The 144,179-nt window shown below is 45.7% G+C and overlaps 2 protein-coding genes and 1 long non-coding RNA gene across 5 annotated transcripts; 2 read left to right on the top strand and 1 right to left on the bottom strand.

The window, feature by feature from the left end:
* Positions 1-41,785: 41,785 nt before the first annotated feature.
* LOC122944545 (squalene synthase-like) lies at positions 41,786-63,383 on the top strand. Of its 2 annotated transcripts, XM_044302946.1 has the most exons (8): positions 41,786-41,942; positions 46,366-46,463; positions 52,227-52,410; positions 53,310-53,438; positions 54,061-54,252; positions 54,341-54,517; positions 54,708-54,860; positions 62,087-63,383. In XM_044302946.1, exons 1-8 carry the CDS (start codon positions 41,844-41,846, stop codon positions 62,297-62,299), a joined length of 1,245 nt encoding a protein of 414 aa, XP_044158881.1. In that variant the 5' UTR covers positions 41,786-41,843; the 3' UTR covers positions 62,300-63,383. The 2 variants fall into 2 exon arrangements, with proteins under 2 accessions (XP_044158881.1, XP_044158880.1); XM_044302945.1 differs by lacking the exon at positions 41,786-41,942 and having other exon boundaries at positions 45,977-46,463.
* An 8,657-nt stretch (positions 63,384-72,040) lies between these two features.
* Positions 72,041-93,385, bottom strand: CTSB (cathepsin B). Of its 2 annotated transcripts, none has more exons than XM_044302960.1 (10): positions 93,283-93,385; positions 87,174-87,316; positions 86,392-86,477; positions 85,124-85,238; positions 84,132-84,250; positions 83,436-83,521; positions 82,566-82,712; positions 75,971-76,087; positions 75,682-75,810; positions 72,041-73,484 (listed from the first exon to the last, which is right to left on the bottom strand). In XM_044302960.1, exons 2-10 carry the CDS (start codon positions 87,297-87,299, stop codon positions 73,411-73,413), a joined length of 999 nt encoding a protein of 332 aa, XP_044158895.1. In that variant the 5' UTR covers positions 87,300-87,316; positions 93,283-93,385; the 3' UTR covers positions 72,041-73,410. The 2 variants fall into 2 exon arrangements, with proteins under 2 accessions (XP_044158895.1, XP_044158894.1); XM_044302959.1 differs by lacking the exon at positions 93,283-93,385 and adding an exon at positions 89,856-89,880.
* A 24,595-nt stretch (positions 93,386-117,980) lies between these two features.
* Positions 117,981-122,555, top strand: LOC122944560. Its single transcript, XR_006391029.1, has 3 exons — positions 117,981-118,049; positions 121,042-121,152; positions 121,699-122,555. It is a non-coding gene; the product is annotated as an uncharacterized LOC122944560 (long non-coding RNA).
* Positions 122,556-144,179: the final 21,624 nt, after the last annotated feature.

Raw genomic sequence — 144,179 nt, 5'->3', positions numbered from 1 at the left:
GAAATCTTCCTCAATGTGCCTTTATCTGTGCTCTGAATCAGCCACAAATCTCTTAATAGTGCGATGATAACGCTTACGTTTTCGTGAAATATCTAATGTTTTCATACCTCGTCCAAGGCATTGAACTATTTCACTCTTTTCGGCAGCAGAGAGATCCCTTTTCTTCCCCATATTGCTTGAAAATGGTTCTCTGCTTAAGGCTACATTCACACGTCAGTATTTTCCTATATCCCGATTTTCGGTCCGTTTTTTGCGGATCCGTTGTTCCTGAAAATGTTTCCGTATGTCATCCGTTTTTTGCGGATCCGCAAAAAATGGAAACATGTATAAAATTCAATAATCAAATAAAGTTGTTTGTATTTCTTTGAAAAAAAATTGAAAAAACAAACAAAAAAAAAACAAAAAAAAAACATTTGTTATGTGTTTTCAGGAACGGATTCCGCATAAAACGGATGACATACAGAATGACATCCGAATGTTTTCCGTTTTTTGCGGATCCATTGACTTTGTATTGTACCAGGATCCGAATTTTGCGGAAAAGAATAGGACATGTTTTATATTTAAACGGACATGCGGAACGGAACAACGGAAACGGACAGCACACATTGTGCTGTCCAATTTTTTCCAGGACCCATTGAAAATGAATGGGTCCAGATCTGGTCCTGATCTGTTCCGCAAAAAACGGAACAGATCAGGAAAGAAAAAACGGACGTGTGAATGGACCCTAATAATGTGGAACACCCTCCTTTAGTAGTTTTTCCTTAAATTGGGCTCACCTGACAATCTAATTATCACAGGTGTCCGAGATTGTTTTCAGTGATTAAAAGATCCCTGAGACACAATGCCATCCATGAGTTAAACTGAAAAATGAAATATTTAATCTTTGTGACACTTAAATAGAATTTGCATAATAATTTGGAACAGGGTGTATAATGGGGCGGGCCGAGTTCCAGCAGCAGCACGGAAAACATGCAGAGAGGCTGCGGAATAAAACTAAGACATGTTCAGTCGGGGAAGAAAAAATAACTAAGGAGACTATATGTATGAGACTATATACTTTTCATTGTTGTAATATATTGTGGTAATGTGAACAGTGCTGGAAGGTGTGTTGTCCCACTTCAGGTACCTCAGGTGGGTGAGACAGATAAAATCCAGAGAGTGGCAGTAGTCTCAGCAAAGCATAGTTTGCTGAGACATTTCTGTATACATTTTCTGGGCTGGATTTTACTTGGACTGGTAGCTAGGCTTGGTAGAGGGAGTTCCCAGTCCACACCCTTCCAGTACGGGTTTTCCTTTCTACCTGAGGTGATCGCAGGTGAGGCCTGCTGTAATCAGGCTGGCATAAAGCGCCTCAGAGTAGGTCAGTCTGAGGAGGGAGAGCGAGACTGTTCTGTGAAGCAGAGGCTCTGTGTGTGGTCCCAGTCAGGAGGACTGAGGGGCCACAAGGCTTTAGAATAGCCTGAGGTTTGGAGGACCTAGCGACACCTAGAGAACGAGGACTACTGGGCCACACTCCCCTAAAAGGTACTGGAGTTGCCACAGCCTGGAGGCTGCAGTATTGATGTTGGCTGAGGAAAGCCGCATATAATGTCCATGTGTGAACTGAGCTCTATGAGTGAGGTAGGGACGTATTTTGTTTAGGTAGCGCCTAGACGGGCAGGAGTTTATTTGTGTTTTAAGTGTTGGCGGTGCGGGAACCTCAACCCACCCAGTGATGTATAACTGGACTATCCTTTATAAGAAGACTGTCAAAATAAATGCACAGTTTGGACATGAAAATCCGTTGTCTGATGAGATATCTGTGAGTGTGACCCCCTGAAAAGAGACGATCCCTTACAATTTGTATGATTTATATGTATGGATTCTTGCTCCTTTTTTGAATAAACTATGTCGGACTCATAAACCAGTGACAAGTTGCCTACACTAAGGGCTCTTTCACACGAGCGGATGCCGTGCGGGTAATCCGCTGCGTGAAAGAGTGCCAAGCCCCACTCCGGACAGCTGAGACACGGAGCATTAACATGATTGATAATGCTCCGTGTCTCTCTGTAATCTTTTTACTTTATCTCACTGTGATTTTGTAGTAAAAAGGTCACAGAGAGACACGGAAAGTTATGAATCATGTTAATGCTCCGTGTCTCTGCTGTCCGGAACGGGGCTTTCACACTCTTTCACGAAGCGGGTAACCCGCACGGCATCCGCTCGTGTGAAAGAGCCCTAAGCCCTCTTTCACACTGGCATTGTATGTGAGGGTAGGACAAGATGCTGGTGCGTTGCGGGAAAATGTGCGATTTTTTTCACACGAGTGCAAAGCGTTTTAATGAGTTTTGCAGGCGCGTGAGAAAAATCAGCATGTTTGGTAGCCAGACCCGAACCCAGACTCCTTCACAGAAGTTCGGGTTTGGGATCGTTGTTGTGTAAATTTTATTATTTTCCCTTATAACATGGTTATAAGGGAAAATAATAGCATTCTTAACCACCTCCGGACCGCCTAACGCAGATTCGCGTTCCGGAGGTGGCAGGCTGGCGCACAGTCACGCATATATGCGTCATCTCGCGAGACGCGAGATTTCCTGTGAACGCGCGCACACAGGCGCGCGCGCTCACAGGAACGGAAGGTAAGCGAGTGGATCTCCAGCATGCCAGCGGCGATCGTTCGCTGGCAGGCTGGAGATCCGAATTTTTTAACCCCTAACAGGTATATTAGACCCTAATTTCATAACAGCGTCTAATATACCTCCTACCTGGTCCTCTGGTGGTCCCTTTTGTTAGGATCGACCACCAGAGGACACAGGTAGGTCAGTACAGTCGCACCAAACACCACACTACACTACACTACACTACACTACACCCCCCCCCGTCACTTATTAACCCCTTATAAACCCCTGATCACCCATGATCACCCCATATAAACTCCCTGATCACCCCCCTGTCATTGATCACCCCCCTGTCAGGCTCCGTTCAGACGTCCGTATGATTTTTACGGATCCACGGATACATGGATCGGATCCGCAAAACGCATACGGACGTCTAAATGGAGCCTTACAGGGGGGTGATCACCCATATACACTCCCTGATCACCCCCTGTCATTGATCACCCCCCTGTCATTGATCACCCCCCTGTAAGGCTCCATTCAGACGTCCGCATGATTTTTACGGATCCATGGATACATGGATCGGATCCGCAAAACACATGCGGACGTCTGAATGGAGCCTTACAGGGGGTGATCAATGACAGGCGGGTGATCACCCATATACACTCCCTGATCACCCCCCTGTAAGGCTCCATTCAGACGTCCGCATGTGTTTTGTGGATCCGATCCATGTATCCATGGATCCGTAAAAATCATGCGGATGTCTGAATGGAGCCTTACAGGGGGGGTGATCAGTGACAGGGGGGTGATCACCCTGATCACCCCCTGTCATTGATAACCCCCCTGTAAGGCTCCATTCAGACGTCCGCATGTGTTTTGTGGATCCGATCCATGTATCCATGGATCCATAAAAATTAATGCGGATGTCTGAATGGAGCCTTACAGGGGGGGTGATCAGTGACAGGGGGGTGATCACCCTGATCACCCCCTGTCATTGATAACCCCCCTGTAAGGCTCCATTCAGACGTCCGCATGTGTTTTGTGGATCCGATCCATGGATCCGTAAAAAATCATGCGGATGTCTGAATGGAGCCTTACAGGGGGGGTGATCAGTGACAGGGGGGTGATCACCCTGATCACCCCCTGTCATTGATAACCCCCCTGTAAGGCTCCATTCAGACGTCCGCATGTGTTTTGTGGATCCGATCCATGTATCCATGGATCCGTAAAAAATCATGCGGATGTCTGAATGGAGCCTTACAGGGGGGGTGATCAGTGACAGGGGGGTGATCACCCTGATCACCCCCTGTCATTGATAACCCCCCTGTAAGGCTCCATTCAGACGTCCGCATGTGTTTTGTGGATCCGATCCATGTATCCATGGATCCGTAAAAAATCATGCGGATGTCTGAATGGAGCCTTACAGGGGGGGTGATCAGTGACAGGGGGGTGATCACCCTGATCACCCTGATCACCCCCTGTCATTGATAACCCCCCTGTAAGGCTCCATTCAGACGTCCGCATGTGTTTTGCGGATCCGATCCATGGATCCGTAAAAATTATACGGACGTCTGAATGGAGCCTTACCAGGGGGGTGATCAATGACAGGGGGGTGATCCGGGAGTCTATATGGGTGATTACCCCCCTGTCATTGATCACCCCCCCCCTGTAAGGCTCCATTCAGACATTTTTTTTGGCACAAGTTAGCGGAAATGTTTTTTTTGTTTTTGTTTTTTCTTACTAAGTCTCATATTCCACTAACTTGTGTCAAAAAATAAAATCTCCCATGAACTCACCATACCCCTCACGGAATCCAAATGCGTAAACATTTTTAGACATTTATATTCCAGACTTCTTCTCACGCTTTAGGGCCCCTAAAAAGCCAGGGCAGTATAAATACCCCACATGTGACCCCATTTTGGAAAGAAGACACCCCAAGGTATTCCGTGAGGGGCATGGCGAGTTCCTAGAATTTTTTATTTTTTGTCGCAAGTTAGTGGAATATGAGACTTTGTAAGGAAAAAAGAGAAAGAAAAAAAAATCATCATTTTCCGCTAACTTGTGACAAAAAATAAAAAATTCTAGGAACTCGCCATGCCCCTCACGGAATACCTTGGGGTGTCTTCTTTCCAAAATGGGGTCACTTGTGGGGTAGTTATACTGCCCTGGCAATTTAGGGGCCCAAATGTGTGAGAAGTACCTTGCAATCAAAATCTGTAAAAAATGGCCTGCAAAATCTGAAAGGTGCACTTTGGAATATGTGCCCCTTTGCCCACCTTGGCAGCAAAAAAGTGTGACACATCTGGTATCGCCGTACTCAGGAGAAGTTGGGGAATGTGTTTGGGGTGTCATTTTACATATACCCATGCTGGGTGAGAGAAATATCTTGGCAAAAGACAACTTTTCCCATTTTTTTATACAAAGTTGGCATTTGACCAAGATATTTTTCTCACCCAGCATGGGTATATGTAAAATGACACCCCAAAACACATTCCCCAACTTCTCCTGAGTACGGCGATACCAGATGTGTGACACTTTTTTGCTGCCAAGGTGGGCAAAGGGGCACATATTCCAAAGTGCACCTTTTGGATTTCACCGGTCATTTTTTACACATTTTGATTGCAAAGTTCTTCTCACACATTTGGGCCCCTAAATTGCCAGGGCAGTATAACTACGCCACAAGTGACCCCATTTTGGAAAGAAGACACCCCAAGGTATTCCGTGAGGGGCATGGCGAGTTCCTAGAATTTTTTATTTTTTGTCGCAAGTTAGTGGAATATGAGACTTTGTAAGGAAAAAAATAAAAATAAAAATCATCATCATTTTCCGCTAACTTGTGACAAAAAATAAAAAGTTCTATGAACTCACTATGCCCATCAGCGAATACCTTAGGGTGTCTACTTTCCGAAATGGGGTCATTTGTGGGGGTTTTCTACTGTTTGGGCATTGTAGAACCTCAGGAAACATGACAGGTGCTCAGAAAGTCAGAGCTGTTTCAAAAAGCGGAAATTCACATTTTTGTACCATAGTTTGTAAATGCTATAACTTTTACCCAAACAATTTTTTTTTGCCCAAACATTTTTTTTTTATCAAAGACATGTAGAACAATAAATTTGGCGAAAAATTTATATATGGATGTCGTTTTTTTTTGCAAAATTTTACAGCTGAAAGTGAAAAATGTCATTTTTTTTCAAAAAAATCGTTACATTTTGATTAATAACAAAAAAAGTAAAAATGTCAGCAGCAATAAAATACCACCAAATGAAAGCTCTATTAGTGAGAAGAAAAGGAGGTAAAATTCATTTGGGTGGTAAGTTGCATGACCGAGCGATAAACGGTGAAAGGAGTGTAGTGCCGAAGTGTAAAAAGTGCTCTGGTCATGAAGGGGGTTTCACCTAGCGGGGCTGAAGTGGTTAATACAGAATGCTTACTAAAATGTCCATTGAGGGGTTAAACATAATAAACAAATTTACCTCACCCCATCCACTTGATCACGTAGCGGATCTTCTCTTCTTTCTACTTTCTTCAGGACCTGGCTAAAGGACCTTTGATGACGTCACTGCGCTCATCACATGGTCCATCACCATTGTGATGGACCATGTGGCGGACCATGTGATGGACCATGTGATGAGCGCAGTGACGTCACCACAGGTCCTTTTCATCAAAAAAGAAAGAAGACATGCTAGGCTGAGCGTCCAAGTGGATTAAGGTGAGTTTATTAATTGTTTTTAATTTTTTAACCCCTCCATCACTATTTTACTTAGCATTCTGTATTAAGAATGCTATTATTTTCCCTTATAACCATGTTATAAGGGAAAATAATAAAGATTGGGTCCCCATCCCGATCGTCTCCTAGCAACCATTCGTGAAAATCGCACCGCATCCGCACTTGCTTGCGATTTTCACGCAGCCCCTTTCACTTCTATGGAGCCTGCTTTGCGTGAAAAACGCACAATATAGAGCTTGCTGTGATTTTCACACAACACACCAGTGATGCGTGAAAATTACCACTCATGTACACAGCCCCATTGAAGTGAATGGGTCCGGATTCAGTGGGGGTGCAATGCTTTCACCTCACACATTGCACCCGCACGGAATTCTCGCCCGTGTGAAAGGGGCCTAACAGTGTTGCCTCTCTTGGGCTTTTGGCCTACAATATTCAGGGCAATGTAGAATCCAACTATGGGATACTCTGACTAAAAGCACAAGGCCAGGGATCAGCAACCTCCGGCACTCCAGCTGTTCGGAAACTACAACTCCCAGAATCATCCTTTCACTTGTATGGGAGTTACAAGACCAGCCAAGTACATGTGCATGCTGGTAGTTGTAGTTTCACAGCAGCTGGCGTGCCAAAGGCTGCTGAACCCTGCACTAGGCAGATGGGCAGGAGTGTATGATGTAATTGGGGAAGCGATCCCCCAAACGTACAATGCAAAAGACTCTCATCAACAGTAGATGCTTATTTTTGGGTGCATTCTCTGGATGGTGGCTGATGATTCGTTTTAAACTACAATATCAGATCCCTGACACAGCTGAAAAAGGGTAAAGTCTGGATGCAGTACACCATAAAACATCAACCTTCTGATCCCCCTTACTAGGAAACGGGCACCTTTTCAGAGGTTGGGATTTAACAAGGGACTGCTGTGAGACTTCTTGTCCAGTAGATGGAGCCAGAACCCATGTGAGGAGTTGAAGTCTTAGAGGTGGGAGGAGGCAGGCCTGGGGAGAAGGACAATCCAGCGGCACTCTCCGCTAAAAGCTTGAAGTTTATTTGTTACAACACATAGAGCGCACACACCGACGAGCAGGACGTCAGCTGTTTCACGTCTCCTGACACTTTCTCAGGGCCTGCAGGGATACAGCATTTATATGCTTAACCCTTTAGTGACCAGCCTGTTTTAGGCCTTACTGACCAAGCAATTAAAAAAAAAAATATAATTGTAGCCTTCCATAAGCTATAATTTTTTTTATTTTTCTATCTATGAAGCCGTATGGGGACTTGTTTTTTGCAGGGCAAGTTTTAGTTTTTAATGGTACCATTTTGGGGTACACATAACTTACTGATTAAGTTTTATTAACTCTTTCTGGCATAATTAACATGATAACTTCATATTCTTTGGGTCCAAATACCAAATACATTGTTTTTTGTAATGTTTTAATACTTTTGTGCAAATGTTTTTTTAAAAGAAGAAAATGTTTTTGTATCACCACATCCCAAGATCCATAACTTTTTTATTTTTCCTTCTACGGAGCTGTGTGGTGGCTTGATTTTTGCAGGACAAGTTGTAGTTTTCATTGTATCATTTTGGGGTGTATAACACTTTTTGATTGCTTTTTATTCAATTTTTTTGTTTGGTGACTAAGCAAATAGCAGCAATTGTCTTTTTTTCTTTTTAATAGCGTTCACCATATGAGATAATTTACATGATATTTGCATAGTGCAGGTCGTTATGGACGCAGCGATACCAAATATGTTGTAGCATTTTTTTCAATGGGAAAAATAGAGTATTTTTTTATTGCAATTTTTTTTATTTAAAAGTTTTTTTTAACCATTTAATTGTCCCACAAGAGGACTATATTAGGCAATATTTTGATTGCTTCTAAAATAGACTGCACTATTCCTACAGTACAATGCATTTTAATGTCACTGCCTGCTGGGAAACGCTGGAGGCAGGCTTGGGCTCTACACTAAGCCCTGGCATACCTGCACTGGCATCGGCACCCTCCGATCTTATTTGTAGGGTGCCGATGGGAGACAGAAGGAGCCTGCTCCCTTTGTAACCACTTACATGCGGCGGGCGCCATTGGCTGTGGCATGTAAGGTGTTAAATGGCCTAGATCAGCTCTCCTGCCGGTACGGGCCGTTAAAGCAGGAGCGCGGCTCTCATATGAGAGCTGAGTCCCAGCTCTCCGCTGCACAGGAGGACCAGTGCTGCCCTTAGACTGTGTCGCCGTAAAAAGGCGGCGGCCCAGCCTACAGCCCTTTAGTGACCATCGTACAAAAGGCGTATTGGTGATCACTAAAGAATTACATCCCTGCATACTGAAGCAACTATTGGTTCATAAAATATTTACACAATTAAATAGCATTAAACAATAATGCGTCCCAAGGCTTCTGGGCGCATTATCCGCACACTTAGCCGGTGCAGAGACCCTTTGTATACCTGCAAAGGAAAGGGCTCGTGGATCTCCATTATGCACATTCCTAAGAAATCAATCTATAACCTATACTCATGAAATCGCCTATGTAGTGGGCGAATTGTTTTGCTTATATAATCACATGTGCAAAACACTACATAAACAACAAAATCCTACATATAATAAGCTGATTGATTGTATATAATACGGGGCCTACACGGAACATTTTCTCACTATGCGTAGAATTGCAGTTACCACATTTATAATAAGGCCCCTTTCACACTTGCGTTGTTGCATTCCGGCAGGCAGTTCCGTTGCCGGAACTGCCTGCCGGATCCGGAAATCCATATGTAAACGGATATCATTTGTTTACGGATCCGTATCCGTCTGACAAATACATTGAAATACCGGATCTGTCTCTCCGGTTTCATCTGGAAAAATGGATCCGGTATTTATTTTTGTCAAATTTTTTTCACATCCATCAATGCGGCAATTTGAATACCGGATCCGGCACTAATACATTTCAAAGGAAATTTATGCCGGATCCGGCATTCCAGCAAGTGTTCCAGAATTTTGGCCGGAGAAAAGCCAAATACTGTAAAAGGGACAGAACGGAAGACATCCTGATGCATACTGAACGGATTGCTCTCCATTCAGAATGCATTAGGACCAAACTGATGCATTTTTTCCCGGTATTGAGCCCCTAGGACGGAACTCAATACCAGAAAACTTTAACGCTAGTGTGAAAGTACCCTAAGTAAATCATGTGTCACCGCCAGACATCTGAGAAGCTCTGACAGACGTTCTTCAGAACCTCCTGCTTGAGGTTCTTTTGTTTTGCTTTCGTTTTGTCATCTCGTTTCCCTCTCTCAGCTGTCATCTAGTTGCCCTGATTGCATCCCTTTAAATCCCCTCCCATACTGCATCACTTTGCGGTTTATACAACTTCCTGGAGTGTGTACATGCTGGATGCTACAATTGATGCTTCTACAGATAAGTCTGTTCATTGATTTGTGTTTTCCTGTTTGCTTGATCCTAGGTGACCCTGACTCCCTCCGTATTAAGTGTAGGGAGCCGGTGGTCGTGTCCCCTCACTATTATAGGGTGTTCAGGTGTCATACAGTCGAGGCACGAGGGCATGCAATTTTCTATCATAGAGATCTTTGCATGGGCTGAGAAGACAGGGAGAGTTTCAGGGCTTAAATAGGGGTCACCCTTTTGTTCCTTAGTTTCGGATCAAGCCAGTCGGATCCTTATTTGTAACTTCTTGTTTTCTGTTACACCATCCGTGACATTATAAACCGCAAAAAACGTCTCAAGCATGGATCCGGTTTCACTTTTGACTGAATACATGCGGTCTTTCATTGGAGGTAGCAGATCTCCGTAAAACTGTATCTCAGTTTCAGGTGACCGGTTCAGCTTGCGTTCATGGAGTTTGTTCTGAGCCTAAGATCTCGCTTCCGGATACGTTCTCCGGGGGTAGTGAGAATTTTGTTTGTTTTAGAGAGGCTTGCAAACTCCATTTTCCACTTCCCTATTCCTCTGGTGATGAGGAGCAGAGGGTGGGGATCATCATCTCGCCGCTCAGGGATAACGCTCAGTCTTGGGCCTTTTCGCTGCTGGTGGGGACACGGCCCCTCTGTTCAGTGGATGAATTTTTTTTAGCCCTGGGTCAGATATATGATGATCCGGATCGTATTGCTCTGGCTGAGTCTAGACTACGTCTTTTATGCCAGGGTAAACAGTCCGCAGAGATATACTGTTCAGAATTTCGGAGATGGGCAGCTGATACTGGTTGGAATGATGCTGCACTCCGAAGTCAATTTTGCCATGGTCTTTCAGAGGGATTGAAAGATGCAATTGCCTTTCATGAGAGACCTACCTCCTTGGACTCTGCCATGTCTCGGGCCGTTCGTATTGACAGGCGTCTTAGAGAGAGAGGAGAGATCACTCCTTCCTGTCATACTCAGTCCAAGGACAGTGCGGAGGTCTCATTCAGTGCGCTGGGGTCTCAGTCTTTCTCAATCCCCTCTGAGCAGGAGCCCATGCAGCTGGGTTTGCTTGCCTCTGACAATAGAGGATTCAGCTCTCAGAGGAGGGTTTGTTTCTGTTGTGGAGGTATAAATCATTTGGCAAATGTTTGTCCCTCTAGGAGATTCAGGCAGTTTTTTTGAGAGTAATAAAGAAACAAAAAGAAAAAAATCCTCTAAAAACGTTCCATCTGTTACCATTGGCAAGGTTGATGCGAAAATTGAAGGTTTTCCGTTTGCTTGTAGTTCCCATTTTGTCCTACCTGCCAGGGTGGCGCTAGAGAGCAAGAATATTTTTTGTGAGATTTTTGTAGATAGTGGAGCAGCTGTCAATCTCATTAATAATCAATTTGCTAAAACACATGGTTTCCAGGTAGGCACTTTGGGAAAGGAAATACCTGTTTTTGCTATTGATTCCGCTCCACTTTCTCAGAAATCGTTAAAGGGCATAGTTCACAATATCCGTTTGATTGTGAGTGATACTCATGTTGAGGATGTGTCATGTTTTGTCCTAAGCGGGTTGCCTACTCCTCTAGTGTTGGGGCTACCCTGGCTCACTAAACATAACCCCACCATTGATTGGCAAGCGAGGCAAATAAATGGTTGGAGTAACTTTTGCAGAGAGAATTGCCTCACAACATCTGTTTCAGAGGTTTCTACTAAGACTGTACCAGCTTTTCTCTCAGAATTTTTGGATGTGTTTTCTGAGAGTGGTGTTCAGGAGTTGCCCCCTCACAGGGAGTACGACTGCCCTATTAATCTCATCCCAGGCGCCAAGCTGCCTAAATCTCGCTTATACAATCTCTCCCAACCTGAAGGGGTCGCTATGCTTGCTTATATCTCTGAGAGTGTGAGACAGGGACACATACGACCCTCGAAGTCAGCTGTTGCCGCTGGTTTTTTCTTTGTTAAGAAAAAAGATGGTTCTTTAAGACCATGTCTGGATTTCAGGGAGCTGAAAAGTATCACAATTCGTGACCCTTATCCGCTTCCTCTGATCCCGGACCTGTTTAACCAGGTTGTTGGGCCTAAAGTTTTTTCCAAGTTGGATCTAGGAGGGGCATACAACCTGGTCAGGGTCAGAGAAGGAGACGAATGGAAGACGGCCTTCAATACCCCTGAGGGCCATTTTGAGAATTTGGTTATGCCTTTTGGTTTGATGAATGCTCCAGACGTCTTTCAGCATTTTGTGAACAGCATTTTTTATCATTTAATGGGGAAATTTGTACTAGTGTATCTAGATGACATTTTGATTTTTTTCTCCTGATTTCAAAACTCATAAGGACCACCTACGTCAGGTCTTGCTCATTCTGCGGGAGAATAAATTGTACGCTAAACTGGAAAAATGTGTGTTTGCGGTTCCAGAAATTCAATTTCTGGGGTTTCTTCTCTCCGCATGGACCCCGAGAAGGTCCGCGCTGTGCTTGAGTGGGAGCTTCCTGAGAATCAGAAGGCGCTGATGCGTTTTTTGGGTTTTGCCAATTATTACAGGAAGTTTATTTTGAATTATTCCTCTGTTGTTAAACCACTCACTGATATGACTAGAAAGGGGGTAGATTTTTCCTCCTGGTCGGTAGAGGCACGTAAGGCCTTTTCTAGTATCAAGGAGAGTTTTGCTTCCGCTCCCATCTTGGTACAACCTGATATCTCTCTGCCCTTCATAGTTGAGGTGGACGCTTCTGAGGTGGGTGTGGGTGCGGTCTTGTGTCAGGGTCCCTCTCCTGCCAAATGGCGACCGTGTGCCTTTTTCTCGAAGAAACTCTCCTCCGCAGAGAGAAATTACGATGTGGGAGATAGGGAGTTGTTGGCCATCAAGTTAGCTTTTGAGGAATGGCGCCATTGGCTAGAGGGAGCCAGACACCCTATTACCGTGTTTACCGACCATAAGAATCTGGCCTACTTGGAGTCAGCCAAGCGTCTGAACCCGAGACAGGCCAGATGGTCTTTGTTCTTTTCAAGGTTTAATTTTGTTGTCACATTCCGCCCTGGGGTTAAGAATGTGAAGGCGGATGCCCTGTCACATTGTTTTCCGGGAGGTGGGAATTTTGAAGACCCGGGTCCCATTTTGGCTGAGGGTGTGGTGGTCTCTGCTCTTTATCCTGAATTGGAGGCAGAGGTTCAGGCAGCCCAGGCAGAGGCACCTGATCTTTGTCCTCCTGGAAGGTTGTTTGTGCCTCTCGCTTTAAGACACAAGGTTTTTAAGGAGCACCACGATACTGTCCTTGCTGGGCACCCGGGGGGTAGAGCCACAGTGGATCTCATCGCTCAGAGATTCCGGTGGCCGGCGCTTCGTAAGTCGGTTGAGGGTTTTGTGGCAGCCTGCGAGACCTGCGCTCGTGCCAAAGTCCCTCATTCATGGCCATCAGGTCCTCTTCTTCCCTTACCCATTCCTTCCCGTCCTTGGACACATCTGTCCATGGACTTCATTACGGACCTGCCTCGTTCCTCGGGGAAGACTGTGATTCTGGTGGTGGTGGACCGTTTTAGCAAAATGGCGCATTTCATTCCTTTTCCTGGGTTGCCCAATGCTAAGACGCTGGCATTTATTGATCACATTGTCAAATTGCATTGTATTCCTTCAGACATAGTCTCTGATAGGGGCACGCAGTTTGTTTCCAGATTCTGGAAGGCTTTCTGTTCTCGCTTGGGGGTTCGGTTGTCATTCTCTTCTGCTTTCCACCCGCAGTCGAATGGCCAGACAGAGCGCGTCAATCAGAATCTGGAGACATATCTGCTTTGTGGCGGAGAATCAGGAGGATTGGTGTTTTTTTTTTGTCCCTTGCTGAGTTTGCTTTAAATAACCGTCGCCAGGGGTCCTCTGATAAGTCACCATTTTTTGGTGCATATGGGTTTCATCCGCAGTTTGGGACATTCTCTGGAGAGGGGTCTTCTGGTTTACCTGATGAGGAGAGATTCTCCTCGTCTTTGTCATCTCATTTTTTGCAAATCTGACCAGTGTCCCTTTAAGTGCTGATAACTTTAAAACGCTTTGCCTTATCCAGGCCGTACAAAACATTTGGAAAAATTTGCAAATGTCAAAGTTTCAGTTTCTCTACTTATGTAATACATAGTAATACCCCCAAAAATTGTGATGACTTTACATTCCCCATATGTCTACTTCATGTTTGAATCATTTTGGGAATTATATTTTATTTTTTGCGGATGTTACAAGGCTTAGAAGTTTAGAAGCAAATCTTGAAATTTTTCAGAAATTTTTAAAAACCCAATTTTTAGGGACCACTACAGGTCTGAAGTCACTTTGCGAGGCTTACATAATAGAAACCACCCAAAAATGACCCCATTCTATAAACTACACCCCTCAAGGTATTCAAAACTGATTTTACAAACTTCATTAACCCTTTAGGTGTTGCACAAGAGTTATTGGCAAATGGGGATGAAATTTGAGATTTTCATTTTTTTGCCAAATTTTCCCTTTTAACCCATTTTTTCCACTAACAAAGCAAGGGTTAACAGCCAAACAAGACTGTATCTTTATTGCCCTGACTCTGCCGTTTACAGAAACACCCCATATGTGGCCGTAAACTACTGTACGGGCACACAGTAGGGTGTAGAGGGAAAGGTGCGCCATATGGTTTTTGGAAGGCAGATTTTGCTGGACTGGTTTATTTACACCATGTCCCATTTGAAGCTCCCCTGATGCACCCCTAGAGTAGAAACTCCCTAAAAGTGACCCCATCTAAGAAACTACACCCCTCGAGGTATTCAAAACTGATTTTACATACGTTGTTAACCCTTTAGGCGTTGCACAAGAGTTATTGGCAAATGGCGATGAAGTTTGAGAATTTAAATTTTTTTGCCAATTTTTCCATTTTAACCCATTTTTTCCACTAACAAAGCAAGGGTTAACAGCCAAACAAGTCTGTATCTTTATTGCCCTGACTCTGCCGTTTACAGAAACACCCCATATGTGGTCGTACACTACTGTACGGCCACACAGCGGGGCGTAGAGTGAAAGGTGCGCCGTTTGGTTTTTGGAGGGCTGATATTTATGGACAGCTTTATTTACACCGTGTCCTGTTTCAAGCCCCCTGATGCACCCCTGGAGTAGAAACTCCCTAAAAGTGACCCCATTTTGGAAACTACGGGATAAGGTGGCATTATTTTGGGGACTATTTTTAGGGTACATATGATTTTTGGTTGCTCTATATTACATTTTTGTGAGGCAAGGTTACCAAAAATTGAAATTCAGAAATTTCATCTCCATTTGCCATTAACTGTTGAGGAACACCTAAAGGGTTAATAAAGTTTGTATAATCAGTTTTGAATACCTTGAGGGGTGTAGTTTCTTAGATGGGGTCACTTTTAGGGAGTTTTTACTCTAGGAGGGCATCAGGGGGGCTGTCAATAAAAAAGGCCATCAAAATCGGTCTTCCAGAAACCATGTCGGTCCTTTCCGTTTGCGGCCTCCCTTTTACTGATACAGAAGTTTACGACCACAAATGTGGCATTTCTGTAAACTGCAGTATCAGGGTAATAAAAATTAACTTTTGTTTGGTTGTTAACCCTTGTTTTGTTACTGGAAAAAACGGATTGAAATGGAAAAGTGCCAAAAATAGCGTTTTTTGGCACAGTTTTTTTTTTTTTTTGACAATGTTAATCTGGGGGGTTAGGTCATGGGATATTTTTATAGAGGAGATTCTTACGGACGCGGCGATACCTAATAGGTCTACTTTTTTATACAATTATTTAGGTTTTAGACTATATTATCCTTTTTGATACAAATTTTTTTTGGGGGATCTCTAAAGTCTGAGTCATTTTTATTCTTTTTTTAATCCGATTATTTTATGTGGGGGCTCATTTTTTGCGGGATGAGAGGACGGTTTTATTGGCACTATTTTGGGGGCTATATTTTGATAGCTTGCTTTTAAACTTTTTGTTATGTAAGGTGACCCCAAAAATATTTTTTTGCACCTTTTTTTTTTTTTGGACCGTGTTAATCTGGGGGGTTAGGTCATGGGGTCTTTTTATAGAGGAGATTCTTACCGACGCTGAGATACCTAATTTGTATACTTTTAATAAATTATTTTAGTTTTTTTGGGTGTCTCAAGTCTGAGAACCAGTTTTTTTTATCCGATATCAGTGCTAAATTGGAATATAAATTTAGTACTCCACGGAAGTGTGGTACTCCCTAAAGCAACCAATAATGCAGAGGCCCGTATGATCGGGGCACGTGTCACATTGAGTAGTGGTGTCCTTCCGTATCCCCCTCCTGTGACACACTCTTTTTTGGGTTAGTCCCTTCTTTCTAGTATGGGGGACCACACCTGGAAAGTGTTGGCCAGGGGCGATCCGGTCGCCTACAGTTCCCGAGGTACTCCGGCCTGCTCTTTCCCGGTCCGAAAAGATCACGGCCTTGAGGACTGCCTCATAGAACTGAAGGAATGTCCCTGTGCTGCCAGTGCTCCGGGACAGCACAAAAGAGTTGTACATGGCAACCTGCACCAAGTAGACCGCAACTTTTTTGTACCGTGCCTGGGTTTTGCGCATGGCATTATATGGCTTGAGGACTTGATAAGAGAGATTAACTTCTCCCATATACCGATTGTAGTCGACGATACAATCGGGCTTGAGGACCGTTGCCGCGGTACCTCGCACAGGGACAGGGGTGATGTCGTTACCATGAATTGTGGCCAGTACAAGGACATCCCTTTTGTCCTTATACCTGACCAGCAACAGGTTTTCAGTGGTAAGGGCACAGGTCTCACCCCTGGGGATAGGTACCTGGAGGGGGTGGGCAGGGAGGCCGCGTTGATTTTTCCTCACGGTCCCACAAGCGGACGTGGATCTGGCGGCAAGGGACTGGAACAAGGGGATACTAGTATAAAAGTTATCCACGTAAAGGTGGTAGCCCTTATCTAGCAGTGGGTACATAAGGTCCCACACAAGTTTCCCGGTAACACCCAGAGTGGGGGGACATTCTGGGAGTTGAATCTGGGAATCTCGCCCCTCGTATACACAAAACATGTAAGTGTACCCTGAGGTACTCTCACAAATTTTGTATAGCTTCACGCCATACCTCGCCCGCTTGGAGGGCACATATTGGCGGAAAATGAGTCTCCCTTTGAACGCAATGAGAGACTCATCAACCGCGACCTCCCTTTCAGGTACATAGGCCTCCGTGAATTTGGCCCCAAAGTGATCGATGACCGGTCGTATCTTATACAGACGGTCATGGGCAGGATCACCTCTGGGGGGGACATGCTGCATTATCTGAATAATGCTGACATTTCCGGATGGCCTCAAACCGGGAGCGTGTCATGGCCGTACTGTAAAGTGGGGTCTGGTATAGGACGTCCCCACTCCAGTACAGCGTGACACTGGATTTCTTGACCAGGCCCATATGCAGCACAAGGCCCCAAAATGTCCTCATCTCGGCTGCACTGACCGGCGTCAAGCCACCGGGCCTGGCCAAAAAGGAGCCCGGGTGTTGAGCAACGAACTGTTGGGCGTACAGGTTCGTCTGCTCCACCATCAGATTTACCAGTGGGTCACTGAAAAAATGACAAAAAAAGTCAGATTCAGTGTAGCCCACTGTGGAAATCTGGATTCCTGATTGGCCTACAAAATCAGGAATCACGGGCTCGTATCGCTCTGGGCTACACCAGACAAGTTTACCGGCAGGGTGCTTCGGTGGATTTAACTGGTGGGCCGGAAAACTAGTACGAGCCCCAGAGCTGCTCGTACTAGGCTGGGCCACAGGGTCCCTTACATGGCGGTCCCCTTGCTCCGCCTGGCAGCGTCTCCGCCGCCTTGGGGGCTCATCATCATCGCTAGATGATGAGGAGGACGCGGATGACAACAGGAAAGTGGGGTCATCCTCGTCCTCACTGGGACTCTCGGAGTCGGAGGCAAGCTGGGCGTATGCCTCCTCGGCCGAGAACGTCCAGCGGGCCATAGGGGAGTGTGTGTGTGGGGGGGAATGGGTGTTCGCGAACTCACCCTAAAACTAACAGAAAAAAAAAAACTAACTAAAAAAAAGGTCCAAAAATGTGAAAAAAAATTCAAAACCGCTCAATTCGCTAACAGTGGCCGGATGCCACAGTCAGCGTACACAAAAAAATAAATAAAAATCCTGCACCCCAAAAAAGTTGGGGGGGCAAGCGGCAGCACCCCTGGGGGGTCTAGGGTCACACTGTGCTGTGGACCCCAGACACCCTAACTTAGGGTGATGCAATCAAAGTTTGTTAAACTAAGGCCTCTTTCACACTTGCGTTGTCCGGATACGGCGTGTACTCCACCTGCCGGAATTACACGCCGGATCCGGAAAACCGCAAGTGTACTGAAAGCATTTGAAGACGGATCCGTCTTCAAAATGCTTTCAGTGTTACTATGGCAGCCAGGACGCTATTAAAGTCCTGGTTGCCATAGTAGGAGCAGGGAGCGGGGGAGCGGTATACTTACAGTCCGTGCGGCTCCCGGGGCGCTCCAGAATGACGTCAGAGCGCCCCGTGCGCATGGATGACGTGCCATGCAATCACGTCATCCATGCGCCTGGGGCGCCCTGACGTCACTCTGGAGCGCCCCGGGAGCCGCACGGATGGTAAGTATGCTGCTCCCCCGCTACACTTTACCATGGCTGCCAGGACTTTAGCGTCCCGGCAGCCATGGTAACCACTCTAAAAAAGCTAAACGTCGTATCCGGCAATGCGCCGAAACGACGTTTAGCTTAAGGCTGGACCCGGATCAATGCCTTTCAATGGGCATTCATTCCGGATCCGGCCTTGCGGCAAGTCTTCAGTTTTTTTGGCCGGAGCAAAAAGCGCAGCATGCTGCGGTATTTTCTCCGGCCAAAAAACGTTCCGTTCCGGAACTGAAGACATCCTGATGCATCCTGAACGGATTTCACTCCATTCAGAACGCATTAGGATAATCTTGATCAGGATTCTTCCGGCATAGAGCCCCGACGACGGAACTCTATGCCGGAAGACAATAACGCAGGTGTGAAAGAGCCCTAACTTTCCCTTTATTTTCCCTGCCTAACCCAAACTTTCCCTATACTTTCCCTATGTACCTGCTGTTCAGATGGGGGGTGCTGGGGCGCAGATCGGGTCCTGGGGGGCACAGAAGGGGTGATGCTGGCACAGATTGACAACGTGCGGGCAGCTCCTCTCTCCTCCGGCTCCGGAACACAAAAGGAGGAGGAGAGGAGCACTTGCAACTTTTAAATCTGCCGCCGTCCCGCCCACCAACCAATCAGAGGCGATCCTGAGAGGTGATGTCACCATCACCTCTCAGGATCGCAGGATGGTGATTGGTGGGGTGAAATCACACAACCATCACCATCCTGTTCCGGGTTATCGGGTCTTCAGAGACCCGAATAACCCGGAAACGCAGAAAACCGCAGGTCTGAATTGACCTGCGGTTTTCTGCGATCGCCGACATGGGGGGGTCACAGGACCCCCCGGCGCATTTAGCCTAGGTGCCTGCTCAATTATTTGAGCAGGCACCGGGTTTTGATCACCGCCCGCCGGTACGTCATGTGTCCTTAAGTACCAGGACATCATGACGTACCGGTACGTCATGTGTCCTGAAGAGGTTAAACTCTTGGGAATGAACTGCAATGGGGGTCTACAGTAATGGGGATCTACAGTAAATTTTTTCTCGGTGCAGTGGTTATATATGATGTTACAATATTTTATCTGGTTTTAGAGCGAGTCACTTATACACAATGGTACTTACCATATAGACTAGGCTTAGCGGTAAAAGGCATCCTTTTTAGGGCCAATGTTTAAGAAGACAATTTATTCTTCCTCTAAGTATTTAAGTCTATAAACAGAGGTAGGTCTGTTGATCAAGGACGCAGACAAGAGACATTTCAGAGTTACGACTGGATTCACAAATTCTGTCATCAAGATTTTTCTGGCAGAATCAAAAAGTTTCTGTCTCGGGTTTATTTCTGATTCTATGAAATTGTATTTTTATCTAATGATAAATATCTGAGATATGCTGTCCTTAGACTTGGTCCCCCCCTAAATTATAATTTAGTACGTCTCCTGTTGTGCTGTCATGAGAGATGACATGGAAAATAGGAATTAGACTTACCGGTAATTTGGTTTCCAGAGAGTCCCTCATGACAGCACCCGTACATTCCCTCCCTTACTAACTACTATGTAAATATTGCATATAAGATTTTCTGATGATTTTAATAAATCGGTTGCATCCATTCTGGTGTAGTAATCTGGAAAAACACTGGTGGGTGGAGGTGGGAGGGACCTTTTTTTCTCTGTTTCCTGTCGAAAGAAGGTCAAAGGGGAACATCCTCCTGTTTCTTCTGACAAGTAACACTTGTGCATTTCATATGGGCAGGCATTCTGCTCCTGTGAGGGCATCATTTTTGGATGCTTGGTCCCCAAACAAGTGCAATGAGCTGGACCGGGGTATGCACTCTGACATCAAAAAATGAAATGGCTGGGTCAGATGTAGGTGATAGTTTATAGTTTTGTTCGTGACTCCAATTGCAGCGTGCGCAGGGTACTAACACAGGGCCCTGTAAGGATGTTATAACTCACGCCCCAGTTTAGGAATGCCAGAGTGGTGTAATGTCTCTGTATGGTAATGGTAATGGTGTCAACGGTGTCTCCTACCTGGGTAAGGCTGGACTCCTGGCTCACTTGCAATAAAATAAGTGTGGTGCTAGTAGGAGTAATAGAGGGATTCACAGCAGAAATTGAAATCCAGACCTTTGGTAAAGTTCAAACTTGTCTATACTGGTGGTAACTTTCATACAAGCAAGATACAGCTTTAGTCTTTGGTCCCAGCAGGTATTGGCAATGTGTGGCAGGAATATATCTTCTGCTCTATCATGTGCCTGGAGCTTTGCAGGAAAAGGACGTCTGCTTAGTAACTCTAAACTGTGGCAGGAATATGGCTTCTGCGCTTTCTATCTTCTAAACTGAGGAGGAATATGGCTTCTCCTGGGTCTCTGGAACTTGACTCACAGCTATCTTCACAGGGTATGCTTCTTCCTGGAACTGGAGGCGGCTGCTTGCTTCTTCCAGCTGAAGCTGAAGGGCTCAGGCTGGGGATGATGATCAATGTCTCAGTCGAGACAAGATCCTGGCTTGATTCCCTAGATCTGGGAGCTCCTACACGCACAGCCTTCCCCTAGCAGGGGTGGCTGGCACACTAACTTAACTTCCTTCCCTCCCTATGAGGCAGGATGTGAGAACATCCCACTCTGCCCAACGAGGGGGGAGTTAACTGGAATAAACTATTCCAGTCTAGAAACACTAAACTGGCTTAAGTCCCTGCCAGATCATTGCTGCCACCTGCTGGTGAATATGAAAAAATGCAACAATATTCATGTAACAAGGCTATACAATGCACTTTTATGAGGATGTTATGTGAAATTAAATCTGATGACAATGTAAATGCTCTTAACAGGTTGTAGCAGGGTAAAAAAGTTTTGTAACACAACTCTGGGGTGTTACACAAGCCACTGTTCCCCCCCTACCATAACACTGTTAAACGCCATCTGCCCCCAATAAGGGATCATTTTTGGAAGCTTTGGAATATGACACAACAGTGCAAATGCGTTAATCCAGCTATGTATGTTAGGGCCACTCTGACATTATTTGCTATTGCTGTCATTGCATTCAAGAGATTAGGGGGAGAAAATGCAAAAGTTTATAAAAGGTAACAAAATGAGATAATATCTTAGGAGACGTAACAATTTTCAGGGCAATCGGGACAACTTTGGTTCGGGCAGAATACATTTTGGTCCAAACCAAACGTTTTTGAAAAATTTGGTGAACCTGAACCAAACTGAATCTCCAAAGGTTGGCTGGTCCCTAATTCAGCTGACGCATGTGTACGCACTGCTCTCAGGGAGTAACATTGTGGGGCTGCCATAAAACTTTTTTACCAATAAAGTGCTTATCTCTTTATCTAAGGCTACTTTCACACTAGCGTTCGATCTGATCCGTTCTGAATGGATCCGCTCATATTAATGCAGACGGAGGCTCCGTTCAGAACGGATCCGTCTGCATTATATTGGCAAAAAATGGCTAAGTGTGAAATTAGCCTGAGCGGATCCGTCCAGACTTTTACATTGAAAGTCAATGGGGGACGGATCCGCTTGAAGATTGAGCCATATTGTGGCATCTTCAAACGGATCCGTCCCCATTGACTTACATTGTAAGTCTGGACGGATCCGCACGCTGCAAGCAGCGTTCAGGTGTCCGCCTGCTGAGCGGAGCGGAGGCTGAACGCTGCCAGACTGATGCAGTCTGAGCGGATCCGCATCCATTCAGACTGCATCAGGGCTGGACGGAAGCGTTCGGGTCCGCTCGTGAGCCCCTTCAAACGGAGCTCACGAGCGGACAGCCGAACGCTAGTGTGAAACTAGCCTTAATTAGGCCTTATGCACATGACCATATGAATTTTGTGATCCGCACTTTATGGATACACAAAATATAGGCTCCGTCCATGTTGCTTCTGCATTTTTGTGGACCCATTGAAGTCAATGGGTCCGAGGTCCACATTTTGCAGCCTAGTACATGACATGTTATTTTTGCTGAATGGACATATGGATGCAGAAAGCATTGAAGTTAATTGGTCCGCAAAAAAAAATGCAGACTGCACATAGACCTTATCGGTATCTTGCAGAGCTGCAATTTGTGAATTGCAAAATGGACATGGTTGTGTCCATGAGGTCTTAAAGGGTTTTTCCTATAAAAAAATATTCTGCCAGCACCTGGATCTACCGTATTTTTCGCCCTATAAGGCTACTTTCACACTAGCGTTCGAGCGGATCCGTTCTGAACGGATCCGCTCATATTAATGCAGACGGTGGCTCCGTTCAGAACGGATCCGTCTGCATTATAACTTAGAAAAATTTGTAAGTGTGAAAGTAGCCTGAGCGGATCCGTTCAGAATTTACATTGAAAGTCAATAGGGGACGGATCCGCTTGAAGATTGAGCCATATGGTGTCATCTTCAAGCGGATCCGTCCCCATTGACTTACATTATAAGTCGGAACGGATCCGCACGCCTCCGCACGGCCAGGCGGACACCCGAACGCTGCAAGCAGCATTCAGGTGTCCGCTCACTGAGCGGAGCGGAGGCTGAGCGCTGGCAGACGGATGCGTTCTGAGCGGATCCGCCTCCACTGAGAATGCATTAGGGCCAGACGGCTGCGTTCAGGGCCGCTTGTGAGCCCTTTCAAACGGAGCTCACGAGCGGACAACTGAACGCAGGTGTGAAAGTAGCCTTAGACGCAACGGCCCATAAGGCACACCTAGGTTTTAGAGGAAGACAATAAGAAAAAATAATTTTCATTAGACCTCAGATCAGACCAGCAATCAGACCCCCAATGTTAATCAGACCTCAGCTCACAGCCCCAATCAAACCCCCAATGTGAATGTCCTCCAATCAGACCTTAGATAAGGGCCCCAATATAAATAAGATCTCAGAGCAGCCACCCCATGCCTTAGAGCAGCCACCCCATGCGCAGATCAGCCCCCCCCCATGCCTCAGGGCAGCCCCCCATGCCTCAGATCAGCCACCCCATGCCTCAGATCAGCCACCCTATGCCTCAGATCAGCCACCCCAGGCCTCAGGGCAGCCCCCCATGCCTCAGATCAGCCCCCTCGCCTCAGGGCAGCCCTCCAGCCTCCAGCGCTCTCTCTTCTTCTTCCTCTTGCTGTCAGCTGTGCTGTGACCCGACGCACACAGCGTGAGGTCACAGTGCGCCCTTATGCTGTGCGCAGCCACAACCCAGCCGACAGCAGAGGACCAGGAAGCGGTGAGAACAGAGACTAGGGAGCGCTGCATTCACAGCTTTCCCGGCCTTCCAGTACTAATGAGCACATCCATAATAGAAGTGCTCATTAGTATTGGCCACATAAGATGCAGTGATATTTTCCCCCCACTTTTGGGGCGAAAAATACAGTATTTGCATACAATTAAAAATGTTGTATAGCCTCAGTTATCCAATAAAATGTATCTGTACAGCGCCACCTGCTATTTCTTTTTTCTTCTTCTTATTTCTCTGTCCATCTCGAGGTGGACGCACATGCTCAGTTCCAATTTTCAACTGCCTCCTGAGCTGTGATAGATAGAGAGCTACAGCAGAAAGAACACACACCCCTGAGCTGCCAGCTTGATAGAAATCTTGCAGAGCAATTTAAACATTGAATAGGGGGGTTTCTGGATCCATGTGGGGTACAGGGCTGGTTCTAGCTTTATTAGGAGACTGTCATGTTCTATATGATATCTGATTTTCATGTTTTACATCAATTATGACATAACCCCTTTAACTGTATAATGATAACTATCATTATTATTACTGGGAAGTAACCATGTGAGGGGTATTTATGGTACTGCTGGGATAATTATAACAATAATTATGGTATTACATTTCACAATATTATGTATGAGTTATTGTTGGAATCCATTAAGTAGGCACTATGGTATCATATTTCTATTTTGGGAGTAACTTAGCAATAAGGCAGGTTTGCTTGTTAACCCCTTAGGGACCGGGCTCATTTTCACCTTAAGGACCAGGCCATTTTTTGCAAATCTGACCAGTGTCACTTTATGTGCTGATAACTTTAAAATGCTTTGACTTATCCAGGTCATTCTGAGAGAGTTTTTTCGTCAAAAAATACCAAATTTTCCAAAATGTTGCAAAGTTTCAATTTCTCTACTTCTATAATACATAGTAATACCATCAAAAATAATTATTACTTTACATTCCCCATATGTCTACTTCATGTTTGGATCATTTTAGGAATGATATTTTATTTTTTGGGGATGTTACAAGGCTTAGAAGTTTAGAAGCAAATTTTGAAACCGCTGTACGGGCACACGGCAGCGCGCAGAAGGAAAGGAATGCCGTACGGTTTTTGGAAGGCAGATTTTGCTGGACTGGTTTTTTGACACCATGTCCCATTTGAAGCGCCCCTGATGCACTCCTAGAGTAGAAACTCCAAAAAAGTTACCCCATTTTAGAAACTACACCCCTCAAGGTATTCAAAACTGATTTTCTAAATTTTGTTAACCCTTTAGGTGTTCCACAAGAATTAATGAAAATAGAGATACAATTTCAAAATTTCACTTTTTTGGCAGATTTTCCATTTTAATATTTTTTTTTCCAGTTACAAAGCAAGGGTTAACAGCCAAACAAAACTCAATATTTATGGCCCTGATTCTGTAGTTTACAGAACCCCCCCATATGTGGTCGTAAACTGCTGTACGGGCACAACATTCATCTGACAGGTTAGATCATGTGATCATGTATTTTTATAGAGCAGGTTGTCACGGACACAGCGATACCTAATATGTATACTATTTTTTTATTTATGTAAGTTTTACACAATAATTTCATTTTTAAACAAAAAAAATCATGTTTTAGTGTCTCCATAGTTTTTTCAGTTTTTGGGCGATTATCTTGGGTAGGGTATTATTTTTGCGTGATGAGATGACGGTTTGATTGGCATTATTTTGGGGTGCGTATGACTTTTTAATCGCTTGCTATTACACTTTTTGTAATGTAAGGTGTCAAAAAATTGTTTATTTACACTTTTTTTATATATGGTGTTCAACAGAAGGGTTAGGTCATGTGATATTTTTATAGAGCAGGTTATTACGGACGCGGCAATACCTAATATGTATACTTTTTTATTTATGTAAGTTTTGCACAATAATATCATTTTTGAAACAAAAAAAATAAGCATCTTTTAGTGTCTCCATAGTCTGAGAGCCTCTAGAAGCAATGAGGGCATTGCCATTGCAGAGAGAGATGAGCCCATTGCTCCTAGAGGCTCATTTGCATACATTAAAACATCATTTTTCTCAGCAATCCGGGCACATATCAACATGGGACCAAAACAGATGTCTTCAGCTGCCAAGTGCAGATATAACATGTCAGCCAGTTTCATAGGTACAAATCTGCTGACAGATGCCCTTTAATTACGGTAGGTCTGGTCTTTAATAGATTTTTTCCCCCATATATAATGATATACATTATGTAAGGAGCTGTGTAGTCATAATTATCTTTATTTAATTCTTGAGTCATTGAGGCAGGGCCATTTCTAGATTCTGTCCTGAATGAGGTGAAAATTCAAATAGTGCAACCCAGCCCTATTGCTAAAGGCATATTTGCATGGACTTTACATTCCTCACTAACAAACATACGGGAGAATACAGCACTACATACCGCTCACATTCAGTGATGTCTCCTCTGATGTAGATTCCTCCTCACCCTCTCCTACTGTGTACTTCCTCCATACCTTGTAGATTGCAAGCCCTCACGGTTTGTGACTTGTCTTGTTCAGTGCAATTGTCTGTATTATGTATGTGCACCCCTTATCATATGTACAGCGCCATGGAATTAATGGCACTTTAATAAAAATAAATAATAATAAGTAGATATTCCTCATCTTCTCCACTGGGAGCAGACTGCCATGACGAGTTCTCACCCAGACTGCTCTCATTAGTAATAGTAAACCCTACAGTACCACCAATAGTGAGAGTGCCCCCATTTGTAGCAATGCCCTCCATATTGTGCCCAATAATAACTTGCTGTACCCCCAGTAGTAATACAGCACTACATACCGCTCACATTCAGTGATGTCTCCTCTGATGTAGATTCCTCCTCACCCTCTCCTACTGTGTACTTCCTCCATACCTTGTAGATTGCAAGCTACCATAGTGCCCCTAATATTGCTACCATAGTGCCCCTAATATTTATAATGCCCTAATGCCCCCTACAGAGCCCTCTGTAGTTTTAATGCCCCTGCATTTATAACTCCCCTGTATTATAATGCCCCATGTAGTGCTAGTATGTTTAATGTCCCCCCATAATTTCACTATGTATACTGCTCCCCCCATAGTGCCGGTATGTATTGCTCCTCCATCCCCCTCATGGTGCCCTTATGTACAGTACAGACCAAAAGTTGGACACACCTTCTCATTTAAAGAGTTTTCTTTATTTTCATGACTATGAAAATTGTAGATTCACACTGAAGGCATCAAAACTATGAATTAACCCATGTGGAATTATATACATAACAAAAAAGTGTGAAACATCAAGACTCACTCTCATTTCATCAGTCCATAAAACCTTAGAAAAATCAGTCTTGAGATATTTCTTGGCCCAGTCTTGACGTTTCAGCTTGTGTATCTTGTTCAGTGGTGGTCGTCTTTCAGCCTTTCTTACCTTGGCCATGTCTCTGAGTATTGCACACCTTGTGCTTTTGGGCACTCCAGTGATGTTGCAGCTCTGAAATATGGCCAAACTGGTGGCAAGTGGCATCTTGGCAGCTGCACGCTTGACTTTTCTCAGTTCATGGGCAGTTATTTTGCGCCTTGGTTTTTCCACACGCTTCTTGCGACCCTGTTGACCATTTTGAATGAAACGCTTGATTGTTCGATGATCGCGCTTCAGAAGCTTTGCAATTTTAAGAGTGCTGCATCCCTCTGCAAGATATCTCACTATTTTTGACTTTTCTGAGCCTGTCAAGTCCTTCTTTTGACCCATTTTGCCAAAGGAAAGGAAGTTGCCTAATAATTATGCACACCTGATATAGGGTGTTGATGTCATTAGACCACACCCCTTCTCATTACAGAGATGCACATCACCTAATATGCTTAATTGGTAGTAGGCTTTCGAGCCTATACAGCTTGGAGTAAGACAACATGCATAAAGAGGATGATGTGGTCAAAATACTCATTTGCCTAATAATTCTGCACTCCCTGTAGTGCAGGGCTCGACAAATCCCGGGCGCCAGGTCGCCATGGCGACCAGGAATTTGGTCCTGGCGCCTTGGGTATTTGCCATGGCATGAAAATATAATGCAAAATAGGCCCAGCACTCCAGCAGCCAGACGGGCGCAGTATCTCTTTAAGTTCACAGTAGACGCGGCGTCACGCACGAGTCTGCGTCTGGTAGGTCCGCCCCTCCCGCTTCCCGCCACAGACAACAGTAAAGAGGATCGCTACTGCCTCAGGCTCACTGCAGTTAAGAGGACCGCTACTCGCACAGTCTGTCCTGGTCCTTCCTTATCGCTGCGCCGTATCTCCTTCTACTCTGTGTGACTGCAGAACAAGGTGAGCTGCATTGGTGTACCGACAATAGAGGCAGACCACGCAGCTGCTATGTGGCCCATGGGGGAAGGGGGCCCGGCTGTGAATAGACCCGAACCCATAATTTAACTAAATAAAAATGGTTGCTCAGAGTTCCTGTCTATGGTTCGGGGCATGTGTTTTTTTCTCCCTGCTTCCCCTGTGTTTTAATGGGCCCCTTACACAGTCCATGTTCCGCTGGCACAGTCACAGTCCCTGCTTGCAGCCTAGAGCGCTTCTGTCCGCTGGGTGCTGGTTGATTTGCTAGCTAGCCGTGCACCCAGCAGAGGAACTTGAGCCGGCTGTGCTGCGGGACTATTGTTGCTGCTGGCCTTGCTGTGACCTGACCTGACTGCCGTGACCGCGAACCAGCATCACCCTCCAGACACCAGTCATCCTGCAGAGAGAGTGACTTATCGTCTCCTCCAGGATTCAGTTTGTTTGAAGATCTACTCTGCCTGCCGCTATGCCACACAGTGACAGCAACAGCAAGTGCACAGTATGTTAGCAGCAGTGTGCACTGAAATGCCAAAGTTCAGAGTTGGGGGCAGACAGCAGGCACAGTCCATATGGAGGGGCTAAGGTGGCACTGGCACAGTTCATAAAGGGGGGCTATGGTGGCACCATGGCTCCTCCTTATGAACTGTGCTTGCTGTCTGCTTATGTGCACCAAGCCACCACTATTTTGAACTGTGCTTGCCGCTGTGCTGCCTATTATATAGTGTGACACCATAGCCGCCTTCCCTCCCTCATGAACTGTGTCTGGTGTGCTTCTTATTATATAGTGCGCCACCATAGCCGCCCCCCCATGAGCTATGTCTGCTGTGCTGCCTATTATATAGTGCGCCACTATATAATAAGCAGCACAGCAGGAACAGTTCATGAGAGGTATGGCAGTGGCACACTATATAATAATCAGCCGGCACAGTTAATTGGGTGTGAACTTTTGTGATCAGATTCTGGTATTCTATTCTAGCAAAGGAGCAGAATTACCTGAATCGCTGTGTCCGCCATATGCCAAACAATGCCAGCACCCACTTTATTGCATTCATTATAATGGGATCTGTTGGGTTCCAGCGTAAGTAGGTGAGTCGTGTGTGTAGTCAGAGGGGCTAAGAACAGGGCATGGGGGCCCAATTCAAATTCTCGCTACGGGGCCCAATGATTTCTTTGTACGCCCCTGGTGAGCTGCTTTGCATATGTCAGATAGGGCCAGGGAATGAGACCGGGAGGTGCTGGAGAGGGACAAGTGGCTGAGGGACCAGCAGCTGTAATGGCGTTTGGGGCGCCCCTTACACATGAGGACAGATTCATTCTTTATGGGGACGGAATGGATGCGGACAGCACACAGTGTGCTGTCTGCATCCGAATTTGCGGTCTGCAACTCCACAAAAAGATAGAGCATGTCCTATTCTTGTCCGTAGCTTGAGGACAAGAATAGGCATTTCTATGGGGGTGACGGGCTGGTGTGTTGCGGACCTGCAATTCGCTGGTCCGCAACACACCACGGACGTGTGAATGCAGCCTTATGAGGTTAAAAAAAAAAACTGGCTCCTAACCTTTTTAGCTGGCTCCTAGATTCAAAGGAAATTTGTCGAGCCCTGCTGTAGTGTCATTTACGGTTCATAAGCTGTGTGTTCATAAGCTAGGATGGTGCAAACTGGACAAAACCAGTTCATACTGGTATAGTATTGGGGGCCAGGAGAACTTCTGTATGGACATATATATATATTTCCTTCACCCTATGTGATTTGTGTTGTGTTTAGTCCTCACATTAATATGTAAATGTGTAGGTTTGCTTTACAAATATGTTGATAATAAAATACTCTGCAGGGTATTGTTCCCCAGAGTAAGATACTTGGAAACATTAGGGTTTTAGACATGCGCTGGTTATGGATCCACCAAAGTTATAAAGAAGTGCCGACCTCTACATAACTTCAGCGCATCCACCGCCGGTCTAAATCTACACCAGCTCCCTTACTGGCTTAAATTTAGACCATTTTCTATGCCTAAAACAGGCGTACAAAATGATAAATGAGACGGGCCTGTCCTCTTCCCGGCAAGTAACCTTGGTGTCGCAATTGCTCTAGAAATACGCCAAAAATAGGTGAATTTCTGTTAGTAAATGACCTCCATTATATTTGTCGTTCTTTCTCTCCGGTGCATCATAAAGGACTTAAAGGGGTTCTGCACTTTCATTTAACTGATGATCTATCCTCTGGATAGATCATCAGCTTCTGATCGGTGGGGGTCCGACACCCAGGACCCCCGCCGATCAGCTGTTTGAGAAGGCAGCGGCGCTCCATCAGCGCCGCGGCCTTCTCACTGTTTACCGCCGGCCCACTGACGTCACGACTTGTATCAACTAGCGTGGGCGGGGCTAAGCTCTGTTCACTTGCATGGAGCTTAGCCGCGCCCACGCTAGTTGATACAAGTGCAGAACCCCTTTAATTTGAACCATGCTGACAGATTTGGAGGCCCTTTGAAGTCTCTCTCAAATTCCAGAAAAGGGGACTTCCAATACAACGGGCGGTGATAACCTGGATAGGAAACCATGCATTTTGAATGGTGATATTTCGTTTGTAGAAACCCAAACCAGCTGAAGTTGTTTTGTAGAGGACCCTTGAGAGAAAAACGTGATGTGACTCTGATTTGTAAGTAATCTGTTCTACAAAATTTGGAGATGCCAGGGATTGAACCCGGGGCCTCATACATGCAAAGCATGCGCTCTACCACTGAGCTACATCCCCTAAGTCATTGCTGTTTTTTGAGACTCATTTTAATTAAAGGGGTTGTCCGGGATCAAATTTTTTTTTTTTTTAACCTCTTACTCACTGTTAGTAGCCAAATATATCTTCCTAAGATGTTTTTAGGTAGCTTTTGCCCTGCTGCATGGCTACTACAGTCCCCAGCAGACTGTGTACATATCTGTTTATGTATGCCATCACTTCCTGCTGCAGTGCATTGTGGCTCCCAGTGCAGCTCAGCAGCTCCTGGTTTCTACAGTGTAAGATCACCTCCCTGCACCCGCCCCCCTCATACATATTCCGCCTCCCCCATAGATCCACCCCCCTCTTACATATTCCTCCCCCATAAACTTCTCCTTGCTCTGTCTCTTGCACATGTCATGTGCTCAGTGTTTGCAGACAGTGAACTAACACACAGGGAGCAGCTCCATCTTTCCACAATGGTAGATCATTTTTATGCTTGTGCTAGTTACTCATGGTATACAACCTTAGGGATAGCAGACTGCAACAAACTATAAAGGCCACGCTCCCACATCTATCCATAAACATCGTTGACAGCGTCACACTATAAGGGCCACGCTCCCGCATCTATCCATAAACATCGCTGACAGCGTCACACTATAAGGGCCACGCTCCCGCATCTATCCATAAACATCGCTGACAGCGTCACACTATAAGGGCCACGCTCCCGCATCTATCCATAAACATCGCTGACAGCGTCACACTATAAGGGCCACGCTCCCACATCTATCCATAAACATCGCTGACAGCGTCACACTATAAGGGCCACGCTCCCACATCTATCCATAAACATCGCTGACAGTGTCCCACTATAAGGGCCACGCTCACATATAGATCCCTAAACATGACTGAGAGCTTTACACAATTATAGCAGCTTTGAAACAAAAAAATATTGTTTTAGTGTGTCCATAGTCTGAGAGCCACCGTTTTTTTTATTTTTTGACCGATTGTCTTAGTTAGGCTCCTTTCACACCTGCGTACAGGTGTCCGCTCGTGAGCTCCGTTTGAAGGGGCTCACAAGCGGCCCTGAACGCAGCCGTCTGGCCCTAATGCATTCTCAGTGAAGGCGGATCCACTGAGAATGCACCCGCCTGCCAGCGCTCAGCCTCCGCTCCGCTCAGTGAGCGGACACCTGAATGCTGCAAGCAGCCTGGCCGTGCGGAGGCGAGTGGATCCGTTCCGACTTGCAATGTAAGTCAATGGGGACGGATCCGCTTGAAGATGACACCATATGGCTCAATCTTCAAGCGGATCCGTCCCCCATTGACTTTCAATGTAAATTCTGAACGGATCCGCTCAGGCTACTTTCACACTTAGAAATTTTTCTAAGTTATAATGCAGACGGATCCGTTCTGAACGGAGCCACCGTCTGCATTAATATGAGTGGATCCGTTCAGAACGGATGCAAACGTCTGCATTATAGGAGCGGATCCGTCTGATGAAACATCAGACGGACCCACCCCGAACGCTAGTGTGAAAGTAGCCTTAGGGATTCATTTTTTGCGGGTTGAGGTGACGGTTTGATTAGTACTATTTTGGGGGACATGCGCCTTTTTAAACGCTTGTTGTTGCACTTTATGTGATGTTAGGTAAAAAAAAAAGGCTTTTTTTTAAAACAGTTTTTATGATATTTTTTTAAGGTGCTTTTCGGACATGGTGTGTAATGTGATATATTTATGGAGCCGGTTGTTACGGACAAGGCAATACCAAATATGTGTAGGTTTTTTTATTCATTTAATTTATTTTATGTAATAAATGAACGGATAAAAGACAATTTTTATTTTATTTCAAATTCAAATTTTGTAAAGGGGTGCGCCCCCCTCAATATTATAAGCATTGGTGGCGCAGTGCACCCCCCCTCAATATAATAAGCATATGACTTTCCATATAAAACTTAACTTTTACTTATTGATATTAAAATACTACCCCATATATATAAAACATATAATAACACACTGTGCCAGATAAATAGGCAAAGCCTTACTTTGGACATATCCAAGATATTATAATCCAAAAGGAAAAAGGATGCAACAACTTACAGTTTGGTAGTATTTTAATAACCTGCGGTGCAGCACAACGGCTTACAGTCTTACAGTGCTCTACAGTATTCCCCCTCCCATAACTGGTCTTGTAGCACGTGCCTGAGTATCCCTCCTGAGCAAAATACCAGCCTGGCTTGAGTTTGTGGGAAATGTATCAGTTCTCCAGTGTGAAATATCACTTTAGGTTATGGAGTCCTTGCAATGGACAGTAGCAACACTTGTGGCCTGACACAGAGACCCTAACTAACTATAGGCCTGGTCTCAGTCTCTAGGCGCCAACACTGTAATGAGGTGCGTGGACGATCTTACCGACCCGGGTCTGCTCTGCATCCGTTGGTGACTCTGAACAGAACAAAAGCCTCTCAAACAAGCATGCGGTCCAGCAGTGTATGTAGTTTTGCTTGTCAGCAATCCTCCTTCCTCTGGACAGGATCAGGGTCTTGGATACAATCAGCTTCACTTAGCTACCGCTCTGGTCACTGATATATTCTCCCACACCTGGATGCCGTCAAATCCTCTGCTGACACAGTTCTTCAGTCTCAGCTCCCTCTAAGATGGATGCTCCCTTTCTCTTCCTCTCCAGGCTCTCTGTGTAACTCCACCTCTCAAGGATATGGAAATATGCAGTCTGTAGCTGAAACAGCGGCATCTTGTGGCCAAACAGCAGAATGTCAAACCAGATCATTTAATTTAATTTACACAAATAATGTTCAGACAAGGAGAGCTGTTTCCCCATCTCACAGACGCAGACACCTCTGACGATGGTTTATCTCCCCAAGAACAAAAGTATGGGACATGTTGAAATCCAGCATCCCTATCCGTGACAGATGATAGGAGAAAAGTGCCCACAGGTGAACACTTAAACAGTGGATTGGAGCACTAACATACTGGGATTTAGTGCAGTGGTAGAGTGTGTGTTCCTCATCATCCCTATTCTTTAAATAATTAACGTAGGTGAAAGAGTAAAGGGGTTGTCTCAGCAAATTGTATTTATCATGTAGACACAGTTAATACAAGACACCTCCTAATGTATTGTTATTATCCATATTGCCTCCTTTGCTGGGTTGATTCATTTTTCCATCACATTATACACTGCTTGTTTCCATGGTTACGACCACCCTGCAATCCATCAGCGGTGGCCTTGCTTTCACACTATAGGAAAAAGCACCGGCCTATGTGCGCTCCCATGGTACCAACCACTAGAAAGGCTGGTGCTTTTTCCTATAGTGTGCAAGAATGACCAGCACATCTGGATTGCAGGGTGGTCATAACCATGGAAACGTAACCACTGATGGAAAAATGAATCGTCCCAGCAAAGGAGGCAATATGGACAATCAGAATACATTAGTGAGGGCCTTGTATTCATTTTCCCTACCTGATAAATGCCACTTGCTGAAGTGAGAGGACCCCTTTAAGCACATGTCAGGACGCAAATTACTGGTAATAATACGTCTAAAATGAAAGGCAGATTTGAAGCGGGGTGACGCTTATTGTGGTGAAAAAAGCTGAGAAAGGTGACTCTCCAGCCATTCTAGGTAAGAAACAATACCATGAGGAAGCATTAAAAAATGTTCTGATGCAAATGTCTAACACTTGAGAAACACCCGGCTCTGAATATTGAACAGGTTTCGGGTGACGCTGTTGATCAGGTGTTATTGACGGCGATCATGAGAAAGTTCATCTGTTGAACCTGTTGTCCAAGGTGCACAAGGATCTCAGGAACCCGCCTGGCCGGCCTGTGGTGTCTGGAATGAATTCATTACGTTGATTCGTTTTTGCAGAATGTAATCCGGGAGTCACAAGATTGCCTTTAACCCCTTCCCAACTTCCACCATACTATTACGGCACAATGGGAAGTGACCTCCTGCCATAATAGTACGGGCGCAGAAGCAGCACTCACTCGATTAGAGGAAGGGGTCTGGCTGCCTGCTGTATCCGCCGGCATCGCTGAAAGCGCCGATGCCAGAGGATTAGCCCCTCAGACGCCATGATTAATGCCGACCTTGCCATCTAAGGAGTTTGCAGAAGGAGGGGGCTCTCTCTGGTTCTCCGTCGGCCCCCGCAATGCAGTTGCAGGATGGTTTCCATGGCAGCCACAGGCCCTGCAAAGGCCTTGGTGCCCATCAGCTACGGAGGCCTATGAGGCTCAGGCTGGGTCACATAGCCAATTGTCAGTGTAAGGGTCCATTCACACGTCCGTGGTGTATTGCGGATCCGCAATACATCCGGCCGGCACCCCTCATAGAACTGCCTATTCTTGTACGCAATTGAAGGACATGTTCTATTTTTTTGCGGAGCCGCGTCCCGGAAGTTCAGGGCCGCACTCCTGAAATGCGGATGCGGAGAGCACATAGTGTGCGCTCCGCATCCCGTTCTGACTCATTGAGAATGAATGGGTCCGCACCCGTTCCCGATATTGCGGAACGGATGTGGACCCATTTGCGGACGTGTGAATGGACCCTTATACTGATAGTTCAATGCAGTACAATACAGCATGTCCGGAGTGAATGAGGATTGTAATTTTACGGTATATTTATAGGACTATTGGTTATTTAATACTTTCTAACTGCTTCCAGTGATGGCTAATGCTCCGGCACTCCCGCTGTGGTGAAACTAGGACTCTCAGCATGCTCCATTTATTTTGGTGGCTTTCTGAGAACAGCCAAGCAAGGGTGCATCGTGGGGGTTGTAGTTTTGCCACAGCTGGAGTGCCGGAGGATAGCCATCGCAGCTGTAGGCTTATTACATGGGGCGTTTTTCACTAGGCGCTGAATATCACTTATTGGGGGTCATTTAGCAAACTGCTGTAAAGTAGAACTGGCTTAGTTGCCCATAGCAACCTATCAGATTCCACCTTTCATTTTCCAAAGGAGCTGTCAAAAATGAAAGGTGGAATCTGATTGGTTGCTAGGGGCAACTAAGACAGTTCTGCTTTATACCAATTTGATAAATGACCTCCATTGTTTTTTTGCGGATCGGATGCGGACCCATTCATCTCAATGGCACTTCAAAAGATTCGGACAGCATCCGTAAGTCCGTTCCTTGGCCCTGCAAAGAAATAGAACATATCCTATTCTCGTCCATTTTGAGGACAAAGATAGGACATTTCTGCAGAATAAAAAAAAAAAAAAAAGTGGTGGCAGGCCCTTGGCCGGTATCCATGTTTTGCAGATCCACGATTTTCTGACAGCAAGAAACTTACGGTCATGTGCATGAGCCCTTATCGGGGGCTTCCTACATCTCCACTTAAAGGGGTTTTCTGGAATTTTAATATCGATGACCTATCCTCAGGATAGGTCATCAATATTAGATCGGTGGGGGTCCAACACCTGGCACCCCCTGCCGATCAGCTTCCTTCCCTTCATTGCTTACCTGCTCTCCTTCGACATCATGGTGTAATTACAAGGAGCCGTCCCATTCACTCCTATGAGACGGCTCTGTAGTATACACTATAGAAGTGAATGGGACGGCTCCTTGTAATTACACCACGATGTCGAAGGCGAACAGGTAAACAACAAAGGCAAGGCAGCGCTGGCACGGCTTGATGATGGGATGGGGGTGCTGGGTGTGGACCCCCCCCTATTCTGAGCATAGGTCATTAATATTAAAATCCCGGAAAACCCCTTTATCATATATGCTTGAGAAAGGGGGTCGCTACGGCGTGTGTCTTCACACCGGACTCTCATCATCCAGTGTCCTCATTGACACACAGAAATTTTGGTAACTTTTTTTTACAGTTTGAGAATCCCCTAGAGTTGACTGGGATTACACTGGGATTACACTGGGATTCTGCACATAATTCTATCACATTGCTGTTTTTTGTGACATTTGGAATTTGTCCTGATAAGAGGCGCTGCCTGTGAAGTGCGCTGCGCGTTCTTTTACGGCGCTGGGTCTTTCCTACATGAGAAATGTATGCAGTTGTTTTATTATCATCGTTGAGATGATTTGTCTTCTGAAGACTAAAGTAGTTGGGTGCAACGCCCTTTATACTGGGTGGGGGAATATTTACCCAGTTTATGTATATTCATGTATAATATGTTTATATTACTTGCAGGTCGCAATTAACCTCTCGGCTCACAATGTTCTTTATGTGAATAATAATTAAATGGAACTGACAGAATTCTAACACTGTTTATAGGTTCCGTCACAGCTTTTATCATTACCTATGCCTTAGGCCTCCTGCACGCGAACGTGTGCGCCCCGTTGCCGTATTGCGGACTGCATTTGCGGTTTTCCAAATGCTAACCAATCTATGCCAATTCCCACTCACCACGGATCCTGCCCTAGCTCTATTATCATTAGGTATAGATAAATTTACCTTTCTACATGCTACCATTATCTCTCATGTGTGCATAGCAGCAACACACAAAATTGCCTCATCATGGAGAACTCAAACTCCTACACATATCTGCACTATTGTTTAAATGGTTAACGAACAGTGTTGGTATGAGAAGATGTCTGCCTCGGCATTCAATGACTTAAATAAACACCGAGTTAGATGGAAAATCTGGAGTTCATCCACATTTTACTCACCAACTTCTTAAGTGCTCCTATACGATCTGAGTATCTTAATGTGTACGGATATACTGTATATATAGCGCTGCATTATCAATGCGTAGACATTACTATAAATAATGTATTCTGATTATACTAAGCCCTTACTCCTTTCATCTACCACATAGATGATCTGACTCTCGATAACTGCCTTGTGATATAACAGAATATAACGACATACTTGATGTTATGATATATCCCTCCAGTTACTTTGTTATTATTGTTTTTCTGCTGCCACGTCGGGTACCATTTTCCGACCTAATGTATGTAACTGAACAAATATGGCACATCAATAAAAATTATGTTTAAAAAAAAGAAAAAGCGATTACTTATTATTAATGTGAGGCACATGCAGGTCCAAATTGATAAAACAATGGGCCTGATATTAACAGGACCTTGGTGCAAAAAAGTTGGGGACCACTGCTTTAAATGACCATTGCTATGGCTTGTCTGTCTTCCCTTTAGTGTAAACAGGAGACATAGGGGCGGTCCTTCACACTGCATGCCTGCATTAGGCTTCAGAGTGCGGAGGCGTGTCTCTCTGTAATCCAATCTGATTGGCCGGCAGGAAGCTGCTGGTTACAGCAAGTGTGCATGGGAAGTGAGGGAAAGCAGTTTTGGCCTCAGAGAACTGGCAGAGGAGCCATCTTGAGAAGATCCTCATATTGTAGGGGTTAAAACAGCCGTAACTAAGGGAAAAACTCAAGGAAAACAGCGGTATGGGAAGAAACTAAAGATTGCTTTATGCATAATGCTGCAGCAGCAGTAACATGTGCTAATATTGACAGTTACACTAGAATCCACCAGATAATCGCTAATGGGACAAGACCCAAACTTGTTGCTTCTTATTTCCGACCAAACTGCTGGAGGAGGATGAGGGTAACTATCCCCTTTTAGAGCTCAGACGACCGTATATTTGTGTCCGCATCCGTTCCGCAATTTTGCGGAACGGATGCGGAGCCAATCATTTCAATGGGGCCGCAAAAGATGTGGACAGCACACTGTGTGCTGTTCTTATCCATACTTCCGTTCCGCGGCCCCGCAAGATAGAATGTGTCCTATGTCTATCATAGGGATGGACGTTTAATTCCGCAAAATGCGGAACACACACGGGCTGTATGCATGTTTTGCGGATCCGCAATTCGCATACATTTATCTGAATGAGCCCTTTCATTAAAGCTGCTATTAGCATGATGGACCGGATTTTATGATTTTGTAAACTAATGCCATATGGAGCTATTATTATTATTAATATTATGTCAGGTGTCTGAGCCCTTAGGCTCAGATTATGCTGACGATTTACATGTGAATCGCGGTTGCGTTGTGACCTGTTATTCCTGTTAGTGACATTGCACAAGTTTGTTTCTCCTTAGTGTACTTTCACACTAGCGTTTTTCTTTTCCGTCACAGGGGCTCAATACCGGAAAAGAACTGATCAGTTTTATCCCCATGCAATCCGTTCAGGATGCATCAGGATGCATCAGTTCAGTCACTGAACGGCGTTTTGGACTGAGAAAATACCGCAGCATACATTGAAATGTATTAGTGCCGGATCCGTCCATCTGGTCTGCGCATGCGCAGAGCTTTAAAAATGTGAAAAAAATTTAAACGGATCAGTTTGTCCGTATGACAAATGGTGAGACGGATCCGTTCCGCACCCGGATCCGTCTACAAATGCTGTCCTTTTGTATGCAGATTGACAGATCCGGCAGGGAGTTCCGGCGACGGAACTGCTTGCCGGATCACTCTGCCGCAAGTGTGAAAGTAGGCTTATGACTGTTGTACAGGACTAGAAAAACATGGCTGTTTTGTTCCAAAAACAGTGCCACTCTTGTCCACAGGTTGCGTGTGGTACTGCAGCTCAGCCTCATTCACTTCCTCAGAGCTGCAATACCCGCTGCTCCTGGAAGTAAGCAGCCATGTTTTTATTTCCCAATCCGGTAATATTAAAGGGATATTCCAGCCTTGAGCATTTGTCCCCTTTAGCAGGATATGTAATAAGTGTTACATCAGTGGTGACCTGGCTGACGGCTAGAACAGGAAGGGGGAGCCGGGGGCACTGATTTGGGCATTATACTGAGTGGGGGCACTTCTGTACGCGTTGTATTGTATGGAGGGGCGCTTAGGGGCATTATACTGAGTGGGGGCACTTCTGGAGGCGTTCTATTGTATGGAGGGGCGCTTAGGGGCATTATACTGAGTGGGGGCACTTCTGGAGGCGTTCTATAATATGGAGGGGCACTTAGGGGCATTATACTGAGTGGGGGCACTTCTGGAGGCGTTCTCTAATATAGAGGGGCACTTAGGGGCATTGTACTAAGTGGGGGCACTTCTGGAGGCGTTCTATTGTATGGAGGGGCGCTTAGAGGCATTATACTGAGTGGGGGCACTTCTGGAGGCGTTCTATTGTATGGAGGGGCGCTTAGAGGCATTATACTGAGTGGGGGCACTTCTGGAGGCGTTCTATTGTATGGAGGGGCACTTAGGGGCATTATACTGAGTGGGGGCACTTCTGGAGGCGTTCTATTATATGGAGGGGCACTTAGGGGCATTATACTGAGTGGGGGCACTTTTGGAGGCGTTCTATTGTATGGAGGGGCGCTTAGAGGCATTATACTGAGTAGGGGGCACTTCTGGAGGCATTCTATTGTATGGAGGGGCACTTAGGGGCATTATACGGAGTAGGAGGCACTTCTGGAGGCGTTCTATTATATGGACGGGCACTTAGGGGCATTATACTGAGTGGGGGCACTTCTGGAGGCATTCTATTATATGGACGGGCACTTAGGGGCATTATACTGAGTGGGGGCACTTCTGGAGGTGTTCTATTGTATGGAGGAGCGCTTAGAGGCATTATACTGAGTGGGGGCACTTCTGGAGGTGTTCTATTGTATGGAGGGGCACTTAGGGGCATTATACGGAGTAGGAGGCACTTCTGGAGGCGTTCTATTATATGGACGGGCACTTAGGGGCATTATACTGAGTGGGGGCACTTCTGGAGGTGTTCTATTATATGGACGGGCACTTAGGGGCATTATACTGAGTGGGGGCACTTCTGGAGGCGTTCTATTGTATGGAGGGGCACTTAGGGGCATTATACTGAGTGGGGGCACTTCTGGAGGCATTCTATTGTATGGAGGGGCACTTAGGGGCATTATACTGAGTAGGGGGCACTTCTGGAGGCGTTCTATTATATGGAGGGGCACTTAGGGGCATTATACTGAGTGGGGGCACTTCTGGACGCATTCTATTATATGGAGGGGCACTTAGGGGCATTATACTGAGTGGGGGCACTTCTGGAGGCGTTCTATTTTATGGAGGGGCACTTAGAGGTATTACACTGCATCAGGGGCAAAAGACTGTATCAATATGGTTTGAGGGGCACTAAAGGGGCACCCTTACTATGTATGGGGGGCAGTGGGCGGGATTAGAGGTGTGGCTTTATGTAAAAAAAAATTGCCACGCGCTGACTCCGCTCCGCTGTATTATTATTATTTTTTTTTACAAACATTGTATCTAACTAGAATTAGGAAAATGCTGTGTATTCTATTTTTGGGGGATAAAAATTCACATGTATGACAGTCGTTATATGTAATACTGACTATGCCCCAAGTACATTACGTAACGTGAGGTATTTCTACCTGTGACCTGACATTCTGCCTGCCGGATCCGGAAATCCGTGTGCAAACGGATATCAATTGTAGACGGACCCGGATCCGTCTGACAAATGCATTGAAATTCCGGATCTGTCTCTCCGGTGACATCCGGAAAAAACGGATCCGGTATTTATTTTTTTCGTATTTTTAAAGGTCTGCGCATGCGCAGACCGGGAAACCGGATCCAGTTTTCCAGAACACTTGGTACCGGATCCGGCATTGATACATTTCAATGTGAATTAATGCCGGATATTTTGGCAAGCATTTTGGCAAGTGTTCCGGAATTTTGGCTGGAGAAAATACCGCAGTATTTTCTCCGGCCAAATACCGTAAAAGTGACTTAACTGAAGACATACTGAACGGATTGCTTTCCATTCAGAATGCATTAGGATAAAACTGAAGCGTTTTTTTCCGGTATTGAGCCCTTAGGACGGATCTCAATACCGGAAAAGAACCCTTATTAGGCTATTGGACTAAGTATCTTTGATTCATCCTGGGTCCTATTCAGGGTCTCTTTATGTGTAGTATCAGCATCTGGATATAGTAATACTGCAAGGAATGCTGGGGCTTGTAGTCCAACACCAGTTACACCAGCCTCATCTGACGTCTAACGAACTACAATTCCCAGCATGCCTCAACCCAAAGTGACACAATATCAGACTCTCCGGAGTTTCACTGCAACGAGCTTGCTCCGCCCACATATGCAAAAATGACGTTACGTCATATTTCCACAAAGCCAATAACCTTGTAGCGCGAGGCGTCACCCCAGCAACAGGTTTTCCCTGATTGGTTGGCCTTCTCTGGTACGAGGGTCTTTCCTCCAATCGGACTCGTCAGTCCACTGTGGAGCCGCGCAGCTATTGGTCGGGAATGACAGATGTAGGCGGAGCTAGAGGAGTAGCCTGCTGCCGAGTATAGCGGGACGTGTGTGGATGCTGTAGCCGAGGATCAGTCATCTTACACCGCGGACATGGACTTCCTGAGGTCTCTAGGACACCCGGAGGAGATCTACAACCTGGTCAGGTTCCGGCTGGGCGGCCGTCAGGCTGTGATGTCCAAGCAGGACCGGGTAAGAGCACAGACCTGGAGGAGGCGCCGGTCTAGAGGTTGTCAGCAGTGTCCTACGTCTGATCTCTGTTCTAGCGGTTGTCAGCAGTGTCTTACATCTGTCCTAGAGGTTGTCAGCAGTGTCCTACGTCTGATCTGTGTCCTAGAGGTTGTCAGCAGTGTCCTACGTCTGATCTGTGTCCTAGAGGTTGTCAGCAGTGTCCTAGTCTGATCTCTGTCCTAGAGGTTGTCAGCAGTGTCTGATCTGTGTCCTAGAGGTTGTCAGCAGTGTCTTACCTCTCTCCTAGAGGTTGTCAGCAGTGTCTTACCTCTGTCCTAGAGGTTGTCAGCAGTGTCTTACCTCTGTCCTAGAGGTTGTCAGCAGTGTCTTACCTCTGTCCTAGAGGTTGTCAGCAGTGTCTTACCTCTGTCCTAGAGGTTGTCAGCAGTGTCTTACCTCTGTCCTAGAGGTTGTCAGCAGTGTCTTACCTCTGTCCTAGAGGTTGTCAGCAGTGTCCTACGTCTGATCTGTGTCCTAGAGGTTGTCAGCAGTGTCTGATCTCTGTCCTAGAGGTTGTCAGCAGTGTCTGATCTCTGTCCTAGAAGTTGTCAGCAGTGTCCTAGGTCTGATCTCTGTCCTAGAGGTTGTCAGCAGTGTCTGATCTCTGTCCTAGAGGTTGTCAGCAGTGTATACAGTGATCTGGATACTAAGGGGTATTTTATCAAACCTGGTGTAAAGGAAAACTAGCTTAGTTGCCCATAGCAACCAATCACTTCCACCTTTCATTTTCCAAAGTAGCCTGAAAAATGATAAGTGGAATCTGGTTGCTATGGGTAACTAAGGCCCCATTCACACTTGCGTTGTGAGGATCCGGCAGGCAGTTCCGTTGCCGGAAATGCCTGCCGGATCTGGAAATCCGTATGCAAACGTACACATTGAAATACCAGAACCGTCTCTCCGGTGTCATCTGGAAAAAACAGATCCGGTGTTTATTTTTTTCACATTTTTAAAGGTCTGCGCATGCAGCGGTATTTTCTCCGGCCAAATACCGTAAAAGGATTGCTCTCCATTCAGAATGCATTACGATAAAACTGATGCGTTTTTTTTTCCGGTATTGAGCCCCTAGGACGGAACTTACTACCGGAAAAGTATAATGCGAGTGTGAAAGTACCCTAAGCTGGTTCTACTTTACACCAGTTCTGATAAATCTCCCTACAGCATAAACTGTGTAATAGGATGTGACTTAGGATCAGTACAGGATAAGTAATGTATGTACACAGTGACTGCACCAGCAGAATAGTGAGTGCAGCTCTGGAGTATAATACAGGATGTAACTCAGGATCAGTACAGGATAAGTAATGTAATGTATGTACACAGTGACTGCACCAGCAGAATAGTGAGTGCAGCTCTGGAGTATAATACAGGATGTAACTCAGGATCAGTACAGGATAAGTAATGTATGTTCACAGTGACTCCACCAGCAGAATAGTGAGTGCAGCTCTGGAGTATAATGCAGGATGTGACTCAGGATCAGTGCTAGATATAGTACTTGGGGTTCACATTGTGTTTTATGTGTCCATTTGATGTATACATTGGAAAAAAGGGATACAGAAGCGCGGCACACTACTTACTCTTTTGTATCCTGCACGGTATACTTTTTTTTTCTCAATGGAACTCTATGGCGTCCGTTTAATGTATATGTTTTCTTGTATAATGAATGAGAAAACATGATGTGAATCCTGCCTCCGATCAGTTTTTTTTGTTTCAGTAGTGTTTCTGCTTCGTTCTGTTTTACTGCCGTTCTGTTTTTGCGTATCACAAACGGAAACATACAATAATGTTTAAAGAGTACGTACATCAAAAAAAATGGGCTGGGCATAACATTTTCAATAGATGGTATAATAACGAATGCCAGCTTCTGCTCGGACCTCAAGGGCACGGATGGTGCAGGACTGCACTCCCACAGCGATAAATGTAAGCGATTTCCAGCCACCGAAAGGTAAATACGAAACGGGCCTCACATCTACTGACGCGTTTCGGGTACACGCTTGTAGCACCCTTAATCATAGAGTCACTAGATGACTACACCAGTCAGGTTTTATGGTGGAAAGGGTTCCACAAAAACGGAACGGATACGGAAGACATACGGATACGTTCCGTATGCATTCTGTTTTTTTTTAACAGAATTATTGACTCGAATGGAGCCACGGAACGTGATTTGCGGGCAATAATAGGACATGTTCTATCTTTGAACGGAAATACGGAAACGGAATGCATCTGTATGTCTTCCATATCTGTTCCGTTTTTGCAAAACCATCTATTGAAAATTTTATGCCCAACCCAATTTTTTAATGTACTTACTGTTTAAACATTATTGTACTCTTCCGTTTGCGATCCACAAAAAAAAAAGGATCACAAACAGAGCGGCAAAACAAAAAGGAAACACTACTGACGCAAAAAAAAAAAAAACGGATCAGTTTAAAATAGACCGCAAAGCCATACGGTCGTGTGTAAGAGGCCTTATGCTGTGCTATCCTGTCAGAGGAGCGGAGGCCAGAACGGGATCGCACGCTGCGAGTTTATCACATTCAGCTTGCTCCTGTGTGCCCGGCCCGAGACGGTAAAAATTGGAAGAAGGGTTTAAAAAATATAAAAAAAGAAGAAAAAAAAATTGCAATCACCCCATTCCCCCAAAAATCAGTCATCGCTGCATCTGAAAATATCCAAACTATCAAAATCTAAACATATTTGTCCCACACAGTGAAGACTGTAAGGCCCTGTTCACACCCCGCTCGCAGGAAGCTGAGATATAAGGAGCTTTTTGTCAGGTCCTGACATGGAGGAGGCGCTGTAGTCTTTGGTGAGGTCCTTCCCCTAATATCAGCTCTGGAGCCAAACCTCCTACTCCCAGCATGCTGTAAGAGCCACAGGATGCCAGAGCCTGCTGGGAGTAGTCATTGCACAGCAGCTGGAGAGCAGTGATTAGGTTAATTAGGGAATGGACGTCTCCAGTGAGCGCCGTGAGGTAGATTTATACAAAGGACCCTAGCAACCAATCAGATTCCACCTTTCATTTTACAGCTCCTTTGGAAAATGAAAGGTGGAATCTGATTGGTTGCTATGGGCAACTGAGCCAGTTATGCTTTACACCAGTTTGGATAACTCTCTCCCCCTCAGAGTTTCGTCCACGTCATAGGACACCTAGGGGCACATTTACTAAAGTGTTCGCACCTGTTTGTAGTCTTAAAAATGCTGTTTTAGGCCTCATGTACGCGACCGTTGTTTTGGTCCACATCCGAGCCGGCTTGGATGCGGACCCATTCATTTCAATGGGGCCGCAAAAGATGCGGCCAGCACTCTGTGTGCTGTCCGCATCCGTTGCTCTGTTCCGTGGTCAGCAAAAAAAATATAACCTGTCCTATCCATGTCTGTTTTGCGGACAAGAATAGGCAGCTATACTAATGGCTGTCTGTGCCATTTCGCAAATTGTGGAACGCACACGGACCGCAAACGCACAACGGTCGTGTGAATGAGGCTCTACAGAAATATTTTATCATTGTCCGCAAAACTGACATGTTCTATTCTTTTGCGTGGCCGTGGAAAGGACTTACCGATGCGGATTGCACAAGCGATTTTTTTTTTTTATTTTTTTTTTGCCTGTTTTTACAGGTGAAACTCAGTGGGGGTCATTTACTAAGACTGGCTTTTTCGCATGTCTTGGATTCCCCCTACTCTGCCGTAAGATCTGGCTAATTAATGGCGGGAGTAGTTTTTTGCCATCATTTACGCCATTTATGTTAGTAAATTCGCCCGCGTCCAAGTGTCGAACACACTGGAAAACCGGCTAAATATTGAGTGAGTGCGGACTTTACTAGCTGGCTCCCAACCACCAGCACGAGATTATAATAATCCAGTCTGCCAGTACATTCCATTCATGTGTGCTGTCACTTTAAAAACATTTTTTTTTTGGGAGAGGTGGAAAGGGTTAACACTGAGGCCTCTAGGACCCGCCCTCTGAACTAGACCATGAAAACATTGCAGAAGTGGGTGGGTGCAGCTCTGGAGGGTGTGCCGCCTCCTGTTTGTTGTGAGGACCACTTGTGCAGCGTGCGGGGACGCCAGGGTACATGGGCACTCGTCATTCCCTCCGGCGCCAGCTCAGATCGCGTGCCCTTGGGCGCTGTGGACGATCGTCGCTCTCGGCCGGGGAGAAAGTTCCCTCCAAGTTTGGCTCATGGCCAGTGTAAACTGCAAGGTGGCCGTCTCCCTGTTCAAGAGGACGCTGTGCCTGGGCCCTGCGCAGAAGCCTGGCGGTCAGCGCACGCTACTGACCGTCAGCAGGCTGCAGGAGTGGGGTCTGAAGGAGGGCCGCACCGTGCACAAGTGCTTCACCCCCCAAAACCTGGCCGTGTGCAAACTTCACTCTGTTACTCTGCCCCGACAGGAGTCCATGAGCGACAGCCTGCAGACCTGCTACAAGTACCTGAACCAGACCAGCAGGAGCTTCGCCGCCGTCATCCAAGCCCTGGACGGAGAGCTGCGGTGGGTGAGATCTCCGCTATTCTGTACCGATTGGGGTGGGGGTGTTTATTGATGTTTTTTTATATACTAAAATTCCTTTTAATCTAGCAGGAATGATCAATTATCCTGGATTATAATTAGTGTTGAGAGAACTTGCGTTTTTTAAGTTCTGCGTCCAAAGTTCGGGTTATCGAAGAATCCCGTTATGGTCCGTGGTAGCGGAAACCGTCACGGGATTCTTCGATAACCCGAACTTTGGACGCAGAACTTAAAAACACAAGTTCGCTCAACACTAATTAGTTCGCAGTCAAATTCCTTTAATCCGGCATGGAGTATCAAATACTCTGGATTATTGGTTGGTCCAAAAATTTTTTTTACTGTTAAAGTAAAATTCCTCTAAACGCTCATAAATGAGGATGGATTATGAAATATTCTGGATTATTGGACATCAAATAAACCGCTTTTATTCTCAAAATCCCAATAGTAAGGGCTCATGCACACGAGCGTATTTTCTTTCCGTGTTTTTTTTTTTTCTTTTTTTTGCGGACCATATGAGGAACCATTCATTTAAAAACGGAAGGTACTCTGTGTGCATCCTATTTTTTTGCAGAAACGGAACATATCCTATTATTGTCCGCTTTACGGACAAGGATAGTACTGTTCTATTAGGGGCCAGCTGTCCTGTTCTGCTGGGTATAGAATTTTCAATAGATGGTTCCGCAAAAACGGAACTGATACGGAAGACATACAGATGCATTTCCGTATGTGTTCAATTTTTTTTTTGCGGACCCATTGACTTAAATGGAGCCACGGAACGTGATTTGCGGGCAATAATAGGACATGTTCTATCTTTCAACGGAACGGAAATACAGAAACAGAATGCATACGGAGTACATTACTCTTTCAGTTTTTTTTCGGAACCTTTGAAATGAATGGTTCCATATACGGAACGCAAAAAACGGGGGGGGGGACGGACGGTTGTGTGCAGGAGGCCTTAGGCCTAGTTCACACGATAGTTTTTTTGCGAGGGTACGGGCTGTTTTTTTGTGTTCCATATACGGTCCGTATACGAAACCATTCATTTCAATAGTTCCGCATTAAAAACTGAATTTGTTCCGTAAGCATTCTGTTTCCGTATTTCTATTTTTCCGTTCCGTTGAAAGATAGAACATGTCCTATTATTGCCCGCAAATCACGTTCCGTGGCTCCATTCAAGTCAATGGGACTGCAAAAAAAAACGGAACACATACGGAAATGCATTCGTATGTCTTCTGTATCCGTTCCGTTTTTTTTTGCAGTCCCATTGACTTAAATGGAGCCACGGAACGTGATTTGCGGGCAATAATAGGACATGTTCTATCTTTCAACGGAACGGAAATACAGAAACAGAATGCATACGGAGTACATTACTCTTTCAGTTTTTTTTCGGAACCTTTGAAATGAATGGTTCCATATACGGAACGCAAAAAACGGGGGGGGGGGGGGGGACGGTTGTGTGCAGGAGGCCTTAGGCTGGGTTCACACCTGAGCGTTTTACAGCGCGTTCCTACGCGCTGTAAAACGCTCAACAAGGAGAAACCAATGATTCCCTATGGGAATGGTTCACACTTGGGCGTTTTACAGCGCGTACGATCGCGCTGTAAAACGCCCGACGCTCCAAAAAGTACATGAGCGACTTTTGGGGCGTTTGTGGCCATAGGACACTGTAGTGAATCACACAAACGCGCGTCAAACGCGCGTTTACTATTACAAAAACGCGCATAAAAATGCGCGTCAAAAACGCGCGTAAAACGCGCGTTTGCGCAACGCTCAAGTGTGAACCCAGCCTGAGGCCTAGTTCACACGATAGTTTTTTTGCGAGGGTACGGGCTGTTTTTTTGTGTTCCATATACGGTCCGTATACGAAACCATTCATTTCAATAGTTCCGCATTAAAAACTGAATTTGTTCCGTAAGCATTCTGTTTCCGTATTTCTATTTTTCCGTTCCGTTGAAAGATAGAACATGTCCTATTATTGCCCGCAAATCACGTTCCGTGGCTCCATTCAAGTCAATGGGACTGCAAAAAAAAACACATACAGAAATGCATTCGTATGTCTTCTGTATCCGTTCGGTTTTTGCGGAACCATCTATTGAAAATTATATGCCCAGCCCAATTTTTTTCTATGTAATTAATGTATACTGTATATGTCATACTGAAAAACGGAACGGAAACACAACGGAACTCAAAAACGGAACAATGGATCCTTGAAAAACGGACCGCAAAAAACTATAAAAGCCATACGTTCGTGTGAACTAAGCCTTAGGTCTCCTGCACATTAATGTATTTTCTTTCCATGTACGTTCCGTTTTTTTTTTTTTTTGCGAGGTTTTCTATTAGGGGCCAGCTGTTTCGTTCTGCAAAATACGGAATGCACACGGACGTCATCCGTATTTTTTGCGGACCGCAAAATGCATACAGTCGTGTGCATGAGGCCTTACGAAAATTGCCGAGAATTTCAGTGCAGAATCTGCAACAGAATCTTTTAGATCCCTAACGTGTGAACAGAGCCGTACAGTAAATGACTGATGTGTCTTTGCCGCAGATCCAAGGTCATAGGAAGAGCAGGCGGTGTTATTCCCAAACCATTGCAGAGGGGTTCTCCCGGAGTGACAATAAAGTTTATTGAAATGAACACTGTCTCCCCTTCACACTTAGCAATGTATTCCATGCACATACCTCCCAACTTTTTGGATGTTCAAAGAGGGACACTTATGTGTGAAAGATCCGTTTTCCTGCATGTCTATGCACTCCTCTGGATAGATCATCAGCTTCTGATCGGCGGGGGTCCGCGCTATCAAAGTGCTATCAAAGTGCAGAAGCCCTTTAAATAATGAAATAATATAAAAAAACAGGCTCTAATATACAGAGAAACACTTTCTGGGTCAATAATGTAAATGAAATAATGCAAATCTATGCCTCAGATCAAAAAGAGGGACACTTGGGAGGTCTGCATGCAGGCCGGGCCTGAAGACATAGGCCTCAGGGGTGTATTTAGCAGGACACCGGTATGGTAGGGGGGGGCCCCACTGCAGATTCCTCACTGGGGCCCAGGTGCCTCCAGTCACAGCTATAAACACACCAGCTGTAGAGCCAAGGCAATGCAAGGAAACTACAACTCCCAGCATGCCTGTGGTCAGCCTGCTGATCTACAGCTGTCACATCAATAAACTTTATTAGTCATTGAGAAGCCTGTAATGTGTACACAGGACCCCCTTCCATCCAGGGCTCAGGGTGAAGTGTTGACATGTCTGCCCGGGCACATGAGGTACGCTCCCTTGGTCACATGCCTGGTGCCCCTGGTATGTGGGCAGCATTATGGGGGGAGGGGAGAGGTGAAGGGTCCAGCACCTCTGTAATATCATGTGACTGGCGGAGAACCCCAGGTGCGTAGCTGGCATCATCTTGGAATATCGCAGTATTCAGCATGGCCAGCGCTGTGCCAGGACACCTAGGGCCTGTGGGTATTCGGGGCCCAGATGTCTAGGGCAAGGCCAGTCCTGAAAACTGTATACACAGGACACCGGACTGCTTGTGTCGTCCTGGTGAGTAAGGAATTTGGAAGAATCACAGCCCCCCCCCCCAGTGCGAATGGCCTGGAATTTTCTATGCATTCGTAGTTGAGTCTTTTATAAAATGTGCCCTGATTTCCATGCTGGTTTAATATTAGGGGAGAGGTCACGGCGCCATCAGTGTGATTTGCAGGGTGCCTTGTGTTTACATGCTGGTGCACACCCCCTGCATAGCTGGGGGAGGGGGAGTTATTTTGCAGTGACATTTCTGTATGTTCTGTGCTGGGACTGTAGGTTACACTTGACACTGCTACACAAGCGCCCAACAGCTGCTGTGCTCCCCCAGCTGATCAGCCACTATATGTAGTGTCCAAGGCCCCAACCACAGACCTTCCCTGACCAGTAGTGAAGTCCACTCACGGGGAGAATGGGATGGGAAGTTTCTGAAAATTGTCAGACCTGAAATGGAAAAGATACGACCTTGAGACGCCCCCTGCTGTCAAAGTGTTAAATTATTTTGAGAAATTTCTTAAAGGAACCGGTCACGTACTTTTGCTGTATGAAGCCGATGGCAATGCTGTGTAATGTGATTAAAACTGTACTTCTGTCTGGGTTAGCGATCTTTCAAAACGACAGAAAAAAACTTTGTTTGGCATGCAAATTATGTGCAAAGTGCCCAGTGGGGTGTCACCAATGGTTCAAGGAGCCCCAGGCCTCCCCTCCCCGGAGCCCGAGGACTCCCCTCCAACACAAGATATATTTTCATTCATACAGTGAGAAACCGCTAACTATAGCCATGGTCAGGGCTGTACACAGGGCAGGGGGGCACCCTTACCTGTCCATAAAAATGCGATGTGCCCAACACTTGCACTCCATTGTTATGACTGCCGTGTGACATTAAGAGGCAGCAGACTTCATGAATGCCTAAAATCATGCAGCCCAGGCCTTGCATGACCAGGAGGTCATTGACCTGACACACGGATAGCACATACAGTAGAATGCCCCGTGTGTGATTTGGAGATTCTGTGCAGTCCTCCCCTCCGGGCCCCCGCTGCTTTCTCAGGCTTCCTGCCAGTGATTTAGGAGCCACATAAGCTTTATATCCAAATTCCAATGCCACGTTGTGGTGGAAGGAAACGCTGCATTCACCTTGTGATCTTATCCACTTAATCCCAACTTTCTATCTCCACCTCCAAATCCTACAGATCGCTCATTTATAAAACTTGAAAGGCAAGTGTTTTCCTACAGCTCCCCCACAGGAGAAATTAGGCATTACATGGTGCCTAGTCATAACAATGGAGCGTCTGTGTATTGCAGGACAGAACAGGTTCTCCACTCTCACGCTCTTTGTAACCACTATCTCAATAGATGAGGATCCTGACTTGGGTGACGGTCATTAACTGGCTGGGGAAGCATGCTCGGCCAAGCTGAGCATGCACGTGAAAGGTGGTCGGGGGAGATGGCTTATCCAGCATGAGGCCGCCAATAGCTGTTGATCAAATAGTTGTTCAGCTGGCTGCTTTCTCCCGACCCCCATCATGCACGTACACACTTGGCCTGGCCCAGCATGCATGTGTCCTGAACCAAGAGAGGGCAGATAGCCGCTGCCTCTTTTTTCCCTCAGGAACAAAAGGATCAGGTTTGTTGAAATCTAACTGCCCAGTCCTCATCTCCTCTGATATCTGCCGTCAGGGGGAGAGTCGGGAGACTCCCATATATGTTGGATGGAATGGCGCAGAGCAGACATCTACGTTTTCCCGTCCAGTAAAAAAACTAAACGCAAAATAGAGAGAACGCGTACGCTTTTGGTATATGTATTTTCTATAGAGACCTACGTATTTACTTAAACGCGCAATTTTTTTTTTACGTTTCTCAGTACAGACAGGTAGGTCTAATAGATAATTAAAAGCGTGGTGTGAAAGAGGCCAAATGGAAAACTTTTTGGCGCCGGTAACAAAGTTGGTAAATCTCCTTACTGGCAGGACTTTACAGCATGTGGGGGATGGGGATTATTCACCGCTCATTAGGCAGTAAGACAACTTCATAGTAGATCAGTCGAGGGCACATTGGCAGCGCCCATGCCAGCCGGTTAGATATGCGGGGGTCATTGGATGAGCGCAGGCCATTTAAAGGGGGCGTTCACCTCCGGCTGTAGCATCAGCTCATCTGTCTGTACTTGCAGAAGTGACAGCATGGAGCCCACAGAGTACTGACTGCTAATTTCTTCATGTAGACATGCCGTGTGTATCTTCTATCTGGTGCTTCGAGCTCTGGACACCGTGGAGGACGACATGACCATCAATCTGGAGACCAAAATCCCCATGTTACATAACTTCCACACGTACCTGTACCAGGCGGACTGGAGGTTTACGGAGAGCAAGGAGAAGGATCGGCAAGTTCTGGAGGACTTCCCCACGGTAAGGCGGACTGATGTGGGGTAGAGGGGTCAGAGGCAGGTCTTGTGTGGTATCTGGGGCTCCTGGAAAGATTTGCATCTATCAACCTGCATGTAGATAGCTGACAAGAGGGGGGAGGGGGGGGGGGGGGGAAGACCACCTATTATGTTATGGAAACGGAATGTGATAGTGCTCAAATAATAGTGCAAGAACATACCTAGATAATGCCACCATATTGTGTCTATATAATGGTGATTTATAGTAAATAAACAATAGTATATATGTATTATATATTGGCGCCATATAGGGCCTAAATAATAACACTATGGAGTGCTTTTGTAATAGTGCCCACATAATGATACCATACAGTGCCATACAGTATAATACCATCACACTATACCAATATAATGGTGCTATACAGTAACGACATCCATCATACAGTACCTATACAGTATATTGATGCCATATAATGCCAATGTACCACCATGTAGAATGCCTATATAAAACCGCCACACAGTGGGAGGTTAGTAGATTGCAGTTCCCAAATAATGCTGCACTTTAGTCTCTGTATTATGCAGGGCCCACATTATCATGCCTCAGTTTCTAGTACTTGTTGGATTGGGCCATGTAATAGTACTGTCGGTAAGGTAAGTTCTCAGTAAGCTGCCAGAGAGGACGTCTAGAGTAGGTTCTGGTGGCCCAGGACTGTTACCCATCTTGTCTGTGCTGTACCAGCCCCACCTAGGGCTCTATTCACATCATGTCTGAGCCTTCTGCTAGAAGTATGTCAGGCCCTTACATATCGGTGTACAGGTATAGAATGGCATCTGTCCTCCATAGGATCCCATATCAAAAAAAAAGTTTTTATAGCAAAGTATGTTGATTGGTGTCCCTATCTTATTCTGAGCTAACTGTTCTAGATTTCCCTGGAGTTCAGAAACCTGGCGGTGGTTTATCAGAAGGTGATTGTAGACATCTGCCACAAGATGGGGGTGGGCATGGCGGAGTTCTTGGAGAAGCAGGTGGAATCTCTCCTGGATTGGGATAAGGTGAGAGAAGTTTCTTTGAGCCCCTTGAAGGCTATGACTATCTTCACAATCATGATTTTACTCTGCCAGTGCGTCTCAGAATTAACAATTTACTTTGCAGCTTGTCATTTCGTTTATACTGTTCCTGTGTAAGCCTGTATGTTTCCATGGTAACAGACAACAAACAAAAGCTGTGTAGTCTGATCCTGCATCCATACTTTTTTTTTTCCCCTACAGTCCACTACTTTGGTGAACAGATGGAAGAAAGTTGATGTTCATTGTGAGATCTATGTACACATTCCAGGTTTATTTAGGACCCTGAGTGACCCCCTCCCCTGTTTTCAGCGCACCCCTTTTCCTATTATCACTCCCATTTACCTGGAACAAGCAGAAGTTACTTACCTTATCTTATGTGAGCATGCTGGGTCTAGTCCTGGCAATTGGTCTTGGTGATAATCCCTTCCAGCAAAGTGATTGCTGATGGAAGACCTCTCAACATGAATATATATGGGGCCCTCTGGGGACCAGGAGCCCCAATAACCTGTCTGTGTGCATATATTTCTTATTATATATGTCTGTCTGATATCTCTCAAGTTGACTAATACTTGAGTATTAAACCTTGGATTCTCCTGTCTTTGCTCAGTACTGTCACTATGTAGCTGGATTAGTGGGGATTGGTCTGTCACGCCTGTTCTCTGCCTCTGAACTGGAAGACGCCATCGTCGGTGAAGATGCAAGACTCTCAAACTCTATGGGGCTCTTCCTACAGAAAACAAACATCATCCGAGATTATCTGGAGGACCAGCTGGACGGAAGAGAGTTCTGGCCCAGAGAGGTGAGTATAGGCTGATGGGGTGATAGTCCTGGAGTGAGGCATTCATTACTGTGAGCAAAACCATCACTGTCTTATCTGTCCTCTTCAGGTGTGGAGCAAATACGGGAAAAAACTGTCCGACTTTGCCAAGCCAGAGAACATAGTGCCGGCTGTGCAGTGCTTGAATGAACTGGTGACCAATGCTCTGCAGCACGTGCCCGATGTCTTGCTCTACCTGTCCCGGCTGAGGAACCAGAGCGTGTTTAACTTCTGCGCCATCCCACAGGTGAGTGAGGAAGGAGCGGTGAAACAGCTTTACCTGCAACTCCAGTCACATCCAGAGCTGCATGTGATGTATGTCAGGTCACCTCCCATTGATTCTATTTTGAGTTGCATACACATACAGCCATGATTTTGTTCTATTGGGGGGATACTCTTGCTGCTTCTAAACTCATACACCCTCCCTGTGTCCTCAGGTCATGGCTATCTCCACACTGGCCGCCTGTTATAACAACCAGCAGGTGTTTAAGGGAGTGGTGAAGATCCGTAAGGGGCAGGCGGTCACACTGATGATGGACGCCACTAAAATGCAAACGGTCCGAGCTATCATGTACCAGTATGTGAATGAGGTAAGTGGAGTCTTTACTGTATATACCACCACATATGAGGAGCCACACAGAGTGGACATGTAGCAGTGGTATCTAAAGAGCACTTTCCCATGGCTGTAATATCGATGATGGATCCACAGGCTCGGCCATCTAAATCTGATTGGTTAGGGTCAATCAGCAGGAGGAAGCAGCCGTGACCAGCAGTGGCTGTGCCTGGTACTGCAGCTCAGTCCCAACCCATTCTCCAACATCTGCCGTATGTGTACAGCTGATGTCGGACCTTTTAAAGATGGCTTCCGCTGTAAGCGGGCGCCATAACCACCGGGTGCCTGCTACTTTATTCAGCAGACACCCGATGGCAGGCCAATCATGGACTTTCAACCCTTCAGATACTGTGGTCAGTTGTGACCACAGAATCTGAGTGGTCGGTTACTGGGAGGGCTCCGCCCCCAGAGCCCCACTGGCTCCCCCATGCCGAGATCTTGGGAGCCCTTTGATTGCTATGACGGCTTTGGGTCTTCTGAAGAATCCCAGGCTTGCCGTAGAGAAGTTTTTTTTAAGCCCTGCCTTGCATTCTGTGTGAGAAGCAATTAGATGCATGTGTTAAAGTCCCTAAGAAGAAGACTAAGAATAAGTATAATGAAAAGTCGTGTAAAAAAAAAAAAGAAAAAAGTTTGGACTCCTAGAAGGTCAGGAAAAAACGAACAAAAAGGATGTCACAAACACTCTGCTTCCAGCGCCGAGCTCCCTTCTCCCCCACATCTGGTGCCCACTGGACAGGAATCCCATGCATGTCACTGCTGCTTGCCACATTTCTGCACACGTCACTGGTGAAACCATTGATTGCCTGTTAGTGGTCATGTGCGCACGGAAGGCACATCACTTTTTCAGTCCAGCAGGGCCTGAAATCGGAAGAGAAAGGAGCTCTGAGTTGGATCAGGGATGCTGCTGACAGGTGAGCCCCTGCACCCAGCCTTCATGTATGAGAAGGTGTTGCCAGTCTTGGAGAGCCCTCTTAAGTGAATCAGACTTAGCAGCAGTACCAGGCACCACCAGCACTGTAAATACATCACTCTGCCCGGTACACCATGAAGAGGGTGTGCCCCCATTTTATAGCTTACCCCCACTAATCAGATAGTGATGGCCTATCGTATTATAGTCCAAGAAAACGCCTTAAAAAGTCTTGAATAAGAAGAACCTTTGAGTTGTACACTTTTTGCTTGCTGTGAAAAATTCTTCCAATATGACCCACAGGCTAGGGATTGATGACGATGATGATGATAAATGATGTCTCGAGGCTCGGAGGCAAACACTGTGGGGGTCATTTATTAAGACTAGCATTTTAGGCATCGGTCTTAACTCCTTAAGGACACAGCCATATTTCACCTTAAGGACCAGGCCATTTCTTGTAAATCTGACCAGTGTCACTTTAAGTGGTGATAATTTTAAAACGCTTTGACTTATCCAGGCCATTCTGAGATTTATTTATTTTTTTCCGTCACATATTGTACTTCATGACACTGGTAAAATGAAGTAAAAAAAATATCATTTTTATTTATAAAAAAAATACAAAATTTACCAAAATTTTGGAAAAATTTGCAAATTTCCAAGTTTCCAATTTCTCTACTTCTATAATACATAGTAATACCTCCAAAAATAGTTATTACTTTACATTCCCCATATGTCTACTTCATGTTTGGATCATTTTGGGAATTACATTTTAGTTTTTGGGGACGTTACAGGGTTTAGAAGCAAATCTTGAAATTTTTCAGAAATTTTCAAAAACCCAATTTTAAAGGACCAATTCAGGTCTGGAGTCACTTTGTAAGGCTTACATAATAGAAACCACCCAAAAAATGACCCCATTCTAGATACTACACCCTTCAAGGTATTCAAAACTGATTTTACAAACTTTGTTAACCCTTTAGTTATTGGCAAATGGAGATGAAATTTGAGAATTTCTATTTTTTGGCAAATTTTCCATTTAAATCAATTTTTTGCAGTAACAAAGCAAGGGTTAACAGCCAAACAAAATGGTATATTTATTGCCCAGATTCTGTAATTTGCAGAAACAGCCCATATGTGGCCATTAACTACTGTACGGGCACACGGTAGGGCGTAGAGGGAAAGGTGCGGCGTGTGGTTTTTGGAAGGCAGATTTTGCTGGACTGGTTTATTTACACCATGTCCCATTTGAAGCCCCTCTGATGCACCCCTAGAGTAGAAACTCCATAAACGTGACCCCATTTTGGAAACTAGGGGATAAGGTGGCTGTTTTGTTGGGACTATTTTTAGGGTACATATGATTTTTGCTTGCTCTATATTACATTTTTGTGAGGCAAGGTTACCAAAAATAGAAATTCTGAAATTTAATCTCCATTTGCCATAAACTGTTGAGGAACACCTAACTGGTTAATAAAGTTTTTTAAAATCCGTTTTGAATACCTTGAGGGGTGTAGTTTCTTAGATGGGGTCGCTTTTATGGAGTTTCTACTCTAGGGGTGCATCAGGGGGCTTCAAATGGGACATGGTGTCAAAAAAAGGCCATCAAAATCTGCCTTCCAGAAACCATACGGCGTTCCTTTCCTTCTGTGCCCTGCCGTTTGGTCCTACAGTTTACGACCACATATGGGGTGTTTCTGTAAACTGCAGAATCGGGGTAATAAATTTTGAGTTTTGTTTGGCTGTTAACCCTTGCTTTGTTACTGGGAAAAAAAACAGCTTAAAATAGAAAATTTGCCCAAAAATTTCTGTTTTGGCACCGTTTTTATTCAATTTTTATGACCGTGTTAATCTGAGGGGTTAGGTCATGGGGTATTTTTATAGATTTACAGATTCTTACGGACGTGGCGATACCTAATATGTCTACTTTTTTATTTATTTTTTTATTTTAGTTTTATTTTAGAAAAAGTTTGTGTCTCAAGTTTTTTTATCCGATTGTCAGTGGCTAAATTGGGATATAAATTTAGTACTCCATGGAAGTGTGATACTCCCTGAAGCAACCGTCAATGCAGAGGCCCGGATGATCGGGGCACGTGTCGCACTGAGTAGTGGTGTCCTTCCGTATCCCCCTCCTGTGACACACTCTGCACCTTTTTTGGGTCCGTCACTTCTTTCCAGTATGGGGGACCACACTTGGAAAGTGTTGGCCAGGGACCATCCGGGCGCCTCCACTTCCCGAGGTACTTCGGCCTGCTCTTTCCCGGTCCGAAAAGATCAGGTCCTTGAGGACTGCCTCATAGAACTGGAGGAATGTCCCTGTGTTGCCAGCGCTCCGGTACAGCACAAAAGAGTTGTACATGGCAATCTACACCAAGTAGACTGCAACTTTTTTGTACCATGCCCGGGTTTTGCGCATGGCGTTATATGGCTTGAGGACTTGATCCGATAGATCAACTCCTCCCATATACCGATTGTAGTCGACGATACAATCGGGCTTGAGGACCGTTGCCGCAGTACCTTGGACAGAGATTATGCCGTTACCGTGAATTGTGGACAGTACAAGGACATCCCTCTTGTCCTTATATCTGACCAGCAACAGGTTTCCAGTGGTAAGGGCACGGGTCTCACCCCTGGGGATAGGTACCTGGAGGGAGTGGGTAGGGAGGCCGCGTTGATTTTTCTGCACGGTCCCACAAGCGGACGTGGATCTGGCGGCAAGGGACCTGAACAAGGGAATGCTGGTATAAAAGTTATCCACGTACAAGTGGTAACCATTATCTAGCAGTGGGTGCATAAGGTCCCACACGAGTTTCCCGGTAACACCCAGAGTGGGGGGACATTCTGGGGTTTGAATACGGGAATCTCGCCCCTCGTACACACGAAACTTGTAAGTGTACCCTGAGGTACTCTCACAAAGTTTGTACAGCTTCACGCCATACCTCGCCCGCTTGGAGGGCACATACTGGTGGAAAAGGAGTCTCTCCTTGAAAGCAATGAGAGACTAATCAACTGCGACCTCCCCTCCAGGTACATAGGCCATAGGCCTGTACAAATTTGGCCCCAAAGTCATCGATGAGCGGCCTGATTTTGTACAGGCGGTCATAGGCAGGATCGGCGGGGGGAGGGGGGGGGGACATGCTGCATTATCTGCATAATGCAGGCATTTCCGGATGGCCTCAAACCTGGTATGTGTCATGGCCGTACTGTAAAGTGGGGTCTGGTAGAGGACGTCCCCACTCCAGTAATGCCTGACACTAGGTTTCTTGACTAGGCCCATGTGCAGCACGAGGCCCCAAAACGTCCTCATCTCGGCTGCACTGACCCGAGTCCAGCCACCGGCCCTAGCCAAAAAGGAGCCCGGGTGTTGAGCAATGAACTGCTGGTCGTACAGGTTTGTTTGCTTCACCATTACAAAGTGGTCACTAAAAAAAGACTAAAGTAGTCGTATTCAGTGAAGCCCACTGTGGAAATCTGGATTCCTGGTTGGCCTACAAAATCAGGAATCGCAGGCTCAAAATGCTCTGGGGTACACCAGACAAGTTCATCGGTAGGGGGCTCTCAGGTGGACTTATCTGGTGGGCCGGAAAACTAGTAGGAGCCCCAGAGCCGCTCGTATTAGGGTGGGCCACAGGGTCCCTAGCATGGCGGTCCACTTGCTTCGCCTGGCGGCGTCTCCGCTGCCTTGGGGGCTCATCATCATCACTAGATGATGAGGAGGACGCGGATGACAAAAGGAAAGTGGGGTCATCCTCGTCCTCACTGGGGCTCTCGGACTCGGAGACAAGCTGGGCGTATGCCTCCTCGGCCGAGAACATCCGGCGGGCCATAGGGGGAGTGTGTGTGTGCGCGTGCGTGATAAACTTTTTGGTGTGAGTGTGTGTGTGTGGGGGAACGGGTGTTTGCGAACTTACCCTAAACCTAAACAGACAATGTTTATTTTTTTTTAAAACGAGCTAAAAAAAGGGCAAAAAATTTGGAAATAATTTTTTTCTAAATCGCGCTAACAGTGGCCGGACGCTAAGAGTGTCGGCCACAGTCAGCGTACGCAGGAGAAAAAAAAAACTGCTTGCGCCGAAAAAAAAGTTGTGGCAGGGGGGCAAGCTGCAGCAGTCCCTGGGGGGTGTCTAGGGTCACACAGCTGTGCTGTGGACCCCAGACACCCGATTTAGGGTGATGCAACAAAAATATATATATTTTTTTTCTCACTAACTTTCCCTGAATATCTCTGCCTAACCTAACCTTTCCCTAAATACCTGGGTGCACAGATGGGGGTGCTGGCTCTGAGATCCAATGTGCAGCGCTCCTCTCTCTCTCTCCTCGGCTCTCGGACTGAAAAGGAGGAAGAAAGGAGCGCTGCAGTAATTTAAACTGCCCGCCCCTGCAGCCGACCAATGAGCGGTGATGTCACAGGATTCCCGAATAACCCGGAAACGCAGCAAACCGCAGGTCTGAATTGACTTGCGGTTTGCTGCGATCGCCGACACGGGGGGGGGAAAGGGGGGGGGGTCACAGGACAATGATTTGAGCAGGCACCAGGTTCCGACCGCCGGGGGGCAGTGATCGGAACTATACATGACGTACCGGTACGTCATGTTTCCGTAAGAGGTTAATATCCCCTATAGCTCGCGGTGGATCACCGAAGTTATGAGGAGGCGCCGGCTTCTATATAACTTTGGCGTATCCAGCGTCAGTCTAAATGTAAGACCGCTTCTGATCTGTCTTACACACACCTAAAACACGTGGTCCCATACATTGGAGCCTGTATGGCATCACAACTTTATACTAAGGAGCCATATGAGAATTTTTCAAGTACTGATGTATCGACTTAAGGGCGAATCTGCCAGATAATAACTAATAAAGGTTCATAGGAAGGCTCGTTAGCGATTACCTGGCGGTGTAAAGGTGCCGCCAGTTAACTGATGTTTCATTAGGTAATAGATAATTTGTGCGCACACAGAAATTGTCATTTGCCGACAGCAGATTGTGCTGTGTAAACATGCTGTGCTGCCGGCAAACAACAAGTGTATATGGGAACGAGCGATGTGGAGGAGATCGCTGCATGTAATAGCAGCGGTGTCCTCCTCTGACGAGCGGGCGATTGCAGGGAAGGAACCGTTCTTTCCCGACAGTTGCCTGCTGTATCGTCCCATCTAAAGGGACCTTTAACTACCAGCCGCCAATAGGTGGCGATCAAGTAATTTTCCTTCCTTTTTGTAGAAGAACCATGTTGACAGTTGAAGGACCCTAGAGCTGTCCTCCATAATGCCTGTTGTCTGAGCGTATCTAGATGGCAGTGCATTATAGCTAATGACTATTAACCTGTACAGTACATTTATAGCGTTATTTATGCCATAACATAAAAATAGCAGTTTTTCTGTATTTTTCCCTAAAATAAAAATATTAATTTTTATAAATTAAATGATGGTGAATCTGTACCAAAAATGGCTTCAAACTACAAAACTGTAGTTACAGCCATGATAGCAAAATAGCAAAAACATATACAGCCATGATAGCAAAAATAAATAAATTATGTGTAAAATATTGGGGGAGATTTATCAAAACTAGTGCAAAGGAAAACTGTCTGAGTTACCCATAGCAACCAATCAGATTCCACCTTTCATTTTTCCAAGCTTCTTTGGAAGATGAAAGGTGGAATCTGATTGGTTGCTATGGGCAACTAAGCCAGTTTTCCTTTGCACAAGTTTTGATAAATCTTCTCCTATTGTTCTTAAAGGGGTATTCCAGTTATATCAAGTTATCCTCTATCCACAGTATAGAGGATAACTATTTTATCAGTGACCAATCGCTGTATTCTGCTGTCTCCGTCACATAGAGATGAATGGAGAGGTGGTGCTCATGTTCAAGCTCCTGCTCCATTCATTTAGGGCCCACGGGATAAGGGGCCTTCATTCTTGTGAATGATGGGGGCCCAACGGTCGTACCCTTACCTTTCTAATAGTTCTGCCCTAGCCTGTGGATGGGTGATAACTTGATATAGCTGGAATACCCATTTAAGGGCTTAAATAGCCTAAAATGAGCTCCCTCTAGTGGTGGCTACAAACAGTCAGGATGTTATACTCTTTATCTGTGCAGTGGACTTGGAGCTCTGTATCAGAAAGACATTGGTCTGACCACTACAGAGATATTCTGAGAAATTATCAGTGCAGAATACTTGATGTGAAGATAAAAGGCGGAGGTTCACTTTAGGGGCTGCTTGATCCATAATCAGAAGCTCTGTCACCGTCATGGGTAGCATCGGAGACCACTTTTTATTTTCTTTCTTTTGTTTTTTTCCCCCCCCTCAGATCTACCAGAAGATCCCCCTTACGGACCCCTCCTCAGGACGCACACAGAACATTGTCTCCACCGTCCAGAAATTGAGCTTGTCCAGTGGCCCCCTGGTGTCCCGAAACAGCTTCTCCCCCATTTACCTGTCATGTGCAATGCTTTTGGCCGCCCTCAGCTGGCAGTACCTAAGCACGGTCCAGGCATCGGAGGAGGTGCACACAGGCCAGTGACCTGGGACAGCATATCTACATCAATACAACCCTCCATATGGTAGCGATCATCAACCTGCCCCCCTTGTCTCAGACGATTATGGGACAGGATATTTTAGTTCAGTCATAGTACTTGACGCACATTTATCGGGCATCGTTTGACTTAGACTGATCCTGGACGGCTTGATCCCGGTAGAGCGGATCCTTTCTAGGACTTTTCCATGCTGGGATGAGCCATCAGGATATTTGGAGATCTAGCTGGTGATTTGGAATGGAGGGTCCGTGATCGATATGGTGGCCAGACCTGCTAGAGTGAATATGGATCTCAATCATCTTGTGTACTGGAATCGGGAACATGTCACCAGTTGTTCCACAGCTACTTAGAGGCTACATTGTCTTCTGCCAGAAGTAGTCAGTCTCTGAATTGGGCTGTATGAGGAAAATACAGTCCAAAGGGGCACAGTGACGGGGAGCAGTCCTCCATCAGGGCGCCTGAAAACATAGCCTAACGAATGTGATAATTACCATGGATTCGAGGTCTCTAATTGGGTAACTACAACTCTCAGCATGCTTGGAGTGGTAGTTTCCCAGTTGGTGGATGCCACTGGTCGAGAGTGTGTCAGGATTTCATGATCTGAGTGCGTGGACCATAGTATATCCAGACAACCGTCAAGGTTACGCTTATGGGGTTGCCAGACCCTTGCCCAGTGGAAAAGGTGGACGGGTTCAGTTATATTCCCGGCTGATGTTTTTGTTTCCCTTAAGATAAACGGCGTCAATGGATGTCTCGATGCCACTTTTCTCATCTTAAATTCCTATGTTGTTCAAAGTTTTATGGTCAAAAGCAAAAAAGTCAACCAGGTGATGTTTGTCAACGATAATTCTGAAAATTCTCCATCTCTTAAATGTTCATTTACTGGCTTTTAAAAGGTGGTTGCTGGGGCCGATGGTTCACCATCAGGATACATGCCTGTCAGTGATTGGTCAGAGAGCAGATCTCATTGTGACGTTGACATTCACTGTCACAGGAGGCCATGGCGGGAATGTATTGTGACATTGTTATACAATGTGGTTTAATTTTTATTAAATAAAATTATTAAATGAAGTTGATTTCTGGTATTTTCCGCTCTCTTTTCTTTAGGTGAAAAACTTTTAAAATATAAAGTATTGGCAGTGGCGTAGCGTGGGTTGCCAGCACCCGGGGCAAGCCAAAAATTGCGCCCCCGCGCCTACCCCAGGCACGCCACTTTTAACAGATACTGTAGTAGATCACTAGCAGTCCTATGTAACACCTCAGATAACACAGAGATAACTCTCTGAGTACAGATAATGTAGTAGATGGGTGTGAGGCCCCAGAATTCAGGACACAGTGTGACCTGAAGTCTGGGGCCAGAATGCGGCAGTGTGGGCCAAATTCTCAATCTTCTCCCCCAACCCTACCATGAAACAGATATGTGGATGGACATTATTATTACAGTAGAATACCGCACCATACCTGTTACATCCAGTGACGTCTCCTGTGATGTAGACTCTCCTCGACGTCTTCATTCAGAGATAAGACCACCATGATAACATCTTTCAGCCGCTTCTCGTCTCTGCAGAGTTTCACCGAAAAAAATTTAGGTTCCTCACTTTACTATCATGCTCTCCTTCCTGGTATCTCAACACTGTCATCCTGCTGCCCCCCAATACTGAGCTAGAGCCAGACAGATAGCTTTCATTCCCCATAATATTATTCCCCCTGTATATTATAATGGCCCCCTCTTTATTATTAATGTACTGGCCCCCTCTTTAATAACAAAGAGGGGGCCATTATATTAGCAAAGAGGGGGCCATTACATTAATAATAAAGAGGGGGCCATTACATTAATAATAAAGAGGGGGCCATTACATTAATAATAAAGAGGGGCCATTACATTAATAATAAAGAGGGGCCATTACATTAATAATAAAGAGGGGGCCATTACATTAATAATAAAGAGGGGGCCATGACATTAATAATAAAGAGGGGGCCATGACATTAATAATAAAGAGGGGGCCAATAAATTAAAGGGAGTCTTTCACCTAAAATGACCATTATACACCACAAACCTCATGATATCCATTACATTCCCCATATTATAATCTTACCTTTCATATTGCTGTCCGTCGCCTATTCTCTCTTAAAAACACTTTTATTCCATATGCTAATCGGGTTCTGAAGGTGCCCAGGGGCGGCGTTTATGCGGCCGGTGCCCAGGCTCCACGGCGCTGTTCAAATCAAACCCCTCCCCTTTCACCCCTCTGGCCCGCCCTCGGTTCTTGAGATAGCATCCTTCAGTCAATGACAAATCCGGCGCCTGCGCACTCCATTACCCACTAGGGCAGAGGCAGCAGAGCGTTTAATGCGCATGCGCCGGCCCGTACATCCCGATATTTTGGCAGTTTACTTCCGCCGGCTAGATCGGGCCGGCGCATGCGGATTAAACGCTCTGCTGCCTCTGCCCTAGTGGGTAATGGAGTGCGCAGGCGCCGGATCTGTCATTGACTGGAGGATGGTATCTCAAGAACCGAGGGCGGGCCAGAGGGGTGAAAGGGGAGGAGTATAAAAATTTTTTATACTATATATATATATATATATATATATATATATATATATATATATATATATATATATATACCTATACCATATTTTTTGCCCTATAAGACGCACCGGCCCATAAGACGCACCTAGGTTTTTGGGGGGGAAAATAATAAAAAAAATATTTTTAACCAAAAGTTGTTCTTTTGGTGGGTCTGTGGATTTCACTGTTACTGGGGATCTGTGGATGACACTGTTATGGGGGGATCTGTGACAGACACTGTTATGGGGAGATCTGTGGATGACAGACACTGTTATGGGGGGATCTGTGGATGACAGACACTGTTATGGGGGGATCTGTGGATGACACACTGTTATGGGGGGATCTGTGGATGACAGACACTGTTATGGGGGGATCTGTGGATGACAGACACTGTTATGGGGGGATCTGTGGATGACAGACACTCTTATGGGGGGGATCTGTGGATGACGGACACTGTTATGGGGGATATGTGGCTGGCACTGTTACAGTGGGAATCTGTGGCTGGCACTGTTACAGTGGCGGGGTCTGTGGCTGGCACTGTTACAGGGGGGGATCTGTGAATGGCACTGTTATGGGGGGATCTGTGGGTGGCACTGTTATATATGTGCCATCCACAGACCCCCACCCTTTAACTGTGCCATCCACAGATGTTCCCCATAAAACTGTAATCCACAGATCCCCCGCCGCCGCTCCAGTATACAAATATAAAATGTCTTATTCAATTAAAAGTGATTTAAACATGCCCCCTCACTCCTAATATTACCGTACATCCTAACAGCTTCTGTACAATGCAGGCAGGCCAGGCGGCCAGCGCGTCACTTGCTTCATTCATAAAGTAGGCGGCGCAGGCACGTGACATCAGGGAGTTACGCTGCCGCCCGTCCGGCCTGCCTGCATTGTACAGAAGCGTTTAGGATGTACAGTAATATTAGGAGTGTGGGGGCATGTTTAATCACTTTTAATTGAATAAGACATTTTATATTTGTCTAGTGCAGCACTGGAGCGACGGGGCCGGAGTACAGTGACTGCACCGCCCTGCCGCTATTGCCGGCCCCCAGCTCCTTCTCCTAGTCCCTCCCCGCTCGCTCGTACATCGCAGCCTGCGATGTATAACAGTCAGCATTCGCCCCATAAGACGCAGGGACATTTTTCCCCCATTTTTTTTTTAGGGAGGGGGAGGTGCGTCTTATGGGGCGAAAAATACGGTATATATATGCTTGTGAAATTAAACTAATATAAAGGGGAGTCCCTCTCATGCTCTGGAAACTCACTGAGGTGGGAGAGAGGCTCCACCTTTTTTATGCTGCAGGTTTCCTGTCCTGAAGACGGAGCCATCTCTCTAAGGTGCTGTCGTAGGGTCAGGAAAATCCGATTACTGGTAAGTGTAATCATAATTTCTTCATTAGACCTCCGATCACACCACCAATCAGAACCCCAATGTTAATCAGACCTCAGCTTAGAACCCCAATCAGACCTCAGCTCATACCCCCAATGTTTTTAAGACCCCCAATCAGACCTCAGATCAGACCCCCAATGTTTATAAGACCCACAATAAGACTTCAGATCAGACCCCCAATGTAAATAAGCCCCAATCAGACCTCAAATCATTGCTGCTATGTAAATAAGAGCCCCTATTCAGACCTCAGATCAGACCCCAATGTGAATGATCCCCAATCAGACCTCAGATCAGAGCCCCAATGTAAATAAGACCCCCCTATTAAAACCTCAGATAAGACCCACAATATGAATAAGCCCCAATTAGACCTCAGATCAGAGCTGCATTGTAAATAAGAGCCCCCATTCAGACCTCCGATCAGAGCCCCAATGTCTAATCCCCATTCAGACCCCCATGCTCAGAGCAGACAAAATTAAAAATCAATTGGATATATAATAGGGTGGCACAAATAACCCAGAAGGAAATGGTAGGTGCTCAAATTGAAATGACACCTCCAATCAGGTGTAAAACATGCAGTAATAATGAACGATCAGCACTCACTATCTTTCATTCACGCTGGAAGCACTTTTAATGATTAAAATAAAACAATGGTAATTAAAATCAATGTAAACAATTCACACGCTTTCCAGTAAAATCTGGATGCTGTACTAAAACGATATTGCACTAAAACAAAGCAGTGGTATAAGAAGTATCGATAAAATTATTTGTCCATATGTGCAAACAACAACCATGTGTGGTCCCACATAGATAAAATTGCCGGCAATATTATAGATGATAGTATATGCCCACTGTTATAATGTTCATCCAAATAGGATCAATTGACAATAGTTGAGAATAATTGCAGAGTATCCAAAACTGATTTAATATCGTCTATTCTGATTTTGAGAATATAATCACAAAAAACTCAGTTCTTTAACCTCCACAAACTTTAGGCGTTACTCACTTTTGATGGGGTTTCTCGAGGTACAAGGGGACTTCCAGGTGGCTGCCCTACAAATCTGCTCTAATGTTTCATCAGCTCTTTCTGCCCAGGAGGTAGAGACTGTTCTAGTTAAGTGAGCCCCAAACCCCGAAGGTGGAGACTCACCGCTGCAGAATAGGCTAAGGAAATAGCACCCACAATCCATCTGGCTAATGTTCTGGAAGAAACTTTATTACCCTTACTCCTTCCTCCATACTGCACAAACAGCCTAGAAGATTTTCTCCACTGGCTAGTAACGTTGAAATATTCAGAGAGGCACCTCCTGATGTGTCGGTGATGGAGCCTCCTTTCTTTCTCGTTCTTCAGGGATTGACAAAAGGAAGGAAGGACAATGTCTTGAGATCTATAAAAAGGTGAAACCATCTTGGTAAGGAAGGAAGCATCTGGTCTAATGAGAACTCTATCCTCCAGAATATTAGTATAGGGAGGTGATGCAGAGAAGGCAGAAATCTCCCCAACTCTCCTTGCCGAAGTAATAGCAACAAGGAAGGCTGTCTTAAAAGAATATTGTTCTAACAGATAAATCCTGAATAGGTACGAAAGGAGGCTCCATCATCCTAGACAAGACTATATTTAGATCCCACGGGGGAACTGAAGGGTTTAATCCTATGAACAGCCCTAAAAAAATGCCTAATCCAGGGATAGTTCGCAATAAGGGAGTCAAGGAAGGCAGAAAGGACAGAAACCTGGACTTGGAGGGCTAGGGCTTAAGCATTTATTTAGGCCTTCTTGCAGAAAATCCTAAATTCTAGACATAGGCAGAGAACTTAAAGGGTCAACCTGGACATAGAAGTTTAAGAAAGCCTTCCAAATTCTAAGGTAAATGGATGAGGTTAACGTCTTTCTGCAGGATAAAAGGGTCGAAATAACCTCATCCGACAAACACCTATGCTTTAAGATCTCCCTCAAAAACCAAGCTGCCAGATGAAGGCTTTTCACTTCCGGATGAAAAACCACCCCCTGAAACAAAAGGTCCCGTCTTGCAGGAAGAATCCAGGGGTCTGCCAGGGACAGCTTTCTCAGCCAAGTCAACCAGGTCTTCCTTGGTCAGAAAGGCGCAATGAGAATAAGCCTTGTCTGTTTCTGCATCAACTTCTGTAACACTCTCAGGAGTAGTCTTAGAGGAGGAAAACGTGCAGAAGTTGATGTGGCCACGGAAGAGAAAGAAACCTTTGCATTTGCTGTTCTATCTGGTAACAAACAAATCTAACGGGATGACCCCAAAGCTGGACAATTTGATCGAAGACCACTCTCATTGATGTAGATGGTTTCTGCTTAAAAAATCTGCCACTTTATTTTCTGACCCTTTTAGGTGCACTGCCTTGATAAAGGGAACAAGAGGCATAAGTAGAGAAAAAAATTCCACTGTTAAGTCCATTAGATCTTTTGATTTGGTCCCTCCCTGTTTGTTCAGGCAGGATACTACGGTAGCATTGTCCGAAAAGATTTTTACCCCTTTTCCTAGAAGTTTGGGCAGAAACCCCTTCAGGGCTAGAACAGCTCTTAACTCCCTCACATTTTGTGATTCCAGACTCCCTGCAAAACACCCCCCACCTAGTAGGACTGGCATCTGTGGTAATCTGTTCTTGTAGATCCCACTGGAAACCCTGAGACAAATTTGCAGGATCCTGCCACCAGGTTAGGGACTGTAATGCCTGAGAAGTATGGGGAAGTGGGACATCCAGAGGGGACAATGAACCCTTCCATTCCTTCAGGATTTGCCACTGAAGTATTCTGGAATGAAAATGGGACCAACCGACAGCTGGGATTGTTGAGGTCATCCTGTCTAAGACAGACATGCCTTGTCTGATGGTTCATCTCTTTGAGGCTACCAGAGACTGAATGTAGTGTCCCACTACGTAAAGGTAGGCAGTACTCAAGGGTCAATTGGGTCATGTTGTTCTCCACCTCCTGTGGAACATGGTCATGGTATTTTGTATTGCATTATAATGTATATTGTCATGTTATCTCCTGTGTACCAGGCCTGCTAGGGGTGTAGCTTCTCCTTCCAAGCTGTAGAGGGAGCTAGGGAACCCCATTTATATATATATATATATATATTTATTACACATATATACACACACACACACGTCCTTCTAAAAAAAATTGCATATTGTGATAAAGTTCATTATTTTCTGTAATGTACTGATAAACATTAGACTTTCATATATTTTAGATTCATTACACACAACTGAAGTGGTTCAAGCCTTTTATTGTTTTAATATTGATGATTTTGGCATACAGCTCATGAAAACCCAAATTTCCTATAAAAAATTTGCATATTTTATCCGACCAATAAAAGAAAAGTGTTTTTAATACAAAAAAAGTCAACCTTCAAATAATGATGTTCAGTTCTGCACTCAATACTTGGTCGGGAATCCTTTTGCAGAAATGACTGCTTCAATGCGGCGTGGCATGGAGGCAATCAGCCTGTGGACCTGCTGAGGTGTTATGGAGGCCCAGGATGCTTCGATAGCGGCCTTAAGCTCATCCAGAGTGTTGGGTCTTGCGTCTCTCAACGTTCTCTTCCCAATATCCCACAGATTCTCTATGGGGTTCAGGTCAGGAGAGTTGGCAGGCCAATTGAGCCCAGTAATACCATGGTCAGTAAACCATTTACCAGTGGTGTTGGCGCTGTGAGCAGGTGCCAGGTCGTGCTGAAAAATGAAATCTTCATCTCCATAAAGCTTTTCAGCAGATGGGAGCATGAAGTGCTCCAAAATCTCCTGATAGCTAGCTGCATTGACCCTGCCCTTGATAAAACAGTGGACCAACACCAGCAGCTGACATGGCACCCCAGACCATCACTGACTGTGGGTACTTGACACTGGACTTCAGGCATTTTGGCATTTCCCTCTCCCCAGTCTTCCTCCAGACTCTGGCACCTTGATTTCCGAATGACATGCAAAATTTGCTTTCATCCGAAAAAAGTACTTTGGACCACTGAGCAACAGTCCAGTGCTGCTTCTCTGTAGCCCAGGTCAGGCGCTTCTGCCGCTGTTTCTGGTTCAAAAGTGGCTTGACCTGGGGAATGCGGCACCTGTAGCCCATTTCCTGCACACGCCTGCACACGGTGGCTCTGGATGTTTCTACTCCAGACTCAGTCCACTGCTTCCGCAGGTCCCCCAAGGTCTGGAATCGGTCCTTCTCCACAATCTTCCTCAGGGTCCGGTCACCTCTTCTCATTGTGCAGCGTTTTCTGCCACACTTTTTCCTTCCCACAGACTTCCCACTGAGGTGCCTTGATACAGCACTCTGGGAACAGCCTATTCGTTCAGAAATTTCTTTGTGTCTTACCCTCTTGCTTGAGGGTGTCAATGATGGCCTTCTGGACAGCAGTCAGGTCGGCAGTCTTACCCATGATTGCGGTTTGGAGTAATGAACCAGGCTGGGAGTTTTTAAAAGCCTCAGGAATCTTTTGCAGGTGTTGAGTTATTTAGTTGATTCAGATGATTAGGTTAATAGCTCGTTTAGAGAACCTTTTCATGATATGCTAATTTTTTGAGATAGGAATTTGGGGTTTTCATGAGCTGTATGCCAAAATCATCAATATTAAAATAATGAAAGGCTTGAACTACTTCAGTTGGTGTGTAATGAATCTAAAATATATGAAAGTCTAATGTTTATCAGTACATTACAGAAAATAATGAACTTTATCACAATATTCTAATTTTTTGAGAAGGACCTGTATATATATCCAGTCCAGGGAGAGGTAGTGTGTGGTCAGAAGCCAAGTGTTCACTTTAGCCAAGTAGTAGCTGAAGATTCAGCTTCTAACATGCAGCTAGATAGCCCAGGTTCCTAGCTTGCCTCCAGGAGAAGAAGTTTCCTCCTGAAGATATCTTGCAAAGTACAGAGCAGTGCTAATCTTATCCAGCCAAGTAAAAAGCTGAAGGGCAGAAGGTTATTTACAGCAAGAGGATTTATACCAGAGGAAGGTTTCCCTACCCAAGGATAAAGCCAGCTATTAGGCATACGGGCCTTGGAGAAAGCCAGACAGGATTCTGAAGAAAGTACAGCCTGATCTGTGAGTTTGATTCCCTCTGAGTTTCCTTGCTAGGATTTTACCTGCCATATATGTCAAGCCTGCCTGTTACTAAATATTCTCTATATGGAACGGTTTGAGCTGTACATAGTTTAACTGTTCAGTAAAGAGGAGTTATAGTTCACTACAAACGTGTGTACCTCCATTATTCCTTCAACAAATTGGTGTGCCACAGTTACCGGCACTGGCGTCAAACTATAAGGGATCTTGCCACCGGCACGCTAAACCTGCAACACCCAGGGCACCTCACCTACTACTCGGGCCTGGTCCCTATATCCAGAGAGTGCCCCAGAGGATCCATGTGCCAGCCTCTCCATCATAGTAATGGGCGTAAGGGAAATATCTTTATATTACGCTTAAGAATATTATAAGGACATCCGTCCTGGACACAGGGTCAAGAAGGACATGCAGCACTGCCTCCCACTGAAAACAATGGGAGGCAGACATGATGTGGCCACTGACAGAATTTTGGCACAGAATCTCAGCATCAAATTCCACTACATGGATGAGCCCGTGGGGTTACTACTTCCCACACACAAGGTCCCAAGTTTGAGATTTGAGATATCCACAACCACTTCCTGGGTAGACCAACTGGAAAAACTCGGACTTCCCACCGAAGTTTTCTTTTGGGCGTTATGAAGGCACAGAAAAAAAATAAAATAAAAATTCAAAGTACTAAAAAGGAAGACAAGGCATTTTATTGGCAAATAGAACAAAGTTACATCTTACATGGCTAAAACTTAAAATTAAATGGAATATTGTGCAATCAGCTCATTATAAAGTCCACGTTATTACACAACAGGAGGCCAGCGCATCACAGGAATCGATGTCAGCCGCCTGTAGATATAAAGGCTCCGTGGTTAAAGCAGGTTGTCCAGGATTAGGAAACCACTGCAGCCTTTTCTCAGTAGCAGCGCCACACTTCTCTACAGGTTGTGTGCGGTACTGCAGCTCAATCCCATTCACATCAATTCAGCTGAGCTGCAATACCAGACAACCTACGATCAAGGGTGGTGTAACGGTGTTGTTCCCAGAAAAAAAAAAGCTATGATTTACTAAACAACTCCTCTTTGGACAATTGCAAAGCTGAGAATGGGCTGAAATTTGTCATGGGCCTCATGCATATAGACAAAGACCAATCTTTCTGATCTGCTGCAATCTGCCTGCTTGCTAAAAGCAATGCCTCCAATCGTAGGCCTAGGGGGGTGAAATTTCTACATTCAAAAAATAAAAAAAATTGTGCAAAAATGTTTAAAACTTTCCAGCAGCAACTTTATTCGTTCTGGTTTCATGTATCAAGGCTATAAAAAGTACCTGGTTGTCCATAATATCCTGCTTTTAGGGGTAGTGAGTGATTATTGCCCAGAGGAACCAATCAGAGCTCTGCTTTCATTGTTCAATCGCTTTTTGGAAAATGAACACTCAACTTCAATGGGTTGACATGAGCCCCTTAAAGTGAACGTCCACACAAGGTCATTTTGGGTCCAAAGTTCTGGACAGATTTAACGTCAGAATGTGATATAGACCTCCAAAATCCCCATATATAAAGTTAAAATAAAACCATTCTGCTTTCCTGCAGGCACCACTAGGGGCAGCTCACTGCATGCCATTAAGTTTGTTGTATAAACAGTATGCGGTAATCTGTGAAGCTCCCTCTAGTGGTGGCTTAAGGTAGCAAAAATAGGGGTCTCAGTCAAAGAATATTAAATCTGTACAGAATTTTGATCCTATTCACATTTACTACCAGTTTTTGAATGCTTTGATACATGAGGCCTGATTATTTTTCCACTAAACCTGAACTCTAGAGTTATAATTTGCCTTTACTGTGCCCACAGCTTCATTCAAAAACACAAGCCCCAGACAAAGGCAGTATCATTTCACCAGATGGTTGGATCCAGACATCTCCCAACTACACCCCCATCCAGTCTTTGAAAATATTCAGTAAAATAATGTAATATCTGATAAAAAAAAAATCCATTTGTGGCTAAAACTTTTTCCGTTAAGACAAGCCTTCAACTACTCTTCATGTGTCCTATCGATGGAACATTATTTTGGAATTCCTGCAACAATTTCAGACTCTATCCCGCAGTGGTCTTCTCCACGAAGAATTTTGAAGAAACCTGTGGAAAAAAAATAATCCCAATTACTAAAAGAATAAGGGTCAAAATGGCTGTTGGAAAATAAGATATAGAACAACATTTATAAGATGAGAACAACATGTATAAGATGAGAACAACATGGCCGCCCTCTTCAAAATACAGAACCACACCTGTCTATGGGTTGTGTTGAGTATTAAAAGGTCAACCCCATTCTCTCCAGCGGATTGTAACCAACACAAGACACGACCCATAGCTCGGTGTGGTACAATTATTATTATTTCTGGAAGAAAAGCCGCTCGTTTTCAATGGGAGGCCGTGCTGCTGGCGGTTCAAAGCCAAGACCATTGAAAAATCATGCCGGTTTCTGCTGCAGAAACACCTCATCTTTGCAAAATCAGTCATGTGAACAAAGCCTTAGAAGTTGAGGCACAAAGACCAAGCAGGATTGAGTGTATGGAGAGAGACTGGGCAGGGTTAGAGGTAGAGTGGTCAGAACATCCCGTTTCCTGGCACCCTGCCCTCAGTCTGGTGCAAGGCCTGCACAGGCGCTGGGGTGTCCTTTTCTGCGGCTCCACGCTCACATAAACGTTATGTGAGCTACAGCCACAGATTGACTGCCTGAGGCCCTCTCTCACCCTCAGTAACTACAGCCAGTGAACATTCACTTTGGGACTGAGGGTGAAACGAGCACTCCGAGGCTCCTCACAGCTCACCTTAAGAGGGTTCTCTGGGCTTTCAATACCGATGACCTATCCTCAGGATAGGTCCCCAATATCAGATCGGCGGGGGTCCGACAACCGGCACCCCCATCAATCAGCTGTATGTGGCATCTCCTGGGTCTCTTCCTGCTTGCTGCTGCCATGTCTATAGGAAAGCAGCAGAGAGCAGATAGACGGGAGATGGAACATGCACACTGAACACCTTCTCTTCATACAGCTGAACGGCAGAGGTGCTGGGTGTTGGTCCCCTGCCGAACTGATACCAATATTAAAAGCCTGGAGAACCCCTTTAAGGTCTTCCCATCTTATTTTTGCCTGGCACCATTACAGGAAAGGAGGTGGCTTAGTGGGGTTGGGGGCATTGCTTACAATGACATCCTTTTTCGGGTGACGCAATTGGACACCCTAGTTAGAGGTGTGGCTCAACGTGTAAACAAAATATTGCCGCAGCCCATGATTTGTCTCTTATTACTTCCTCTGAAAGTTGTCAAGTAGGTATTATGGAAGCAGGAATTCTACTAGGGACAAGATGGCCATAATGTGGCAAGCGGTGGACCCTCGAAAGGCTTTCAGAAGTACAGTGTGGCCCCTTAGACTTATACGTCTCTATACAGGATGTAGTGTGCACACGCCCATAATTTGTGATACCTAGACCAAGTAGCCAGGCCCTATATTTTGTAACTCGGGGACAGTTTTGAAATGGTGTGTAAAAGAAAAAGTTCATGTTTCCCATCGCAACTAATCACAGCGCAGATTAAATTTTGTATTCTGCTGCTGAAAGATGAAAGCTGTGCGGTGATTGGTTGTTATGAGCAACAAGGACAGTTTCATAAACCTACCTCTATTTCTAGATTTAGTGGCCTACTGAGGGCAGACATTTTGAGGAGGTGGATCACAGGATCCATAGTAGCCAACTGTCCCGAATTTGCCGAGTGTCCCTGATTTTCAGAGACAGTCCCAGCAAACTTGCAATGTCCCGGGCCAAAAATGGGCAGGGCTAATGCAAACCCCAACCATAAGTGGATGTTCCCAGGCGGAGTCTGGGCTTATATGCCCCTTTTTTTACCAACAGAAACGTTGGCAAGTATGAGGATCATTATGAAGCATAACCATAAAGATGGAGGGCCTCTATGTGAGGAAGAGAGAAATCGAATCTTCAAGCCCCTTGGCGGCCCATACTATATATTTGGTTGGTCCTTCCTCTGGGGTCATATTTTAAGCCTTCTGGGGCCATATTTTAAGCCTGCACAGTGACACCCTCCATGTTTGTATATTATTGTATGGGATATGCAATAGGGTCAGCGAGGGTACCAGCCGCGGGACCTTCTGATTTCTGGGAATGAAGAGGTTTAGTTCCCCACTGATCAGAAGGTCATAGGCTATCTTCTTAACAGTATGCATCCACTATTTATGATGGTTATTTACTATAAAGGGTAACTCCCATGAGGTGGAAGGGGGCAGCTGACAGTTGAATGTTGGCCCAGTTAGCACCATCGTACCATTATCACCCCAGTCAGTATTCCAGGAGTTGGCGCACAGCCAGTATGGCGTTCCGTTCTCCACACCCCATCCCAGGATCTTAATAGCGTGTCCTCCAAGCTCCTCACCGGTGGTGTGGCGGTAGACTCCTACAGAAGAAAACAGGGTAGATAATTGGCACAGTAATTGGGATGCGACCGGTCACAAGTTTTGATTGAGTTATTAGGATTTCTATGGTTGGTGGAAGCTAACAAGGAACATACTTTGATGCCTATAGAAGAACCTGCTATGAAGATATCCAACACCTACCTGACTTGTATGTAGGAAAGTCCTCATACACCGAGAAAGCGCCCTCTACTGGACCATTCTTGTAGATCTCTGCCATGATCTCTTGTTGGCTACTTGGGACACTGTAGGAATCAGAACCTAAAATTAAAAGTATTAGAAATCTTATTCATGTGGCTTTTGCTGTAATATCTCAGGTGCTAGAAGTGAAATAAATCTTATTAAAAAAAAAGGTACAGATCCTTGAAGAAAATAGGGGGCTGCTATAACTTAGTGACACCAAGGAAAATGGTCTCGTAGAAAATAAATTAAAAACAGGTTCAGTATTAGAAAAACATGGGCACTTACCAAAATGGTGCCACTCCGGACCACAGGTTGTGTGAGGTATTGCAGCTCATCCCCATTCAGTTGAGTAAAACAGAGTTGCAATACTATGCACAACCCATAGACAGAGGTGGCGCTATTTATGGAAGAAAGCAGCTATGTATTCCTACATCCTGGTCATTGATACTGTAATGGTAATAGGACAGCACTCTGTTTTTATGTAATAATCATAGTGAGGAACTACAGTTTAAAACAAATCCAGAAAATCATATTGAAAAAAGTATAAAATTAAATCAATGGATAATGATGTGGCCTGGCTGCAAGCCGAGACCCGGCCCCTGGCCTGGCTGCAAGCCGAGACCCGGCCCCTGGGCACATTTGGCCGCAAGCCGAGACCCGGCCCCTGGGCACATTTGGCCGCAAGCCGAGACCCGGCCCCTGGGCACATTTGCCCGCAAGCCGAGGACCCGGCCCCTGGGCAACATTTGCCCGCAAGCCGAGACCCGGCCCCTGGGCACATTTGCCCGCAAGCGAGACCCGGCCCCTGGGCACATTTGCCCGCAAGCCGAGACCCGGCCCCTGGGCACATTTGCCCGCAAGCCGAGACCCGGCCCCTGGGCACATTTGCCCGCAAGCCGAGACCCGGCCCCTGGGCACATTTGGCCGCAAGCCGAGACCCGGCCCCTGGGCACATTTGCCCGCAAGCCGAGACCGTCCCCTGGGCACATTTGCCCGCAAGCCGAGACCCGGCCCCTGGGCACATTTGCCCGCAAGCCGAGACCCGGCCCCTGGGCACATTTGCCCGCAAGCCGAGACCCGGCCCCCTGGGCACATTGCCCGCAAGCCGAGACCCGGCCCCCTGGGCACGGCACATTTGCCCGCAAGCCGAGACCCGGCCCCTGGGCACATTTGCCGCAAGCCGAGACCCGGCCCCTGGGCACATTTGCCCGCAAGCCGAGACCCGGCCCCTGGGCACATTTGCCCGCAAGCCGAGACCCGGCCCCTGGGCACATTTGCCCGCAAGCCGAGACCCTTGCCCCTGGGCACATTTGCCCGCAAGCCGAGACCCGGCCCCCTGGGCACATTTGCCCGCAAGCCGAGACCCGGCCCCTGGGCACATTTGCCCGCAAGCCGAGACCCGGCCCCTGGGCACATTTGCCCCGCCAGCCGAGACCCGGCCCCTGGCACATTTGCCCGCAAGCCGAGACCCGGCCCCTGGGCACATTTGCCCGCAAGCCGAGACCCGGCCCCTGGGCACATTTGGCCCGCAAGCCGAGACCCGGCCCCTGGGCACATTTGCCCGCAAGCCGAGACCCGGCCCCTGGGCACATTTGCCCGCAAGCCGAGACCCGGCCCCTGGGCAATTTGCCCGCAAGCCGAGACCCGGCCCCTGGGCACATTTGCCCGCAAGCCGAGACCCGGCCCCTGGGCACATTTGCCCGCAAGCCGAGACCCGGCCCCTGGGCACATTTGCCCGCAAGCCGAGACCCGGCCCCTGGGCACATTTGCCCGCAAGCCGAGACCCGGCCCCTGGGCACATTTGCCCGCAAGCCGAGACCCGGCCCCTGGGCACATTTGCCCGCAAGCCGAGACCCGGCCCCTGGGCACATTTGCCCGCAAGCCGAGACCCGGCCCCTGGGCACATTTGCCCGCAAGCCGAGACCCGGCCCCTGGGCACATTTGCCCGCAAGCCGAGACCCGGCCCCTGGGCACATTTGCCCGCAAGCCGAGACCCGGCCCTGGGCACATTTGCCCGCAAGCCGAGACCCGGCCCCTGGGCAACATTTGCCCGCAAGCCGAGACCCGGCCCCTGGGGCACATTTGCCCGCAAGCCGAGACCCGCCCCTGGGCACATTTGCCCGCAAGCCGAGACCCCGGCCCCTGGGCACATTTGCCCGCAAGCCGAGACCCGGCCCCTGGGCACATTTGCCCGCAAGCCGAGACCCGGCCCCTGGGCACATTTGCCCGCAAGCCGAGACCCGGCCCCCTGGGCACATTTGCCCGCAAGCCGAGACCCGGCCCCTGGGCACATTTGCCCGCAAGCCGAGACCCGGCCCTGGGCACATTTGACCGCAAGCCGAGACCCGGCCCCTGGGACATTTGCCCGCAAGCCGAGACCCGGCCCCTGGGCACATTTGCCCGCAAGCCGAGACCCGGCCCCTGGGCACATTTGCCCGCAAGCCGAGACCCGGCCCCTGGGCACATTTGCCCGCAAGCCGAGACCCGGCCCCTGGGCACATTTGCCCGCAAGCCGAGACCCGGCCCCTGGGCACATTTGCCCGCAAGCCGAGACCCGGCCCCTGGGCACATTTGCCCGCAAGCCGAGACCCGGCCCCTGGGCACATTTGCCCGCAAGCCGAGACCCGGCCCCTGGGCACATTTGCCCGCAAGCCGAGACCCGGCCCCTGGGCACATTTGCCCGCAAGCCGAGACCCGGCCCCTGGGCACATTTGCCCGCAAGCCGAGACCCGGCCCCTGGGCACATTTGCCCGCAAGCCGAGACCCGGCCCCTGGGCACATTTGCCCGCAAGCCGAGACCCGGCCCCTGGGCACATTTGCCCGCAAGCCGAGACCCGGCCCCTGGGCACATTTGCCCACAGATTTTACAGCTAGACCTGTAGATCATGCACACTTAGGTTGCTGAAGCTGGCACCCCAGCTGGTTCCATAAATGCTTGGAGATAATTCTGGTGACCGAGCAGCCAAGAAAGTTGAAAAATATCAGTTGAAAACCCTGCCATGAGAGGAACACATGTGGCAGCAGATGTCCTGCACATATCGCTAAGCTGTTAAGTGTCCTCGTATCACTACTAGGGGCGACCGACTGTCCTATGTGATGGCTCCCCAGATGATCACACCAGCAGCTAAGCATTCACCTTGAGGCCTCCATACTGTAACCCAAGGATCAGCAACCTCTGTCACTCCAGGTGTTCTGAAACTACAATTCCCAGAATGCTCCATTTACTTTTATAGGCGTTCTAAGAACTGCTGAGCATGCTTACATGCTGGGAGTTGTAGTTTCACAACAGCTGGAGTGCTAAAGGTGCCGATCCCTGCTCTAACCCAACCATCGTCCGATCCCAAACAGAACCTGGATTCATTGCTAAAGATATGGCTCCAGTCTAACAGTCCAGGATTCTCTTTCACCACCCCACTGCAAACGAAGGCAATGGTGGCTGGCAGTCAAACACAAGACATGTAATGGGGGCCATGACACCAAAATTTCTTTCATCTGGAAATGGTCTAGGAAGAGACAGTGGTGTGTGATGAAGGTGCCACCTGTGTCTGGATGGTGGACAACAAACTGTGGCAGCTGCTCGTGCGAGAAGCAAACAATCCTCTCCACTGGTGGTCCATCCAGAGTCTGCTTGCTGTGCGTCCATGCCTCAGTGTAACCACTGCACCCAACACCTCCTAACAGCTTGGTCAGAACAGGCTAGGCGGCCATTCATCTAAACAACCATCCGGCTTCTCTGTCTGTCAACTGGACAAAACACCTTAGAGCCGTAGAGGCATGTCTAGCAGTCAACGATCTCTCTAAAAGTGAAAGCAGTTTTATGCCCTCTTGTGGCAAGACCCAGTGTCTAATCCAAGGACTGATCATTTACATAACTGCATGCCGAGTATTGCAGCAATACATTTCCATCTGGGTGTGTTATTTTTTTCAAAATGACCATAGAATTTATCTATTCTAGATATCCAGATATCTAAACATCTGTGCAAGAAAAAAGCTAATCCAATAATACAACAGCATCTCTGGATAGCCTATAGCCATTAGTGCATGCTGGGAGTTGTAGTTTTGCAAACAGCTGGGAGGGGGGGGGGGCACAGTTTGAGCATCTCTGGTATAGCCTATGTCATTACATTACTTTTTTTGTGTGGATTTGATGCAGATTTTCCACAGATCTTACCCTTGAAATGGAAAAAGGCAAAATCCGCACATACATAAAAAAAAATAAGCGCAATATGGATGTTATCCGTATTTTTGGCAGATCCACGTTTTGCAGACCACAATACATATGGTAGTGCCTCATGAGCACTAACACTATGGTATCCTCATACACAAGAATCCTCATAGAAAAACAGTCCATAATCTACATCGTGTGCAGGTACCCTATAAAGGAGACCTATTATTTTACAAACCTCTGACGCGTCAGTGACCAAAAGTGCGGACTGGTGGGGGTCTGGGTGAGCAACTCCCTTCGATCTCTAAAATGTAGGGGCAGAAGTGCTTAGCTGAGCGCTGCACCCGGTAGTTTATGTTCACCTCTGCTTGGAGCGGGCGGTGTATAGAAAGTTTTTCCACCCACGGAAACGTAGGGTCTCAGTGTTTCGTTCATTGGCGCTCTCAGCAAAGACCAACACCAAACAATGTAGGATTATAACAGGGGCATTTGGGTCGGCAGACCCTGCATCACTGGGGGGCCAACACCAACCCAAACTCCCACATACTGCAATGGGAGCGCATAGTTCCCTGCCCCGCCACCAACCACCATAGGCTTCAGACCTAGTAGGCTTGAGGCCTATGTCGAAGTAAAATCCCAGCTCAGGCGTGCGTGACGACATCACGTGCCTGTGCTGGGGTGCAGGGCATTGATGCGCGCCTGCCTCACCATCCTGGACACAGGTAAGTATTAGCTTTTAGTTGTTTTTGTGTGCGCGTGCCAACTTTGGGGTGCAGAGGAGGACATACTACATGGGGGCAGTGTGGATGGGAAACTACTATTGGGGAGGCACTGTAGGGGCATTTCTATTACAGGGACATATTAGGGTACACTATACAGGCATTATTACCTGGAGCACAATATAAGGGGTTATTACTGGGGGCACTCTAGGGGACATTCTAATTGCTGTAGACACTTTAGGGACCTTTGTGACAATTTATCAAACTGGTGTAAAATAGAACTGGCTTCGTTGCCCATAGCAACCAATCAGATCTCACCTTTCACTTTTGACAGCTCCTTTGGAAAATGAATGGTGGAATCTGATTGGTTGCTATGGGCAACTAAGCCAGTTCTACTTTACACCAGTTTGATAAATGACCCCAATTATGTCTCCTAGGGGGACTGGTCACTTTTCAGCAGTATAGTTCCTGGGGCATTGGGGAGCACAACGGGCACAGTATTGGGGGTGGCAGCAGGATGACACCAGGATGAGGAGGTTAATTGAAAAATTGAGAAATCTAACGTGTCTTTAAAACTCTGCAGAGACTAGATGTGGCTGAAAGAATTAGTCATGGCGGTCTGGGTCAAACAGAGAAGAGGAAAGAAGGTCTACATGACAGGAGACGTCACTGGATGTAAGAGGTATGTGGTGCTGGCTCTACTGTGACCTGCAACTCATCTTTGCCTTTAAGTCTTTATTATGATCATATGTATTTTAATTTGGCAAATTTGTCACAGCCCAGATAACCGTGATCACTTTGTGTGCAGATAGCGTAGTAGATGTTCCCTGCAGTCCTATGTAACACCCCACATAATTAACTGCATTATGTGGGGTGTTCCATAGGACTGCAGGTAACATCTATGACATCTGTACTCAGTTTTGAGATGGTGGCTGTTTGAGACCAAGATGTTCCAGTGAGCGCCGCAGCTTTTGCTCCTCACCAAGCACAGCTCTGTCCATTTGAGAGCCGTGCGCTTGGTATTACAGCTCAGACCCAATCACTCAGATGGGACAGAGCTGCACCTAGGCCATGTAAATGATGTAATATGGCCGAGGAAGAGACTGATGCTCACAAAGCACCGCAGCCTCTTCATACAGAAAAAAAATAAAAATTTAACTAAAATGGAGGGAGAGGCCCGTGTTGGGTAGACAGCCCCATGCCTCACATGTACTTAATCCACCCCTGTGGCAAAGCTTCTTGTCAGTAGCACATGTCAGAAGTTAATAAAAATGATAGGTACCCTTTAAAGGGGTGTTCCCAACTCAGACCTTTATGCATATTCATATCTGATAGACCCCTGACGACCACGCTGAATGGAGACAGATGTGCGCACACCTCCCCATTCATTCACCACCTAGACAGGGTGAGTTGGGGGGACCCCTGTTCACCTGACAGAAGCAGGTTTCAGAAGTGGGGTCCGCATTAAACACATATATGGCATACGATATATCGAAAATGTCCTAGTCGGGATAACCCTTTAATGTGCTAAATAATGTATCCTTAAGGGGGTGAGAATCAGCACCCCAGTAGCCTCTGGTCAGACTGGAATAGTCTGACCATTGTAAAAGATTCTCCCAGTTTACCAACAGCTCCTATACATAATCTCATCGGACACCCAGGGGTCACTCACCAAAGTGCTTGTCTTTGCTGTAGTCGGGAGCGTAGCCATCCTCGCACTTCTTCACACATTTTGGAGTATCGCCTTCCTCCCCCTTACATGACGGACGGGAGCCATTGACGTGGTGCTCACATGGGGGGATGGAGTATGGTCTGCAGCCTGCACACAAACAAAATTTACATTACATCCCCAGAAGAGGGCGCTCTACCAGTTCAGTCATTAATTGGCTGGTTACATATATTAATGCCTAACGCTGGTCTGTGTATGGTGGCTGAAAATGCAGCCTGTCCCACAAGTGATGACCCAAACCAACCGCACCATAGGGATCTAGGGATGCTTTTAATTTGGGTTACTACACCCAGGGTCAGGCCTGGATTTGCATCCTTAAACTGGGGCACCGTGTGACTGCTTGTTTTTAACTGCAAAACAATATTTTACTATAATTTTTACTACACATTAAAAAACTATAGCAAAAACATGAGGGACCCACTAAAACAGAAAATGCACAAAAAAAAATCTCAGCACGTCCACCTTTTCTCTGGCCCAGTTTTGTCTCATATTACAATTTAAAAAAAAAAATAAAAATCGCTAACCCAGGGGCTCAGTCACATCCCCCTCCTCCAAATCCTGTGTCTGGCTGTAAGACAAGTGGCTGCAGCAGGAGCCTCCCCCCACTGCTCTACATTAGGACAATGACTGTCTAGCTCTGCCTCTTCAGCCATCCACCATCCAATGATGAGAGATGTTCTGCAGACAGTTTCAGCAATTATTTCTAGGTATTCCAAGTACGGCAGAGCCGAATTTAACGCCCTCCACTTGTAAGCCACTCAGCCCTACTAGGTTTTCTACAGTACAGCCTTCGCAATCCCAAAACCTACTCACCAAGATGAGAATCATACAGGCCCCCAGATACAAGACCCTTCTCTGTCCAGAAGCTCCATGCCCCTGATGGGTATCCTCCATTACATCTGGAAAAAAGGTAAAAAAAATTGTTTAGTTATAGTACAGTGCAAAAATGTAACCCAATGTCTCAGCCCATACCATCCCCTACCCGAACACTGGCCAAAAAAAAAAAAAAAAAAAGGCACGATCTCTGCAGAGGACTACAGTGGTCAGAGGTGTTACAACACCATTCTATGGCCTGGGTCTTGAAATGAAATACATTATTTTGTTGACTGGGGCTAAGATGCAATACCCGACATGGGCAGGAGTGGTGTATTTCTGTGAGGGAGCACCCCTTTAATTTATAAATCAGACATCTGATGCAAACAGATTACAAATTCAGCTGGGGGGGGGGGGGGGTTGTTTTCTGATGGATCTGCTCTTCCTTCACCCCAAGGGAGAATGATGGCCAAGGTAAAAAAAAAAAAAGTCCTCAAGAAGACCCCTCAAAAAACAAACTCTACAAGGTTTAATGCAACTAACATCACATATAAAAGCTAAATTAAAGAAATAAGTTACCAAATGCAAACATGTCTGTGGCCCACCATTATGTCTAGAAGACCAACCATGGGCGGGTCTGAAATTCCTTACCGACTCCAAAAAGATAAATGCCCCAGATATTAATGGTCTACTTACCCCATTCCACACTCAATCCCGCAACAAGACAGAAGATCTTCTGCAGACACCTCCACATTCAGCTTTCCCATAGAGTGCACACAGACACGATCTGAAATGGCCTCCACTGCCCCAAACGCCTGACAGATACTACTGGTTAGATACCACAAGAGGAGACCCCCAAAGAGGAGCATAAACACCAAACCTATATCCCCACCTATAATCAACCCACATACAGTACACCATAGAATAAACCACCAATAGAAGTATATGTGGTTCAATAACAAACAAGCTAATCACACATCCATCGTGATTATAGTATCAAGTTTTATTAAACATTTATTAGACATGATTGGCATACACAAATTAAAAAAAGGTTAAAAACACCAACACAGTGGTAGTGACCACACGGCAGGATAAACGCAATAAAGTCCAAGTGCAAAAAGTATTTTTTGGGAAGTACTATAAAGTGCAGATTCAAGAGTATATAAATAAGTATTATCCACACAGCCTAATGGTATGGCTAGAAACAGTACAGATCAAACAACAACATGTAAAAAATAAGCGATGCAGTATGATACAAAGTATATAGGCAGATATCTATATAGTACCAACCAAATAATTGTGCCCAGCCTCAGGTCAGTCCACCACCACGCCCCTATATACTTTGTATTATACTGCATCGCTTATTTTTTTACAGGTTATTTGACCTGTACTATTTATAGCCATCCCATTAGGCCGGTATAGTACCTCCCTAAAAATCCTTTTTGCACTTGGACTTTATTGCGTTTATCCTGCCGTGTGGTCACCGCCACTGTGTTGGTGTTTAACCTTTTTTAATTTATTTGTGTATGCCAATCATGTCTAATAAATGTTTAATAAAAATTTGATACTATAATCATGATGGATGTGTGATTAGCTTGTTATTTATTATTGAACCGCATATACGGTACTTCTATTGGGGTTTTACTTAAAGAGGAGCAGCCCTGAAAGGTAACCTGCTTCCTACTCACCCAGCAGGATCCACAGGAACCTTGGTCTCTAATCTCCTTGACTGTAGGACACTTTGGCCAAGCTTCCCGGGAGTCAAAGTTCTCCGGCAGGTCCATCTTTCCAGCAAAGGAATACCTATAGCATAAATATACAATGGTTTAACAGAAGAGCGTGATGCTTCTACAGCGCCAAACAGGCCATTCAACAGCCATGGTGATCAACTCCTCTGTTGTCCATGACATTGATGCAATTTCATGACATTGAGGAACAAGAATTGGCCCCTCAGTCATGAAATGCAGTTGTGTACAATGCAAAGACAAAAATTAGGCTCCCTGATACCAATGTATGCCTAATATCCTGTGACAGGAAGTCCAATCACCTCTATTCACTTTTTGTAGTACCTACGGAAACCAAATGCCCCACCCATAGAGCCATATGGGATGTCTTTATGGTGTGCACAGCCTATTTTCATTTAGAGAGATCTATTACCGGTTTGAAGACTCCTCTAAACCTAAGAAAGCTGGCACCCAAGTAACTATGAAATGGTTGGGTTGGCCATTTACACAGATCTGGCAAGATGATCATTTCATGCCTGTGGTGGTTGCTAAATAGAAGGACTAGACAGGTTAGATCTTATTCTGCCCAGTCAGGAGGTGGACATCAAGAACAGCCTCAAGATGGATAGAAGGCATCAAACAGGGTTGGGGGAGTGGGAAAAGATTCCCTTTTAGAGTGATCAAACTGAAAGTATCCACGACAGCCATGTCTGCTTTCAACAATTTACTACTGGAGATTAGACCTTTGCCTAACTGGGGAGGACATCTTAGTCTTCGTCCTTTTCCCCCTTCTAGATCTATGACTTGAGACCTGTTCAGATAAGGACACCAGATTTACTTTCTACCAATCCACTGGCTTTAGGACAGTCCTTAAGAAGTCAGGATATGTTATAAACAGGTGCACAGGAATAGCTGAACTTAGCTCCTTGAGGACTCTTGGGTGAATTCTCATGTGCTGTAGTGCATTGTGGGAGCAGCAGAGTTTACATTAGACAGCAATGAGTCCAAAGTTGTATAAACGCATTTCCAACAATTATGTGAGGCACGGCGTACAACAGAGAAGGGGTCAACAAACTGTGGTTTTCGAGCTGTTGCAAACTACAACTACCAGCATGCACCAATGGTTCATGGTTGTTAGAGCTTGGAGGGAGTTGTAGTTTTGCAGCAGATAGGAAGCCAAAAAGTTGGAGGCTTCAGCATAATAGAGATGTTCTGCAAGATCCATTTCCTACCTGACCGGCAGCTTCTTCCCGCCAAGCATTGTTCCGCAGAGTCTCTTCACATAACTAATGTCTCCATTTGGAAAATTATGTCCGGCCTGAGAGGAAGAAGGAGATGAGGATGAAGACTTAAAATGGAACGGCCAACTGGACTTCATTGCAGAAAATCTATTAATTCACCCAAAAGCCACTTTGAAATTCTCAGTGAGCCCATCCCCCACTGACTACAGACTATATAGTAACCCACAGTCTACTGGCTTTGTCTAGACTTCAACTGAAAGTGTCATTTAAGTTAAACCGAATCTTTCTGTAAAAATGTATGAAAATTTCCAATATACTTTGTCTTTCAATCTCTCATTTTCTAAACCTCTGCCTGCTGTCAGGGAATGAACCGCATCGTTTTGCTTTCCAGAGGCTGAAACGCAGTTTGGATCACGTCACTGTAACACGTGCAGTGTTGTTGCAGAGCTCTGCCACAGCTTTCCAAGAACTACTGCAAAATCGTGACAGAATCGCTATTTGTGGACTTCTTCTAACAAGCTCTGCCACTGGAAGTGTTCAATGACAGCAAGCAGAGGTCTTAGAAATGGAGTGGATATCAAATTCTATTAGAAACTTTCAGAAATTGTCACACAGTCAACTGAAAGTTTTTTGGCTGAGCCATAGTAGAAAAAAAATAATTTAAAAAAATAAAATAAAGAACAACAAGAGATCATGTTGACCCAGCGGACATCTTTCCCCCTTCCCCACATCTAGCCGACACCACCCACCACCCTCCAGAGGCCCTCACTCACCTTCCATGTAGTATTTAACTTGTTAATGTAGTTGACCATGTCACTGGACAGAGGCTTGAAATGAGGGACATTGCGGGAGCTGGTGAAAGAGGCCAAAATACAGAGGAGGGCGAGCGAGTGCCACATTGTTGCAGGATTTCCCCCTGTGGAAAGATACATTACAGTTTTTAAAACTTTAGTGGCCAGACATGCTCAGGTGCTCTCTCCTTCACCTTGGTGAGCCCATTATGGAGATGGGGTGCCCAGAGATGGGACCCACACCTATCTGACATAGGTCAATCTCTGAGGTAGGAGTACCCCTTTAAGTCACATCTCCTGTACTGAGAAGCACCAGAGACATTGACCACCATATAAGAGGCCCTCACCATACAGTACAGAACGCCATGTTCCTGGGCAGCCTGTGGCATTAGGATGTATGTAGTAGGTCATGAGTGGGGTGTCCTCTGCTTGGGACTCCATTAACTATAGTAGAGACCTACTACAAATATGAGCTCCCTCTCCGGCAGACTCTGCACTACAATATATTATATGGTCGTCCGTTTATTTCAGTGGGTGGTCTGTAATTCTGAGAATTGGAGAAGCCCTTTAATTGGTCACCATCTTTCATCAAACAGGACAACAGCAAACAATATGGCAGATTATTTTTACAGGAGGTACAATATGAGCACAAAATTCCAGGTTAGCCATTTTCCATATCCATATAATACAGATCCAGACGTACAATATGTGGAGGATACACAGGGACATTGTGACTCCACTCTCTGTCCCACGTGGTGTAAATTAAGGAGCTGGTTTTTCTGGATTCACCACCAGTGTCAGAACACATGTAGGTCAGTGACATACTATGCCAAGAAATAAAGACACCCTCTTAAGGTGTTTGGAAACGGTTCTTTCGTGTATTTAAAGGGAAATTCCAGTAGAACCGAGCATAGTTCCTCTTCAAAGGGTTTTCCCATCAGGGGTCTTATTAGGAGATATGGGCATCAAAATTGAGTCCCTTGTTCTTTAGACCATTGCACAAGCCAAAGTGGAGAGCCATGTAATACCCCATTTCTCCTGTAGTGGCCACTGCAGGGGAAATTTGTTGGCCATTGCTTCCGCATCCAAAAGGGTCTTGGGAGCCTGTACCGAGACATCCCCTTTAAACTGCAAGATCTCCCTCAACTCTAAGGTGATATGGATCTAGAAAATTCCTAACACTTATTCCCTACAAAACCCATGCGCTGAATCTTCAAATTAGAGAATATTTTAGATGGGGCACTTGTATCAATGGTAGACGTGCACTAAGATGGCTTCAGAGAAGATGAGCAAGAACAAGGGATGAAGTCAATTCTAATGAGTGCCTTGAACTGTCCACTAGGGACATATGGAAACAGAGGGGAGAACCCTATTGCTCAAAACCCCCCTCAAAAAGCTAGAGCAGAGACTTCAGTGGGCACCTTAAAATACAAATTTTTGGCCATAAAGTAGAACGATTGTCTCTTAATTCGGACAACCCCTTTTTGTCCAATCTGCGCTCACTTTAAGCTCACATTACAAGAAAACACAGACAGCGGCCAAATGTTGTGCTCGAGGCGAGCGTCTGTTGTCTAAACAGTAACAGGAGATTACGTCTAACAGTCGCCTCCAGAATATTGTGGATCTCCGTTCCTGCGTGTAGGAGATCCATCATCACTACATACAGAATACAACCAGTGACCTCCAGAAAGCCAAATGAGAATCCACCCTGGCAGATTAGGACACCGCATGGATGTCAATTCCCCAATAAATTCCCGTAAGTGGAATGACTCTTCATAAGCAGACTGCAAATATGCTGAGGGTCTGGCCAACATCTGAGGGTCCTGAACAGATGACCACTATATTAAAAAGGGACTTTATGGGATTTTCATATTGAAAGCATATCCTCAGGACAGGTCCTCAGTGTGAGATCAGCCGCGGTCTGACTCCCGGCACTCCCACCAGTCAGCTGTGTGAGGAGGACACGGCTCTCCGTGAGCGCTTAGGCCTCTTCCTAGGTTCATCGGCCACATGGCCTAGGTCTGTGATAGCGAACCTCCCAAGATGCATACCTGCGGGGTTGGCTGTTCTCAGAACTCCATGCAAATGAATGGAGCATGCTGGGAGTTGGTTTCCCCACAGCTGGAGTGCCGTAGGATAGCCATCACTAGCCTAGGTGCATCTCAACCCTATTCAAGTAAATGGGACTGAGCTGCAATATCAAGCACGTCCACTATCCAGTGTGCTTGGTAAGCTTCCAGGAGGCCATGGTGCTCTTCAAACAGCCAATCCCAGGAGCATGACTCCCGTTGACCTCATATTGATGCATAGGTCATCAATATGAAAATCCCTGAAACCCCTTTAAATCAGAACACCTCCAATAGCGTGCATTGGGTTTTGTAAAGCGACAATCCCTTTAACCTCTTTGCAGCAGCTGGTTAATGGAGGTCCTCAACCATAGTACATACATACACACACACTTATGAGCTGCACTGGGGACAGCAGATGATAATGCCGAAATCTCTACGGAATATATCGGCGTTATGCGAGTAAAATATATAATACACACTAAAGCATATGGACGGGGTTTGTCATAAAACAGACGCCCCCTCAAGGGGGATGTCCCTTTATGGTAACTGTCCATACTCCTTCAGATAGGCAAGCTCCTGTATCTCACCCACACACCTGAGAACATTAGCTGCAGCCGCCTGATAACTGCTCGTAAACAAGTGTCAGCAAGCGTCTAATGTTCACCAAAGCCACATGAAGAATTCCAGGGCCCTGTGCAATCAGTCCAGTTCTTCAACCAGTCATGGTCCATCATGTCAGGACAAGCCTGAGATCATGAAGCAGAAGGTCGACCGGGAGGCACCCACTTCATGGTGCGTATATTACAGGAAGGTTTTCACCTAGGATCCTGGCACTCAAAGTTTGTTGCATAATGCAGGAATTTCTGTATGTGGCCATCATAACTGTCCCATTTTACAAGAAAGGGGAACAGCTTAAAGGGAACCTGTCATGTGGATATTTGATTATAATCTAACTAATTATATACAATCATTAACTACTAAAAAGTACCTTAGATGTATTCACTTACTGGTGTGACAGATGGTTACCTCAAAATATACAAAGATGCCGCATGCTAATGAGCTGATTTGAGTCCAGCGTGATGTCATTGAGTCCAGCGTTTAATTCAGAGCTATAGCCACTCCCCTGCCCACCTGCTGCTGATTCATATGGAAAATAACTGTCATTCAGCAACAGGTGGGCGGGAAGAGTCAGGAGCTCATGAATATTCAGGACTCATCATTATCAGCTGGAGCTTTTCAATACAAGATGTTGGCAGATTGACTGGGTCAATTAAAGAAAGTGACCCAGAATTTTGAAGAGAATCAGTCACTTATTTATGTTGCCCTTAGTTAGGACACCATAAAACTGGTGAGAGGTTCCCTTTAAAGGGAATGTCCGTTTTTATCAAAGTGTCGTTTTAGGTGAGGTCAAATATTCTGCAGGTCTTTGTTTTATATCATTCTGAGTTCTGATTTCCTAATACACAGCTCCAAATTTCCTGCATAGACAGTTAAATCATAAAATTAGGCATACCTTCAGCAACCACTAGAGGGAGCTAAGGAACTCAGTACATACATAATTTATGCAGTAAGCTCCCTCTAGTGGTGGCTGCAGGTATGCACAATATTACCATGTCTAAGCGTGGGGTGGTCAAGAAGGAAGTGGACAATAACTTTAGAACTTTTTAGAGTGTGCACAACAGACTGCTTTACAGAATCTTCCTAGGCCAGTGACGTCACGTACATTGGTCACATCGCCTAGGGGTGAATGGGGCTGAGCATCAATACCAAGCACCGCCACTATGCAATGGATGGTGCTGTGCTTGGTAACCTGTGAGGAGGCTAAAGACTCACTGCGCTGCAGCCTGCTCCAACAGCTGATCGGAGGGGGTGCCAGGTGTGAGACCCCTGCTGATCTGATAGCGATGACCTATCCTGAGAATAGGTCATCAGTATTAAAGGGGTATTCCCATCTGAGATAATTGTCCTAAAGGTGCGGGTCCCACCTCTGGGACCTGCACCTATATCGAGAACAGTGAGGAAGGTGGTGGCTGGAGGACCCTGGGACCCCGCGCATACACAGCCACTGCTCCCTTTTATTTCTACAGGGTTGATTAAAATAGCCGAGCCATCGCTTGGCTATTTTCACAGGTGCCGCCGATCACCAACAAACCAGAAAATGCTCACTAGTCTGATCCTTAGTGTATTCGGCACATACAATCCTCGCTTGTCGGCAGCACTTTGTCCTGTGTAAATGAGGATGTATGGCGTAAACCATGGCACTCAATTGTATACAATAGTGAAGATTCTTTATTCCATGGCCATCGCCCAACGTTTCGGTCTAACCGAGACCTTGTTTACGGCCATAATGTCGGAGGATGGCCAACCTCCTTAGAATGTTCTGATTGCCAAGTGCCGACATTATGGCCGTGGACAAGGTCTCACGTTGGCTGATGGCGATGGAATAAAGAATCTTCACTATTGTATACTACAATTGAGTGCCGTGGTTTACTCCATTCGACTCTGCATACGACTAACCGCTGAGCACCGCCCACAGCGACGAGGAATGCCGACCAACTTGCTTTTCATTAAATGAGGATGTGCAGCTGACAATGAATGTGTATGGGGACGAACGATCATAGTAGTGATCATTCATTCCCATACAGATGGGAGGATTGCTGCATGTGAATGAAGCTGAATGAGCTGGCAATGAGTGTGAACAATGGCTCATTCCTCATCACTGCCCCTTATTTTTTTTTCTTATGCAGAAATTAGCTTTCCTTACAGCGCCCGGTTCTTTTTCCCTATAGCGGTTATCTCGCACCAGTCCTCTCCTGATATCACGAGCCAAGACATCTGTACACATAGACCCGTGACCGCTTCTGTGGTAAGAGACCATTTAGGCGTGGACTGATGCCAGACATGGTGGATTTATAGCACTATACCAGCGCCATTGGACACCTACAGTCCCGCCGAGCGCGCCATCACCCAGAATAAACAGCCGTCGACACTAGCGCCTCCATATGGTGTAATTTACTAATCCACAAAATAATGAGCCCATCGAGCATCAAGTATAAAAAACAAACGAAAAAAAAAAAAAACACTCAATTTCTGTATTCACAGCATTGGGTGAACTCCAGCAGTCCCTGTATACAGGACACACCCGTAATGAGCAGTGCAGGGGGCAGCCATGTTGTAAACCAGGGCAGGGCACAAACATGTGACTGGGTCTGGATACAGCTGGATTATCCCCTAGAGGTCAGGAAAGCTGAGAGCACCAACTGTGTAGGTTGCACTAAATCCCCCTCCCACAGCACAACACCAGGATTCCCACAGTGCACACGAATACAGGAACCACAAGTCCCAGCTTACAGCCTGCACACGTGCTGCAACTACTCTGCTTCTCCCCCCCCCCCCCGAAGTGACTCGTTACATTGTATCCAAAGCAAAAGCTATTTGTAAACAAGCGACGAACATTCGATACTTTGTGAAAAGAGAGCAAAACAAAGGCTGGAAATAAGGCAGCCCCAGTGTCTGACCTGCACCTAATCCGGACTCCTAAACAGTGCTCAGCGCATGCGCAGCTACAACAGTTTCCTTATGCAATGCTTTGTAGAGTCGTAACAATGTAACAGCAGCTGGTATATAGGGTGGCACATAGGACAGAGCAGGGATCTATAGGGGGCACATAGGACAGAGCAGGAACCCACAGGGCTATAGGGGGGCACGTAGGACAAAGCAGGGATCTACAGGGGGCACACAGGACAGAGCAGGGATCTACAGGGGGCACATAGGACAGAGCAGGGATCTACAGGGCTATAGGGGGCACATAGGACAGAGCAGGGATCTACAGGGCTATAGGGGGCACATAGGACCGAGCAGGGATCTACAGAGCTATAGGGGGCACATAGAGTAGGAATCTACAGGGGGATAGGGGGCACATAGGACAGAGCAGGGATCTACAGGGCTATAGGGGGGCACATAGAGCAGGGATCTACAGGGCTATAGGGGGCACATAGGACAGCTCGGAGCTGGTCTCTTACCCAGTGCAGCAGACAGAAGGATGTGCAGGCAGGAAGCAGCCGCCTCCTCCCTATATAAGCTGCCCTGCACCGCCCTGCACACCCGCCTGACTCCTCACATGACTGCTCATCACCCCCGCCCAGCCCTGGGCACACAGACTGCAGACCAACCACTGGCAGAGACTGGTGATGCCCACAGACAATAACAGGGTGACCCTCCTGGAAACAGTCAGGATGCTGTGTGGTTTATGCACTTGGTACACTTGTTCTGTAGCTGCTGCCTCCACTCACTATATATTTCCTGGGGGGCATGGCTGGAACTAAACCTTGATCACTTTTCCATCTGATCTAGGTCAGACATCCTCAAACTGCAGCTCTCCAGCTGTTGCAAAACTACAACTCCCAGCATGCCTGATCAGCCTACAGCAGGACATTGTGGGAGTTGTAGTTTTACAACAGCTGGAGAGCTGCAGGTTGAGGATGCCTGACCTAGGTTCTAGACTAACAAGGGGCACTGTCACTGAAGTGGATGAGGGTGACCTGCCATACCAGACCATGCGGGTCGCTTACTGGGGTTCTTCATAGCATGAAACAGTAACATATTAATTGTCCTCAGGATTAAAGGTAATAATGTGTCACCAAATGTAACTGATTAAATTACATTTTTATGTTTAAAGAATAACTGTCATTGCCACTGCTACTTTTACAGCATTTTTACTGGGTCCTGCAGGGTTCAGCAAAAATCACGTCACGTCACAATAATACAACCGTCTGCCTCCGTTATTAACGGATCCGGTTGTATTATCTCTAAAATGGCCAAAACGGATCCGTCATGAACACCATTGAAAGTCAATGGGCGACGGATCCGTTTTCTATTGTGTCAGAGAAAACGGATCTGTCCCTATTGACTTACATTGTGTGTCAGGACGGATCCGTCTTGCTCTGCACCACATCGCAGACAGAAAAACGCTGCTTGCATCGTTATTCTATCTGCGATGGGGACGCAACCAAATGGAATAGAATGCATTCTGGCGCACTCCATTTCGTTCAGTTTTGTCCCCATTGACAATGAATGGGGACAAAACGGAAGCGCTGTTGATATCTCATAGATCCGAAGTCAATTCGCTCAAAACTTCGTCCATTGTTTTTCCATTGCCCCACAGTCCGTGGAGGTGTGAATAAACACATTAAAGTCAATGGCTACGTGTCCTGTCCATGGAGAACAAGGGTGAAGTGTGAAAGAGCCCTTATAGTAAGTAACACCTGATAAGGTCAGTAGTGACTAACCACTTGAGCTCAGGTACTGCGTTATGCACGTAATTCCCCGACATTCCTGTTCCACGCACCGTCACTGCTCAGCTCTGCAAGAATTATCCACTTCACTGCCACTTAAAGGGGCGCTCAGGTTAACGCTGGCTCTGCAGTCATGAAATGTAGTCAGATCCTCCGAGTATTTTTGCTTTTTTTTTTTTTCACTTTTTTTCTGTTGATTTTCACAATATGCAATGTTGCTGCCTGGAAACTGTCAGCAAGCTGCTGCTGGCAGATCATATTTATACCACTCTATGTAGCTCATTAATTAGTGAGTGACTGGTGAGGAGTTCGCTCTCTGGACCCCAATGAAGTGGCTTTCCAGGATGCGGAGGGTCCTGCAAAGCCACCCTAATTATACAGGTGTAAGACAAAGTTGTGTGGATCGGTCATCTGGAAATCTAGTCACCTGACGCTCCTCTTCTGAAAATCCAGCTTCTGCCGACCTCACGGCCTTTTCCAGGCTATAGATAGGGTGTAATTTCCACTGTGGATGGGGCCAGAATTGTTCCTCTCCCTGGTGAACACTCCTGAATCCATCTCATCTGTGCATGCGCCAGGAAGAGTAGTTCTGGCCCCATCCACTGAGGAAGTGATGTCCTATCCATAGCACGGGCCAGAAGCTTGGTAAAGGATGTGACATTGGCAGAAGTAGCATTTTCAGAAGAAGGGCATCATATTCAGGGTTCCCAGGAGGCCAAACTATGCAACTTCGGAACCGCAGGTGCAATGGGCGCCTCCCCCCATGGCCCTGTATATAACGCATCCCAGGTGTAGGAAATGCAGAGCGGTATGTTGCTGCCTAAATTGTCTCTTTATGTGTGTCACGGTGCTCCTACCTGGATACGGCTGGACCCCAGGCTTTGGCTCTGAAGCAATAAATAGGGGGAATAATTGAGGGATAAAAAAATAACTGGAGTCCAGACCTTGAGATGAAATTCAATGGCAGCTTTACTTCGCATAAACGTTCTCCAAAACGGTTTACAGGCTTTGTCTTGGTTCCAGCAGGCTTTAGCAGGAAACTGGCAGGCAAACTCCACTCTGCTATATCTGTTTCTCTCTCACTCTGCTGTACTGACAGGCTGGCTGTATAACTCAGCTTCTTCTGTATGCTGCACTTCTTCTCTTTGTAGTCTGACTCTAGGTTATGCCAGGGAACTTGGCTCCTGAGGCTTCAAGCTTTAGCCTCCATGGCCAGCAGAGCTTAGGGTGCTCTGGCTGGCGTAGCCATGTCCAGTAGAGACGTGCCCCTGCACACCCTTCCCCTAGCTGTGGGTAAGCTAGACTGACTAGAACTTCTGCCCCACCCTTCCTGCAGGAAGTAGCACTGGCCCACTCCCCTACAGAGGGGGGTTAGAATGGAATGGTACGTTCCACTCTCTCTAACTATAGCTCTGCCATATTTGCTGCCACCTGCTGGTGAACCAGGCACATTACATGAACAGTTACATAACATTAGAAGTGCACAGTGTAGAGAACCTGGAATAAATACATAAGATGACATTCAGGTTAGCCCATTAGAGATAGTAGCAGGGCGCAGGAGTGGTAACACCACTCAGGTGTGTTACACAGGTATATTACAAACCTTCGCCTAAAGGCATGTACGGTGTAATTAAGGTGGCCTTGTGGCACCCCGGAGTTCTGGAAAACCCAGCAACACCAAATTTATCAAATGTCACACAATGTTTGTTATATTTGGTGCATCTTTAAACCAAACCCCATAGATTATAATTGGGTCCGGCAGGGATCCGGCCACTTTTTGGGGAAATGCCGATGCATGGAATGATTTTTGCCCTTCTGAAACCCAGCACTCATGCCAGAAAGCGTCTGGATCCCTGCCGACCCCATTATAGTCTATGGGGTCTGGCAGTGAATGATATTATCTGGCACTGCCAGATCAGGTGAACTCTGGCAGGCTGTACTTGGCAGGAAAAGCCTTCCAGATCCATCCGAACGGAAATGTGACCGTAGCCTTGCGCTTCTGTCTAGAAATGCTACTCCGGTTTTTCTACTCTACCCTTGTACTGGAGGGAATTTGCAACTTTTGGCAAGCCTAGCCCATTTTCCACCCATTTTTCAAAAGCGTAATAATGTATTTAAGAAAAAAAAATTGCTAAATTTTGGCATAGGGGACCCAAAAAATTCTAAACCCCCTATCTCGCGGCTTTTTGAGGACAGAATTCTAGCATACAAGCCATGATGAAAACCCTTTCCCCCCCGGGTCTTTCTATTTTGGGTGGTAAAACCGGTACTATCGGATTTTCCACTGACTGTACAACTGGCCAATGAGAGGTCTCCACTAGAGATGAGCGAATATTTCATGTTATGAAATGGATTCACGCTTCGTTTGGTGGTAAAAGCAGAATTGCGTTGTGGATTCTGTTGCCACGGACCATAACTTAGAGGCATTCCGTTATTCATTCCGTCATAATAGAAGTCTATGGCCTGCATAACGGACCGTCCCGTTTCCGTTATGTAGAGGAGTCCTCTCCTGATCCTGAGTCCTCCCCTGCATAACGGAAACGAGACGGCTCCGTTATGCAGCCCATAGACTTCTATTATGACGGAATGAATAACGGAATGCCTCTAAGTTATGGTCCGTGGTAACGGAATCCATAACGCAATTCTGATTTTACCACCAAACGAAGCGTGAACAAATTTCTAAATATTAAATTCGCTCATCTCCAGTCTCCACCTACATTGCATTCGGAAAGTCTTCAGACCCTTTTACTTTTCTCACATTTTGTTATGTTGCTCCTTGTGATAAAATAAAGAAAAACAATTCAATGCCCCATAACGAGAAAGTGAAACCAGAATGTTCGAAAGTTTTGCAAATATATTAAAAACTAAAAGCTTAAATTCTGCATCGACATAAAATTAAGACCCTTTGCTATGACACTTGACTTTTATCTCTGAGGGCCTCCCACTTCTTTGGATCATCTTTGAGATGTTTCCACACCTTGACTGAAGTCCATCAGTGGTAAGATCAGTTGATTAGACATGGTTTGGACCCCCTTCCCCCCATCTATATAAGGTCTCATAGCTGACAATACACATCAGAGCTTATCATTGTATATTCTCAGCAATGCCTGATACTGGTGATGTTGAGGCTTTTGGTCTGGATGATATTTCCATGCATGAAGAGTTTGGCCGCTGTGATTTGTCTGTACATGTAGAAACCTCTTGCATAGTCTCCCATGCCAGGAATGTTACTCAGCAGAACAAACTGATTTTTAGTCGGATTTCAGGTGAACCTCGTATCAAAACAAGTTCCCATTCTGAAGGACTGTTGGAGTCAACGTGGAGCAGATGACCTCCCGCTGCCAGAGGTCTCTCCACCAATGCACTCCAAACACAGGCAGCAAAGTATGAAATTAGTTATTCTAAGCCAGTGACCCTCCACCCCCCACCCTTTCCTCCCTGGAGGCAGAAATGTTGTTTGTTGCCTTCGGATTTGGGTTGTTTTCCTGCAGGTTTGAGTTTTATGATGTTGGATCTGAGCTGATCAGATGCCTCTCCTCCTTCAGCTCCCCCTCTGCCATCCCCCTCATGGGTCTGAGGAAGAAGGGAGACCCTCTTTGAAATGCGTTACCCTGTTCCTAAGTTTTTATCCAATAAAGTCCTTTTAACAAGAGCTTCCTTTTTTATTCAGATTATTCTCCTCCACATACTGAATTCCTCAATGGGATACTGCAGCTGCATCTCCCTCCTATCCCCTCCTTCCCGCCTTGTTCTGCCATATTCACTTTCAACTGTACTAAAAAAAATGTAGTCAGCTATGCGTTTTGGTGCAGAGGGTTCCCACCAAGAAACGTATGCTATGTGGTTTATGTGTGTTTTTGGCAATGGCCTATACCAGGGCTACATATGGATAAGTATTGACTTGTACTCCTGATTTACACCAAAAAATGTACATTATAGTTTAATGTGGCCAGATCACGTAGGGATCCAGGAACACGTCATTATTGCATTCTATAAAAAGCCTATGACATCCTTAAGGGGCGTATATACATAAAATACAACAATTGTACCTTAGAGTCACTGTACTTTCACACAATTTAATTTAATTTAATAGAGAATGGAGTAACTAGTACATTTCTAAATCACTTCATTTAAAAAAAAATCGGCCTGCATCTGCCTGATCAGTTTTCTGAGCTCTCTAGAAGAAAACAAACATAGTGGGAAGTAAGGGAAGGGAGGTCACTGCATGCAGTACTGGCAGATTCAACAGAAGGGAGACGCCCCCTGTTTCTGAGAGAAATGCATCTAGCTGTGCAGCTGAAGCAGGAAGTAATATGGCTGAAAGAGACTTTAGGGAAGCCCAAAATACACAGCCATTATGAAAACTGTTTTTGAAAATTTAGCTACGTATTTATGTTATAAAGTGATGGCATATAGCTAGGATACACCATCACTATGTTCTGAAGGTCTCTGCTTTTGGAACTCCACTGATTCTGAGGATGAAGGGCCAGAATTGTGCCCCCCTTTTAGGTTTTTCCTGCACAGCGGCGCTCCTGACCACACGACTGACCAGGAAACTGCCACCAGCTCTGTATCGCCTTCATTCTCAGGATCTGTGGTCCCAGAGGGGATTCCAGATAACTGCTATATAGTACCCCAATAATTACCCTTCTGTACAGGGCCCAGAGTCTACTACAGAGGGTCTTGGTCCAATGAACCCCCTTTCTCTGTAGCTTTGGTGCCCCTGAAAATAGATGCATGTTGTGTGGGCTGTGTATAGTGGTGGAGGTCTCTAGACACTGGAGGACTTGGGGCATTTCCTCCCCATATGATAGATCTCCGTTAGCTGTCAATGAATGGTAATTGTAAAAGCTTAAACCCCTACCTACTACTATTCACAGAGGAGGGTTTCTCACAGTTGTATCCAGTCTAGATAATCTTTTGTGAGCCGAGCAGCCTAGATTTCAGACTGATACACTTCTCTTGCACTGATACATTGTAGCAAACAATCAGAAGTGGAGAGAGATTGAATTTGCACACTTTGTAGGCTTCTGATGTAAATCTCCTGGAGATATTTGCTGGCCTCTTCCCCATTGTGGCCTGCACTTTGTACTTCATGAGTAGGTGACTCAGTGAGTAAAGACCTGACAGCACAATTTTCCGGAGAGGATTGCCCAACCTGTTTGTCTAGCAAGTAAATCAGCTGACGTTCGTCATGTGACCGCAAAAAAGGAAGGCTGATCGTCAGTTCCTTCACATAATGCATAATCTGTGGTTACACGCTCCAGATCCTCATGTGACACAGTCTACTTCTCTCCATTCTTTGTGCAGGTGATTGCAATGGGTTGTTCTCTGGTATCAGCCCAATCAGGCTTCAGAGACAGTGATTGTACTGATCAGCAAAGGGGTGACCAGGAAGTCCAGGACAATCTATGCCCCCCCCCCCCCATCATCACTATGTCCCATTTGGTGAATGCTTAGGACCCCCTTTATACATATATGCCCCTTTCACAGTAGTTTTGCCAACCTTATAGTAGTTACCCTTTCACACTAGTTATGCCCACATTATTCTCCTTTCACACTAGTTATGCCCCATTTCAGTAGGGCCCCTTTCACAGCAGTTATGCCCCCTCACAGTACTGCTCCTTTCACACTAGTTATGCCCCATTTCAGTAGGGCCCCTTTCACAGTAGTTATTCACCTATTTTATTAGGGCCCCTTTCACTGCAGTTATGCCCCCTCCGAGTGCTGCCCCTTTCACACTAGTTATGCCCCATTTCAGTAGGGCCCCTTTCACTGCTGTTATGCCCCCCTCACAGTACTGCCCCTTTCACACTAGTTATGCCCCATTTTAGTAGGGCCCCTTTCACAGTAGTTATTCCCCTATTTCATTAGGACCCCTTTCACTGCAGTTATGCCCCTTACAGTACTGCCCCTTTCACTGCAGTTATGTCCCCATCACAGTACTGCCCCTTTCGCAATAGTTATGCCCTCTTTCAGTAGTGCCACTTTCACAGTAGTTATACCCCCCTTTCAGTAGTGCTTCTATCTGTTAATAAAAAAACAAAACATAAATACTCACCCAGGCTGTTCCCCGATAACTGTAGCACATCCTGCACTACTGCGGAGCCCTGGCATCTGAATGGTGAGGCACAGAGACGACAGCTCCCTGTTTCACGATTGCAATCAACTGTCTCTGCATCCTATGGAGATACCTCAGCCGCCCTGGGACCGCGAGACAGCCCCTGAATTCTGGGACTGTCCCGCCAGATCAGGGACGTTTGGGAGTTATGCATTGTGATGTGACTGAGTTTGAGTTAAAGGGGTCCTCTCACTTCAGCAAGTGACATTTATGATGTAGAGAAAGTTAATACAAGCCACTTACTAATGTACTGTGATTGTCCATATTGCTTCCTTTGCTGACTGGATTGATTTTTCCATCACATTATACACTGCTCATTTCCATGGTTACGACCACCCTGCAATCCATCCGCAGTGGTCGTGCTTGCACACTTTAGGAAGAGGCGCCGGCCTCTTCGGTGGCCAGGAACATGGGAGCGCACATAGGCTGGTGCTTGTTCCTATAGTGTGCAAGCACGGCCGCCATTGATGGATTGCAGGGTGGTCGTAACCATGGAAACGAGCAGTGTATAATGTGATGGAAAAATTAATCCAGCCAGCAAAGGAAGCAATATGGGCAATCACAATACATTAGTAAGTGCCTTGCATTAACTTTCTCTACATGATAAATGCTATTTTTTGAAGTGGCAAAATGCCTTTAAAGAGGCTTCCTCACTAGAATCAACCCTATTAAACCAGGCATATGGCCTGGTAGGGTTGATCCAGCTGAGTAAAACAATACTTGTCTTTTTTCGGTGCCTGTGTTTTGGATAATTGTACACTTTTAATTTATATGTAAATGAGGCATTGGAGCACTAGGAAGCTGGTTGAAGTGGTTTGAGCACCGCTCCAGTGTCGCCGCTGGTGCTTAATACAGATGCCTCCATTGTTAAAAACACACCCCCACCACCTCGTAGATTATTAGCGCTAGACGTGAGTCTACCATTGATTTATCATGCCTGGGCACTGGTACGCTTGCACGGCGCTGCTTGCCCCATTTCTCATCCTCCCCATGCTGTTCCCGAACCATTTAGGTGGTGTTTCCATCAATTTCTGTCCTTTTCCTGTGAACCAGACGCCCTCCCCTCTTCAGAGCAGGGGGTACCTGGTTTAATGCTCGGGTTCTCCCATTGACTTCCATTATACTCGGTAGAGCACCCGAGCACTTTGGTGCTTGTTCAACACTACCTGTAATGTTTATGGCCAATCCGCCCCTGAATAGTAATAATGTCCCCCATAATCCCTTGGTAGTAATAAAGCGCACCACAATACCTCCCATAATTCCCCTCATAGTTCCCCAGCCAGTAGTAATAAGTCCTCCACAGGGTTCCGTAGTAGTAACAGTGTTCCCTTATAGTGCCCTCAGTAATACTGGTGTCCCCCCTAGTGCCCCCCAATAATAAAAATGGTGTCCGTTTAACCCTTTAGATGCCACGTACCATACAAACACAGCACTTGAATGTTTGATAAACAGAGGGGGTTCTCTCTACCAGCCTCTGTACTAAGGCCTCAGGCACACGACCGTATCCATTTTGGCGGTCCGCAAATCGTGGACCTGCAACACACAGATATTGACCATGTGCCTCCTGCATTCTCCCTTCCACACACCCCGCAGTACGTCACAAATGCCGATTTTTGTGCGCAAAACAAACCAGAATAGAACATGTTGCATTTTTTTTTCTTTCTGCGGGGCCACGGAACGGACATGCGGACAGCACTCGGTGTTCTGTCCAAATCTTTTGCGGCCCTATTGAAATTAATGGGGCCACATCCGATCCGCACCTGAAACTACGGCCGTGTGCATGAGGCCTAAGTTTGTCGAGCACTGCATATGATGCCGCCATGTAACGTACCACTGGGGCCTTATGAATAAAGTGGCCATCATTATCAGTGGGTATTAGGAACAAAAGTGGCATCAAGCTGGCAGCAGTAACTGAGGATTTATGATGGGGTACACAGTATTAGGGCCACCGATCTCTCACAGGTAGGTAGCAGCCACTGGCGGATTATAATTGGGGCGTTTGGGTCGGCAGCCCCGGTCCCGTCGTCTCTATGGGGCCTATCACCTCCCAAATCGCACCTTATTTGTTTGCAGTCACACAGTGTAAAGCGCAGCACTGCCGGGAGCCACAGTGCCACACTGGTAACCTACAGCAGGCCTACAGTGATAACATCCTGACCAGTGATGGCCAGTTCGCCGAGTTCACCCGCGAACACATGCGGGCTGCCATCTTAAATCACAAGTCTGGCGAGGCACAGGTAAGTCCTTACCTGTGTCTGCGCCGCGAACCGGTCTTAAACAAATGCGGTCACTGGGAGCAGGCAGTTCCGAGAACAGCCCGATGAAGGCCACGGTGGCTGTTCTCGAAACTGCCTGCTCCCGATGACCGCATTTGTTTCAGACCGGCTTGTGACGCAGGCACAGGTAAGGGCTTACCTGTGCCTCGCCGGACTTGTGATTTAAGATGGCAGCCTGCATGTGCTCGCGGGCGAACACGGCGAACTGGCCATCACTGATCCTGACGCGAGAAGAATAAGGCAGCAGGAGGCAGCTTTAAGGGTGAGCACCGCACAGAACGCTCGCTGGGCAGGTTCAGCAGTCAGGCACTGCCCTGATCACAGTGCCGCTTCAAGACTGCAGGTCATGAGCAGTGATGGCCAGTTCGCCACGTTCGCCCGCGAACATATGCGGGCTGCCATCTTTTTTCACAAGTCCGGTGAGGCACAGGTAAGTCCTTACCTGTGTCGCGAGCCGGTCTGAAACAAATGCGGTCACCGGGAGCAGGCAGTTCTGAGAACAGCCACCGGGGGCCTTCATTGGGCTGTTACCATAAGGACTTACCTGTGCATCGCCGGACTTGTAAGTTAAGATGGCAGCCCGCATGTGTAACATCCCAGAGTATGTCACTAAACTCTGTCTCCCTGCTACAACATGTCAAGTGTATATGTATTATCATCTTGTGTAATCTAACTTTTCATCTTCCTGTATGTGTACTTTCCAGGCTTGTATTATGTATTTGCTGTAATTTCCCTGTCCGCCAGCAGGTGGCAGCAATATGTAAGCAGACCATGGTTAGGTTAGTATATCTAGTCTGGAATTAGTATAGGTTAGTATATTCCAGTCTAGGCTCCCCTGTGTGAGCAGAAGTGGGACGTTCCCATGCCCTGTCTTATGAGGAGGAGAAGGAAGTGTAGTCAGTGTACCAGCCACCCCTGCTGGGGTAGGTTGTGTTGGTAGGAGCTCCCAGAACCAGGGATCCCAACCCTGGATCCCGCCTCGGCTGAGGCAAGGATCCATCTTCCCAGCCTGAGTCATCTACCTCAGCTGGTGACAAGCAAGAAACAACCTCCAGAACTTTAGATCTCCAGGACGACATCATTCCGTGCGAGCAGTGCTGTGAGTACATATCCAGAGTCCAGGAGAAGCCAAATTCCTCCTCAGCTAGTCAGGCCCACTACAAGCAGAAGACAGACAGAGCAGAAGATAAATACCTGCCAGATTCTTTAGGCATATGACAGGAAGCAGAATAGATATAAATTCCTGCCACATATTGCTAATACCTGCTGGGACCCAAAAAGACTATTGCTGTAACTCGTATGGATATCTGTTGCCATTAAGTCAAGAGAAGTTGGATTATATCTCCTGTCTGGATCTCAATCATTCCACCATTACTCCTCCTGACCACACTCAATTTATTGCAAGTGAGCCAGGATCCAGGAGTCCAGCCGTACCAAGGTAGGAGACACCGTTGACACTACCATATCTGCTACAATAGACGGTTGTATTATCTGAACGGATCCGTCCATGACGGATCCGCACAAAATGCGAGTGTGACAGTAGCCTAAATAAGTCTTTATCTTTATGGCTGGGGGGGGAAGGGATATACTGTGCAGTACACCGTTTTTATTTTCTCGTGGGGCCCAAGCTCGAGGGACAGCCCTGGGCCTTTGGGCCACTTAATTCGACCCCTGGTAGCGGCCTCTGCTCTGGAAATGCCAGTCTGACCCAAGTGGAGTAGTTTAGACTGGCACAGCAGTGGGCAGGGAGGACGTCGCTGGGGGTTCTCCTTCAGTCACATTGTGCATATCGCACATTTCTCAGTTCCTCATGAGTCATGTGCTGCTCTCATTAGTCTTTTTTCATTATTTTTTTATTATTATTCTTATTATTGCTCCCTTTCTCTGAATTCACCATTATAATATTTGCACGCATTTATCTTTTATAGTAAGTTACGCATTCCAATCTGTTGTAATATTTCACCCCCCAACCCGTCATTGAATTCAGCGCGTGGACCCCCGTGCGGTGCAATGTTATCCCAATTAACCCTTTCTAGCTCTAGTGATCACTTCTGATCGTCCCATGTCCTTCCTGTGTCTGTACTGAAGGAAGTGAGAGCGGCTGTGCGGTTGGAATACATGACACGGCGTTTTCACTTCTTCCTCTGCAGTCACTGTCAGGTGTCATTTACTAAGCACACCGCGCCACTTTTTGGCTTAAAAAAAGTTGCAAGGCCCCTTTTTGTGATTTTTTTTTTTTTATATTTTTTTTTTTTACTGTTTTTTAAATGCCCATGCGACAATATTATGTTGGGAGTGGCGGGGCCCAGACAAATTTACCATCCTTTACACCTGGAAACAAAGATAAAAGCGGAGTGAAAACTACTCCAGTTAGACCAGGCGCACGTACGGCCGACTCATGCCTCCTCGTATATCAGCTGAATCCTCTGGCAAAGACCGCCGTAAAATACCCGTCTTTGTAAATGACCCCCATTGATGGACAATTAAAGGGACATAAAAATAAGGTCTGTCTTCTCTGCAGATGAATCTATTGCTCTCTGTTCAGGATTGGCTGACTGTAGTATTATTCAACGTGGGTGGGGGGGCATGCGATATTTGATAAATTTGGCGCAAATTACACCAAAGGTTCCTGAAAAACTGTGCTCGAAATGAATATTGGAGGTCATATGCAAAGACCGGCTTTTTTCAACGGCCCTTGTTTCCCCTCACCGCTAATTTATAACGAGGAGTGGACAGTAATCCTCCGGGGAGCGCGGGCAGGAGCAGCAATGCGTTCTCCTGCCCGTACTCACAGCGCCGGTGCGCCCCCATTCATAAATGTCACAGCCCGTACTCCGCACACCGCTGACCTGTCAGCATTGTACAGAGAACTGGGTTTTAAGCGCACAGGGAATGGTGGGGGAGGTAGGGAAAAGACTAAGAAAAATACAAGATGAATAAATAAAGTATAGAAGAAAAAGTTTTAGGGATATTTTATAAAAATTTTATGCAAAGGTTTAATTACTTTTTAACTTTTATTAACACTTTCTGGGAGGAGTAAGGGAGCAATACTGAGTTTTTACATTATAAATTTAGTGGCGTCCATTTGTCAGCATAAGGCCTCATGCACACGACCGTTGTGTGCATCCGTGGCCGTTGTGCCGTTTTCCGTTTTTTTTTGCGGACCCATTGACTTTCAATGGGTCCGTGGAAAAATCGGAAACTGCACCGTTTGGCAGCCGCATCCGTGATCCGTGTTTCCTGACCGTGAAAAAAATATGACCTGTCCTATTTTTTTCACGGCTGACGGTTCACGGACCCATTCAAGTCAATGGGTCCGTGAAAAATCACGGATGCACACAAGATTGTCATCCGTGTCCGTGATCCGTGTCCGTGATCCGTGTCCGTTTTTTCCTATCATTTCAATGGCAAACTTGACTTAGATTTTTTTTTCATTTTTCATGTTCGTGGATCCGCCAAAAAACAAGGAAGACCCACGGACGAAAAAACGGTCACGGATCACGGACCTACGGACCCCGTTTTTGCGGACCTTAAAAAAAAACGGTCGTGTGCATGAGGCCTAAATAACATGATAACTTACGATTACAGCGACACCAAACACAGGTTTTTTTTTTTTTTATGTTTTACTTTACATTTGAGCAATAAAATTTTTTTGTATTGCTGCATCCCAAGACCCATAACTTTTTATTTTTCTTTCTACGGAGCTGTTTGAGGACTTAATTTTTTGTGGCACGATTTGTAATTTTCTTTGGTATCAGTGTGGGGTACGTAACACTGCTTAATCATTTTTTATTCAATTTATTTGCTGGTGAATAAGCAAAAAGCAGCAATTCTGGCTTTTTTGTTTAATTTTTTTATGGCGTACACTGTAAGGGAAAATGACATGATGCACTATACTATGTGACTGTGATAATTAGACCCGGTATAGAAGTGTTATTTGGTCACCGTATAGTTGTATAGCTTCAACACTGTATGGTGGTATTATTTGGTCACTGCACCGTGGTATTATTTGAGCACTGCACTGTGGTATTATTTGAGCACTGTATGGTGGTATTGTTTGAGCACTGCACTGTGGTATTATTTGAGCACTGCACTGTGGTATTATTTGAGCACTGCACTGTGGTATTATTTGAGCACTGTATGGTGGTATTGTTTGAGCACTGCACTGTGGTATTATTTGGGCACTGCATGGTGGTATTATTTGATAACTATATGGTGGTATTATTTGGTCACTGTATGGTGGTATTATTTGAGCACTGTATGGTGGTATTGTTTGAGCACTGCACTGTGGTATTATTTGAGCACTGCACTGTGGTATTATTTGAGCACTGCACTGTGGTATTATTTGAGCACTGTATGGTGGTATTGTTTGAGCACTGCACTGTGGTATTATTTGGGCACTGCATGGTGGTATTATTTGATAACTATATGGTGGTATTATTTGGTCACTGTATGGTGGTATTATTTGAGCACTATATGGTGGTATTATTTGAGCCCTGGATGGTGGTATTATTTGAGCACTATATGGTGGTATTATTTGAGCACTGTATGGTGGTATTATTTGAGCACTGTATGGTGGTATTATTTGAGCACTATATGGTGGTATTATTTGAGCCCTGGATGGTGGTATTATTTGAGCCCTGCACGGTGGTGTTATTTGGTCACTGCACTGTGGTAATATTTGAGCACTATATGGTGGTATTATTTGAGCACTGTATGGTGGTATTATTTGAGCACTGTATGGTGGTATTATTTGAGCACTATATGGTGGTATTATTTGAGCCCTGGATGGTGGTATTATTTGAGCCCTGCACGGTGGTGTTATTTGAGCACTGGATGGTGGTATTATTTGAGCACTATATGGTGGTATTATTTGAGCACTGTATGGTAGTATTATTTGAGCACTGTATGGTGGTATTATTTGAGCACTGTATGGTGGTATTATTTGAGCACTGTATGGTGGTATTATTTGAGCACTATATGGTGGTATTATTTGAGCCCTGGATGGTGGTATTATTTGAGCCCTGCACGGTGGTGTTATTTGAGCACTGTATGGTGGTATTATGTGAGCCCTGGATGGTGGTATTATTTGAGCACTATATGGTGGTACTATTTGAGCACTATATGGTGGTATTATTTGAGCACTGTATGGTGGTATTATTTGAGCACTGTATGGTGGTATTATTTGGTCACTGCACTGTGGTATTATTTGAGCACTGTATGGTGGTATTATTTGAGCACTGTATGGTGGTATTATTTGAGCACTGTATGGTGGTATTATTTGGTAACTGAACTGTGGTATTATTTGGTAACTGAACTGTGGTATTATTTGAGCACTGTATGGTGGTATTATGTGAGCACTGTATGGTGGTATTATGTGAGCACTGGATAGTGGTATTATGTGAGCACTGTATGGTGGTATTATTTGAGCACTGTATGGTGGTATTATTTTGTCACTGCACTGTGGTATTATTTGAGCACTATATGGTGGTATTATTTGAGCACTGTATGGTGGTATTATTTGAGCACTGTATGGTGGTATTATTTGGTCACTGCACTGTGGTATTATTTGAGCACTATATGGTGGTATTATTTGAGCACTGTATGGTGGTATTATTTGAGCACTGTATGGTGGTATTATTTGAGCACTATATGGTGGTATTATTTGAGCCCTGGATGGTAGTATTATTTGAGCCCTGCACGGTGGTGTTATTTGAGCACTGTATGGTGGTATTATGTGAGCACTGGATGGTGGTATTATTTGAGCACTATATGGTGGTACTATTTGAGCACTGTATGGTAGTATTATCTGAGCACTGTATGGTGGTATTATTTGGTCACTGCACTGTGGTATTATTTGAGCACTGTATGGTGGTATTTAATCAGGCAGTATGGGGCATTGGTACTTAGTGTATTATTTGTGCAGTGTTATTTAGACAGCGCACTATCTGGTGGTAATTAGACGCTGTATGGAACGCTTAGGTTACTTTCACACAAGTGTTTTTTCTGGATCCGGCACGGTTCAGCAAAACCGCTTCCGTTACCAATAATACAGCCGTCTGCGTCCGTTATGAACGGATCCGGTTGTATTATCTGTAACATTGCCAAGACGGATCCGTCATGAACTCCATTGAAAGTCAATGGGAGACGGATCCGTTTTCTATTGTGTCAGAGAAAACAGATCCGTCCCCATTGACTTGCATTGTGTGTCATGACGGATCCGTCTTGTTCCGCATCCCAGGACGGTATGAGAACGGAATGTAATTCTGGCGCACTCCGTTCTGTTCAGTTACGTTTTGTCCCCATTGACAACGAATGGGGAAAAAAACGGAAGAATTTTTTTCCGGTATTGAGACCCTATGAGGGATTCCAATACCGGAAAATATTAACGCTAGTGTGAGAGTCGCCTTGTTTGTCCACTGTACGCCATATGGGAAGATATTGCTGAGTGTATCTGACAGTGGGTCCAGCTCTATGCAGCGCGGCCCGGGAGCTTCAGGCGCTGGGTCAGTACAATAACGTTAGTTGCAGAAGTTCCCATATCCTGGACTGGGGTCTCTGCGGGGCGGGGGGCTCCCGGGCAGCTGGCGGTGATGTCTTCTTCTGTGCGTACGTCTGATGTGACGTCAGCGCTGTACATGATTTATCGCCATAATGTGCTGTGTTCCCGCCATATTACTGAGCTTCACAGGCTGAAGCCGGGCACTTACCGCACTGACCTTCCATTGACTAACACCATCATTTTACAGTGCGTGCTTAACCCCTTCCTGTCACAGACAGCGTCATATGGCTCTATACGGTGCTGTCACTCCGGGGCAGTTATATCGTCGTGAGAGGGAAGTGAAAGGCTCAGTTCCCCCGCACATAAATCACCGCGCTCGGCGACCGCTGACATTTTAGGAAGCAAAGTTCAGCCTTTCAGTCACGCTATGGAAAACTGTTACACTGGGGCAGCCACTGGTATGGTATGGGGGCACTGTGGGTGTAATGATTAGGGGTATCATGATTGTCACTGTTATAGGGGCACTGGGGTCTGCATTATGGGGGCACTGTGGTTATTACTGATATAGGGGCACTGGGGTCTGCATTATGGGGGCGCTGTGGTTATTACTGATATAGGGGCACTGGGGTCTGCATTATGGCGGCACTGGGGTTATTACTGATATAGGGGCACTGGGACTGCATTATGGCGGCACTGGGGTTATTACTGATATGGGGCACTGGGACTGCATTATGGGGGCGCTGTGGTTATTACTGATATGGGGCACTGGGGTCTGCATTATGGGGGCACTGTGGTTATTACTGATATAGGGGCACTGGGGTCTGCATTATGGGGGCACTGGGGTTATTACTGATATAGGGGCACTGGGGTCTGCATTATGGGGGCGCTGGGGTTATTACTGATATAGGGGCACTGGGGTCTGCATTATGGGGGCGCTGTGGTTATTACTGATATAGGGGCACTGGGGTCTGCATTATGGGGGCACTGGGGTTATTACTGATATAGGGGCACTGGGGTCTGCATTATGGGGGCGCTGTGGTTATTACTGATATGGGGCACTGGGGTCTGCATTATGGGGGCACTGGGGTTATTACTGATATAGAGGCACTGGGGTCTGCATTATGGGGGCACTGGGGTCTGCATTATGGGGGCACTGGGGTCTGCATTATGGGGCGCTGGGGTTATTACTGATATAGAGGCGCTGTGGTTATTACTGATATAGGGGCACTGGGGTCTGCATCATGGGGGTACTGGGGTCTGCATTATGGGGGCACTGGGGTTATTACTGATATAGGGGCACTGGGGTCTGCATTATGGGGCGCTGGGGTTATTACTTATATAGGGGCACTGGGGGTCTGCATCATGGGGGTACTGGGGTCTGCATTATGGGGGCACTGTGGGCTGCATTATGGGGGCGCTGTGGTTATTACTGAAATAGGGGCACTGGGGTCGGCATTATGGGGGCACTGTGGTTATTACTGATATAGGGGCACTGGGGTCTGCATTATGGGGCGCTGTGGTTATTACTGATATAGGGGCACTGGGGGTCTGCATCATGGGGGCACTGGGGTCTGCATTATGGGGGCACTGGGGTTATTACTGATATAGGGGCACTGGGGTCTGCATTATGGGGGCACTGTGGGCTGCATTATGGGGGCGCTGTGGTTATTACTGATATAGAGGCACTGGGGTCTGCATTATGGGGGCGCTGTGGTTATTACTGATATAGGGGCACTGGGGTCTGCATTATGGGGGCACTGGGGTTATTACTGATATAGGGGCACTGGGGTCTGCATTATGGGGGCGCTGGGGTTATTACTGATATAGGGGCACTGGGGTCTGCATTATGGGGGCACTGGGGTTATTACTGATATAGGGGCACTGGGGTCTGCATTATGGGGGCACTGGGGTTATTACTGATATAGGGGCACTGGGGTCTGCATTATGGAGTCTGCATTATGGGGGCACTGTGGTTATTACTGATATAGGGGCACTGGGGTCTGCATTATGGGGCACTGGGGTTATTACTGATATAGAGGCACTGGGGTCTGCATTATGGGGGCGCTGTGGTTATTACTGATATAGGGGCACTGGGGTCTGCATTATGGGGGCGCTGGGGTTATTACTGATATAGGGGCACTGGGGTCTGCATTATGGGGCACTGGGGTTATTACTGATATAGAGGCACTGGGGTCTGCATTATGGGGGCGCTGTGGTTATTACTGTTATAGGGGCACTGGGGTCTGCATTATGGGGGCGCTGGGGTTATTACTGATATAGGGGCACTGGGGTCTGCATTTTGGGGGCGCTGTGGTTATTACTGATATAGGGGCACTGGGGTCTGCATTATGGGGCACTGGGGTTATTACTGATATAGAGGCACTGGGGTCTGCATTATGGGGGCGCTGTGGTTATTACTGTTATAGGGGCACTGGGGTCTGCATTATGGGGGCACTGGGGTTATTACTGATATAGAGGCACTGGGGTCTGCATTATGGGGGCGCTGTGGTTATTACTGATATAGGGGCACTGGGGTCTGCATTATGGGGTCTGCATTATGGCGGCACTGTGGTTATTACTGATATAGGGGCACTGGGGGTCTGCATCATGGGGGTACTGGGGTCTGCATTATGGGGGCACTGTGGGCTGCATTATGGGGGCGCTGTGGTTATTACTGAAATAGGGGCACTGGGGTCGGCATTATGGGGGCGCTGTGGTTATTACTGATATAGGGGCACTGGGGTCTGCATTATGGGGCGCTGTGGTTATTACTGATATAGGGGCACTGGGGGTCTGCATCATGGGGGCACTGGGGTCTGCATTATGGGGGCACTGGGGTTATTACTGATATAGGGGCACTGGGGTCTGCATTATGGGGCGCTCGGGTTATTACTTATATAGGGGCACTGGGGGTCTGCATTATGGGGGCACTGTGGGCTGCATTATGGGGGCGCTGTGGTTATTACTGATATAGGGGCACTGGGGTCTGCATTATGGGGGCGCTGTGGTTATTACTGATATAGGGGCACTGGGGTCTGCATTATGGGGGCGCTGGGGTTATTACTGATATAGGGGCACTGGGGTCTGCATTATGGGGGCACTGGGGTTATTACTGATATAGGGGCACTGGGGTCTGCATTATGGGGGCGCTGGGGTTATTACTGATATAGAGGCACTGGGGTCTGCATTATGGGGGCGCTGGGGTTATTACTGATATAGGGGCACTGGGGTCTGCATTATGGGGGCGCTGGGGTTATTACTGATATAGGGGCACTGGGGTCTGCATTATGGGGGCACTGGGGTTATTACTGATATATGGGCACTAGGGTCCGCATTATGGGGGCACTGGGGTTATTACTGATATAGGGGCACTGGGGTCTGCATTATGGGGTCTGCATTATGGGGGCACTGTGGTTATTACTGATATAGGGGCACTGGGGTCTGCATTATGGGGCACTGGGGTTATTACTGATATAGAGGCACTGGGGTCTGCATTATGGGGGCGCTGTGGTTATTACTGATATAGGGGCACTGGGGTCTGCATTATGGGGCACTGGGGTTATTACTGATATAGAGGCACTGGGGTCTGCATTATGGGGGCGCTGTGGTTATTACTGATATAGGGGCACTGGGGTCTGCATTATGGGGGCGCTGGGGTTATTACTGATATAGGGGCACTGGGGTCTGCATTATGGGGGCGCTGTGGTTATTACTGTTATAGGGGCACTGGGGTCTGCATTATGGGGGCACTGGGGTTATTACTGATATAGGGGCACTGGGGTCTGCATTATGGGGTCTGCATTATGGCGGCACTGTGGTTATTACTGATATAGGGGCACTGGGGTCTGCATTATGGGGGCACTGGGGTTATTACTGATATAGGGGCACTGGGGTCTGCATTATGGGGGTGCTGTTGTTATTACTGATATAGGGGCACTGTGGTCTGCATTATGGCGGCACTGGGGTTATTACTGATATAGGGGCACAGGAGTCTGCATTATGGGGGCACTGTGGTTATTACTGATATAGGGGCACTGGGGTCTGCATTATGGGGGCACTGGGGTTATTACTGATATAGGGGCACTGGGGTCTGCATTATGGGGGCACTGTGGTTATTACTGATATAGGGGCACTGGGGTCTGCATTATGGGGGCACTGGGGTTATTACTGATATAGGGGCACTGGGGTCTGCATTATGGGGGTGCTGTTGTTATTACTGATATAGGGGCACTAGGGTCTGCATTATGGTGGCACTGTTGTTATTACTGATATAGGGGCACTGTGGTCTGCATTATGGCGGCACTGGGGTTATTACTGATATAGGGGCACTGGGGTCTGCATTGTGGGGGCGCTGTTGTTATTACTGATATAGGGGCACTGGGGTCTGCATTATGGGGGCACTGGGGTTATTACTGATATAGGGGCACTGGGGTCTGCATTATGGGGGCACTGGGGTTATTACTGATATAGGGGCACTGTGGTCTGCATTATGGCGGCACTGTGGTTATTACTGATATAGGGGCACTGGGGTCTGCATTATGGGGGCACTGTGGTTATTACTGATATAGGGGCACTGGGGTCTGCATTATGGGGGCACTGGGGTTATTACTGATATAGGGGCACTGGGGTCTGCATTATGGGGGTGCTGTTGTTATTACTGATATAGGGGCACTAGGGTCTGCATTATGGCGGCACTGTTGTTATTACTGATATAGGGGCACTGGGGTCTGCATTATGGGGCGCTGTGGTTATTACTGATATAGGGGCACTGGGGTCTGCATTATGGGGGAGCTGTGGTTAATACTGATATAGGGGCACTGGGGTCTGCACTTACAAGTACTTTGTGAGAGACTTTTTCCCCTTCTAACATAATGGATCTCAGATGGAAATGGCTAAAACGGATGCTAAATGACCATAAGGGCGCCTTCACACGTGGATTTTCTTGCAGAATTTTCTGTGACTGTTGAATAGGGTTGTTTTGGCAGGAGGCGCATGGATTTCTGCAAGCTTCATTCAGATGTATGGAACTGATTTTAAGTCGCAGAAATTTTCTGCGACAAAATCTGCCATGTGTGAAGGCGCCCTAACTGAGTAATACAGATGGTTATATTACTGGATCCGTTTTTTTTGTTTTCTGTTCTTCTGACGGATCAGAGCGGAAAACGAAACGGTGATGAGGACTTTGTATGTGTGGTGTGAGCAGGGCGATGCTGCCACCTAGTGGACACTATCAGTACAGCAATATTCCTAGAGTTCTTTACAGCTGGAAGTGCTCACCCTATAAACCTGGCCCAAGAAATTCTTTAAGTCAGTCCAGTTATTGGGGCCCTAAACTAAATCCGCCGTATCCTTGAGTAATTTTATATCTCCTTTTCTATGTATTAATTCTACTTAGCAATTTTTTAGTTCGATCTGTTTCTGGGAAAGCTGGGTATCCACTACTAGATTCCTCACTACAGTTTGTCTGCCATGTTGTTCAAAATAACGGATCTCAGATGGAAATGGCTAAAACAGATGCAAAATGAGCATAACCGACTCTCAAAGGGTCCATTATTATTATTTTTTCCTGTTCTTCTGACTGATCAGAACGGACATGAAGCGGTGATGTGCACCTCCTAGTGTGTGTGGGGTGAGCAGGGTTATGCTGCCACCTAGTGGATATTATCAGTACAGCAATATTCCAAGACTTCTATCCTTAAAGCTGGAAGTGGCCACCCTATAAACCTGGCCCTAGAAATTCTTTATTCTTTAAGTCAGACCAGATATCTATGTATTAACATCTACTTAGCAATTTTCTAGTTCGATCTGTTTCTGGGAAAGCTGGGTATCCACTACTAGATCCGTCACTACAGTTTGTCAGCCATGTTGCCCTGAATGGGAGGCACTGTGGGTGTAACAATTAGGGGCATTATGACTGTCACTGTTATAGGGGCACTGAGGTCTGCATTATGGGGGCGCTGTGGCTATTACTGATATAGGGGCGCAGTGGATGTAACCTTTACGGACAATGTGGTTGCCACTAATACTGGGGCATTGGCTGGCATTGTAATGAGGGCACTTTGCCTGGCACTATGGAGACACTTCAGCTGTAACTGTCATGGATGCCCTGTGTCTGTTACTGTTAATGAGCTTCACGGTTAGTCTTATGGTGGCATTGTGACTGTCACATTATGATGCACTGTGGCTGTCACTATTATGGGGACAATCCAGCTGTCACTGTCATGGATGCTCTGTGGCTGTCATTATGATGGGGGCACGGTGGTCAGGATTATGGGGACAATCAGCTGTTACTGTCATGGATGCTCTGTGGCTGTCACTATGATGGGGGCACGGTGGTCAGGATTATGGGGACACTTCAGCGGTCACTGTCATGGATGCTCTGTGACTGTCACTATCATGGGGCATGGTGGTCACTATTATGGGGACAATGCAGATGTCACTGTCATGGATGCTCTGTGACTGTCACTATCATGGGGCATGGTGGTCACTATTATGGGGACAATCCAGCTGTCACTGTCATGGATGCTCTGTGACTGTCACTATCATGGTGCATGGTGGTCACTATTATGGGGACAATCCAGCTGTCACTGTCATGGATGCTCTGTGGCTGTCACTATCATGAGGCATGGTGGTCACTATTATGGGGACAATCCAGCTGTCACTGTCATGGATACTCTGTGGCTGTCACTATCATGGGGCATGGTGGTCACTATTATGGGGACAATGCAGCTGTCACTGTCATGGATGCTCTGTGACTGTCACTATCATGGGGCATGGTGGTCAGTATTATGGGGACAATCCAGCTGTCACTGTCATGGATACTCTGTGGCTGTCTTTATGATGGGGGCATGGTGGTCAGTATTATGGGGACAATCCAGCTGTCACTGTCATGGATACTCTGTGGCTGTCACTATCATGAGGCATGGTGGTCACTATTATGGGGACAATCCAGCTGTCACTGTCATGGATGCCCTGTGGATACTGCTTTGGGGCAGTGTGGCTGTCACAGTTATGGAGGCACTATGGACTCGCTCACAGTTATCAGTGAGTGGGCACTGGGCTATTATTGGGCCCCTGTTACTCTTCTGGGATCGCTGCTGTTCTCTTTGTTATGGGGGAACTGTAAGAAATAGAGTAAATGTGTGAGAAATACTACTGCGTTCACGGCTAGAATACCCAGACTGGAAAAAGTGAGAAGATTACAGGATCCTGACTGATCCGCCCTGAGGATGTACAGTCAGTGACTGGAGAGGACATGTCAGTGTCATGTATGGTGTGAGCAGGGTTATGCTGCCACCCAGTGGACATCTTCAGTACAGCAATATTCTAATACTTCTGTGTCCGGCGGCAGTCACACTATAAACCTGACCCAAAAATTCTTTATTCTTTAAGTCAGTTCAGATATTGTGACTCTAACCTAAATTTGTAGAGTCCTTGAGCCATTTCACATTCCTTTTTTCTGTCTATTAACTTCTACCTAGCAGTTTTCTAGTTTGATCTTTTTTCTGGGAAAGCTGGGTAACCACTACTATATCCATCACTACAGCCATGTCACCCTGAATATATGCCATTTAGGGGTCTAGGAAAGTTGGGTGCAGACCCCCACTGAGAGCTGCAATGGTAGCCATATAGGATGTTACTCTACTTTCCTAGAAACAGATAATCTGTATTGAGGCATATGAGCGTCATGGAGAGACCACCCTCCATGGTCTAGAATGTCTTTCCTCTGGTGGATGTGACCCATCTGCTACGTGGTATGGGACCCTCTGATGACGTTATCTTGCTGGAAAAATGTTACTTGATCCCCCAAGTGTCCACCAGAAGTGGACATATCTACCCATCTGTCCATATAGGTCCCAGGTACTACTCCACCCAGCTTGTCTGGTTAAACTGAAGCTCCATCGTCATTCAGTGCATAATCCAGGACGTTTAGAATCATCTGTGTTACATTTATTGCTTCATAGCTCACTGGAAACCACCAACAAGCAGGCTAGCTGCTGCTTTTAAATCTATCTTAGGCGTCTACACAAAACCACCTGTCTCATTACTCTTGAATATTTGATGCTCATTAAACCTTGTACAGGCGCCTATGTTTTGGGTAAATGGGTAGTTGCCTGGAAACCATCAGCAAGCATACTAATTGCCAGTCACATGTTGCCTTTTATGATTTATGACTGATGTGAATACCCAGGATAACATGACTTTATGAACATTCACAGCAGACGCCGTACTAAAAAGAAGCACATAACAGAAATACCAGATCTGACAACAGCAACTTATTGATGGTTTCCATTCTTCTTTGTAAAAACAAACCTAATAATAATTGAAAACAGCTAAAATGTAATGACTGTGTAGGACAAGTCAAACTGAGCAGATGGCAGTGCCCAATGGGCTCGAGGAGCTGAGTAACGATTGGGTAGACAAGGTCCATCCATATCATACCGCCAAAGCGTGCTCCTTTTATTGAAATACCATCAAGTATACACAAGGCAACATGTGATTTACAGGTATTCTTTTCAATTATACAGATTACATCAAAATGCAACGGAAATGAAAAGACATAGAAAACTGTCTAATACCCTGAGGGACTCGAGAGGTCAGTTCTTACAGAAATTGTAGTCTTTGCTAACTAATATGGCATTTCTCAGACAATACTGCGCATCTGATTAAGGGCTCATGCACACGACCGTATGCCCTCCGAGACATACGGTCCGTGAGCGGGCCATATGTCCCGGAGCGTATACATTGTGCGCACGGGCGCGCACAGCATCATAGGTTACTATGATACTGTGCTCATTGGGCCACCTGCGGGACTATTTGAGTGCAGGACAATAGTCCCACAGGCGGCCCGATGCGCACAGCATCATATAGTAACCTATGATGCTGTTAGCTCCCGTGCGCACGATGTATGCCGCTCCGGGACATATGGGCCTGCTCACGGACCGTATGTCTCGGAGGGAATACGGTTGTGTGTATGAGCCCTAAGAGAGAAAGCAATCAATCAAAGGGGTTTATGAAAAATTGACGTGATCCAAACTTCTAGACATGGACATGACGCGTTGAAAGCCGAGGCGGACATCCTTTCGTACCAGCATTGTTCATTATTAGACTGTGGATTGTTTGAGACATGTCTTTAATTTTTCCCCTTCCTCCATTAGCAAATTTCTGTAGCAAAAGGATGCGGTAGGAATTGGAGGTAATATTGGAGATCCATAGCCGTACCGGTCTTCAGTCGGCGCAGGCGCACTGAGAGGAGGACGCTCGGCCGCTCCTTCCTCAGTGCGCCTGCGCCGGGTGTAGATGTGATGTCATCGGCGCAGGCGCATTGAGGAAGGAGCGGCCGAGCGAGCGTCCTCCTCTCAGTGCGCCTGCGCCGACTGAAGACCGGTACGGCGCAGGCGCGAGATTTAGAAGGCAGACAGGGCCAACCAGGGGACAAGAGCGCTCGCTGGCCCTGTCAATCAACAGGAGGAGGGGGCGTTTTTTTGAAAGCAGGATGCAGCTGCTACCAGCAAGTAGCCGCCCTACTTGCTGGTAGAGAGATAATTTACATATTATAAGAGTGCAGTTTTTAAAGAAACTACTAAACAAAAAAGGGTAAGAGCCCTATATAGTGAAAAATCGCCGTATAAGGATTTTAAGTAGCCCAAAAACGAAAAATGACTTTTGGGGGGTGACAGAAGCCCTTTAAAGTATGCAAAATATCTACCAATCTATTGGACAATAATTTAGAAAAGATCTTGAGATTGGAATTGAGTAATGATATGGGGCGGAAATTTGCTGGAGTGTCGGGAGGTTTGCCTGCTTTGGGAACTTTTGTGACTATTAGGGCTGAGAGCATTTCCTTTGGAATGGGATTGCCTCCAAAGAATTGCTGGAAACATCCCTTCAGGTATGGAGAGAGGATCGGGGAAAATTTCTTTGTCACAGCCTTTGCTGTGTGCGCCGTGCCTTGCTTGTGGTTGCCAGTGGCCACGTGTTGTTAAGTCATGTGGTGGCAGTGTCTCGGCTTTGGCTGTGTGCGCCGTGACAGGGTTGCCACGCATGCTGTTGCCGGTGGCTACGTGTTGCGTGTTGGCTGGTGTGTGCACTTCCCCTTTTAAGTTGTAGCCTTCCTCTGTCTGGTGCTGTAATGGTTAACTCCCTGACTGGGTGTGCTCACTTGGGTTTTATCTCCTGTGGCTTCCTGGCTGGAGTTAGTTGTACTTCAGCTGTCGTTTGTGCTGGAGCTCTGCTCCAGTCTCGGGTGTTCTGTCTGCCCAGTCCTTGAGGGCGACCTTGTAGGACATCGATGTTCTCAGCGATGTCATCTGCGATGTCATTCCTTTGTCTCCCTTGTATCCTCTATGTACCCACCTCACTTGTATGTTTGGTGTGGGTTTATGTTCAGGGTTTGTTGTACATCTTGTTTGTTGTTACATGTCTGGGCTGTTGTTGATGTTTGTCATTACATGTGTGCAAGACTTTTTCCCTGTGTGTGTTGTACCTCCGTGAGGGGGCGGGTTTCCCGGAGGGGTGAACCATAAGTCTGTATTCAGCGCTGCCTGGGGCTGCCGTGCTCCTTGCGGCATGGGGTCCAGGCAGTATCAGGAGTGCTGGATATCTGTGTGTGTGTGTGTGTGTTGTCTGTACAGTGTCCTATTTGGTGTGTGGGCACCTGTACTTATGCACTGGTTCCAGTCGTGGTGGCTGCGGCAGGTAAATGTGTTTCTGGTGTTCTTACCTGCTGACTCTGTTGCTGAATATGGTCTTTTCCTTTCCCTGCTGCTAGGCCATTTGAGACTCCTGTTCATCCGTGTCTGGGAAAAACAGGTCGTCTCTCCCCTGCTCATATGTGAGGGATTATCAGGGCAACTCGGGGCCAAAGGGATCCTGGTATGAGCCGTCCTACCATCCAGGTCCGCTCATACGGTGAGGAGTTAGGGTGAGGATTAGGGACGCTTTAGGAGGTGACCTACTCCCTGATCTAGGCATCCTGGCCTAGCTGGTTCCCCGTTATATCTGACATTGTACAGTGGGGGGTTTTCCCCACTCCCCACCGTGACAGTCTTGTAGTACTCATTGGTTAACCCATCTGGCCCTGGTGATTTGTCTAGTTTGAGAGAGGTTATTACTTGAGTGATTTCATCAATATGGATATCTGCGTTTAATATATCGACCGTAATTGGGGAAGAGAGATTTTATTCAGGAAGGTGTTAATTATCTCTTCAGTAGGTTGAGGAGTATCAGCGACTGGGACGTGATTATACGATTTAGAGTAGTATGAGGCGAATTCATCAGCTATTTCTTGTGGATTAATAATTTTTTTACCTGCTCTGCCATATAAAAAGGGAATCCTAGATTTGGCTGATTTAGACTTAATCTTCTTTGCTAAATATTTATTAGCTCTGTTTCCGCAATAGTGATACATGGATTTGGATTTGCGGAGGTGTAGAACTCAAATCTGGATTGCATTAACGTATGTAGCTCATATCTTGAATTTTTAAATTGGGTTGCGAAGGTAATTTTGGGAGATTTTTGGTTGTCACACTCTACTTGTCTAATCTGGCCTATGAGTAGTTTGATCTTTTGATTTCTCTTTTCCAAAGCGGAGCATTTTAGAAAGAAACCCCTCATGTGAGCGCACCAGATTGTGGACAACGAGACCTCAGATGAGTTATTAAGAGTAAAATATTCCTGCAGAGCGGTGCGGAATAGCGGTAAGTATTCACGGTTATTCAATCTCCACGGGGCTCGCGAGGGAGAGTATTGTAGGTTAATGAGTATAGAGGTAGGGGCATGGTCGGACCAAGTTATGGTACTGATATCTGATGAAATTATGTTTTGTAGTAGTAATACCATATCTGTGCGGGAGTATGAGTTATGGGGGCTTGAGAAAAAAGTAAAGTCTTCTTCATATGCATGGAATATGCGCCATGGGTCAAAAATGTCTTCTTTGTGCAATAACGCTCTTAATGAGAAGTCTCTGTCCTTACTGTCTTGTCAATCGTAGGGTCAATACCTTTATTATAGTCGCCGCAGAGTATTAAAAACCCCTGTCTTATTGGTGTCTTAATTTGTTGAAGAAGCGGTGAAGGAAGTGAAGCTGTGATTTATTGGGGGCATATATGGATGCTATAGTGTAAAGCTATTGATTAGACAGACAATGACAATGAAGCGGCTTTGGCTGTCTGTAGTAATAGATATAAGTTTAAAAGAGACCATATCTTTAATGGCTAGCATCACCCCTGCTTTTTTCTTTTCAGGGTGGAAGTGAAAAATATGAGGGAAGCGCCTATTTTGAATCCTGAAACTATCTTTAGGCAATCAATGAGTTTCCTGGGCACCTATAATGTCACAATGTCAAAGCGTGCTCCTATCAGGCTGTATATGAACTCATGTCATCAATCTGCTCCAAACCCATCAGCACGTTGACACCGTGACCCCCAATCCCCTGACCGCGTCCCCTCCGAGCAGATTGCGTTATGGTGCTTGTTTTGCTGGTCCTCCATGTCCTCCGTCCTTGTCCTCTTCCGACATGGAGACACCAGCCTTTCCCACCACGTCTGACCAGAGACTCTCTGTCTGTGGCGATCTGGGGGTCTGCGCTGGACCCGCAGGACAAGCTCCAGTCTCAGCGCAGGGGGGTTAGAGGGACAAGAAAACAGGAAAGTGTTGGACGATAAGGAGGAGAAGAAGCTTAGAGGAACAATGAGGAAGTGCGGCTGGAAATCCTGGATTGTGCCGCTCAGATAGGAGAAAGTGCCGGGCCGGCGGCTTCCAGGAAAAGAGGGTCACGGGAGGAAGTGATAAGAGGCTATGGAACTTCATGAGCGAGCCCCCCTGTCTATCACAGGCCCGCAGGGGTGACATGACTGCGGGGAGGAACTTATCCAGCTTTCCCAGACTCCTGAAGGGCAAATAAGCATCAATACAGAGACATTGGCAGGATAACAGGGCACATCACAATCAGGGCTCTGGAAAAGCTGGGTGACAAATGTTATGGAAGCAACTGAACAGCGTTTATACCTGGGGTTAGTCTGAAACCTAGCTATCCAGCTTTCCCAGACTCCTGAAGGACAAATATGTAACATACAGAGACATGGGCATGGTAGCAGCGCACATCACAATCAGGACTCTGGAAAAGCTGGGTGATAAATACCATGGAAGAAATTCAACAGTGTTTATGCCTGGGCTTTGTCTGAAACCTAGTTACCCAGCTTTCCCAGACTCCTGAAGGGCAAATAGGCATTGATACAGAGACATGGGCAGGGAAACAGGGCACATCACAATCAGGACTCTGGAAAAGCTGGGTGACAAATGCTATGCAAGCGACTGAACAGCGTTTATACCTGAGCTTAGTCTGAAACCTAGTTACCCAGCTTTCCCAGACTCCTAACGGGCAAAAATGCATAGATACAGAGACATGAGCAGGGTAACAGGGCAAATCACATTCAGGAAAAGCTGGGTGATAAACATTATGGGAGCGAACACAGTGTTTACATGACTGGCATAACTGTAATTTGGCTAGCCAGCTTTCTTGGCCCCCTGCATGGTAAATATGGATAGATACAGAGACACAGGCAGGGTAACAGGGCACATCACAATCAGGACTCTGGAAAAGCTGGGTGACAAATGCTTTGGAAGCAACTGAACAGCGTTTATACCTGGGCTAGGTCTGAAAACTAGTTACCCAGCTTTCCCAGACTCATGAAGGGCAAATAAGTAAGATATAAAGGCATACTCACCACTCAGGACTCTGGAAAAGATGGGTGATAAAGAGTATGGGGTAAAGGAGATATACATAGATATTAAAAAGGCACATATTACATTCAGGACTCTGGAAAAGTTGGGTGACAATTACCATGGAAGCAACTCAACAGTGTTTATGCCTGGGGGTTAGCCTGAAACCTAGTTATCCAGGTTTAATAGACTCCTGAAGGGCAAATAGACATGGGCAGGGAAACAGGGCACATCACAATCAGGACTCTAGAAAAGCTGGGTGATAAACATTATGGGAGCGAACACCGTGTTTAAATGATTGGCATAACCGTAATATAGCTATCCAGCTTTCTTTGCCCCCTGCATGGTAAATAATGATGAATACAGAGACATGGGCTAGGTAACAGGGCACATCACAATCAGGACTCTGGAAGAGCTGGGTGACAAATGCTATGCAAGCGACTGAACAGCGTTTGTACCTGAGGTTAGTCTGAAACCTAGTTATCCAGCTTTCCCAGACTCCTGAAGGACAAATATGTAACATACAGAGACATGGGCATGGTAACAGAGCACATCACAATCAGGACTCTGGAAGAGCTGGGTGACAAATGCTATGCAAGCAACTGAAAAGCTTTTATACCTGAGGTTAGTCTGAAACCTCGTTACCCAGCTTCCCCAGACTCCTGAATAAGTAGGATATAGAGGTATACTAACTACTCTGGAAGTAACTTAATAGCGCTTATGCCTGCAGTTAGTCTGATATCTAGCTACCCAGCTTTCCCAGATTCTGGCATGACAAGTATAATTATACAGGTATACTCACTATTCAGGACTCTGGAAAAGCTGGGTCAGACAATTGTATTTACATAACTTTAGTTAAGTCTGAAACCCAGTTAAAAGGCAAATAAGCATAGATACAGAAATATGGGTAAGGTGCATATCACATCCAGGACTCTGGAAAAGCTGGGTGGCAAACTCTATAGGAGCAAATCACCAATGGATACATGACTGTTATTAGTCTGAATTAAGGTATTCAGCTTTTCCAGACCCCTGAATGGCAAAAAAAAAAAGTTAAGATATGGACAGTATATTAAGACATATATCACATTCAGAACTCTGGAAAAGCTGCATGACAAATCCTATGGGGGGCAAATCCACAATGGTTACATGGCAGTCATTAGTTTGAATTGCGCTATCCAGCTTAACCAGACCCCTGAATGGCAAATAACGATAAATACAAAGGCAACAACAGATTAAAAAGGCACATTTAACTTTCCGGACTCTGGAAAAGCTGGGTGATAAACATAATGGGAACAAACACAGCGGGCCTCATTTATTAAAACTGTCTAACAGGAAAACTGTCTTAGTTGCCCATAGCAACCAATCAGAGCACGGCTTTCATTTGTTAAAGTGTTCTGAAAAAATGAAAGCTGAGCTCTGATTGGTTGCTATGGGTTTTCCTATTAGACAGTTTTGATAATGAGGCCCAGTGTCTACATGACTTTCGTTAGTCTGAAACATCACTATCCAGCCTTCTTAGACCCTTGATAGGCAGATAAGCATAGCTACAGAGACATGGGCACATTTTACATTCAGGGCTCTGGAAAAGCTGGGTGACAAACCCCATAAGTCACAATTTTTATTTGATTGTCTTTAGTCTGAATTCTACATAAAGGGCTTTCCCAGACCCCTGAAGGGCAAACAGTCATAGATGCAGAGATAAGGGCTGGAGCCTGGCACATTTCACATTCAGGATTCTGGAAAAGCTAGATGGGAGATCCTATAGGAGCCTATTCACAGGGTATACATGACTGTCCTTAGTCTAAAGCAACACAAGCCAGATAACAATGCATCGGGACCATTCAGGACTCCAGAAAAGCTGGGTGACAAACATCATAGGATGGACTCAACCGCGTTTTACATGACCCTGTGTCCGCAACGCAACTGTCCCAGATTTCTGAAGGGCCAAAGAAAGCATACATGTACGTATACATTCTCCGAGTCTCAGAACCCTAGAAAAGCTGGGTGTTTAGTTCTATATTGGAGGCTCCCAGGATCTTCAGGAATTTCTCCCTGTCCAGTCTAATACATCACTGCCAGCCTGGCCTTATCTGCCTTTCTATTCCTGTCAGCTCAATGCCAGACGGCAGAGGACGAGGCTGGAGGTTTTTGTCGTCATCATCCCTGAGATTGTTTCTGGGGTCTCCCGGTGCCGAGATAACCCCGACTCTGCTGGAGACGGAGGTGACCCCGGGGGTCGCGCGATGGTCACATACGGCGAAATCCAAGAACATGTAACATAATAGAGGAGGACGAGCGAAAGGCGACTGTCATAATATTAGATGTATTATTATTCTTAGGAATATTGTTTTAACCTGGCTGCGGAGGGCTTAAAGACGCAGTTTTTATTTAATTTTTTTTCACTCTGCGTTTCAAGTGATATATCTGTAATTAATAATATAATAAAATATACCATAGATATAAAATGGTATAATGCAAAAAAAAAATTTTATAATTGAAAATAGAAAAAAAAAACATAAAAAATGGTTTCACATTAAACAACCTGTTAACTTATTCATCAGGTGATTACAGTCTGCTTTCTGGTTTTATGCATTATACACACAAGAAACTGTATTTTATACCAAATAATTAGAACTGGCTTAGTAGCCCCTAGCAACCAATCAGATTCCACCTTTTGTTTTTCACAGCTCCTTTTGAAAATGAAAGGAGGAATCTGATTGGTTGCTACGGGCAACTAAGCCATTTCTACTTTACACCAGTTTGATAAATAACCCTTATAATCTTTAAAAAAAAAAAAAAAAAACTCTTACTATACTCTACTCCTTTCCATGGTTACGACCACCCTGCAATCCAGTCCCGGTGGTCGTACTTTCACACTATAGGAAAAAGCGCCGGCCTTGCTGTAGTCAGGACAGCAGGAACGAACATAGGTCGGCGCTTTTTCCTATAGTGTGCAAGCACGACCACCGGGACTGGATTGCAGGGTGGTCGTAACCAGGGGTGTAACTATAGGGGAAGCAGGGGAAGCGGCTGCTTTGGGGCCCTGACCCAGAAGGGGCCCATCCAGGAGGAGGAGGACTAAAAGATTTTGTCAGGGCCCCCTCAACAGTATTACACAATTAAATTATATACAGTGGCAGTATAGAGAATGTATAAAATGGATGGAACAGCTGCCGACCCTGGTCTGAGAGAGCGATCTTTACTAGCCACAGGAATGGGGGCAGCATAAAAAGATAGGGGTTGCGAAAAAATTACTGGGGGAGGGGGGCCCCATTCAAAACATTTCTGTGGGACCCAGTCATTTCTAGCTACGCCACTGGTCGTAACCATGGAAATGGGAAGTGTATAATGAGATAGAAAAATGAATCCAGCCAGCAAAGAATGCAATATGGGCAATCACAATACATTAGTAAGTGCCTTGTATTAACTTCCGCTACATGATAAATGCCATATCTTGAAGCGAGACCACCCCTTTAACGGAGGTTCTGCTTCATTGATAACTTATTTTTTACTCATGGTGAAATACTTGTGTGAAGAAAATTCCATTAAGAGGTAAACTGCGCCATCTAGTGGTAAAATATGGTAATTTATGAAATTTACATTTTAAATTACAGTCATTATTATTTTGGACAACTAATAAAATGTTCCTTCTCCTCCTTACACCCTAATGTATGCATCGGTCCGATTCTCAGCATATAAGTAAATGCTCTGATTCACCAATTTTGAACACTTTATACAATGACATTTCTAATGTATTTCAACCAAGAGGAACCACGCCTGTTAGGTCTTTTCTCCCACAGGTATCTGGTGGCGTACCTCTTACACAAGGGACCTGTGATGGTGGTGGTGGGGTCCAGCACTGAACTACACCCCATGCTTACCAAAAAAAATTATCATTGCAGTTACTTCAAACCTCCACTAGAGGGAGCTCACTGTATATTGCTCCCACTGAGTTTAATACTTGTGGTAGAACTCCACATGCAGTGAGCTCCCCCTAGTGGTGGCTGCAGGAAGCTAGAATTTTTGTCCAATTTGACAACCAGGCTGGTTCTGCTTGCCGTACTATAAAAATACAACTGGGCTAAATTCACATTTTCTACTACAGATCTACTGCAGAAAACTAGGGCAAGTATTGTAAATGTGCTCCCCCCTAAGTCGAGGAGGAAGGCGCAGTTGACCCCAGTAATCCATCCATTGCCTCGTATCTTGTCCTCAGCTCTGCGTTCCTCCAGTCGGTGACCTCCTTTATCTCCTCTCCGTGTTGTCTGACATATGGAGTCTTAATGGACGCGGCCGGTGTGTGACATATGAAGTGCGGATGAGAGACGTCTCTTGTAAACCCCTGCGCTCTGATTGATGAGGACACCGAGGGCCGGGCCCACCAGTCAGGACAGGTTGATAAGACCACAAGGAATGGAGCATTCTGTCCTGGGGGCTCCAGCCGGCCTCTTCATCATTATTACTATAAATCATAAGCGGGGACGCTCTCTGCCACAGACGGCACCTACTCCATCTCCAGTCCTGTTAGAATCCAATTACATAATTAGTATTAAGGGTCAGACAGTCATCAGTATCAATGTCTCCTAGGTTAAATAGAATTTAAATGGCATTGTTAAACATGGACTTCCCGGTGCAGGAATACAATACCAAAACTGCAGTGAGGACCGACACTTAAAGGATATGGACAAGTTTGTAAAAAGGTTGTCTTATTCGTCTTTTTTTGCTTTTGTTCTACAGCCTGCTGTGCTTCTTATGCACAGCAGGCTGCTCTCAGTGAATTAACAGATAATCCGTCATCTGACGGATTTTCTGTAACCCCTCCTGTGTGCACACAAGAGCGCGCACTGTTCCCCCCCCCCCAAGGATGGCAGAGCAGTGCAGACTGTCAGTTGTAACATACAGCTGACAGTCTGCTTCAAACTGCAGACATAACCCCTTCCATGCCATGGTTCTTAGGGATGACTGTATGGAAGGGGCTAACCATCGGGCCACTGCTCTGCCGTGACGCTTGCAGGGTTAATGTCGAACAACCCCCTCCCCCCACCTCCCCCTCAGGATGGACGAGCAGTGTGGCACAAGTCTAGCCACCCCCCCACCCCCCTTCCCCATTCAGGATGCAAGTTGAGAAAAAGGAAAAATGTGCTGAGTGTTCCCCTATGATGCTCAGATGGTGGTTGAGGGGGAATTAGCACAGGGGCGCCAGGGGGTGGTGAAAATGAATAGGTATGTGCTGTAAGTTAAATAGGAAATCTTGATGAAGTACCACCATCTGAGCATCATAGGGGAACACTCAGCAATTTTTTTTCCTTTTTCTCAACTTGCATTCACTTGCAGTGCACGGGCGTGCACTGTCTATTTAAGGGTGCTGCCTCGGAAACGGTCATTCGCCATTTGTTCCTTTTTCCTTTCCAATACCAAGTAGTCTCCTTGGCGCTTCTGATACCTTCTTCTCCATCATATTCATTCCCCCACCCCTCACTCTTTGGTTTTTTTCTTCCCTTACTCATTATATCCCATTCAGGATGGCAGAGCGGCACCCGCCCACCCACCATTAAGGATGGCAAAGCTGCAACATGGCAGAGTGTTAGCTGTGATGTACAGCTGACACTGTACTTGAAACGGCCGACATCGGGACTGCTGCATGGAGGGGCTAACCATCGGGCCGCTGCTCTGCTGTGGCAGCGGCCGGTGCTTGAAGGGTAAACTGAGGAAGGACGCTCCTTCCTCCATTGGGCCGCTGCACTGCTGTGGCAGCGTCCCGATGGTTACCATGGCAACCAAACGCCTTCACAGGCATCTGGCTTGCCATAGTATATCTAAGCCTGATCAGTCTCCTGCTAAAGGCAGGATCCTGATCAGGCTTGCTGTGAATGACAATACACTACAGTACACTGTACAGTGTACTGCAGTGTATTGCAGAGGCATTAGACCCACAGGATCTTTAAAAGGAACCTGTCACTAAGGGCAACATAAATAAGTGACTGATTCTCTTAGCAAAATGCTGGGTCACTTTCTTTAATTGACTCAGTCAATCTGCCAACATCTTGTATTGAAAAGCTTCAGCTGATAATGATGCGTCATAAATATTCATGAGCTTCTGACTCTCCCCGCCCACCTGCTGCTGATTGACAGTTATTTTCCATATGAATCAGCAGCAGGTGGGCAGGGGAGTGGCTATAGCTCTGAATTAAATATACACTGGACTCAATGACATCACGCTGGACTCAAATCAGCTCATTGGCATGCGGCATCTTTGTGTTTATATTATGAGGTAACCGTCTGTCACACCAGTAAGTGAATACATCTAAGGCACTTTTTAGTAATTAATGATTGTATGTAATTAGTTAGATTATAATCAAATATCCACATTACAGGTTCCCTTTAAGAACCAAGTGGATCTGGGTCAAAAAAGTGTAAAAAAAAAGTGAAAAAAGTAAAAGAAAATCTAACTTCTACCTATATCCACACATATAATTGGTTAAAAATAGAAAAAATAAAAAACACTAAACATGTTTGGCATCGCCGCATCCGTAACGACCGACTCTATAAAAATATCATGAGCTAACCCATCTAGTGAACATTGTAAAAAATTTAAAAAAGTGCCTAAAATCAATTTTTTATCGCCTTACAACACAAAAAGTGTAATACCAAGCGATCAGAAAGTCATATGTGCCCTAAAATGGTTTACAATCAAAAAGTCATCTTATCCCACAAAAAAACTAGCCCCTACATAAGACAATCGCCCCAAAAAAAATATATATATGGCTTTCTGAAAATGCTTTTACTGTAAAAATAACATTAAAAAAATGCACATATTAGGTATCGCCGTGTCCGTAACGACCTGCTCTTTAAAATATCATGTGATCCAACCCGTCTGGTGAACGCTGTAAAAAATATATATTTTTTAAAAAGGGCCAAAAAAGCGATTTTTATCTCCTTACATCACAAAAAGTGTAATACCTAGCGATCGAGTCATATGTAAAAATGGAGACACAAAAACATGATTTTTTTTTTCAAAAATGTATTTTATTGTGTAAAACAAAACAAAAATAAAAAAAATAGACGTATTAGGTATCGCCACTACCGTAACGACCTGCTCTATAAAATATCACATGATCTACCCTGTCAGGTGAACATTGTAAAAGACAAAAAATAAAAACGGTGCCAGATCGTATACCGTATTTTTCGCCCATAAGACGGGGGAAAATGCCCCTGCATCTTATGGGGTGAATACTAATGACCGCTTCCATTATTGAAGTGCTCATTAGTACTGGAGGACCAGGAAGCGGTGAAGGCTCTGTACTCACCGCTTCCTGGTCCCCGGCTGTCGGCTGCGCACAGCGTGAGGGCGCTCTGTGACCTCACGCTGTGCGCGCCAGTTCACAGCACAGCCGACAGCAAGAGGAAGCAGATCGCAGGTGGTGGGGAGTGGTGGCGTCCAGGAGCAGGAAAGGTAAGTGTTTTTTTATTTTATAAAACATGAGGCTGCTTGGGGCTGATGCAATAGGGGTGATGAGAGGCATAATGGGGCTAGTAAGAGGTATAGGGCTGATAATGGGGGCTGATAAGAGGCATAAGACTGATAATGGGGGCTAATAAGAGGCAGAAGGGTGATAATGGGGGCTAATAATGCTGATAATGGGGGCTAATAAGAGGCATAAGGCTGAAAATGGGGGCTAATAAGGGGCATACGGCTGATAATGGGGGCTGATAAGTGGCATAAGGCCGATAATGGGGGCTAATAAGTGGCATAAGTCTGATAATGGGGGCTAATAAGTGGCATAAGGAATAATATGTGAGCTGATTAGAGGCATAGGGGCTGATATGGGGGCTGATGAGAGGTATGGATGCTGATTAAAGGCATGGGGCTCATATCTGAGGTCTGATTGGGGTCTTATTAACATTGGGGGTCTGATTGCTGATCTGACCTGAGGTGTAATAAAACATTTTTTTTTTCTTATTGTCCTCCTCTAAAACCTAGGTGCGTCTTATGGGCCGGTGCGTCTTATAGGGCGAAAAAAATACGGTATATATACACACAATCGCAGCGCATCAGGCAACAAATCCAGGACAATATAAAAATAAAAAATAATGGCAGCAGTCTCACAAAAAATTAGTAAAAAGAAAAAAACTTTATTTATCCCTGTGGTCACAACTAGGGATGAGCGAATAAAGTGTTTGAGAGTGCGGACATTTTTTTTATTTACATATAAGGGTACTTTCACACTTGCGTTGTTTGATTCCGGCAGGCAGTTCCGTTGCCTGAACTGCCAGGATTCTGATCAGTCAGAAAAATGCATTGCAATACCGGATCCGTTTTTCCGGTGTCATCCAGCAAAACGAATCCGGTATTTATTTTTTTCACATTTTTAAAAGTTTGCTCATGCACAGACTGGAAAGACGGATCCGGCATTGCTGAATTTTGAATGCCGGATCCGGCACTAATACATTCCTATGAAAAAAAAAAGGCCAGATCTGGCATTCAGGCAAGTGTTCCGTTTTTTGGGCTGGAGATAAAACCGCAGCATGCTGCGGTATTATCTCCGTCCTGAAAAGTCAAAAAGACTGAACTGAAGACATCCTGATGCGTCCTGAACGGATTACTCTCCATTCAAAATGCATGGGGATAAAACTGATCAGTTATTTTCCGGTATTGAGCCCCTAGGACGAAACTCTGTGCCGGAAAAGAAAAACGCTAGTGTGAAAGTACCCTAAATTATATATATATATATATAAATATATATATATATATTTATATATATAGTCATTTTTCAAACTGGTGTAAAGTAGAACGGACTTAGTTGCCCCTAGCAACCAATCAGATTCCACCTTTTATTTTTCACAGCTACTGAAAGGAGGAATCTGATTGGTTGCTATGGGCGACTAAACCAGTTTTCCTTTGCACTAGTTTGGATAAATCTCCCCCACTGTGTACTTCTATGTGTAGATAGCATTGTGTGTCGTCACACTGTACTAATCTGTGCGGGAAAAGTGACCGCTCACTGTGCGGAATGCACACAATACTGTGTTCAGTCCTTATAACACCGTGGTTCTGACTAGGGATAAGTGAATCGACTTCGGATGAAACATCCCAAGTCAATTCGCATAATACTTTGTTTGAATATTGTATGGAGTGAGCGCTCTGTATAGTATTAGAATGTATTGGCTCCGATGAGCCAAAGTTATTACTTTGCGAAGTCTCGCGAGACTTCGCATAATAACTTCATGAATTAATTTCTACTGTAAAAAAAACATTTCCCGAAATCGGGTTCAGTTCCAAGTGTTGTGGCTAATGGAACAAACCTACATAGACAGAAAATTAAATAGATAGATAAGAGATAGATAGATAATTAAGGCTCAAGAGCTTCAATTTACCCTTTTTAGTAGAGGCTTCCTAACACTCGAACAGGGTTTTACTTGTGTCTGTCTGTCCAGGAGAAGGCTTGCTCTATGGAAAATGACCTCATAGCCGCCTCATATCCGCATGTGGGTAGAGCTGATAACACATCTGCCAAAGAGAAAGTCAGCTGTCAGGAACAAGAGAACCTACTGGACAGAGTGTCAACCAAAAATACGTCCCTTTATGGACAATATAAGGACTATAATATTACCTTTAAAATATAGAATATAACTACTATAGTACTGACCCCTAGGTACAAGAATATAACTACTATAATACTGCCTCCTATGTACAAGAATATAATTACTATAATACTGCCTCCTATGTACAAGAATATAACTACTATAATACTACCTCCTATGTACAAGAATATAACTACTATAATACTGCCCCTATGTACAAGAATATAACTACTATAATACTGCTCCTACGTACAAGAATATAACTACTATAATACTACTCCTACGTACAAGAATATAACTACTATAATACTGCTCCTATGTACAAGAATATAGCTACTATAATACTGCTCCTATGTACAAGAATATAAGTACTATAATACTGCTCCTATGTACAAGAATATAACTACTATAATACTGCTCCTATGTACAAGAATATAACTACTATAATACTACCTCCTATGTACAAGAATATAACTACTATAATACTGCCCCTATGTACAAGAATATAACTACTATAATACTGCTCCTACGTACAAGAATATAACTACTATAATACTACTCCTATGTACAGGAATATAACTACTATAATACTGCTCCTATGTACAAGAATATAACTACTATAATACTGCTCCTATGTACAATAATATAACTACTATAATACTGCTCCTACGTACAAGAATATAACTACTATAATACTACTCCTACGTACAAGAATATAACTACTATAAAACTGCTCCTATGTACAAGAATATAGCTACTATAATACTGCTCCTATGTACAAGAATATAAGTACTATAATACTGCTCCTATGTACAAGAATATAACTACTATAATACTGCTCCTATGTACAAGAATATAACTACTATAATACTACCTCCTATGTACAAGAATATAACTACTATAATACTGCCCCTATGTACAAGAATATAACTACTATAATACTGCTCCTACGTACAAGAATATAACTACTATAATACTACTCCTATGTACAGGAATATAACTACTATAATACTGCTCCTATGTACAAGAATATAACTACTATAATACTGCTCCTATGTACAATAATATAACTACTATAATACTGCTCCTACGTACAAGAATATAACTACTATAATACTGCTCCTACGTACAAGAATATAACTACTATAATACTGCTCCTATGTACAAGAATATAACTACTATAATACTACCTCCTATGTACAAGAATATAACTACTATAATACTGCTCCTATGTACAAGAATATAACTACTATAATACTGCTCCTATGTACAAGAATATAACTACTATAATACTGCCTCCTATATACAAGAATATAACTACTATAATACTGCTCCTATGTACAAGAATATAACTACTATAATACTGTCTCCTATGTACAAGAATATAACTACTATAATACTGCTCCTATGTACAAGAAAATACCTACTATAATACTGCCTCCTATATACAAGAATATAACTACTATAATACTGCTCCTATGTACAAGGATATAACTACTATAATACTGCTCCTATGTACAAGAATATAACTACTATAATACTGCTCCTATGTACAAGAATATAACTACTATAATACTGCCTCCTATGTACAAGAATATAACTACTATAATACTGCCCCTATATACAAGAATATAACTGCTATAATACTGCTCCTATGTACAAGAATATAATTACTATAATACTGCCTCCTATGTACAGGAATATAACTACTATAATACTGCTCCTATGTACAAGAATATAACTACTATAATACTGCCTCCTATGTACAAGAATATAACTACTATAATACTGCCTCCTATATACAAGAATATAACTGCTATAATACTGCTCCTATGTACAAGAATATAATTACTATAATACTGCCTCCTATGTACAAGAATATAATTACTATAATACTGCCTCCTATGTACCAGAATATAACTACTATAATACTGCTATGTACAAGAATATAACTACTATAATACTACCCCTATGTACAAGAATATAACTACTATAATACTGCTCCTATGTACCAGAATATAACTACTATAATACTGCTCCTATGTACAAGAATATAACTACTATAATACTGCTCCTATGTACCAGAATATAACTACTATAATACTGCTCCTATGTACAAGAATATACCTACTATAATACTGCTCCTATGTACAAGAATATAACTACTATAATACTGCTCCTATGTACAAGAATATAACTACTATAATACTGCTTCTATATACAAGAATATGACTACTATAATACTGCCTCCTATGTACAAGAATATAACTCCTATAATACTGCTCCTATGTACAAGAATATAACTACTATAATACTGCTCCTATGTACAAGAATATAACTACTATAATACTGATCCTAGGTACAATAATATACCTACTATAATACTGCTCCTATGTACAAGAATATAACTACTATAATACTGCTCCTATGTACAAGAATATAACTACTATAATACTGCTCCTATATACAAGAATATGACTACTATAATACTCCTATGTACAAGAATATAACTACTATAATACTGCCTCCTATGTACAAGAATATAACTCCTATAATACTGCTCCTATGTACAAGAATATAACTACTATAATACTGCTCCTATGTACAAGAATATAACTACTATAATACTGCTCCTATGTACAAGAATATAACTACTATAATACTGCTCCTATATACAAGAATATGACTACTATAATACTGCCTCCTATGTACAAGAATATAACTCCTATAATACTGCTCCTATGTACAAGAATATAACTACCGTACTATAATGCTGTATTTATGTAAAAAAGTATAATTTATAAAGGGTACACTACAGAAATTAAATATGATGTTTAGTAGTAAGAATACATTACTGTTATATACTGGTTATGTATATTGTTGAGATAATCCACAATATTAACCCATGAGGTCCTGCACCCCCATGCGCTACGTGTGTTCACATCTGCCATACTGATAATGTGCGGAGCGGCCTACACGTAGAAGACAGGCACTGATGCCAGGCGCCAGTATGGACCCGGCCTCCTGTCTACACAGGCTTTGTCCCCACCAGCACTGAAAACACATGGCGTCACGGGTGACCTCAGCTTCCTGCCAGAAGACAGAGGGGATCGGGGAAGATGCTGGTTATTTTGGCTTTTAGACAGAGTCCTGCAGAGGCTCAGACCCTGACATCAAATATGCGGCTACTGTCTGGCCTTATCAGTGACAGCTTTTTCCAGGGTGGAAGACTCTGTGATGGCTGGCAGCATGGCTGACCCCTGGCTCACTCCACTCACTTGTATCGCTGAACTGCTGACCGCCGCCCCAATGCTCTACAGAGAGTTCAGCTAAATTTAAAGCAACAGCGTTCATTTTAACGTATGGAGTAGAAATATTCAGCCTGGAAGGAACATTCCCCTTTCATTTTGACCATTTTGGCACCAAATATGAAATCTAGCGTCTTTGCGGTACGTGAGTTTACCCAGCTGTGGTGTCCAAAATGGCAGCTGGCGCCCGATGTAATATTGAGCCCCAAATGCCCCAAGCCAGCAGTCATGTTGTACTCATGGAGGCTACATATCACCACTTTAGTACCAACTTTGCAAAGGTGTGCACTGATCTAGTCTGCTGTTTACTGACCTAGTGATGTCCATAGGCCTTGACTTGTGCCCCAAATACACACTGGGGCATCACTTCCTAGTCCTAGTCCATATCAGACAGCGACCTGGATGTTCCTCATAATGTTTCATCGAGTTTTCATCACTTTTTTGCAATTTTTCACTCATTTTTTAGTTTATTTTCATTCCGGTTGCTACAGGAAAGCTGTCAACAAGCTGCTGTTGATGGATCTGATATTCTTATTATGTGTCGCTGTTTAGTACTTCAGTAAATGAAAACACTGCAGGTCTGATTGGATCAATAGCTACTCACTGTTTAGTGGTCGTCTACTTTGGACCCCCCTCACCCCATCGTTGACCCTCTTCTCCTCTTTAGCTGGGCTTCTGCAAAGAGCGGCTATCCTGCGTGGATCAGGCCTCATGCACACGACCGTATCCGTTTTGTGGTCCGCAAATACGGAGGCCGTCCGTGTTGCATCTGCATTTTTTTGTGGCCCCGTCGACTTCATTGGGTCTGCTGTCGGCAAGTAGAGGACGTGTTCTATCCTTTAGGGCTCATGCACACGAAGGTATTTTCTTTCCGTGTCCGTTCCGTTTTTATTTGCCGACCGTATGTGGAACCATTCATTTCAATGGGTCTGCAAAAAAAACTGAAGTTTCTCCGTGTGCATGCCATTTCCGTATGTCCAGATATACTTTCTGCAAAAAAATAGAACATGTCCTATTATTGTCCGCATAGCGGACAAGGATAGGCCTGTTCTATTAGGGGCCAGCTGTTCCGTTCCGCAAAATACGGAATGCACACGACGTCATCAGTATTTTTAGCGAATCCGTTTTTTGCACAACGCTAAATACATATGGTCATGTGCATGAGCCCTTAGGGGAACGGCTCATCTGTGTGCTTTTCGCATCCGTATGTCCATTCCCCAAAAAGATAAAACATGTCCGCAAAATGCAGACCACAGAAACATTGAAAATAATAGAACTGCAAAAAACAAAATGCGGATGCAACACGGACTGCATCTGTATTTTGCAGATCCGCGATTTGCAGACTCCAAGACGGTATACTTGCCCACTGATTTTAATGGGTGCCACGTGATGCATCCACATTAGTCACCTGCTTCCCACCCGATCAGCCAGTATATATCTAAGCCCATCATGTGTGATACTCTCAGAGGAGAACCATATTAAAATTCTATTAAAGTCAATCTAAACCTTATCTAAAGGAAGAAAATATAAAGTTAAATAAGCTACGTACAGAATGTATGTGGTGGGAGGGACGTGTATGGAAAATGACCTGCAGAAGACCCTCACGGTCCCCCATTGGGACATAATTTCCCTGTGCTGGTGCGCGATGTATAAAGATGGAGTTTTAGCACCACCTTGTGGCCGTGATGTGAACAGCAGGCAGATATTACAATAAATGATGCTGCTTTATAATAGTCCCTGAAGGCGCCTCTTTTACAGAAAAAATGGGCCAGGGTTAAAAAACCTTAGGGAAACAGATACCTCGCCTAAGTCTTCAGGTGGGTTAACCCACGTTTGGGCGCAGAACTCTGAAAACACACATTAAGTAATAAATCTTATAAAATTATGCCAAGTGAAGAGTCGACGTGCCTGGTTCTGCAACTTTCTAACTCACCGGTACTTTTTTTTTCTTTCCGTTTTTCACTGTTTTCAAGCTCTCTGCTGTCAGTGAATAGAAACTTGTATTCTTCACCTACTTAGTCTCATATCTCCTGTACTTGAGTTTGTGAAAGAGCCATTAATTGAGGATCAATCGGATCTTCACAGACGTCTTTGGGTCCTTGTGCAAGAAGATCTCTTGATCTCCGGGAAAGAAAGAACCAAAAAAATGACTCTCAGACTGGGAGGCTGCTGTTTTTGAAATGGGAAGCTGTAGGCATGTTTGGCCCCCTCTGAGGGGCCGTGTTCTTCTGTCTCACTTATGGTGGATGTTATGGGGTCGTCATATAGAGATCCAACGAGCATTACTCTGATTAAGATACTTGTAGATGTAACGGTGAAGAGTCACATATTCTGGAAAACCTTCCTCTCAGATGACCTCTCTGCCTTACAGATTCCCCCAGAAGCCATCGGTTCTCCTCCTGTGGGTGAAACTCTGGTATTAATCGCTTGCCGAATGATTGGTATAAAATGTACACAGAAGAACTGTCCTCATTTCCAAGGGAAAAAAATGGTTACTGTAGCTGTAAATGTGGACTACTCTCTTAGAGCGGCGTCAGATGTGCCATCCTGCCGTTTTTAAATCTAGTCATGGGACCACATAACTCGGTTCCTCAGGTTTGAGCAGATGAAGTAGACGAGTCCTCTTTATCCGCGTTGCCTGAACCCTTCCCTCTCCTCCTGTCCATCCATGCAACAGAGCCCAAAACCCACTGAGGCTGAAAGGCATGGGTGCATGCCCCTGACGTTGGGGGGAGGGGACATGCTGAAGTGACTACATGACCAGTAGTGGAAACCGTGGTCAGCACCCATCTACTGACAAAGACTAAACAAAAAGACTTCTGTCCATCCAGTTCGGCCTGTTATCCTGCAGGTTGATCTAGAGGAAGGCAAAAAAAAAAAAATGTGAGGTAGAAGCCAAAATTCCCTCCCGACTCCAATCAGGCAATCAGAATAACTCGCTGGATCCCTGACCCCTCTCTAGTAGCTATAGCCTATAATATTATTACACTCCAGAAATACATCCAGGCCCCTCTTGAATTCCTTTATTGTACTCACCATCACCACCTCCTCAGGCAGAGAGTTCCATAGTCTCACTGCTCTTACCGTAAAGAATCCTCTTCTATGTTTGTGTACAAACCTTCTTACCTCCAGACGCAGAGGATGTCCCCTCGTCACAGTCACAGTCCTGGGAATGAATAGATGATAGGAGAGATCTCTGTACTGACCCCTGATATATTTATACATAGTAATTAGATCTCCCCTCAGTCGTCTTTTTCTAAACTTATTAACCCTAATCAGGGCCTGGCTCCAGGTTCATGTGGGCCCTTGGGCGATAAAGTCTCAGTGGGCCTCTTGTGGCATTTTGCACGGCGCTTACTGCAATGAAACTGCATGTATTATAGATTAAATACCTTACACAGAGCGGATATATGGGAATCAGTCCTTATGTGCCTACTTTTATTTTCTACCCAGTGTTTCAGTCCCTCAGGTCTACTCACAGATATGTGCCCCTTCACAGTAGATATCCCAAAATATGTGCCCCCTCACCAGGGCAGTCTTTAACGCGGGGCAAAAGAGGCAGCTGCCCTGGGCCCAGTTGCTCCTGGGGGGCCCAGCTGGCCAGTGGCGTAGCGTGGGAGTGGCCGTTACCCCGGCCGCAAAATTCCAGGGGGCGCTAGCAGGACCGCACCGCCAATTAGGCAAAGTGAGGCGATGGCTCCAGGCGGCTCGGCCCTGCTGACAAGTGGGGGGCGGCGGCAGGGCACAGGGAGATGAGCGCTTCCATTGTGGATGCGCTCATCTCCAAAGACATCTGTATCGCCGTCCTCAGGACAGACATACAGATAGATGTGCTGCGGCGGGGCAGAGGAGGGAGAGGCGTCTCCCTTCCCCATTCCTCTGATCAGCTGCAGGCAGTAGGGAGGCAGCCTATCAGAGGCCGGTGCAGGCGGCGCAATGACGTCATCGCGCCGCCTGAGCCATACAGCGTGGGACACAGGTCGGAAGAGGCCTGCATCGCATCGCTGCCAGCCTGATGGAGGTAAGTATTAGTGTTTATTTTTTGATATGGTACTACTACTGGCACATGATTGGGGGCATTTTTTACTGGCACATGATTGGGGGGCATATATGGGGGTACTTGTTACTGGCACATGATTGGGGGCATCCATGGGGGTACTTGTTACTGGCACATGATTGGGGGGCATCTATGGGGATACTTGTTACTGGCACATGATTGGGGGGCATCTATAGGGGCACTTGTTACTGGCACATTATTGGGGGCATCTATAAGGGCACATCTTACTGGCACATTATTGGGGGGCATCTATGGGGGCACTTGTTACTGGCACATGATTGAGGGGCATCTATGGGGCACTTGTTATTGGCACATGATTGGGTATCATCTATGGGGGCACTTGTTATTGGCACATGATTGGAGGCATCTATGGGGGTACTTGTTACTGGCATATAATTAGGGGCATCTATGGGGGTACTTGTTACTGGCATATGATTGGGGGCATCTATGGGGGTACTTGTTATTGGAACATCATTGAGGGCATCTATGGGGGTACTTGTTACTGGCACATGATTGGGGGGCATCTATGTGGGCATTTGTTACTGGCACATTTTTGGGGGGCATCTATGGGGGCACATCTTACTGGCACATTATTGGGGGCATCTATGGGGGCACTTCTTACTGGCACATTATTAGGGGCACTTTGGGGGCATCTACTGAGGCCACAAAGAAGGGGTATTTTATATGGGGGAAGGGGGAGAGGAACACTATGGGGGCTTCTACTGAGGCCAAAAAGAAGGGGTATTTTATATGGGGGTCTCTGTATAGGGGCATTTTATACTTAGCACATTATGGTGTGTACTATGGGGAAGGGGAGAGAGGAGTACTATGGACTCATCTATGGGGGGCACCAAGAAGGGGTATTTTATACTTGCAAATTATGGGGGACACTGAGAGCATCTACTGGGGTACTAGTGGGGCATTTTATACTGGTACATTATAGGGGGCACTAGGAAGAAAGGGGAGAGGAGCACTATGGGGGCATTTACTGGGGGCACAATATAGGGGTATTTTATACTGTCACATTATGGGGGCACTATGGGGACATTAGCTCAACTGGGGGCATTAAAAGGGGGTATTTTTGCACTGTAATATTATAAGGAGAATTATTACTGCTGGGGGGCATTATGATGAGCTTTATTACTACTGGGGGTCTATGGGGAACATGATTACTAGTATGGGCACTATGGGAGCATAGTTACTTCTGGGGCACAGTGGGGACATGTTGGGGCACTGTGGGAGCACTATTACTACCATGTGTGCTCTAGCAGAGAATTATTACTATTAGGTGGGACTTTTGGGAGCACTATTACTGTGGGGGCACCTTGGCACAGTAATCAGCTTACCACAATTATTTTGGGGAACATTATGTTTACACTATTAGTGTCAGGGGCACTATTGCTGGGAGCAGTTATTTTAGGGCACTGTGTGCCAATAGGGCGCTATCTGCATGGCACTACTATTATCAGGGGGTTTATCTGTTTCTGCAGTATAGTATTGGGGAGCACAGACAGGCAGAGTATTAGGGGGTGGTAGGATGATTTGTCCAGAAGATGGGAGGATGATGGAAAAGTAGTAAACTAAGATTTTGTTTGTCAAACTGCAGAGACGAGAAATGGCTGAAAAATGGTGGTCTGTTCTGAAGGTCTAAAAGGAGAAGATGAGGACAGAGAACATCTACATCAATGAGACGTCACTGGATGTAAGAGGTAGTGGGGCGCTGTATTACCCTGTATGTAGGGGTGGATGGAGGGGGTAGTAGTACAGTACTATCTGCACATTGTAAAAATAAAATAAAAAAAGTAATCTGCAGAATACTATACAGTTGCAAGAAAAAGTATGTGAACCCTTTGGAATGATATGGATTTCTGCACAAATTGGTCATAAAATGTGATCTGATCTTCATCCAAGTCACAACAATAGACAATCACAGTCTGCTTAAACTAATAACACACAAAGAATTACATGTTACCATGTTTTTATTGAACACACCATGTAAACATTCACAGTGCAGGTGGAAAAGGTATGTGAACCCTTAGACTAATGACATCTCCAAGAGCTAATTGGAGTGAGGTGTCGGCCAACTGGAGTCCAGTCAATGAGATGAGATTGGAGGTGTTTGTTACAGCTGCCCTGCCCTATGAAAAACACACACCAGTTCTGGGTTTGCTATTCACAAGAAGCATGATGCCTCGCACAAAAGAGCTCTCAGAAGACCTACGATTAAGAATTGTTGACTTGCATAAAGCTGGAAAGGGTTATAAAAGTATCTCCAAAAGCCTTGCTGTTCATCAGTCCACGGTAAGACAAATTGTCTATAAATGGAGAAAGTTCAGCACTGCTGCTACTCTCCCTAGGAGTGGCCGTCCTGTAAAGATGACTGCAAGAGCACAGCACAGACTGCTCAATGAGGTGAAGAAGGAATCATAGAGTGTCAGCTAAGACTTACAAAAGTCTCTGGGATATGCTAACATCCCTGTTAGCGAATCTACAATACGTAAAACACTAAACAAGAATGGATTTCATGGGAGGATACCACAGAGGAAGCCACTGCTGTCCAAAACAAACATTGCTGCACGTTTACAGTTTGCACAAGAGCACCTGGATGTTCCACAGCAGTACCGGCAAAATATTCTGTGGACAGATGAAACCAAAGTTGAGTTGTTTGGAAGAAACACACAACACTATGTGTGGAGAAAAAGAGGCACAGAATACCAACATCAAAACCTCATCCCAACTGTGAAGTATGGTGGTGGGGGCATCATGGTTTGGGGCTGCTATGCTGCGTCAGGTCCTGGACGGATTGCTATCATCGAAGGAAAAATGAATTCCTAAGTTTATTGAGACATTTTGCAGGAGAACTTAAGACCATCTGTCCACCAGCTGAAGCTCAACAGAAGATGGATGTTGCAACAGGACAACGACCCAAAGCATAGAAGTAAATATACAACAGAATGGCTTAAACAGAAGAAAATACGCCTTCTGGAGTGGCCCAGTCAGAGTCCTGACCTCAACCCGATTGAGATGCTGTGGCCGTGACCTCAAGAAAGCGATTCACACCAGACATCCCAAGAATATTGCTGAACTGAAACAGTTCTGTAAAGAGGAAAGGTCAAGAATTACTCCTGACCGTTGTGCACGTCAGATCTGCAACTACAGGAAACGTTTGGTTAAAGTTATTGCTGCCAAAGGAGGTTCAACCAGTTATTAAATCCAAGGGTTCACATACTTTTTCCACCTGCACTGTGAATGTTTACATGGTGTGTTCAATAAAAACATGGTAGCATTTAATTCTCTGTGTGTTATTAGGTTAATCAGACTGTGATTGTCTATTGTTGTGACTTAGATGAAGATCAGATCACATTTTATGACCAATTTGTGCAGAAATCCATATCATTCCGAAGGGTTCACATACTTTTTCTTGCCACTGTATATTTGTGTCAGAAGTTGTGCTTTTTTAATTTTTAGAATAATGATACAGCCATTTTATTTGATACTTTTGTGCTGATTCCCCCCCTCTATATTAAGGGACACTATAGTCACCAAAACCACAACAGCTGAACGTAGTAGTTCCGGTGTCTATAGCATGTCTCTGCAAGATGTTTAATGTAAACACTGACTTTTCTGAAAAAAAAGGCAGTATTTACATTACTGCCAAGGAACCTCTAGTGGCCACTCATCATTATTACAGTTTACTACTCTACGGGATGTGTGGATTTTTTGTGTGTGTTGTGGTGGACGGCGTGATTGCATGCTAGGGTGTGGGAAGATCGGGATCCAGGGGACCCAAGTAAATTCTTGCCCAGGGTCCAATGTAATGCCCTATATCTGTGCCCCCTTCCCAGTAATAATCCCCATTGTGCCCCCTTCACAGTAATAATCTCCATTGTGCCCCCTTCATAGTAATAATCCCCATTGTGCCTCCTTCATAGTAAAAATCCTCATTGTGCCCCCTTCACAGTAATAATGCCCACTGTGCCCCTTCACAGTAATAATGCCCACTGTGCCCCCTTACCTCTAGCTCTGTGGCCCCTTCATAGTAGAAATTGCCCATTGT

The sequence above is a fragment of the Bufo gargarizans genome, chromosome 8 (assembly GCF_014858855.1).
Source record: "Bufo gargarizans isolate SCDJY-AF-19 chromosome 8, ASM1485885v1, whole genome shotgun sequence".
In the NCBI taxonomy this organism is placed as follows: domain Eukaryota; kingdom Metazoa; phylum Chordata; class Amphibia; order Anura; family Bufonidae; genus Bufo; species Bufo gargarizans.
Note: the sequence above shows the minus strand (reverse complement) of the source record. Positions and strands in the feature narration are given on the sequence as shown.

Bases quoted from the DNA above. Each gene is read 5' to 3' on its own strand.
- LOC122944545 (XM_044302945.1), top strand. From the start codon at position 46,156: ATGGCCAGTGTAAACTGCAAGGTGGCCGTCTCCCTGTTCAAGAGGACG. The intron at 54,253-54,340 runs GTGAGTATAGGC...TGTCCTCTTCAG, and splicing joins GAGAGTTCTGGCCCAGAGAG to GTGTGGAGCAAATACGGGAA. The intron at 54,861-62,086 runs GTAAGTGGAGTC...CCCCCCCCTCAG, and splicing joins TGTACCAGTATGTGAATGAG to ATCTACCAGAAGATCCCCCT.
- CTSB (XM_044302959.1), bottom strand. The intron at 85,239-86,391 runs GTAGGAAATGGA...TTTATGCTATAG, and splicing joins GGGAAGAAGCTGCCGGTCAG to GTATTCCTTTGCTGGAAAGA. The intron at 83,522-84,131 runs GTAAGTAGACCA...CCTTTTTTCCAG, and splicing joins GGGATTGAGTGTGGAATGGG to ATGTAATGGAGGATACCCAT.